Source organism: Balaenoptera ricei, chromosome 4 (assembly GCF_028023285.1).
Source record: "Balaenoptera ricei isolate mBalRic1 chromosome 4, mBalRic1.hap2, whole genome shotgun sequence".
Taxonomy (NCBI): domain Eukaryota; kingdom Metazoa; phylum Chordata; class Mammalia; order Artiodactyla; family Balaenopteridae; genus Balaenoptera; species Balaenoptera ricei.
This window is the reverse complement of record NC_082642.1, coordinates 11,725,132-11,844,700: the sequence shown is the minus strand read 5'-3', so window position 1 is coordinate 11,844,700 and position 119,569 is coordinate 11,725,132. Positions and strand designations below refer to the sequence as shown.

Here is a 119,569-nt window from a genome sequence, read left to right as displayed (position 1 = left end):
GAAAAGAAGAAACCAGCCTTTCGTAAGAGCCCTGTTAATTTGCGTCTGTCCCACCCCCCAGACCCTTGGCTTGGAGAATTGGCCTTGGCGATGCAATGCGGGCTGGAAACAGGCGCGGGGCCCAGGCATTTGTTTTCCTTTCCACTGGATTGGAGGAGGCCAGTTTGATGTTGGAGGGAGGGAAGGAGGAAGGGGTGCCAGAAAAGAGGAGTGGGGGAGCTGGGTCGCCTATGTTTTCTGAGAGAAAAATGGCATTTGTTAATTACTGTTGTTAGGCACAAGTATTGGTTTCAAACTAATGAAGTTTAGATCTGTGGTCCATGGGAAGGAACACAACCCACTGACAGGAACTGAGGGAATCTAGATATCTCTGACCTTATAAAGAATCAGAACTGGACAGAAGTAAATTAGATTAAGTTCTGAAGAGTACTTGGCAGTGCCCCACTATGGGAGAAGTTTGGATAGGGGAAGGCGTATGGGAGTGGAGTTCTGGAATTTTCCATTTTCCCCTTATGAATGCTATCTGCTACTGTGTGTGTGAAATAGATTTTAAAAATTCGTATTACATTTATCAGTAGTAATTGCATGGGACATTACCCAAATACTGAAATAATGTTATATTGAAAGCATAAAACGAAGTAGTGCCAAAAGTACAGCTAAATATGATACTATTTATTAGCTTTGTTTTAAATTTATGAGAGTGATTCAGAGATTGAGTTTATGAATGCAAACATCCAAAATGATCACATGAATGATCCCCAATAATTCAGGAGCAAAACATGGCTTGTGAAACATATTGCTTTGGGGAGGGATAAAGAAACGATTGAAAGTATTTCATATGCGCCAAATCCCAAGTTTTGAGGGGAAGAGTAATGATCAAACCTGTGTCTTTATGAAATTCCTGATCTGGTGATGTTCCAACTCAAATCCTTCAGGGGATGAAAAATTTACTGTTTTTTGTACTAATCCTACTTTATTTGCCCTATTGCTCCCTAGCTACATCTCTTAGTATTATTTTCTTTTTATTGGTTTTTCCTACATTACCACAATCTTCTTAGAGTTAATATTGTACCTCTTCACGTGAAATTAGGAAGTTTGCAAAGCACTTTTTGGTACCTCAATCCTATATGTCATTGCTATCATGTTTTACATGCACACAAATTATAGACTACATAATTAAATGTTATGTTTTGCTAAAGCAATCAGTTGTCTTTACAGCTATTAGGAGATGAAAAATAGTTTTTATATTCACCCATAAATACACAGTTATCTGCTCTTCATTTTTTCTTGTAGTTAAAGAGTTTTATCTATTGTCACATCCCTTCAGGCTGGGGAATTTCCTTTAGCATTTCTTATAGTGCAGAACAGCTAGAGATAAATTCTCTCAGCACTGTTTAATCTGAAAGTATTTTTTTGTATGCATTTTAAAATGATATCTTCACTGGATATAGAATTCTGAGTGGACAGATTTTTCTTTTCTTCCCCAACAGCTTTGAGTTACATTTTTATATGACGGGATTCAGATTTTTGGCTTTAAGGTAAAGTTTTTAGCTTTGGTTTTCTGCAATTAGGCTGTGATGTGTGGTTTTCTTTGTATTTATCCTCCTTGGAAGCCTTCGAGCATCAAAGATAGATAGGTTGATATTTTCACCATTTGGGAAACATCCAACCATTATTTCTTTAACTTACCTCCCTACACCATTCTCTATTCTTTCCTTCTGTAAATTCGATTAAATGTATCTTAGACCATTTAATGTTGCCTCACAGGTCAGCAAGACTTGTTTACTTTTTTCCAATACAGTAAGTCCCCTACATACGAATGAGTTCCATTCCGAGAGCATGTTCGTAAGTCCAATTTGTTCATAAGTCCAACAAAGTTAGCTTAGGTACCCACTAACACAATCAGCTATATAGTACTGTAATAGGTTTATAATACTTTTCACACAAATAATACATAAAAAACAAACACAAAAAATAAAGAAAACATTTTTAGGATCTTCCCTGACCAGGGATTGAACCCATGTCCCCTGCATCGGCAGGAGGATTCTTAACCACTGTGCCAACAGGGAAGTCCAGGATTATTGTTAATTTTGTGAAAGTGATAATGGCATGACGGATATGTAAAACATAGCCTTGATGGCCTGGTTTCTCTTACTGATAAGGAAGACTCCAGGCTCCTCTCTCCTCCGGCTCCAGGGGTCCTGCTGGGTAGGCAAACCTTGATTCTGCTTGTGTTGGAAGGTCTCCTGCAGAGGCTGTGGCTCACCACGAGGACAAGGACACTGACAGCAGAAGTTCTGGGAAGTACTCTTTAGCGTGAGTCCTCCCAAAGTCAGCCATTAGCCCCACCAAAAAAAAGATCCCACATGCCTCAGAGCAGCTAAGCCCGCACTCCACAACTACTGAGCCTGTGCTCTAGAGCCCGCGAGCCACAACTATTGAAGCCCGTGTGCCACAACTACTGAAGCCCACGCGCCTAGAGCCCATGCTCCGCAACAAGAGAATCCACCGCAATGAGAAGCCCGCGCACCGCAACGAAGAGTAGCCCCCGCTCACCACAGCTAGGGAAAAGCCTGCGCGCAGCAATGAAGACCCAACACAGCCAAAATAAATAAATAAATAAATAAATTTATTAAAAAAAGAAAGGACCTTATTAACTATGAGAATTTGGTAAAAAAATAAATAAGTAAATAATCCTCAATATCATCTAAAAAAAAAAAGAAAAGAAAACATTTTTAATCTTACAGTACAGTACCTTGAAAAGTGCAGTGGTACAGTACAACAGCTGGCATACAGGGGCTGGCATCGAGTGAACAGGCAAGAAGAGTTAACTGACTGGAGGAGGGAGAGGAGGTGGGAGATGACAGAGCTGAAGGATCGTCAGCAATAGGAGATGGAGGGCAAGCTGCAATTTCACTCACGCCTGACATAGATGACACGGGTTCTGATTCCTTACTGGATTCAATTCTATCTGCCCTCTTGAAAAAACAATCCAGTGATGTCTGGGTAGTGGCTCTTTTTTTCTCATATAGATAACAGAGACTGCATTCTGAACAGCTGCTGCAACCTTCGTGAACCATTCTACGTTCAGGTCCTGTGCCTCGAAAACTAACAGCGCCTCCTCAAATAAAGAAAATCCTCTTGCCATTTCCTGGGTCGTGAATCTCTTCAGTTCTTCAGTTACTTCTTCTTCCTCTTGTCTCTCTTCATCCTTACTATGGGCCACCAATTCCATCAGGTCTTCATTAGTAAGCTCCTTGTGTTGCAGAGCATGGAGTTCAATGAAATTGTCCTCTTGCAGATCTCTCTTCTTGCTGAGGGTCACTAAGTTGCTGAAGACCTCTTTGGACTCCTCATCCACCTTCTCAAATCCATGAAAATCATGAACAAACTGCGGGCAAAGGTTCTTCCAAATCCCATTCATGGTAATGGCCGTAACCTCACACCAAGCAAAGTCAATGTTTCTTATGGCCTTGTAGATGTTATAGTCCTTCCAAAATTGTTGCAATGTTGTTCCTGATTCGTCACTCACCTTTACTGCCTGACAAAAAGTGTGACATAAATAATATTTCTTGAAAGTCGCTATAACTCCCTGGTCCATAGGTTGGATGAGCGACATAGTATTCGGTGGCGATGCACTACTTTGACATTGGGATGAAAGTCATCCATGAATGGGAGGTGGCCCAGAGCATTGTCAAGCAGCAAAAGAATGTTGAATGGGATCTCCTTCTCCAAGCAATATTTCTCTACCTCTGGGATAAAGTGGTAGAAAAACCCGTCCTGGAAAATGGCCTGTATAACCCAGGCTTTGGGGTTACTCTTCCACACAACAGGAAGAGAGCCCATGGCTATGTTTTTAAGGGCTTTTGGGTTCTCTGAATGATAAACTAAGAGAGGCTTCAGCTTCATATCACCAGAAGCACTGCCACCAAACAAGAGAGTTAGCCTGTCCTTTGCTGCTTTATAGCCTGGCATCAACTTTTCCTCCTTACTGATCTAACTTCGGTCTGGCCTCCTCTTCCAGTACAGTCCTGTCTCGTCCACATTAAAAACCTGCTTGGATAAATACACACCTTCATCAATAATTTCTCAAAGCATTTCAGGAAATTCCTGGGCAGCTACTGTAACTGCACTTGCTGCCTCACCACTTACTTTTACATTGTGAAGGTTGGCTCTAGCCTTGAACCAATGAAACCATCCATGGCTGGCATTAAAAGATGCACCCTCTGATTCTTCACCGTGTTTCTTCTTCAAGTCTTCATAAAGGCTTTTAGCTTTCTCTTGAATCAGCATTAAGCCGAGAGGGACTCGATGCTGATGCTGATCCTACATCCACACGCTGAGAAGTTTCTCCATCTCCTCCATCACTTTTCCACACTTCTTCAATATTATTGTGGATATCATCAACACAGCAGACTTCACATGTTCCATGATCTTGTCCTTGTTGTTTAGAATCATGCCAATGGTTGAACGATTCATGTTATAAGAATGAGTGATGTCTACCATCTTTTTGCCTCGCTCCACTCTCAATTATTTTCACTTTTGTTTCCATTGCTATCGCTTGGTGCTTCTTAGCAGTACCAACTACATCACTGCTGCTTTTACACTTGCTTCTGGACATCCTGGGCTTGAAATAAACATAATGTACTACTGTACTCTATACAGTACTGTATAGTAAAGTACACAAAAGCACAACCACTTGTAGAGGATGCATGCATGTGACAATGTATGCCAGACATGCGAACTAATTTACGTGATTGGACGTATGAATTCACGTTCACATCTTTGGAAGTTTGCAACTTGAAGGTTCTTATGTAGGGGACTTACTGTATTTTTCTCTTTAAATTAAGTAATTACCATGGATCTCACTTCAAAATTTACTGGCCTTATTTCAATCTGCTGTTAAGTGCATTAAAGATATTACACTTTTCAGTTCTACTATTTCTTAGTTCTTTTTCATAGTTTCCATGTCTCTGTTGAGATTCCACATCTGTTTATTCACTGTGACCATCATTTTCTTTAAATTATTGAACATATTTATAATACCTATTTCATTACTCTATTCCAATATTTGTTTCACCTTGGAACTGTTTCTGTAGGCTGCTTTTTTTTTTTTTTAACAATGAGTCACAATTGCCTGATTCTTAGGATGTTTATTACTTTTTTTGTGTACAGGACATTGTGGATAATATAGTATAGATTCTTAGGATGTTTATTACTTTTTCTGTGTACAGGACATTGTGGATAGTATAGTATAGATTCTTAGGATGTTTATTACTTTTTTTGTGTACAGGACATTGTAGATAGTATAGTATAGAGATTCTAAATTCTGTCTTCTTCCTCTGAAAGAGAATTAATTATTTTCTGGTATGCAGTTGAAGGCTGATTATCTTTAACTTCTGGAGACTTTGGTTTATACTTTGTTCAGGCCAGTCTATCATATGCCTGGTTTCACCAAGTCCTTCTATCCTTGGCAGTACTCAGATTCCAAACTCTGTTTCCTTGCAGTGCACAGCAATGGGAATCTCTGTCCAGTCCTTTCAACTGCTACTTTCTGTTGACATCACTGTAGTCTCTCCAACACATGTATAGTTCAATGGTCAGTCAAGGACTTAAGGGCTCTTTATAGGCAGGTATTAATATTCCTTACCCTAATTTCTGAGATACCCTCAATGTACAGCCACTCTGGCAGCCTGAAATCTCTTCACTGACATCACAAGTGAATAAGACAGATCATTTTGTTTGAGTTCTACCTGCCTTGCACCTGAGGAATTGGGAATGCCCACAGGGGAAAGGCTGTGTAAACATGAATCTCACTCAGTTATTATAATTCATTTTTTAACTGGTCAAATCCCTAGAGTTTCTGTCTGTCTTTTACTGCTCTTCAGTGTCTTCAAATAGTTGTTTATATATTTTTTTCCAGAGTTTACTATTGTTATCTATGGGAGAGTTATTCCAATACAGGCTAACTTGGCATTATTGGAAGTCTAACTCTCATAAACTCATGACATTTTAAAGGAGTTCATTGCTAGATAAGTCAAGCTGTTAGAAAGCTCTTTTTAATTAAACAAAATACATATCTACAAGATATCCTTTGTTGTTTCTTGATTCTATGTTCCAAAAGAGAATCTATTTCTTACTAATTCAATAACCCTATAAGTTTATGTAAGTAGCTATCCACTTTTCCTTACATATTTTCTTCCTAAGTCTAAACACCCTTCTTTCCTTTTGCTATTTCTATTTGTCATGTTTGCAGATTTCTTACATTGAGATTACCTTCCTTAGAATTATTAACTGCCTTCTAATATTTGGTCTGATATTTATATAATACAATGAAATATCAATATGGCTCTGCTAATGAGGCCCAATTTCAGTAGCTTTATTGGCATATTAATCACTTATAGTATATTTGTGGTAATTAAACCCCAACATTAATTACCCTGGAGTCCGTTTTTTCATTATATGCTAGGGAAATTACTATAATTACTAGTATTTGGTAGATGACCTTTTATTTCCTGACCTCAGTTCCTTAGTCCAGTAGGATCTATATTTAAGGGATAAGGAAAATGGAACCCAAAGAATTTTAACAAAGGAACACACAAAGATAATAAGAAATGAGAGCAGGTTAAAGGTGGGGGGTGGAGGAAGATGAGCATAGTTGGGAGAGAGGCTCTTTCCAGCAACTGAAGTAATGGCTTGAGGGTTTGCCAGCAAACAGTATAAGGTGAATTATACACAGTTTTCCATGCTAATCTTCCTTGTTGCCCTCAAAATCTTTGGAGTCAAAGTACTGTATGGCTTCCACAATGTTCATACATTTTGATATAGACCAAGATGATAAACTTTCCTTCCAGTTAATCAGTGTGAGGAGAATATTTGGACAGTGGGAAATAATTCTGTTTCTGTGCAGCATTAGATATAAACAGGATGCTAGCAATAATATATTTCAGGGTGAAGTTCCTCATTGTCATATTTCTCCTTATGAATGGACCTGACACAAATGTTATTATGTTTTGAACTAACTTCTCTGGTACATTGTCCCAGAATAATCAATAAAAACAAAAATCTTTGTAATAAAACTATTCCTTTTTAGAGCTCCTATAATGAAAGTCTTTTACTCTCTTAGGAATGTCACCCGCTTTTGTAGGGTTAATTTAGGGAAGTCTCACCCAGGAACTCATTCCATGGCAATTTAAAACACAATCTGATTAGACATGAATAGGAATATCATCAAACCAGCTCTTTAAAGCTACAGATATGGTGTCTATAGGCAACTGATTTTTGAATTTAGAAACACAAACTCACATTGTACCTGTATAATTTAATCTTATTCATGTTAGAATAAATTAACAAACAGAAACTTCAATTAAATAGAGTCAGGAGACAAGAACAGGGCGCTCTCATGCCCTGCGACCATAGCAGAGCCCAACAACAAGGAAGAAAGACTCTTCTTCTTTCCTGGCAAGGACTAGGCCAATGAAAAGCCATGGACTCTCTGTTTACTATAGCCTTTCAAACTTCCATTTTCTCTCTATAAAAGTTTTTCTCCATCCCTTGTTGTACAGGACATCTCACACTACTTGCCGTGGTTGCAGACCCTGAAATGCAATTCTCTTCTGATCTCAAATAAACCCATATTTTCTAGAGAAATATTTGGCAGTCTATCTGTTTTAGGTTAACATTCTGGTGGCCCATTTGGAGACCAGAGCAGAACCCCAAAGGCTCTGGGGCTGGTGAGCCAATAGGTGTGATACCCACAATTGAGCCCTTGAGCTCACTGCTTTTCTTGCCAACCCTGAAGTTTGAAGGTACATATTTCTCCTGGATCTGAACTCAAGCCCTCTTTGCATTTGAAGCTCTTCAGGCTTTATTTGGGATCTATTTTAAGGTTTTGTCCTTCTCATTAAGGCCTGTTCTGTATGTAAGTATCTGTATGTATTTGGCACTTGGATCTGATTTTTTTTTTTATTTTATTTATTTTATTTATGGCTGTGTTGGGTCTTCGTTTCTGTGCAAGGGCTTTCTCTGGTTGTGGCAAGCGGGGGCCACTCTTCATCGCAGTGCACGGGCCTCTCACTATCGCGGGCTCTCTTGTTGTGGAGCGCGGGCTCTCTTGTTGTGGAGCGCGGGCTCTCTTGTTGTGCAGCACAGGCTCCAGACGCGCAGGCTCAGTAATTGTGGCTCACGGGCCCAGTTGCTCCGTGGCATGTGGGATCTTCCCAGACCAGTGCTCGAACCCATGTCCCCTGCATTGGCAGGCAGATTCTCAACCACTGCACCACCAGGGAAGCCCCTGGATCTGATTTTGAGATCAGATTGTTTCAACCAACGCTGGCTGAGAAGTCATAGCCCATTCCTTCAGGTACAGGAACTGCTTCACTGAAACTGTGTCACTTCAGCTGTCAGCACATTCCTTTGGAACAGGGGCTGTTCTCTGGAAACTGGCTGGAAAATCCTTAGCCTGTATTCTCCAGGACCAAGCTGTTTCCTTAGAATTGGCTGGTATTAGCTTGCAAACTGTTCAAATTGAGCTGTCTGAGTTATAATGTTTAAGCTGTTTGAAAGTTGTTCTTTAGAGGAAAAACCTCTGAGAAATGGGCAAGTTATCTAAATATTTTAAGGGTGCTCCTCCCCCCACTATAGGAACTCTGGCTAATTTTATGTTTAAAGACTACAATCCTTCCTCATGTGCATTTATTTCTAACTAGGTGGACTGATCTAACCAAAGGCAATTTAGAATTAACAGCCATTATGGGAAACTTTTGAAATCCTCAAACTTAATTTCCATAAAATTGAATTGGAACACAATAGCTTAAAAATGTCCAGAACTGAATGTTATGCCTATTTGGATTGGTATTTTGAGGTTTCCCAAAATTATAAGGAGTCTAAAATTGCCTCTCTGATAAATAAGATTTTAAGATCAACTGAGGCAAAGAAATAACTTTAAAAAGGTAAAATGGGGCTTCCCTGGTGGCACAATGGTTAAGAATCTGCCTGCCAATGCAGGGGACACGGGGTCAAGCCCTGGTCCGGGAAGATCCCACATGCCATGGAGCAACTAAGCCCGTGCACCACAACTACTGAGCCTGTGCTCTAGAGCCAGCATGCCACAACTACTGAAGCCTGCGCGCCTAGAGCCTGTGCTCCACAAGAGAAGCCACCGCAATGAGAAGCCCGCACACCGCAACAAAGAGCAGCCCCTGCTCGCTGCAACTAGAGAATGCCTGTGCACAGCAACGGAGACCCAGTACAGCCAAAAATAAATAAGTAAAATAAGTAAATTTATAAAAAAAAAAAAAAAAAAAGATAAAATGGGTCCCAAAGCCTCAGGGTCTTTTTCCTTGGCTTCTTTATTTCAGGCTTCACCTCCAGCACCATCTTCCTTTTTCTCTTCTTTGCTACAGCCTCCTCTATACCCTCAATTCCCCCATGCTTATTTTCTCCCCAAACTTTCTCTTTTCTCTGAAACTCTCCACACTTTCTTCTCCTCTGAACTTGTCAGAACCTGTCCCTTTAAAATTGTTTTCTGAGGATCCAGAGGCTAAACCCTTAATTTCTTAGATTCTGTGGACTAAAGAACTATGAGCCATAGTCAAAATTTTTCCCAAATTAACCAAAGGAATTCAATGTAAGAATTGAATTCAATGTAGTCATTCAAACTTATCAACTTGCTTTCTCTGAATTATATCAGCTAGTTCATATGTTTGTTGGTGAAGGCTAGAACCAGCATTGGATAAAAATATCGCTAATTGAAAAAAATACTGAACAGTCTCTATAATTACAAGCAGGAGTCCAGCCCACTAACCTATTATATGCTTGGAAAATTGCTAGGCTACTTCATGGAGCAATTCCTATGGCTTTTCCAAAGCCTGTAGATTGAACAAAATTCAGGCTTACACACAAAAATCTAATGAACCTGTCCATGACTATTACAATCCACTTCAGATTGGTTTTAAACAAAATTCAGGTCTTCCTTCAGATGTTGGTTCTACCCAGGTAGCTTTTAACTTTATGTATATTAATAGGCTGAACTGAGACCTTTCCTTTCTGGTATAAAGGACCAGAATGGAATGAGAGACTATCCATTCCAGATTTATTTAATCTGGCACACCAGCTCTATTGTACTTTATGGAAAAGAGACTGTTATAAATTTAAGTGCTTTCAATACATCCAGCCCTCTAACCAGCCTTTCCAGCATCCTCTCAGTCCTCAAAGATAGGGCTCTGAGGAACTAAGGGGCTATTACCAATTCTCCCTCGTAATCAGCTTAGAGAACAGATGGGGGATGAATCTGTTCCAGTCCTAACTGACACCGGAGCCATACTCTCCCCGCTCAACCCTGTAAAACAGCTCCTGCCTCAGAATACTAAAACAGTTCAAATACTGGGCATCTGTAATGTCAAGAAGCTTCTGTCTCTATTCCCTTTTGTTTAGGCCCTTTGAGAGATACACACTCTTTTCTCCTTAGTTCCTCCACCCCTATCCATTTATTAGGTCAAGACTTCTTAGAGAAGTGTCATGCCAGAATTTCTTTCTCCCAAATGAGGGGAATAATTCTATAATTGGACAGTAGTCATCAAAGTAACCAACCAGGTGAATTAAAGGGCCCTTTGACATTTTAAATTTGTTCCATCTCTGATAGTGCTAGAGCTGATTCTGGAAATACTGATCATTTGTCCCTATTGAATCAGCTACCATCCTCCTTATAGGCAAAATCTCTAAGTGATGCTGGCAAAATTCACAGTGCACCTTCCATCAAGATTCAAATAGATCCCTCAAAATGTCTTCCCAGAATTAATCAATACTCTATAAGTAAAGAATCACTTCAAGGTATAAAGCCCATAATAGAAGGTTACAAAGCTCAAGGCCTCATTATCCATTGTACTAGCCCCTGTAACCCCCCTATTTTACTGGTGAGAAAAACTAAGGGCCAAGTTTGGAGGTTTGCCTAGGACCTCCAAGCAATAAAAACATCGTTATTCCTTGACAACTTGATGTTCCTAATTTTCCTAAATTATCTATTTCTACTCCAGGTAAATTTTTATTGTGATTGATTTATGCAGTGCATTGTTTAATATTGCAGTTGATGAAGCTAGCCAATACCTTTTTGCCTTCACTTGCAAAGAAAACCAATTCACCTGTACAGTAATGCCTCAGGATTATACTGAGAGTCCTTGTTACTTCTTGCAAATCCTGAAAACGGATCTGTATGATGTGAAGTTCCCTAGAGTTTCTGCTTGTTGCAATACGTAGATGATTTGCTTCATTGCTCTCCATCTCAAGCATTCTCACAGGAAGACAGCATCCATTTGCTAAAGCTTTTAGCCCTAAAGGGACATAAAGTTGCCAAAAAAAAAATTGCCATTTGCCCAAACCCAGGTTTGATATTTAGGATGTCTGATATCAGAACAAGGGTTATACCTAGATCTAGGTAGACCTCATGGTGTTTTAAGATTCCCCAGCCCAAAATGAAGTGCCAACTGTGAGTTTTTCTCAAGCTATTTGGATATTACCAAAATTGGATTCCAAGTTTCTCTCGTAGCCAATCCTCTCTATTCTTTACTAAAAAATAACAACCCAGACCCCATTTTATGGGAAGAACCAGACAACATAGCCTTCAAGGCCTTAAAGGAGAGTTTAATTAACCCACCTGCCCTTGGGCATCACAATTATCAAATTCCCTTTTCCTTCTTTGTATATGAAAAGGAAGGGAATTCCCTCGGGCTACTCACCTAAAAACATAGGGACCACCATTAATCCACAGGGTCTTATAGCCAGCAACTGGACACTGTGGCATGGGGATGCCCTTTTTGCCTTACAGTCATCACTGCCACTGTTCTTTTGGTTAAGACCACCAAGAAAATTGCTATGGGGATCCTCTTTAATCATTTTTGTACCTTATGCACTATAAGCACTCCTGAATTCTCATCATACTTAACATTTCTCAGTCAGCTGCCTTACCTCCTATGAAGTCCTGTTGTTAACTGCTCCTCACTTAACTCTTTCATGCTGTAGTAACCTTAACCCTGCTACTCTTTTCCTCTCCATCACTGGCCATATCCTTAACAACTGCTTAACTCTGATGGGCCACCTCCTGACTCCTCATGATGATCTGCAAGGAATCCCTTTGGGTAATGACAACTTCTCATGAATCACTGATGGTTCTTAATTAAAAGGTGACAATGGAAAGTATTGTGCTGTCTATAATATTGCAACTCCTGTTGATGTTGTTGAGGAAGCATCTTTACCTATGGTAACTTCAGCCCAACAGGCTGAATTATACACTCTTACAGGGGCTTGTACTTTAGCCAAGGACAAAACTGCCAACATTTATATGATAGAAGATATGTTTTTGGAGTAGCTCATCATTTTGGGGTGTTGTGGAAGCAACGTGGCTTCAATACTTCCAACAGAAATAAAATTAAAAACGGCCCCTATGTTCAGAAATGTTTGGATGCAATTCTTTTAGCCACTACTTTAGCTATTGTTAAGATTATGGGTATTGTAAACTTGACTCTCTAGACGATATGGGAAACCATCTTGCTGATATTTCTGCAAGGAATGCTGCCCTTATTGGGACCAACAGAAGCCAAACCTCTGCCATGGTACAATTACAGAAAATACTGATGATTGATTTTCTGTCATTCTGGAGATTGGTCTCTAGCAGTGACCTATTAGATTCTTTATTTATCCCAACATTTGTATCAGTGATATGAATGTAGACATAAAAGAACAGGATTATCAAATTTCACATGACAAAATCTACACAAAAACTAACATGATAGGTTAACAGAATACAGATTCAAATTAACCATAATAGGCTACCTCTGATTTTAGTTATAAGGCTGAGAAGCTAAATGGGCTTAATAAATGTTGAACTAAAACAAATAGACTGCTAGATACTTCTCCAACAAAGATGGGTTTATTTGGGATTACCAGAGAATTGCAATTTGGGATCTGTTACCATGGTGAGCCATGTGCAATTTCCCACACAAGAGAAGGGAAAACTTTTACAGAGGGAAAAAGGAAGTTTGGAGGGCTATAGTAAACCTTTGGCTTTTCACAGGCTGAGTCCTTGCCAGGAAGGAAAAGGTTTTAGATTGAGTGGTATGAATGTTAATATTGTGACTAAAGACCTAAGACTTGACCATTATTCTTAAATGTGGATAAACAATTAATTAACTTACTAACAGAGTCTCTTTTCATACATTGTCTGTATGCAAAGTGAATTATTTGCTGATTTAAAATTTGGGGGCTGAATCAGCTCCTGATATTTAATATATTCAGGGATGTGAATTTGTGGGGTAAGTTGCAGAGCTTCTTTTTTAATAAGACTTTTTTTTTAGAGCAGTTTTAGGTTTAAGAGGGAGATACAGAGATTTCCCATATGCCCTCTGCCTCCTCAGATGCATAGCCTCCCCCATTATCAACATCACGCATCAGAATGGTACATTTTTTTTTACCAAGAAGGATGAACCTATATTGACACTTCATAATCATCCAAAGTTCATAGTTTACTTTAGGGTTCATTCCTGGTATTATACATTCTGTGGGTTTGGGCAAATATATAATGACATACATTCATCTTTATAGTATCATACAGACTATTTTCACTGTTCTAAACATCCTCTGTGCCTCTGCCTATTTACCTCTCCCCACCCTCCTACTCCTTCCCTCAGCAACCACTAATCTTTTTTTACTCTTTCTGCAGTTTTGCCTCTTTAGGAATGCCATATATTTGTGTGCAAGAATATGTTTAGTTTTTTAAGTGTAGTGTAAGCCCTGAGAGTTGGCTTTTCTTTTTGTAATATAAGTGCCTGTATTAAGCTCTGATTGTGAGGCATTCACTTCAAAGAGGCTATCTGGAATAAACACAGTGCCAGCCACAAGACTAGTATTATTTTTAATAGCAAAACATTATAAAGATCCGAGTATTCATCAATAGAGAGATGTAGAAATAAAGTGTGGTATAATACATCCACAAAATAGAATGGACATTATAAAAATGTACTGACTTAGAAACTGCCTACTATAAATAGAGAAAAAAATAGCAAGTTACAGAATGGTCTTATAAAAAAGAGGAAGCAAATAAACAAACACCCCTTCTCCTTAAGAAAACAAGAACAAGAACAAAAAATTCCTAAATTACACATATATATATATACATGTTTGTATAAACACAGAGAAAATTTTGGAAGGATATGATTAACTACTGGGGGATAGGATTGGAGGGAGGAAGAAACTTAATCCTTATATACTTTCGTATCATTTAAATTTATTTTAACAAGCATTTGTTGCTTTTTATTACATGTAATAATATTTTTTAAAATGCTGGTACAAAGGTTAAGGAAAGCAAGCATTACAATTACTTTTTAGTAAACGGTTGTTATTTGCAAAAAGAGCTCCCTGAGCTGAGGAATGTCAGAGCTCCACTTAGCAAGAACACTCTAGGCACAGATGAACAAAACATTCCTTTTTCTGTATGAGTTCAGCCAGGGAATGAGGTAGCACGAATCCTCCATGCGGAAAAGTGGAGTCATCCAAGCCCTCCTGGCCTTTGAAGTCAAGAGGGGAACTGGCATATCTCTCTGCATCTTATGGCTGAAATACAACTTTCTGGCCCCCATTTCAGTGAACTTTGAACTTCCTCATAATTCACACTCATTTATAATCTATAACTTCCATGTGAGGGGTAAAATTTTCTGTTTTACTGCCTAGTCTGAACTAGTTATAGAATGACTCCACTTTAAACCCAAGGTCTCATTTACATCTTGAAGCCCTAGCGTTTAAAAGGGACAGACACTGGCAGAGAGAGAGAGAAGCCTAGGAAAGCATCCAGGATGGTGTGGCGTCTGGGGCGCCAGTCACTGCTCTCCCCATCGGGCTCATATTGTAAGGGTTGTATCAGGAGTGTGGAAGTTCTCTGTCTGCCTAGTACCTAACAGTTGACAAGGCATCCCTGGTTTGCAAAGCTCTTCTGCCACGATATCTCAGCTGTCTCCCACAACGAGCCTGGGGGCCTAGGAGAGCTATATCAACCGCAGTTTACTGATGAGGAAACCAAGACTTAAAGACACTAAAGCGATGACCCCCAAGTCACTCAGCAATTTGGTCACAAAGCTCAGGACAGAATCATGTCTCTTTATTCTGCTGTCTCCTTCAGGCAGAGCTTCGTTTTTATCTCTTTCACTGCTTCTGTTTCCAACATAGATTTTGTTTGATAAAAAGAGGTCTGCTGCTTTAAAATGTTTGAAAGCTAATGATCCAGGATAATGCTTCCAAATCCCCAACTGATATTAACATTCATCATTTGGGAATGACAAATTGGAATTTCCAGAAATTCTCAGAAATTCCTGAAATAAAAAATTATTCCACATTTTCCATAACATTTTATTAACATGCTTTCAAATAGTAAGTGGCCCTAATAATAGTGAATAATTTTCTGTGGTGGTATGATGCTAAAAGTTTCAGCTGTTTTCAGTAAAAAAAATATGTTTTTATAATCTATTATTATTATGAACCAACACATCATGACAAGATTATTTCAATAGCATGTAAAAATGATCTCTATTTGATACGACACAAGATATAGAAAACATTTAAAAGAAGGGAATATTAACACAAAATAAATGCCAAATGAAATCACTTAAAATTTGAAAAAGAATACCACAAGATTTTGATATTTAAAAGTTGTTATTTTTAAATGAACTTTAAAAACACAAAGCATTAAATCACTCCATCTGATAGTCTTGATCTTTGCTTTGTAACAAATATTCAAGACAGAAAACTTTCATTTTGCATTGATGGTTGAATTAAGAGTGTGCCCCTCACATCTTCAAGTTGGGTGTTAGGGTACGTGCTTCATAGAAGCTCATGTCCTTTGAAACAAATCTTGAACTGCTCTGCTTTGCTGTCTTAACAGGTCAACTGGAACTGAGGGTTTTGTAATATAGCTTTGGAAATGTTCTGTATCATTTAGATTTGGGTACTTCCACCCTTTGGGGTGGTTTTGTCAACAGCAAGTAGATGTTAGGTCCCCTGGATTCGGAGTCAGACAAGACCAGCCCTGCCACTTGACATATGTGTGCTCCTATATATGTCTTCCTCAGTAATAATAAAATATTAGTAAAGCTTACCATCCTAAGTTGTTTGAAGGATTGAGGTAACCATACATATAAAGGATTTAACATAATACACAGTAAGTAATAAGTGCCAAAAAGATATAAGTTGTTTTGATTATATTCATACTCATTGTTTCAAGCAAGTTATGTTTCCATAGTCATGGATAGCTCTGTGAAGAGTCCGACAGCTTTGTGGTATATAGCTAAGACTTTTTGGATTGTTGGTTTGTCAACTGTCTACAATAAAATATTGTTCTTTGAAAAATATCATCTGTTACACAAAATCAATTGTAAAATATCATATTAATGCTTGTAATAAATGCTATCTATTGGGATATAGAAATAGCTTCATTTTAATTTGTGAATTTTTATTTTATTATTTTCTTTGAGATATGGGAAAGTGAGAATGAAGAGATACTGTGGAATTTGACCAAGAAAAATATAGTTTTGGCTTGTGGAGCAAGAATTCTGGGAAGCTGATGACAGGAAGATAGCTCTCTATCCTCCACCAATGACTCCTATGTGTCTGTTTCTCCTGAGTCAAATAGATGCTGATTCCCACAGGAGTCTGTGTGCAGGTGAGGCCACTGTGTTCCATGGTGGCCATGGTGTGGACAACTGATGCAGAACCATGAACTCTTGGGCTGGATTAGTCCCTGGAAGCCAGAATTCACATAGTGAAGCCAAGGAGAAACTGAACAGATCCTTCCTGCTCTATGTAGAGGTGATTAGGAGTACACTGGGTCATCAAGAGGTTTTCTCGAGCTGCCTCGTGAAAGAACTATTGACTTGCTTGCTTTTATTCTATCAGTCTTCTCAGAGTCGAAGCCAATGACCTACGTGATCTGGCAACTCTGACATCATCTCCCATTGCTCTCTCACTCTCTTCCTTTTACTCCAGTCACTGGCATCATTCTGATTCCTGAATATCAGTCACACTCCTCCCTCAGGATCTTTGTAACTGTTGTATCCTCTATCTTTGTCAAGTACTATGGAATATACTTATTTTAACTTCTTATATCTATGAATGCATTTATTACATTTATTTTCTGCCTCTCTCAAGCAATATCATCTCCATCAGTCCTTAAAAAGGAAAGAGTTAAAAAAAAAACACTATGCACAGTGGAGACAACTTTGAAATTTAAGAACAAATTTAACAAAAAAATCGATAGGGCCTTCATGAAAAAGACTGAAATTTTAATGAATGCTGTAAAATATAGGATATATAAGCAATGCTTTTGGATGAGAAGAATCAATATTTTAAAAAATCAATACATTAAAAATTAATAACAACACCCGACAATTTCTAACTTTCAAACAATTGGCTAAAATGATCTTTCAATATACAGGGGAAAAATAAATGTCCATGAATATACAAGGAAAATATTGGAAATGCATTATAATTTAGTATATAATTCACAGTAACAGGGCCATTGAATATTTTTTCCAATGATTCAGTATGAAAAATGATTTTGCCAACCATGTCCATTAGCTTTCAAATATGGTTTATTTGTCAGCAACTCAATTATATATACTCACAAACATATTATAATTATTAAAAGTTTTGCTAATCTATTTCTAGTCCTGTTTAAACCTCATAGTATATTTCTTCCTATCATAATTATACTGTGATAACTTTTAAATCTTAGGGACATAAGACTACCAGAAATGGGTTTGTTTATATGTTCTAAAAACAAATAATAAAGCATTTAAAAAATAAGTCTGGTAATTTCTAGTCAATATGTAGAATTAGTTTGCTTTCAATGTTTGTATATATTTTTTCTAAGTACGATACCTGTGGGTCTAGTGCCTTCTGAGTTAATGTAACAAGAAAGGAACTCTGTCCATTCCCCTCCCATTGAATTTAGTCAGATGTTTTCCTTCAATTTCTCTAGCCCATTGATTCTTGTTATGTTCATGATAGCAACATTCTTAACATTTTTCTGATTGTGAAAATGATCCATATATATATTATGAAGACTCAAACAATACAGAAGAGAAGAAACACATACTCAAACACACACAAGTGCAGGATAGAAGAGAAAGTTAAACTCATTCTTAATTTCAATATTGTACTTACTGAATACAAAACAATTCCAGTCTGGGAATATATGAAATTTAGGTGTGGTAGCCTGGTCTAGCCAAATCCATCTTAACTAACCAACCTGTGTCGATGCACTGCCAACCTCTGGACCCTGAGCATATAGATATTTCCTTTCTGGATTGATAACATGAAACAGAAACCATCTGTCTTCCTCTTATCTCCTTTTCTTCTTCCCGGCAATTCCTCTGAATTTTCCACTCCTATCTCTTTGAAATGTCTACCTCCTATAACTTCAACTACTTTCTTTCTTTTTTGTTTTCTTTCCCTCAGCCAAAATTTAGGCTTATCTCTCCCATCCGAAAAAGTCATCTGTTGTCTCTACTTTTCCCTATACCGACTATAGAGTCTAAAAGCATTTCTACTATCTTATTTTCCATTTATTTCTCAATTACTTGCAATCTGGCTTGCTTTATCAACTCTCTATGGAAGTGATTCTGGCATAGTTCACCAATGACCTCTGTATTTCCAAATTCAGTGGAAACAATTTAGCTTTTATTTACTGATCCTCCATGGCTCTCTGCTCCCTGATATCACATCCTTCTGGTTCTCATACTTTTGCAGATATTTGTTTCTTTCACAACTTATATTTCCCACATAAACCTTAAATGTCCTTGTTCCATAGGATACATTACGTAGCAAATCCTTATTTGCTAAAATGAGATGGATAATCTTATCTTTTAAAATGTTTTCAATGATTACCCACATATACAAAATTCCCAAAACTCTAGTTCCCCCAGAGATCTCTGTCCTCAGCTACAGATTCACAAACTCAGTTCTCTACTGGACGTTTCCATCTGGGTATGACAGTGGCATCCCAAATTCAACAGATTTAAAACAAAACTGATTTTACCTTAGGCATCTTCTTGTATGCTCCCTGTCTTAACTGGTAGTACCACAATCCACTTAGCCAGAAACCAGTTTTTCTCAAAATTTATCTATCTTTCAGGGTTCGAATCAAGATGGCAGAGTAAGAGAACATGGAGCTCACCTCCCCCCATGAACACATCAAAGATACATCTACATTATGAATAATCCTCACTGAAAACTAACAGGAAACTGGTAGAAGAACTTCCATACAACAAAGGCTGTAAGAAATATACACATGTAATTGAGTAGGAAGGGAAGAAAATTGATTGGGTTGGGATCTGTGCCCCTGGGAGGGGATCAGAGGAAAAGAGACATTACATGGGCAGATACCACCCTGGGAAGTGAGCAGGTTGAGCCACAGATTGGGCGCTCTAGTCCTAGGGTCCTACACAGGGGAGATAAACCTCCTTGGCTGGTTGGAGGACACTGGGACAAACAGAAGACCTGTGGGAAGCCTGGACTCCATTCATGAGGAGTCTGCATATGCTGGCTAGACCTTGAGGCAGGGCAGAGAGAGGTCTGCTCTAATGGCTGCCAGGTTTCCTGAAACCACCATGTCATGTGTTCCAGCCCAGACCGAGTGAATGCTGTGGCCCTACTCACTCATGTCACAGCATGGCACAGGATCTAAAGTGGCCACAACCCAGTAAAAGACATGACCATGGGATGCAGAAGTGACTTGGTCCAGGGACAGAGACTGCATGGGGTGGTGGTGGCCATTGCTTGTTTTCTCAAGCAGTGCCTCAGAAGCAGCCCAGATCTCTGATGGTGGCTACTCCACCATAGCTTACCTCGTATACATGCCAAGAATCCATGCAGGCCCCACCTGCCCTGTGGAGCAGTTCCACAACAGGGCAGGGATGGCAGAGGCTGGGGCACTCATAGGCTGTGGGGGACAAAAGGGGCTTGCATCCAAGGCTGCATCCGAGCAGAGGTGCAGGTTCTTGCACAGGCAGAGCACTGGTACTCTGTCTGTACATGGGCCCCACTTGCTTCAACACTCCCCCTCTCCAGGACAAGGGTCCTGGTACAGGGAGAAGGAGAAACACACACTTAAAGGGAACAGAGCAAGCTTGGGCCCAACCCACAGGGCTTCTGCTCTAGCAACTTGGGATCAGACTCTGCCTCCAATAGGGTGGTGCTGGCCACTGAGCAGATGGGAAGACCTGAGTCATACCTGGTGCCAGCTCTAGCCTCTCCAGCTCCAGCCCCACTTCCCAAAAAGGTGATAGCTGCCAGCACTCCCTGAGAAAAGATGTTCCTAGAGTCCTCATCAAATCAGGTCTCCCACCAAAGGCACTGGGCACATTCAGTCTGTATAGGGATCCTCCCACATAAGAACACCTCTTCAAGACTGCAATACTTAACTGTTTCACCTAAATTCATAGAGGCAGAGAAAGTTAAGCAAAATGAAAAGGCAGAGGAACTACTCACAATTGAAAAAGCAAGAGAGAAACATCTGAAAAAATAAATAATGAAACAGAATTAAACAATTTACCAGATAAAAAATTCAAAGCATTGGTAATAAAAAAACATTAACTGGATTAGGGAAAAGAATTGATATAAACATTGAACACGTTAATGAGGAACTAGAAAATAAAAAATACCTAATCAGAAATGAAGAATTCAGTAGCTGAAATAAAAAACACACTAGAAGGAATGAACAGCAGACTAAGTGATACAGAAGAATGCACAAGTCATCTGGAGGATAGAATAGTGGAAATCACCCAATCAGTACAGCAAAAAGAAAAACAAATTTTAAGAAATAAAAGCAATTTAGAGATCTCTGGGATAACATTAAGCATACCAATATTCGCAACTCGAAATTCACACTCAACATTCTCCCAGAAGAAGAGAGAGAAGGGGAATGAAAATGTATTTGAATAAAGTATAGCTGAACACTTCCCAAACCTGAAGAAGGAAACAGATACTCAGGTACAGGAATCATAGAGGGTCCCAAACAAGTTGAACCCAGGCAGACCCACATCAAAACACATCATAAGTAAAACAGCAAAAGTTAAAGAGAATTTTAAAGGCAGCAAGACAAAAACAAAGAGTCATATACAAGGGAATCCCCCTAAGGCTATCAGCTGATTTCTCTGCAGAAACTTGGTGGGCAAGAAGGGAGTGGCATGACATATTCAGAGTGATAAAAGGGAAAAACATGCAATCTAGGATGCTCTACCCAGCAAGATTATTATTTAGAATGGAAGGAGAGATAAAGAACTTCTCAGAAAAAGAAAAACAAGAGTTCATCAATACTAAACCTACCCTAAAGGAAAGGTTAAAGCATCTTCTCTAAGTGGAAAAGAAGCAAGAATCTATAGGAAATGGAAAATCTCACTAGGAAAGGCAAATATATAGTCATGACTGAGGATCAACCACTTAAATAAGCCAGAATGAAGATTAAAAGTTAAGGGATAAACCTGAAGATGTAAAATATGAGATCAAAAACACAAAATGTGGGGGGGAGAGGAGTAAAAAATGTGATCTTCCTGAATGTGTTTGAACTTATGTGACTAACAGTTTAAAACAAGAAAATATAGGTCAACATATATGAACCCCAAGGTAAATGCAAGTCAAAAACCTACAATAGATTCACAAAAACTAAAAAGAGAGGAACACAATCATACTAGTAGAAGCACAAGGGAAGAAACAGAAAGAATAAATAAACAGAGAAGAACAACAAAAACAACTGGAAAGTAAGTAATAAAATGGCATTAAGTACATACCTATCAATAATTACTTTACATGTCAATGATTAAATGCTCCAATCAAAAGACATATGGTGGTGGATTGAATAAAAAACAAGATCCACATATAAGCTGCCTGCAAGATATTAACTTCAGAGCTAAAGACCCACACAGACTGAAAATGGAGAGATAGAAAAAGATATATCATGCAAACAGAAATAAGAAGAAAGTGGAGGTACAAGACTTATATCAGACAAAACAGACTTTAACACAAAGGCTATAACAAAAGATGAAGAAGTGCATTATATAATGTTAAAGGGATCAATATAAGAAGAGGATATAACATTTGTAAACATATATACACCCAGTACAGAAGCACCTAAAGATATAAAGGAGATATCAACAGACATGAAAGGAGAAATTGAGAATAATACAATAATAGTGTGGGACTTTAACACCCTAGTTACATCAATGGACAGATAATTCAGACAGAAAATCAATAATGAAACAGTGGTCTTAAATGCACAATAAATATCTACAGGACATTCCATCCAAAACAAGCAGAATACACATTCTTTTCAAGTGCACTTGGATTGTTGTACAGGATAGATCACATGCTATGCCACAAAACAAATCTCAGCAAATTTAAGAAGACAAATTATTTCAAGCATTTTTCTGATCACAATGGTATGAAACTAGAAATCAATTACAGGAAGAAAAATGGAAAAAGAACAAACATGTGGAGACTAAACAACATGATACTAAAAAACCACAGGGTCAACAACAGTAAAATCAAAGAGGAAATCAGAAAATACCTCAAGACAAATGAAAATGGAAACACAACACTCTAAAATCTATAGGTTGCAGCAGAAGCAGTTTTAAAAGGAAAGTTCATAGTGATACAGGGATTCCTCAACAAACAAGACAAATCTCAAATAAGTACTCTAACCTACCTCTTGAAAGAATTAGAAAAAGAAGAACAAACAAAGCTCAACTTCAGCAGAAGGAAGGAAACAATAAAGATCAGAGAGGAAATAAATGAAATGGAGATTTTTTAAAAACAGAAAAAATCAATGAAATCAAGAGCTGATTTTTTTGTAAAGGTAAACAAAAATGATCATCCTTTGGCCAGGCTCACCAAGAAGAAAAGAGAGAGGACCCAAATAAACAAAATAAGAAAGGAAAGAGAAGAAATAACAACCGATACCACAGAGATACAAAAAAATAGTAAGAGATTACTACAAACAGTTATATGCCAACAAATTGGACAACCTAGAAGAAATTAAGAAATTTCTAGAAACATACAACTAGCTAAAACTGAGTCAAGAAGAAACAGACAATCTGAACAGACTGATCACTAGTAGTGGAATTAAATATGTAATTAAAAGAAAAAAAGACTCAGCAAGCAAAAGTCCAGGACTGGATGGCTTCACTGGGGAATTCTCCCAAACATATAAAGAAGTAATACCTATTCTTCTCAAAATACTCCCCAGAATTGAAGAGGATGGAATAATCCCAAATTCATTCTCTGAGTCCAGTACTACCCTGATAACAAACCCAGAAAAATACACTACAAAACAAAATCACAGGCCAATATCTTAGATGAATATAGATGCAAAACTCCTCAACAAAAACAATATATAAAAAGGATCATACACCACGGTCAAGCTGGTTTTGTTCCAAGAACGCAAGAATGGTTCAATATTCACAAATCAATCAATGTGATACACCACATTAACAAAAGCAGGATAAAAATCACATGATCATCTCAGTAGATGCAGAAAAAGCATTTTACAAAATTCATTGTAAAATGAATTTTATCATTTTACAAAATTCATTGTAAAATTCATTCATTTTATCCATTCATGATAAAAACTCTTATCAAAGTGGGAACAGAAGGAACATAGCTCAACATAATAAAGGTCATTTAAAACAAGCCCTCAGCTAACATCATACTCAACAGTGAAAAGCTGAAAGTGTTTCCTCTAAATTCAGGAACATGACAAGGAGGTCCACTCTCACCACTTCTATTTAACATAGTATTGAAAGTCCTATCCCCAACAATAAGACAAGAAAAAGAAATAAAAGGCATCCAAATTGGAAAGGAAGAAGGAAAACCATTACTCTTTGCAGATGACATGATACTTTATATACAGAAGTCTAGGGGACTTTCCTGGTGGTACAGTGGTTAAGAATCCACCTGCCGGTGCAGGGACACAGGTTCGAGCCCTGGTCTGGGAAGATCCCACATGCCGTGGAGCAACTGGGCCTGTTTGCCACAACTGCTGAGCCTGTGCTCCAGAGCCCATGAGCCGCAGCTACTGAGCCCATGTGCCACAACTACTGAAGCCCGCATACCTAGAGCCTGTGGTCTGCAACAAGAGAAGCCACTGCAATGAGAAGCCCACACATCGCAATGAAGAGTAGCCCCCACCCATCACAACTAGAGAAAGCCCACATGTAGCAACGAAGACCCGACGCAGGCAAAAAATAAATAAATTTAAAAATAATAAATAAATATGAAACTGGAAAAAAAAAGAAAACTCTAAAGCCTCCAACAAAAAGCTATTAGAACTAATAAATGAATTCAGTAAAGTTGTACAAGATTAATATACAGAATTCTATCACTTTTATATACACTAATAATGAAATACAGAAAGAGAAAGTGAAAAAACCAATCCCGTTTGAAACTGCATCAAAAAGAATAAAATACCTAGGAATAAACGTAATCAAGGAGGTGAAAAGCCTATACTCTGAAAACAATAAAACACTGATGAAGCACACTGAAGATGATAAAAAGAAATGGAAAGATATTCCATGCTCTTGGATTGGAAGAATTAATATTATTAAAATGGCCATACTTCCCAAAGCAGTCTACAGATTTAATGCAATCCCTATCAAAATACCCATGACATTATTCACAGAACTGGAACAAATAATTGTAAAATTCATATGGCACCACAAAAGACCCCAAATTGCCAAAGCAATCTAGAGAAAAATGAACAAAGCCAGAGGCATCACATTTCCAGATGTCAGACTATATGACAATGCTACAGTAATCAAAACAGCATGGTACTGGCACAAAAACAGACATATAGATCAATAGAACAGAACAGAGAGCCCAGAAATAGCCCATGCACCCTATGGTCAATTAATCAATGATAAATGAGGCAAGAATATGCAATGGAGAAAAGACAGTCTCTTTAATAAGTGGCACTGGGAAAACTGGACAGTTATGTGTAAAACAATGAGATTAGAACATTTCCTCACACCATATACAAAAATAAACTCAAAATGGATTAAAGACTTAAATGTAAGACATGAAACCATAAAAATCCTAGACGAGGACACAGGAATGACATTCTTTGACATAAATTATAGCAATATTTTTTTTGGATCTGTCTCCTAAGGAAAAAGAAGTAAAAGCAAAAATAAACAAATGGGACCTAATTAAACTTAAATCCTTTTGCACAGCAAAGGAAACAAATGACAAAATGAAAAGACAACTTCCAGAATGGGAGAAAATATTTGCAAATGATATGACCAACAAAGGGTTAATATCCAAAATATATAAACAGCTCAAACAACTCAATGTGAAAAAAAGAAACAATCCAATCATAAAATTGGGCAACAACCTGAATAGACATTTTTCCAAAAAAGACATACTAATGATTAACAGGCACATGAAAAGTTGCTCAATATCAGTAATTATTAGAGAAATGCAAACCAAAACAACAATTAGATATCACCTCACACCTGTCATAATGGCTATCATCAAAAAGTCTACAAAGAACAAGTGTTGGCAAGGATGTGGAAAAAAGGCAACCCTTGTACACTGTTGGTGAAAATGTAAATTGGTGCAGCCAATATGGAAAACAGTATGGAGGTTTCTCAAAAAGACAAATATAGAACTGATCCAACAATTTCACTCCTTGGTATATATCCAGAAAAAAATGAAAACACTTATTTGAGAATATACATGCACTCCAACGTTCATTTCAGCACTATTTACAATAGCTGAGATATGGAAGCAACCCAAGTATCCATAAACAGACAAATGGATTAAGAAGATGTGGTGCATATGTGTGTATATATGAAATTTTGCCATTTGCAGCAATGTGGGTGGACCTAGAGAATATTATGCTTAATGAAATGTCAGACAGAGAAAGACACAATACTGTATGATAACACTTATATGTAGAATCTAAAAATAATACGAGGGATGTGTATAGCAAAACAGAAAGAGTCACAAATATAGAAAACAAACTTGTGGTTACCAGTGGGGAGAGGGAAGGGGCAAGGGGAAAGCTAGAGGTATGGGATTAAAAGATACAAACTACTATGTATAAAATAGATAAGGAACAAGGATACATTGTATAGCACAGAGAATTATAGTCATTATCTTATAATAACTTTTAATGGGGTACAATCTGTTAAAATACTGAATCACTATGCTGTATTCTTGAAACTATTATAATATTGTAAATCAACCATACTGCAATGAAAAATAAAAAGATGTACCAATGACATAGATAAAAAATCTCTTTCACTAACTCATTTCTAATCAATTGCTCTACGTGTATAGATCTTACATCCCAAATATTTCTCAAATAATTTTCCTCTTTTCTTCCTTAGTACCACTAACATACTTAAACTATCTGCTTTCTATACACAGTCATAAAGATGTAACCAAAATACAATTCAAACCACATTAGTCAACTGTTGAAATCTTTCAGTCCCTCATTAACACATTCAGGATAAAGCTCAATCTCTTAGAGTGCACACATGGCCCCTCTGCCTCTGTCACCCTCTATCCCATCACTTCCCAACACCGTGTTTATCATAATCCAGTTGCTAGCAAACTCCCCATTCACTATGCTATTTGTCATTTCTGCTCCTTGTTTAATTTCATCCCTTTGTTCTGGAATCCTTTCCTGTTGTGAGCTCCCATATCTGCTCTTTACCTGGGTAATTCCTATGTAAGACTTGGCTCAGGCCTTACTCCCAAAGTCTTTCTAAGTCTTCTTGCTATTCTTTTTTCACCCCATTGTGTTAAATACTCTTTCTATGGACCTTCCAATGCCTCTCCCTATCATCATCCTCACACAGTATGTTACATTTAGCTTTGTAGGTTCATGTATTGCCTTCCCAACAGACTCACAGCCCAATGCGGGCAAAGACTGTGTACAAGTTGGCACCTGTATAACCTGTTCTTAGCACAGTAGTTGGCATGTGATTGGATTCAGTACATATTTTTAATGGATAAATGCATTGTATCTTTTACTAGAATTCTCGAATAGTCACTTAGAGAGTGCCAACTAAATGGAAAATAGCACAGGCATTTTGGCCAAAGACATATTGTGTGTTCTATTTTTCTGATTTTCACCTCATTTAAATTATATTAAGATTCAAGAACATTTGAAAATGCATCTTGAAAACAAATTAACAGTACACTGAATAACTACTTGTTAAACGTTTTGATGACAGTTGTAATTTTTTCTCCATTTCTCTGGTACACATCCAAAGAGGAGGTTACAATCATTGTTTTATTTAACCATGTTTACACATTCCCATTCCTTTACTCTGCAGAGGTTTTCAATAAACTTAAAATGTTCTTAGACACAAGAACAAATATGATACAATCTACCGCAAAATTAGACATGAGCTAAACATGATCTAATAATATCCATTATGCGTTTATTTTACATTTTAATATTTATTTGTGCTCTGCTAGACCTGAGCCAAGTCTTAAATGATTGGCTTTAGTACACTGAGACATGACTGAGTTTCATACGGGTAAGAAAAAAATAGAAACCAATGGAGAGATATCAACTACACCACATATGTGTTTAAAAATAATTGTAGACTAAGAACATATTTTAGATGATTTAAAGAAAGCATTTTATATGAATCATATCATGAAATGCATAAAAATATGATTTTTAATACTTATTTGATATTCCTAATAACTCTGAATACCGCAGAGTAGAAAATTAACTCCTTACTTTCACATACCAGAGGGTGATAACATCCTGCTTTTCAGATGAAGAAAACTAGTGCACATAATCCTCTGCTGCTCTCTTAGATCTGTGATGTCATGATTTGTAACTGCAAGAAGCCCTGGCTAGAGGTGCCATTTCACCTTCAGTTCCATGTATCCACAAAAGATTTTGTGTTAACATCTAAGGATTTTAGGATTACTAGGTAAACAGTTTCCTGCCACATTCTTTCTTCTTGATTTTTAAAAATCTATTTCAATCATATACTTTTTAAAAAACAGATTTATTTAGATATAATTCACATACAATAACATTTACCCTTTCAAAATGTACTGTTCAGTATTTTTTGGTATATCCAGAGAGTTGTGCAACAATCACCACCAAGCAATAATAAAGAGCCCAAAACACACAATAGTCTGGCTGTCAGCCCAGACCATCCCTACTCTTATGTTCCTTGCCTGCTCACTCTTAAATTCCATCTCCATCTGCTTCCTGACTTTTTGATCCTTTTTCTCATGTAACGCTTGCTTCTGCCCTGGAGATTTGGCATTTATATTTTGTCTCTGATTTCTGACAGTCTTCAAGAACTTTGGCATAGAGCTGCTCACCAGCTCTCTCATTTTGGTTACCTCCCGGGGTGCTCCTGCCTTAGCTGTTCTTTAAAAATCTATGCATGGTTATAGCCCACCCCAACACTCCAGCCAGTTAACTATTTCCTGTAAGAGGGTCATGCAAACATTTTGCTTCCAATTTTTGTTTCTTGGGACTCAGTCTTCAATGAAGCTCTAACAACATGGATGAGCCCAGAATCTCTTGATATACATCGCTTGTGAAACAAGAGGTGAAGAAAAAGTAGAGACCTTGTTGAGGAGAAATTTAGGGCATCCCCGGGAATTGGGAATTGCTTCTAGGCCAGGTACATAAAGATATGAGGTATATATACCCCAGGGAGGTGCAGATGAGTTGCCTGTGGCTCCTGAGTCTAGATCATCCCTGAAGGCTTTGCACAGATATACACGGGTGATTCTCAGCACAGAATGAACCACGTCTCAGAGTTCATATTGGGAGTAGGAGAGTATGTGAGGGAGCATTTTTGGCTGTCACTTTGATAGGGACATTATTGGCACTGAAAGGACAGGGACCAGAGATGTTGAACTTCCTGCAGGACATAGGTCAGCCCTGCACAAAGAGTATTTGTTAGTGTCCTGCATGACTTTGAATGCCTAATGGGAGACGTGAAAAAATAGGTGTCATCAAGTGTTGAATGAGTCTGAATGGGTGAAGACTACTGACCTATCCCATCAGCTCTCTACATGTCTGCTGCCTTTGGTCTTACACCCTGCCCTAACCAGTGACGTGGGCCACAAACCCTGCCCTGCCCTCCTGGGGCTGCCCTGAACACCAACCTGACCTCTGACAGGGAGATCTTTCTTTTCCTTTTCCTCAGAATAAGCTGGTTATGAGGTCCAGGAAGAGCTATGGTTGGACAGCTCCAGCACTGGGAAAGGGTTCCAGAGCCAGAATAAGAGTGTGGACTCTGCACCCAGACCATGTAGATTTGAACTACAGCTTTGCAACTTACTTACTATCAGTTAAGACCTTGAGGAAAACACCAAACTTTCTCTTGCCTCAGTTTCCCCCTCTGTAAAAATGGGGTAATATTGGTCCCTGTCCTAGAGGTTTGTTGTAGGATTAAATGTGTCAATAAGTATAAAGTGCTTGTGAGAGGATCTGGTATAGAGTAAGTAATATGTTAGCTATTATTATCAAGAAGCCTACATCACTGATGACTTATCCTGGCATAGGAAGGTCAAATGCCACATCAATCAAGATATGTGACCTTGAGCATTTCACTTTATCCATCTGACTTTGTGTTTCTTACTGTAAAATGAGATGAATAATTCCTGCCTCTATTTGTCCCACAATGACTTAAAGGTTATCTTGCAAAGGCTCAGGGCACACAGCAGCAAGCACCGCATAATGCAGGCAGGAACTCACAGGTGAGTGTCAGCAGGAGCAAGAGTCCCCTGCTTTTACAATTTCCTGGAGAGATGTGTTTGGGGCATAGGGCTGGGTGCTGGCAGAGGTACTTTGCCTCCTGCTGTTTTCTCTTTTTAATGGGGAGTGCATAACAGTGATATGCCTTTGGGGAATAGACGCTTTGAGCTTTGGTGCCAGTTTTTTAAAGATGTACTGGAAAAAGCCAGCTCTCTAGCACCTGGAGACGGTGAAGGAAGTGGCCTGGCCACCCACAGAGAGAGGTCCACAGTCAAGAACCAGCACTCCTGTTTTTCAGTACAAGAGTAAAAGATAAAATGTAAGTAAACAGATTTTTAGAATTGTTAAGCACTATGTAAATTATTCTACTTATGAATACCAAAAAGTCATGGCAAAAGATTACAATGAAGAATACCATATGTAGACTATATAGTGCACACGATATTATGTTCTTAATCTTAAATATATAACTTTGTTTAAATAATAAGCGTTTCTGATTTTAAAATGACCTTTACTTATGACTGATAGCTCACAACTGGGAAAAGGGACGCCAAGGATTGTGGGGGAGAAAAGCAAAAGATTGTTTTAATTAATGTAATTCTTGTTCTAACACTAATAGCAAGATTTTAAAGTCACTAATTTTTATAACCTTTATAATACATTCAGTTATTTGTAAATTCACTAGAATAAAATTCACATGTGTAATTCATATGTGATGCTGGAACTCGCAATGGAAATTTAATTTGCATGGCCACATTTCGGAGAGGAAACTGAAAATAACTTGCCCCAAATCCAACAGGTGATATGTGACAGAGCTAGGACTCACATCTGCATCTGCAACATTGTAAACCAATAATTTCCAGTACCAGACAGAAATGGAAAATATTTAGCTTGCTTCAATATGTAAAGTGATACTGCCTGCTGGCCAGGGCTGGCCTCAAGGGCCTCAGAGAAAGTGCAGTTGTATGGAGTGCCACATGGTAACCTAGCCCATTATCAAGATACTAAATACTAGCTGCAGTCCAGAAAGCTTCCTCATGCCCCTTTCAAGCAAACCCCCACTCCACTCATTATAGGCAACAACTGTTCTGATTTTTTTCTTACCATAGAAATTTTTGCCTGTTTATAGATGCTATAAACGGAATCGGTATGTACTCTAGGTGTGCAGCTTTTTTCGCTCAGCAGAATATTTATGAGATTAGTCCATGCTGTTGTATATACCAGTAGTTCATTCCTTTTATTGCTATGAAGTTTTCCATTGTATGAATATATTACAATTTCTTTATTCATTATCCTTTTTTTCTGACCCAGATCCTTTTACTTATTTTAAAATTTTTTTTATTGAAGTATAGTTGATTTATTATATGTTTCCGGTGTACAACACAATGATTTGATATTTTTATAGATTATCCTCCATTTAAAGTTACTATAAAATATTGGCCATATTCCCTGTGCTGTACATTATATCCTTGTAGCTTATTTATTTTGTATCTAGTGGTTTGTACCTCTTAATCCCCTTCGCCATCGTGCCCCTCACCTACCCATCTCCCCACTGGTAACCACTAGTTTGTTCTCTGTAACTGTGAATCTGTTTCTGTTTTGTTATATTCATTCTTTTTTTTTTTTAGATTCAACATATAAGTTAAAATATACACTATTTGTCTCTCTCTGACTTACTTCACTAAGCATAACACCTTCCAGATCCATCTATGTTATTGCAATGCAAATGGCAAAACTTCATTCCTTTTATGGCTGAGTAATATTGCATTGTATATATGTATATATATACCACAACTCCTTCTTCCTTTTTTTTTGGTTGCACCGCGCGGCTTGTGGTATACTAGTTCCCAGACCAGGGGTCGAACCTGGGCCACCACAGTGAGAGCACTGAGTCCCAACCACTGGACCACCAGGGAACTCCCTGTACCACATCTTCTTTATTCATTCCTCTGTTGATGGACACTTAGGTTGCTTCCATATCTTGGCAATTGTAAATAATGCTGCTATGAACATTAGTGTTACTGTTTTTGTTTCCTTTGAATACAATATCCAGAAGTGGTATTGCTGGATCATATGGTAGTTATATTTTTAATTTTTTGAGTAAACTCCATACTGTTTTCCATAGTGGCTCTACCAATTTACATTCCCACCAATAGTGCACAAGTGTTCTCTTTTCTCCATATCCTTGCCAACACTTGTTATTTGTAGACATTTTGATGATAGCCATTCTGACGGGTATGAGGTGATACTGTGGTTTTGACTTACATTTCTCTGATGATTAGTGATGCTGATCATCTTTTCATGTGTCTGTTGGCTATCTGTGTGTCTTTTTTGGAAAAATGTCTCTTCAGGTTTTCTGCTCAGTTTTTGGTCAGGTTTTTGTTTGTTTTTTGATATTGTGTTGTATGAGCCTTTATATATTTTGGATATTAACACCCTAGCAGATATATCATTTGCAAATATCTTCTCCCATTCAGTAGGTTGTCTGTTCATTTTGTTGATGGTTTCCTCTGATGTGCAAAAGCTTTTAAGTTTGATTTGGTCCCATTTGTTTATTTTTGCTTTTGATTCCCTTGCCTGAGGAGACAGATCCAAAAAATATTGCTATAATTTCTGTCAAAGAAAGTACTGCCTATGTTTTCTTCTTGGAGTTTTTTGGTTTCTGGTCTCAAATTTAGGTCTTCAATCCTTTTTTTTTTTTTTTTAATTTATTTATTTTTGGCTGCATTGGTTCTTCGTTGCTGCGTGCAGGCTTTTTATTTATTTACTTATTTTTGGCTGTGTTGGGTCTTCATTTCTGTGTGAGGGCTTTCTCCAGTTGCGGCGAGCGGGGGCCACTCTTCATCATGGTGCGCAGGCCTCTCACTGTCGCAGCCTCTCCCGTTGTGGAGCACAGGCTCCAGACACGCAGGCTCACTAGTTGTGGCTCACGGGCCTAGTTGCTCTGCGGCATGTGGGATCTTCCTGGACCAGGGACCGAACAATCCATTTTGAGTTTATGTTTGTATATATTGTAAGAAAAAGTTCTAATTTCATTCTTTTACATGTAGCTGTCCAATTTTCCCAACACTACATATTGAAGAGACTATCTTTTCCTCATTGAATATTTTTGCCTCCTTTGTCATAGATTAATTGACCACAAGAGCATAGGTTTATTTCTGGGCTCTCTATTCTGTTCCATTGATCTATATGTCTGTTTTTCTGCAAATGCTATGTTGTTTTGATTACTGTAGCTTTGTAGTATGTCAGAAGTCAGGGAGCATGATACCTCTGGCTTTGTCCTTTTTTCTCAAGATTGCTTTGGCTATCTAGGGTTCTTTGTGGTTCCAAAAAGTTTAGAATTACTTTTTCTAGTTCTGTGAATAATGTCATGGGTATTTTGATAGGGTTTGCACTAAATCTGTAGATTGCTTTGAGAAGTATGGCCATTTTAATAATATTAATTCTTCTAATCCAAGAGAATGGAATATCTTTCCATTTCTTTTTATCATCTTCAGTTTGCTTCATCAATGTTTTATAGTTTTCAGAGTACAGGCCTCTCACCTCCTTGGTTAAGTTTATTCCTAGGTGTTTTACTATTTTTGATGCAATTTTAAAATTAAAATTTTAATATTTCATAATTACTGTATAGAAAAGCAGTGGATTTCTGTATATTAATCTTGTATGCTGCAACTTTACTGAATTCATTTATTAGTTCTAACAGTTTTTTTGTGTGTGTGGAGACGTTAGGGTTTTTTACACATAATGTTATGTCATCTACAAATAGTGAAAGTTTTACTTTTTCCATTCCAACTTGGATACCTTTTATTTCTTTTTCTTGTCTTATTGTTGTGGATAGACTTACAATAACATGTTAAATAGAAACAGCAAGAATGTGCATCCTTGTCTTGTTCCTGATTTTAGAGGAAAAGCTTTTAGTTTTCACTAGTGAGTATGATGTTAGCAGTGGGTTTTTTATAGATGGCCTTTATTATGTTGAGATGTGTTCCCTCTTTGCCCACTTTGATGAGCGTTTTTGTCATGAATGGATGCTGAATTTTGTAAAATGCTTTTTCTGCATCTACTGAGATGATCATGTGATTTTTATCCTGCTTTTGTTAATGTGGTGCATCACACTGATTGATTTGTGAATATTGAACCATGCTTGCTTCCCTGGAATAAATCCCACTTGATCATGGTGTATGATCCTTTTATAAAATATAGCTGAATTCAGTTTGCTAATATTTTGTTGAGGATTTTTGCATCTGTATTCATTAGAGATATTGGCCTGTAATTTTCTTGTTTTGTAGTGTCTTTGTCTGGTTTTGGTATCAGGGTAATGGTGGCCTCATATAATGAGTTTTCGAATGTTCCCTCCTTTTGAATTTTTTGGAATAGTTTGAGACAGATAGGTATTAACACTTCTTTATGTTTGGTAGAATTCCCCTCTGAAGTGGTCTGGTCCTAAGCTTTTGTTTTTGGGGAGTTTTATGATTGCTGATTCAATTTTAATTCTAATAATCTGTCTGTTCAAATTACCTATTTCTTCTTGATTCAGTCTTGGAAGATTGTTATGTTTCTAGGAATATATCCGTTTCTTCTAGGTTGTCCAATTTTTTGGCATATTATTCTCTCATGATTGTTTTTATTTCTGTGATATCAATTGTAATTTCTCCTCTCTCATTTCTTACTTTGTTTATTTGGGCCTGTTCTTTTCTTAATGAGTGTAACTAAAGGCTTATCAATTTTATTTATCTTTTCAAAAAACAGCTCTTGGTTTCATTGATCTTTTCTATTTTTTTGTTTCTATTATATTTATTTAGGCTCTTTTATTATTTCCTTCCTTCTGCTGACTTTAGGATTTTTTTTTCCTATTTTTGTAATTGCTTTAGATGGTAGGTTAGGTTATTTATTTGAGATTTTTGTTGTTTCTTGAGGAAGGCCTGTATTGCTATAAACTTCTGTTTCTGTAGAAAAATCAGCTGATACCCTTATATGTAACTCTTTCTCTTGTTGCCTTAAATTTCTCTCTTTATATCTAACTTTCACCATTTTAATTATGACATGTCTTGGTGTGGGTCTATTGGGGTTCATCTTGTTTGGGACTCTGTGCTTCTTATTCCCAGATATCTCTTACCTTCTTCAGCTTAGGGAATTTTTCAGCCATAATTTTATCAAACACATTTTCTACCCCTTTCTCTCTTCTCCTTCTGGGACCTTTGTAATGCAAATATTAGTATGCTTGATGTTATGTTAGAGGTCCATTAAACTATCCTCATATTTTAAAATTTGTATTCCTTTTTGGTATTCTGATTGGGTAATTTCCATTATTCTGTCTTCCAGATTACTTATGTATCACTGAATCTGCTAATTCCTTCTAGTGTACTTTTCACTTCTGTTATTATTATTATTTGTTTAGCTCTGATTGGTTCTTCTTTACATCTTCTTGTTCTTTGTTGAAATTTTCACTACAGTCATCTTTTCCCAAGTTCAGTTAGCATTCTTATTACTATTGCTTTGAACACTTTATCAAGTAAATTATTTGTGTCTGTGTCATTAGGGTTTTTTCAGAGATTTTTTTCCCCTTGTTTTCTTTTGAAACATATCTGTCTTTTCATTTTGTTTAACTTTCTCTGTCTTTGTAGATTAGATGAAACAGTTACCTATCCCAGTATTAAAGGCATGTCCTGTGTGGGAGCATTCCTATGCAGTTTGTGTGTGCCCACTGGCTTTGGTGGGAGAGCTGGATCTGAAGTGAGCACAGGCTATGTCTTCTCCAGGGGTACAGTGGCAACCAATGCATTGGTGGGATGTAGGGCCGGAGTGGGAGGATCTAGAGCTAGAGCCAAGTATGAGTCAGGGCTCCTCCTATGCTCAATGGCAGTCACGACCTTATCAGGGGTAAGGGTAGGACCCAAGTGGTGGAGCAGGAGCTGTGAGGGAGTTGGATCTCTCATGGGTGTGATGGCAGTCTCCATCTTGGTTGGGGGTGTCGCCAAGGCCCAAGGACTTGGGGCTGTACTTCTGTGATGGTTTGACATTTTCCCCCAGTGTGCGTGCCCTAGTTTTAGGCTTGGGTGGGGCCAGAGAGGTTGGGGCCATACTACTGAGTAGGTTTTATTTCCTCCCAAGTGTAAACATGGATGTTTGTGCCAGAAATGGTGGTCTTCTCCCTGGAGCTGGTTTTACACCCTCCTAAGTGTGTGCACACATGCATATATCTGCAACGGCTGCCTCTGCCCTGGTCAAAAGCAGTGCCAGGGCCCAAGCCAGCTATGTTTCCTCTTAGTGTGCACACCCTCATTTGCAATGGCTGCCTCTTAGTTGGGATCAGCACCAGAGCAAAAGGGGCTGGAGCAGGAGCCCAGTGAGAGCTGGGGGTGTATTCTAGTGGTGTTCCTGGCAAGCCAGCCAGAACACCAGGCAGTTTTCAATTGGCTGTTGCCATGCTGTGACTAGGAGTAAGCAAGTCTGTGTGTGTACTCTTGAAGGGCAGAGTCTCAGTTTCTTACAGCCCTGTGGTAAGCCTCACTGATTTTCTTTTTTTTTAATTAATTTATGTATTTATTATTTCTTGGCTGCATTGGGTCTTCGTTACTGTGCATGGGCTTTCTCTAGTTGTGAGTGGGAGCTACTCTTTGTTGTGGTGCACGTGCTTCTCACTGCAGTGGCTTCTCTTGTTGTGGAGCATGGGCTCTAGGTGCATGGACTTCAGTTGTTGTGGCGCACAGGCTTAGTAGCTCTGCAGCATGTGGGATCTTCCCAGACCAGGGCTCAAACCCATGCCCCTGCACTGGCTGGCAGATTCTTAACCACTGCGCCACCAGGGAAGTCCCAAGCCTCAGTGATTTTCAAACCAGCTAAGAGGGCTCATCTTCCTAATGTCAGACCCCAGGGCTGGGGTGCCTATTATGTGACTTGAACACCTCACTCCCAAGAGGGACTCCCCAAGCCTGTGATATCCCCCTATCTTCTGGGTCCCCCTAGGGCTGTGGGTCCAGACTAGAGCGCTCCTCTTCCCTACCTACCAGACTCCATGTGGATCTTTCTTTATAGTCTTGGTGGTATAAGAGATGTTCTGCTAGTCTTCAGGTCAATTTCAGAGAGAGTTGTTCCCTATGTAGTTGTAGTTTTGATGTACGTGTTCATGATGAGGGAAGGTGAACTCAATGTCCTCCAACTCCACCATCTGGATCCCACCTTCTTTATCCATTGTCCTCGATGGAATCATGAGCTATTTCCAGGCTTTGGCTATTATAAATAAAGACTGCTATAAATATTTTTATACAAGTGTTTTTGTGAACATGTGTTTTTACTTCTCTCGGATAAACATGTAGGATTTGAATTACTGTGTCAAAATATAAACATATGCTTAGTTTCATAAAAAATTGCCAGAGTTTTTCCAATTTGGTTATACGATATTACACACCAGTTAAAAATGTATGAGAGTTACAAGTGCTTCACATTCTCCCCAACATTTAGTTAGGTCATTCTTTTTCATTTTAACCATTCTGATGAGATGTGTAGAAATCTTCATGTGAATTTATTAGATATCTTCCTGTCACAAGCAATATTGAGCAGTTTTTCATGTGCTTATTGGTCATTTATATCTCTTCTTTTGTCAAATTTCTGTTGAAATATTTTGCTCATATTTAATAGATTTTCTTTTGTCTGTTAATTATTGAGTTATAGGGTTTTTTAAAAAAAAATATATTGTACATAGCAGTCTTTTGTCAGATATGTTTGTAAAGTTTCTTCCCTGTCTTTGGGTTACCTATTAATTTTTTTAATGTCTTTTGATGACAGACGTTTTTACTTTTCATAAAGTCTAACATATTTTTTTCTACTATAGTTATTGCTTTCTTAGTTTTGTCTACAAAACTTTTGCTTAAATCCACATTTCAAAGATATTATGCTATGCTTATTTTTCTAAAGCTTTACAGATTTAGCTAATATATTTTAGTTTATGTTATAGCTTGAGTTAACTTTTCTGTATGGCATTAGATAGTGTTTGAAATTAATTATTCCCATATGGATATCTACCTTTTCCAGATCATTTGTTGAAGACATTCCTATTCCTTTTGGAGTTCAGGGGCACCTTTGTCAAAACTACCAAAAATATGATTGTGTTTCTGAACTCTCTATTCTGTTACTCTCTATTCTGTAATCTGTTTATCAGTCCTAGACTAGTTCCACATTTATCGTGATTGTGTTGGGATTGCCCTAAATCTATAGATCACTGTGGAGTGAATTCATGCCTTAACAATTTCAGGTCTTCAAACCAATAAACCCCAGTAAATTGATTCCATTTATTTAGGTCTCCTTTATTACCTTTCATCAATGTATTGTAGTTTCCAGTGTGAATGTCTTCCATCGCCTTTGTTAAATTTCCAAATATTTTGTTTTTTGATGCCATTATAAATGGAATTATTTCTGTAATTTCATTTACCAAATTTTTTTCCTGTTAGTGTATGAAAATACAGTTGATTTTTAATTGTAATCTGTGAGCTTACTAGCTCATTTATTATTTTTAGTATCTTTATTATAGTTTCCTTAGGTTTTACTATGTTAAAAATTATGTCATCTACCAATAGAGACAGTTTTGTTTATTTTTGAACTTTAGGCCTTTTAAGTATTTTCATTGCCTTACTGCAATCAGCTTACAGCTCCAGTACAAAGTTCAGTAGAAATGGTAGGTCTGGGGACAGAGTCAAGATGGCGGTGTGGGAAGATGCGGACTTCACATCTCCCCACAACTAGGGTGCCTGCCGGATGCTGGTGGGGGACCCTGACGCTTAAGGAGATGGGAAGAACCCCCAAGCGAACTGGTAGGACATGGGGGGACTGAGGGAGGAAGAGAAGTGGAGGCCAGACAGGACTGGCGCCCCTGAGGGGTGGCTGAAAGAGGGGAGGGGTTCCCATTCCTGGAGGGATCCTCAGGAGCTTGGATCAGGGGGCAGCATGGCCAGAGTTTCCCCTGCCCAATTAGCCGGGGAAGTCTGCCCAGCTCTTGGGCTGGGTCCTATGCCCTCAGAGGTCTCCTCTGGGCTGGGTTGGTCCTAGGAGCATAGGAGGGAGGCCGGGAGAGAACAGGAGAAGCAGGCAGGAGGGGCCCTCTGGGACCAGAGGAGCCAGAGAGGAGCAGAGGGCATTTGCCCCACTCGCTTGGGCCCGGGAAGCCTGATAAGCTCCCAGGCTAATCCCCCACCCTCCAAAGCCCACTCCAGGCCACATGGTTCCTGGGGGCATAGGAGGGAGGCCAGGGAGATCAGGAGAGACAGGTTGGAGGAGACCCCCAGGACCAGAGGAGCAGGAGAGGAGCAGGAGGCTGTATACCCCACCCACTCCAGCCCAGGGACTCTGCTGGGCACCCAGGTGGGGTCCCCCACCCTCTGAGATCAGAGGTGGGAGGCATGCCTGGGCCCCTTCTGTTCTGTTGAGCCTAAGCCCCATCCCCAAACCCCCAGAGCCATTTCCAGCCCCATGGGTCCTAAGCATAGGCCCCGGCCACCATCCAAACCTTGCCCCTGCTTAGGCCCTGCTCTCCACAGCCAAGGCCTTTTCCACTTTTTCTTTTTCTCTCCTCTTTTTACTATTCTGGTTCTGTTTTACCTTCTGGTTGTTGTTTTATCTATATTTTTATTTTTATATTTTTTCTAACATAGCCGTTAGTTTCCTAGTCTAATTTTATTTTTTACTTCATTATAGTTCTTTTTTTTTCTTTTTGCCACCCCACACAGCTTGTGGGATCTTCGTTCACAAGCAAGAGGTCCAGCCAAAGCTCCTGAGGTGGGAGCTCTGAGTCCAAACCAGTGGACTAACAGAGAACCTCAGACCCGAGGGAACATTCATTGGAGTGAGATCTCCCAGAGGTCCTCATCTCAGCACCAAGACCCAGCTCTACCCAACAGCCTATAAACTCCAGTGTTGGAAGCCTCACACCAAACAACCAGTAAAACAGGAATACAATCCCACTCACAAAAAAAAGGAAAATAAAATGAGATGGCAAAAAAATATGTCACAGATGAAGGAGCAAGGTAAAAACCTACAAGACCAAATAAATGAAGAGGAAATAGACAATCTACCTAAAAAAGAGTCCAGAGTAATGATAGTAAAGATGATCCAGAATCTTGGGAATAGAATGGAGGCACGACTGAGAAGATACAATAAGTGTTTAACAAACACCTAGAAGAACTAAATAACTGTCGAGAAGTAGAATAAAGAAAAAAGAATGAAAAGAATTGAAGACAATCTCGGAGACCTCTGGGACAACATGAAACACACCAACATTCAAATTATAGGGGACCCAGAAGAAGAAGAGAAAAAGAAAGGGTCTGAGAAAATATTTGAAGAGATTACAGTGGAAAACTTCCCTAAGATGGAAAAGGAAATAGTCACCCAAGTCTAGGAAGACCAGAGAGTCCCATATAGGAAAAACCCTAGGAGAAACACACACCAAGACACATGTTAATCAAACTAACAAAAATTAAATTCAAGGAAAAATATTAAAGCAGCAAGGGGAAAACAAAAAATAACATACAAAGGAATCCCCATAAGGTTATCAGCTGATTTTTCAGCAGAAATTCTGCAGGCCAGAAAGGAGTGGCAGGATATACTTAAAGCGATGAAAGAGAAAAACCTACAACCAAGATTACTCTACCCAGCAAGGACCTCATTCACATTCGATGGAGAAATCAAAAGCTTTTCAGATAAGCAAAGCTAAGACAATTCAGCACCACCAAACCAGCTTTACAACAAATGCTAAAGAAACTTCTCTAGGCAGGAAACACAAGAGAAGAAAAAGGCTCATAAAAACAAATCCAAAACAATTAAGAAAATGGTAATAGGAACATACACATCGATAATAACCTTGAATGGAAATAGATTAAATGCCCCAAACAAAAGACACAGACTGGCTGAATGGATACAAAAACAAGACCCATATATATGCTGTCTACAAGAGACCCAGTTCAGACCTAGGGACACATACGGAGTGGAAGTGAAGGGATGGAAAAAGATATTCCATGCAAATGGAAATCAAAACAAACCTGGAGTAGCAATTCTCATATCAGATAAAATAGACTTTAAAATAAAGACTGTCACAAGAGATAAGGGAAGAATGTTACATAATGATCAAGGGATCAATCCAAGAAGAAGATATAACAATTATAAATATTTATGCACCCAACAGAAGAGCACCTCAAAACATAAGACAACTGCTAACAGCTATAAAAGAGGAAATCGACAGTAACACAATAATAGTGGGGGACTTTAACACCTCACTTACTCCAATGGACAGATCATCCAAACAGAAAATAAAGAAGGAAACACAAGCTTTAAATGACACAATAGACCAGATAGATTTAACTGATATTTATAGAACATTCCACCCGAAAGTAGCAGAATACATTTTCTTCTCAAGTGCACAAGGAACATTCGCCAGGATAGATCACATCTTGGGTCACAAATCAAGCCTCGGAAAATATAAGAAAATTGATATCATATCAAGTATCTTTTGTGACCACAACTCTATGAGACTGGAAATCAATTACAGGAAAAAAACCTGTAAAACCCACAAATACATGGAGCCTAAGCAGTGCGCTACTAAACAACCAAGAGATCACTGAAGAAATCAAAGGAGAAATTAAAAAATACACAGAAACAAGTAACAATGAAAATACAACAACCCAAACCTATGGGACACAACAAAAGCAGTTCTAAGAGAGAAGATTAGAGCAATTCAATCTCACCTCAAGAAACAAGAAAAATCTCAAATAAACAATCTAACCCTATACCTAGAGGGACTAGAGAAGAAGAACAAAGAAAACCCAAAGTCAGTAGAAGGAAAGAAATCATAAAGATCAGAGCAGAAATAAATAAAACAGAAACAAAGAAAACAATAGCAAAGAACAATAAAATTAAAAGCTGGTTCTTTGAGAAGATAAACAAAATTGATAAACCATTAGCCAGACTCATCAAGAAAAAAAGGGAGAGGATGCAAATCAATAAAATTAGAAATGAAAATAAGAAATCACAACTGACACTGCAGAAATACAAACAGAGACTACAACAACTATAATACAAACACTGCAGAAATGCAGAGACAAACAACTATATGCCAATAAAATGGACAACCACAAAGAAATGGACAAATTCTTGAAAAGATACAATTTTCCAAGCCTGAACCAGGAAGAATTAGAAAATATAAACAGACCTATCAACCTATGAAATTGAAACTGTAATTAAAAATTTTCCAACAAATGAAAGTCCAGGACCAGATGGTTTCAGAGGCAAATTCTATTAAACATTTAGAGAAGAGCTAACATCGATCCTTCTCAAATTCTTCCAAAAAATTGCAGAGGGACGAACACTTCCAAATTCATTCTATGAGGCCACCATCACCCTGATACAAAAAGAAGAAAAAGATATCATAAAGAAAGAAAATTATAGACCAATATCACTGATGGACATAGGTGCAATCCTGAACAAAATACTAGCAAACAGAATCCAACAACATACTAAAAGGATCATACATCATGATCAAGTGGGATTTACCCCAGGGATGCAAGGATTCTTCAATTTACACAAATCAATCAATGTGATACACCATATTAACAAATTAAGGAGTAAAAACCATATGATCATCTCAGTAGATGCAGAAGAAGCTTTTGATAAAATTCAACACCGATTTACGATAAAAACTCTCTAGAATATGGGCATAGAGGGAAATTAACTCAACAAAATAAAGGCCATATATGACAAGCCCACAGCAAACATCATACTCAAAGTTGAAAAACTGAAATCATTTCCACTCAGATAAGGAGCAAGACAAGGATGTCCACTCTCGCCACTATTAATCAACATAATTTTGGAAGTCTTAGCCATGCAATCAGAGAAGAAAAAGAAATAAAAGGAATACAAATTGGAAAAGAAGTAGTAAAACTGTCACTGTTTGCAGATGACATAATACTATATATAGAAAATCCTAAAGATGCCACCAGAAAACTACTAGAATTAATCAATGAATTTGGTAAGGTTTCAGGATACAAAATTAATGGACAGAAATCTCTTGCGTTCCTATACAGTAACAACAAAAATCAGAAAGGGAAATTGAGGAAACAATCCCATTTACCATCGCAACAAAAAGAATAAAATACCTAGGAATAAACCTACCTAAGGAGGTGAAAGACTTGTACTCAGAAAACTATAAAACACTGATGAAAGAAATCAAAGATGACATAAAAAGATGGAGAAATATACCATGTTCTTGGATTGGAAGAATAAATATTGTGAAAATGACTATACTACCCAAAGCAACCTACAGATTCAGTGCAATCCTGATCAAATTACCAATGGCATTCTTCACAGAATTAGAACAAAAAATTTCACAATTTTTATGGAAATGGAAAAGACCCCGAATAGTCAAAGCAGTCTTGAGAGGAAAAAACAGAGCTGGAGGAATCAGACTCCCTGACTTCAAACTACACTACAAGGCTACAGTAATCAAGACACTATGGTACTGGCACAAAAACAGAAATATAGATCAATGGTACAGGATAGAAAGCCCAGGATAAACCCACGCACATATGGTCACCTAATTTAGGACAAAGGAGGCAAGAACATACAATGGAAAAAAGACAGCCTCTTCAATAAGTGGTGCTGGGAAAACTGGACAGCTACATGTAAAAGGAGGAAATGAGAACATTCCCTAACACCATACACAAAAATAAACTCCAAAAGGATTAAAGACCTAAATGTAAGACCAGATACTATAAAACTCTTAGAGGAAAACATAGGAAAAACACTCTTTGACATAAACCACAGCAAGATCTTTTTTGATCCCCCTCCTAGAGTAATGGGAATAAAACCAAAAATAAACAAATGGGGCCCATTTAAACTTAAAAGCTTTTGCACAACAAAGGAAACCATAAACAAAATGAAAAGACAATCCTCAGAATGGGAGAAAATATGTGCAGATGAAACAACAGACAAAGGATTAGTGTCCAAAATATGCAACCAGTTCACGAAGCTCAATATCAAAAAGCAAAAAACCCAATTAAAAAATGGGCAGAAGACCTAAATAGACATTTCACCAAAGAAGACATACAGATGGCCAACAAACACATGAAAAGACGCTCAACATCACTAATTATTAGAGAAATGCAAATCAAGACCACAATGAGGTATCACCTCACAACAGTCAGAATGGCCATCATCAAAAAATCTAGAGAACTACAATCCTGCAGCCTGTGGAACAAAAAACACATTCACAAAGATAGACAAGATGAAAAGGCAGAGGGCTATGTACCAGAGGAAGGAACAAGATAAAACCCCAGAAAAACAACTACATGAAGTGGAGATAGGCAACCTTCTAGAAAAAGAATTCAGAATGATAGTGAAGATGATCCAGGACCTCGGAAAAAGAATGGAGGCAAAGATCGAGAAGATGCAAGAAATGTTTAACAAAGACCTAGAAGAATTAAAGAACAAACAAACAGAGATGAACAATACAATAATTGAAATGAAAACTACACTAGAAGGAATCAATAGCAGAATAACTGAGGCAGAAGAACGGATAAGTGACCTGGAAGACAGAATGGTGGAATTCACTGCTGTGGAAGAGAATAAAGAAAAAGACAGCCTAAGAGACCTCTGGGACAACATTAAACACAACAACATTTGCATTATAGGGGTTCCAGAAGGAGAAGAGAGAGAGAAAGGACCCGAGAAAATATTTGAAGAGATTATAGTTGAAAACTTCCCTAACATGGGAAAGGAAATAGCCACCCAAGTCCAGGAAGCACAGTGAGTCCCATACAGGATAAACCCAAGGAGAAGCACGCCGAGACACATAGTAATCAGATTGGCAAAAATTAAAGACAAAGAAAAATTATTGAAAGCAGCAAGGGAAAAATGACAAATTACAAGGGAACTCCCATAAGGTTAACAGCTGATTTCTCAGTAGAAACTCTACAAGCCAGAAGGCAGTGGCATGATATACTTAAAGTGATGAAAGGGAAGAACCTACAACCAGGATTACTCTACCTGGCAAGGATCTCATTCAGATTCGATGGAGAAATCAAAGGCTTTACAGACAAGCAAAACCTAAGAGAAATCAGCACCACCAAACCAGCTCTACAACAAATGCTAAAGGAACTTCTCTAAGTGGGAAACACAAGAGAAGAAAAGGACCTACAAAAACAAACCCAAAACAATTAAGAAAATGGTCATAGGAACATACATATCAGTAATTACCTTAAACGTGAATGGATTAAATGCTCCAACCAAAAGACATAGAGTGGCTGAATGGATACAAAAACAAGACCCGTATATATGCTGTCTAAAAGAGACCCACTTCAGACCTAGGGACACATACAGACTGAAAGTGAGGGGATGGAAACAGATATTCCATGCAAATGGAAATCAAAAGAAAGCTGGAGCAGCAATTCTCATATCAGACAAAATAGACTTTAAAACAAAGACTATTACAAGAGACAAAGAAGGACACTACATGATGATCAAGGGATCAATCCAAGAAGAAGATATAACAATTGTAAATATTTATGCACCCAACATAGGAGCACCCCAATACATAAAGCAACTGCTAACAGCTATAAAAGAGGAAATCGACAGTAACACAATAATAGTGAGGGACTTTAACACCTCATTTACTCCAATGGACAGATCCTCCAAACAGAAAATAAAGAAGAAAACACAAGCTTTAAATGACACAATAGACCACACAGATTTAATTGATATTTATAGGACATTCCATCCAAACACAGCAGATTACACTTTCTTCTCAAATGCGCATGGATCTTTCTCCAGGATAGATCACATCTTGGGTCACAAATCAAGCCTTGGTAAATTCAAGTATATTGAAATCCTATCAAGTATCTTTTCTAACCACAATGCTATGAGACTAGATATCAATTACAGGAAAAAATCTGTAAAAAATACAAACACATGGCGGCTAAACAATACGTTACTAAATAACCAAGAGATCACTGAAGAAATCAAAGAGGAAATCAAAAACTACCTAGAGACAAATTACAACGAAAACACGACAATCCAAAACCTATGGGATGCAGCAAAAGCAGTTCTAAGAGGGAAGTTTATAGCAATACAAGCCTACCACAAGAAACAAGAAAAACCTCAAATAAACAATCTAACCTTACACCTAAAGGAACTAGAGAAAGAAGAGCAAACAAAACCCAAAGTTAGCAGAAGGAAAGAAAAAATAAAGATCAGAGCAGAAATAAATGAAATAGAAACAAAGAAAACAATAGCAAAGATCAATAAAACTAAAAGCTGGTTCTTTGGGAAGATAAACAAAATTGATAAGCCATTAGCCAGACTCATCAAGAAAAAGAGGGAGAGGACTCAAATCAATAAAATCAGAAATGAAAAAGGAGAAGTTACAACAGACACCGCAGAAATACAAAGCATCCTAAGAGACTACTACAAGCAACTCTATGCCAATAAAATGGACAACCTGGAAGAAATGGACCAATTCTTAGAAAGGTATAACCTTCCAAGACTGAACCAGGAAGAAACAGAAAATATGAACAGACCAATCACAAGTAATGAAATTGAAACTGTGATTAAAAATCTTCCAACAAACAAAAGTCCAGGACCAGATGGCTTCACAGGTGAATCTATCAAACATTTAGAGAAGAGCTAACACCCATCCTTCTCAAACTCTTCCAAAAAATTGCAGAGGAAGGAACACTCCCAAACTCATTCTATGAGGCCACCATCACCCTGATACCAAAACCAGACAAAGATACTACAAAAAAAGAAAATTACAGACCAATATCACTCATGAATATAGATGCAAAAATCCTCAACAAAATACTAGCAAACAGAATCCAACAACACATTAAAAGGATCATACACCATGATCAAGTGGGATTTATCCCAGGGATGCAAGGATTCTTCAATATACACAAATCAATCAATGTGATACACCATATTAACAAATTGAAGAATAAACACCATATGATCATCTCAATAGATGCAGAAAAAGCTTTTGACAAAATTCAACACCCATTTATGATAAAAACTCTCCAGAAAGTGGGCATAGAGGGAACCTACCTCAACATAATAAAGGCCATATACGAGAAACCCACAGCAAACATCATTCTCAATAGGGAAAAACTGAAAGCATTTCCTCTAGGATCAGGAACGAGACAAGGATGTCCACTCTCACCACTATTATTCAACATAGTTTTGGAAGTCCTAGCCATGGCAATCAGAGAAGAAAAAGAAATAAAAGGAATACAAATTGGAAAAGAAGAAGTAAAACTGTCACTGTTTGCAGATGACATGATACTATACATAGAGAATCCTAAAAATGCCACCAGAAAACTACTAGATCTAGTCAATGAATTTGGTAAAGTTGCAGGATACAAAATTAATGCACAGAAATCTCTTGCATTCCTATACACTAATGATGAAAAATATGAAAGAGAAATTATGGAAACACTCCCGTTATTTTTTAATACCCTTTCAGCCCCTCTCTCTTTGTCTTTTCTGACAATACAAAGGTTGGGTTCTTTGTTACTTTCCCACAGGTCCTTGAAGTCCTGTTCATTTTCTTTTTTTCAGTCTATTTTTTTCTTTTTGTTCAGATTAGGTCAATTATATCAGGTTCACTGATTCTATACTCTGTCATCTAGTGAGTTTAAAAGAATTTTTTAATGTATTTTTCAGCTCTATCCTTTCCATTTGGTTCCTTTAAGTAACTTCTATCTCTATGCTGAGATCTTCTATTTTTCCATCTGTTTCAGAGAATTTGTAATTGCTTGTAAAAGTCATTTTTATGATGGCTGCTTTGTCAGATCATCCAATATCTGACTCATCTTGGTGTTGGTGTCAGCTAATTTTCTATTCTCATTCATGTTAATTTTCCATCCTCTGTATAATGGGTGAATATTTTTTTTACTGTATCCTGGGCATTTTGGCTATTTTTTAAGGAAGCCCTGGGTCCTATTAATATTTTGTTTTAGCATCAGTCCTCTGTTTATCTTTGGCCTAATTCTGTGAGCTGTGGTTCCAATGACAATCTAATTTTCAAAGTCTATGCAGTGCTATTTTGCTGTCTGCTGCTTCTCTTAGCTTGTAACCTGAGGCTGCCACTGGTCTCAGCTAATGCAATTTGAAGGAGATGAAGGAGCTTCCCTAGGCTGAGTGATCTCACACCTCTAAGGTGCATGGGACAAAGAACATTTCCTAGATTGTGTATTTATCTTGGCATGATGCCGTCTGCCAGTGCTGCCAGCAGAATGGTGTTTCTGGGCTGGGGAGAAGTCTTGTGCCCTGTGGGGGAGAAGAGAACCTCATGGGCCAGGTACTTGTGGTGGGATCCCCCTAGCTAGCGTCCCCTACTATGTGGTGTCTCTGGGAAAGTGAGCTGAGTCTCAGCCCTGGCAGGGAGAAGGGCACTTCCTCTGGCTATTTAAAGTCAGTAAGGCTTTCCAATCTGTCCCTTTGTTGGTTCAGCCAGTTTTGCCTAGTGATGTAGGCAGGACTCCTGATCAGCCAGGGAGAGGAATTAGTCTATCTGTGCCAGCTTAAGGAGCTTGCAGTCGGTGTGCAAGATTGTCCGAGGACTAGAGAGTATGATCAGTGCTCAGGGTGAATCCAGGTTTTGAAGGGTCAAAGCAGGTAGGATTTTGCAAGCCTTCCTTAAGAAAAACAGTACAAAATTAGGTATGAAAGTGAGTACTGCTTAAGACTTATAAAAGAAATACATATTTAACAAATTTAAAATTTAAGAAAATTGATAAATACCACAAAGACCTCAAATCCAGAAAAATAAAATATTTTTATTAATTAAAAAAATCACAAATCCAATTGCAACTGTTTATGAGACAGCACTATAGAAAATGGTAAAGCAAGCTCAAATGATTGCAATTTGACTTTGCTGATTGTATTACTTTTCTGTTGCTCTGTAATTAATTACCACAAACTTAGCAGCTTAAAACAACATACATTTACTATCTCACAATTTCTGTAAGGAGTCTAGGCACAGTTTAGCTGGGTCCTCTGCTCAGGGTCTCACAAGGTATCAATTAAGATGTTATCTAGGCTGAATTATCATCTGGACCCTTGAGTGGCTGAATCTGATCCCAAGCTCTTTCAGTTTGTTGACATAACTCACTTCTTTGCTGCTGTGTGACTGAAATGTCTGTTTTATTGCTGGCTGTCAGCTGAAGGCCATCTGCAGTTCCTTGCCACCTGGACCTTTCCCTGGGCTCACAAACAAACTGGCAGCTTTCTCCCTCGAGCCAGCAATAGAGAAAAGTCTCTCTCTAGTCAGCTAAGAGTGACATCTTATGACTTTTTTCATATAACTAACCTAATCAAGGAAGAGATATCCCATCTCATTTTCATATTCTATTATTTTAGAAGCAAGTCATAGGCCCTGCCTACGTTCAAGCTGCGATAAGTGCTGTCATAAATGGATGTAATTTCAATGTGCAAGAAATTATTCAGTAGGAAAAAACTGTTAAAGGCGGAGATCAAGATGGTGGAGTAGAAGGATGTGGAGCTCACCTCCCTTTACTAACACATCATGTTTGTACATGTGGAACAATTCTCACAAAAAACCAACTGAAAACTGGCAGAAGACCTCTTATACAATCAAAGCTGCAAGAAAGAGCCCCATGTAACTGGGCAAGATGGAAAAAAAAAAAAAAAAAGGCATTGGGATGGGACTGGTGCTCCTGGGAGGGAGCTGTGAAACAGGAAAGTTTCCCTTGCCCTGGGAACCCCCTTTGCTGGCTGGGAGGTTCACTAGGACAGACAGAGAGTTGAAGGGGCATGGTATCTGCCTGCCTAGCAATCAGGGCAGAGAGAGACAGGAGCTGATGGCTTTCACATCCCTGCCCTTCCCAGCCCGAAATGTGCGCCAGGTGGGGCTGCTAGTACGTGCAGTGCCTAGGCACTGAAACTAGGGCTTCAGTGGATGGACCCTGGTAGAGGACTAAGTCTAGCTGCACACAGACAGCCTGAAGGGCCTGGTGTGTGGTCTGGGCTGCCAAAGTGCATGCAGGGCGGGGTGCGGGTATGCCATAGGAGTTCCAATATTAGCATGTGCAGGGCAGGGTGTGGGTATGCCATGGGAGCCCCATTGTCAGCATGCCATGGTGGGGTGTGGCTCCAGAGGCTGCAAGCTTTGTGAGCTTGAGGGCAGGGGCAGAGTGATTATTAACTCTCCCACAGCAGGGGTGTGTCCAGGGGGCAGGCCCAGCAGCAGCAGAGTTTGTTAGCCTGCACATCAGGTGGTGGGTGGCATCACAGAATAGCATGTCCCTGGAGGACAGCCCCTGGGGAGGAGTATGGAGTGGTTCCTTTCCCAGCAGGAGCATTCCATTCCCACCTATATCACACTGCATCTTGGAGCTGGATCTGGGGCGGACAGGCCCTACGAGAGGCCTACCACAGAGGCAGGTCAGGTTCTAGGCAGCGGTACAACCACTTTGATTCCTGCAGCCACAGCACTCCTGCCCCCTGCACCAGCCTAACACTAGGTCTGGGATGAACACAATGGAGAAAGGGATGTGACCTTGGGCTACTTCTGAGAAAAACCAAGGACACCAGCACAGGTGGCACACAGGCTCACTGTGACCACACAGGCCTCACTTGCTTCAGCACTCACCTCTTTAGGCACAGAGCACACACTAAGGGCAACAGAGTTTTATTGAACCCAAATCTCAGGGCTTCTACTCCAACAGCTGGGGAGCAGACCTGCCCCTGACAGGGTTGTGACAGCCACAGATCAAAGAGGAGGCCCCACCCAACTTCCAGTGCAGGCTCTGATCACTACAAAACCAAACACACCCCCTGTCAAGGCAATAATAGCCAGCACACTCTGAGGAAAGTTGTGGCAGGCATCCATACCCAAAACAGCCCTGGCACCAAAAATAATGGACTCACATGGTCTACACAGTGACTCTCCCACATAAAAACAGCCCTTCATGACCACAGTATATAACTGTTTCTCCTAAATACACAGAGGCAGAGAGACTTGAGTAAAATGAAAAAGCAGAGGAACTACTCCCAATTAAAGGAACAAGAGAAATCCCCTCAAAGAACAAACAATGAAACAGATCTCTCCAGTCTACTAGACCCCATTCAAAAAGGAGGTAATAAAAATGTTAAAGGAATTAAGAAAGATTATCAATAGAAATGCAGATCACTGTAAAAAGGAAGTAGAAACTATAAAGAGGAACCAATCAAAATTAGACAACTCAATTGCCAAAATAAAAACCAAGCTAAAAGCAATGAGTAGCAGACTAAATAATGCAGAAGAACAAATAAGGGATGTGGAAGATAGAATAATGGAAATCATCCAACCAGAACATCAGACAGAAAGTCAAAACATTCTCTGACATAAATGGTAGCAATACTTTCTTAGATCAGTCTCCCAATGCAAAACAAATAAAAGCAAAAATAAACAAATGGGACCTAATCAAACTTAAAATCTTTTGCACCGCAAAGGAAACCATCAACAAAATGAAAAGACAACCTATAGAATGGTGGAAACTATTTGCATATGATGCGACTGACAAGGGGTTAATATCCAAAATATACAGACAGCTCATACAACTCAATAAAACAACAACAAAAAACTCAATCAAAAAACAGGCAGAAGACCTAAACTGACATTTCTCCACAGAAGACATACAGATGGCCAGTGGAATATTACTCAGCCATAAAAAAGAATGAAATATGGCCACTTGCAGCAACATGGATGGACCTGGAAATTATCATACTGAGTGAAGTAAGTCAGACAGAGACAAATATTTTATGATATCATTTATATGTGAAGTCTAAGGAATAATATAAGGGAATATATTTACAAAACAGAAACAGACTCACAGACCTAGAAAACAAACTTATTTTTACCTAAGAGGAAGGGAGGGTGGGGAGGAATAAATTAGGAATATGGGATTAACAGATACACAACTCTATATAAAATAGCTAAGCAACAAGGACTTACTGTGTAACACAGGGAACAATATCCAATATCTTGTTATAACCTATATTGGAAAATAATCTGAAAAAAATATATATATATAACTGAATCACTTCGTTGTACATCTGAAACTAACACAATATTGTAAATCAACTATATTTCATTTAAAAAGCACTTATTCAGTAAAGTTATATAATTATCTAAGTTAATGGTAAGATAAGATTAAGTATAAGATAATTGTATGCACCGTGTAACTCTGTATCCTTCCTGATTCCTGCTTGATACTGGGGGGTTTTGCGTTGCCTCCCAAAGTCACCGGCAGAGAATCTGCGTCCTCTGGCCTGGTTCAATCAATCACTATGAACAGAGTGGAGGCTGGGGTGGAGTGGTTAACAGATCCAAGTGTCAGTTTCTTAGTTCTCATTTAAGCACTAGTAGAAAAAAAATTTTTTTTTTGATGTATTAGCAAGTCTGTGATGTACTTTCACTGGCTCTGTTTGTACATTGAAATTGTTTAACAATGCTTTCTATGTTCATATACTGTTTACCTTTTTCCATGGAGTCTCCTGGCAAAGAATAAAATATATTTATTTTAAAAAAAATTGTATGGTGTGCATACAATTTATTTATAGTTTTGCTATATTAACTGCTAAATGACAGAGATACAGACAGTGGCTTGAGCTTTATAGTATTCTTGTAGTTCCTTTGTACCACTTAGTATTTCAGTATTGTATTAGCTTCTTATGTCCTGTAAATGTGAATTAGAGGGAATAAGAAAAATCTTTCATTGGTATCACTTTTAAATTCTGAACAAATTACACTGTGGCCCATAAAATGGTTCCAGAGCATTGTAAGCTGTTGTCTGTTGTACTGGGTTACTTTTTGGAAACTTGTGTGACAGCACGGTATTGAGAAGCATCACCCTCAAGCATATGTATGAAAAAGAGACAGACACACTACACGTAATGTGAATCAGAATACTCTATTCTGTACAAGGTCCAGTAAAAGAAAAAGGAAGACCATGCTAATTCTAAACTGGAGTGAAAACGATATTAAAAATAAAAAAGAGAGAGAAATTGTGAACACGTGAGACCTAGAAGTGTAGTGTTAGGGATGTTATGGATGAGCTGCCCTTGTGCATGACCCCCTCCGCTCACTTCATGCATGGACCTATGGACAACACAATTGTCCTGGACACTTTTACATCCCCTTGAACAAAGGGAAGAGAATTGGAAATCCTGTGAAAGATTGTGGGTATAAAAGTAATACCTCACACCTGTCCACAGTGTCAGTGAACATTAATTAACTAATACTGGAGCCTCAGTTTTCTTATGTATAAAATAATACTCTCTGTAAAACAATATTTTACCTATTAAAGAATACTAAAGTTTCTTCTAGTTATAAATCCCATGGTTGTATAAATGCTCTCGAATTCTCCTTGCTGTACTCTGAAGGAAAGTCATCACATATTTTGAGAGGTAAAAGTTAAACTGAATTATGGATTCTCAACTTAGAACAAGTCTTCAACAAGTCTTCACAAAAACTAAAATTTGGAAAATATTGTTGGAAAACTAATCTAGAAAATGTGAGGCTTATTTACATAAATACACATGTAAATAATTATAGTTGTTATTTGAATTGAGTATCAAAAATCAAAAATATGTTACAAATATACACCAGTATTGTAGGAGAGCATCTATTTCCTCAGTGTGGAAAATGCTAGATTAGATATATCCAATATTTAGAATTAGTAAAACTTTACTTTCTCATTATTTTTCTAAGAAATTTATCTTCCACTTTGAGTACTTACACATCATCTGAAAGCCATAAAAATATTTATAGGTGAGAATCAAGGCTGTATTAATAATATAAATAAAATAATAATGGTAAAACATGCTTATTTAATCATAACAAAAATCCTAAAAAGAGGGAATTATTACCCTTACTTATCAAGGCTTACACAGGCTTCATCGAGGATTTTGTCCAAAAAGGACAGAGACAGGAAATCAAACCCTGGTCATATTTGGATTTCTGAAGCAAAAATGACATAATTTTATATATTTTTTATATCTGATAATATGACTGAATTTAATTATTTAGCACTTACTCATAATTCCCTAAGGATGGATGAAATCAAAACGCTATTAGAAGAGTGGTTTGGCTAATAATCCTCAAAATACCAACTCCCATGAAACTGTGAGGCATGGATATGAACTTAGCACTATTTCAATTAAAAAAAAAAACTAGATCAGTTCCAGATGTGGAGGTCTACGACCTGTACAGTAAAATAAGACAGTGCCAAAAACTAAGAAGGAAACAAAAATGACTACCATTAGTTAAATGGGCTGCACAGATGTGTTTTTTAAAGCCAGTGACACTGTGGTCTCATGGTGTCAGAAGCCTGGTGTCCCACCTGATCTGGAGTACTATCTGCCTGATCATTTGGCAGAATTCCAAGTTTTGTTCCACAATTTGACCAAATGAGAAGCTCTACATTATTTTATATCCTGGGACACTATATAAATTAACAAAGAGTGATAAATCAATCCTTTCTCTTAAGGAAGTGATTGCTTAAATAACACACATCCATATTTTCAGTAAGAAAAGAAAATGTAATAAAATAATTACTGGTTCAATTTTGTATTTCTGTTGCTCCCAGTTTTTTACCCTTCAAAACCTATTTCCTTCCCACATTCTTAAACAGTGTGTCATAAAAATACCACATATGATAAAACTGGAGAGTCAGAACCTAGATATGATTTTACAACAGAGGGAAGAACAAAGGAATCTGGTAAAAGTTGTCCTGCTTTTTACTTTATGCACTTAGAAAACTTAGAAAAACTTATTTACAAAATACAAGTTCCCTTTTGTTTTGATTGGCCTTCCCCTTCTTTAAATTATTTACTATTACTGTGCAACTAATACTTATTAAAAATTTGATATCACATAGCTTAAAATACTTCACAATTATACTTTATCATAAAAATGATTAGACCTCATTAAAAGTAATGGCATACACACACACACACAAATCAGAAGTAAGAAGAGATTTGTTTGCTTATTTTTTAGCAGAGCTTTCCCTGGAGGTTGGTGACAAAAAGAAGAACACCCAAGAAATCCTCCTCCCTTAAATGAGTAGTAATCATATGGATTACCTGTCAGACAATATGAGAATGAGTAACTAGTTGTTTTGAAAAAAAAATGAATTCTTGGCAAGAAGAATGCCATGGTTATAAAATAAAAGAACATATTCCTTTGGAATATTTGGCAACTTAATTAGAAATGTTACATGAATGTTAAACTTTCTAAGTATATGTACTTATTTTATTTGGTAAGATTTACCTTTTCAACTGTATAGTAAATGACATAGTAACAATTTCATACAGCTTTCAAGTAATTACTATATATATGTATATGTATATAGACATAATATACACAGAGAGAAAAACTTAACTAAATTTTCAAAATTCTTTCCTTAACAAACATTGAATTTTGTTCACTAAGACAACAGCTCTCAAGAGTCATCCCCAGCCCAGCAGGATCAGCATTATACTGGAAATACTTAGAAATGCAAAACCTCAGGTTGTTCCCTAAATGTACTGAATGAGGAACTCTGGAGATGGGCCCAGAAATCTGTACTTTAACAAACGCTCCAGGTGATTCTGATGTACAATTAAGTTTGAGAACCTCTGCTCTAAGAAATCCTTAGCTTAAGGGTTAGCTGTAGGGGATACATTTGTTCTATTTCTGTTGATCCAAAATCAAACTAGAAACAATACTTTAAAGTATTTTTTACAAAGGAATGCAATTAAATGCTTTCTAAAAAACTGAACTATGGCAGGCGTCATAGCAATCTCATATATCAAGTTAATAACAGACCTTCACTTTAAAAAGGAAAAGTTAGTAACATAATAATAGCTACTACTTCTGTAGTGCTTACTGTGTGCCAGGCATGGTCCTAAGCACTTTATATATAATAACATATTTAATCGTCAAATCAACTCATGTAGGTAAGTACTATTATTCTTCCTATCTTACACAGGGGAAAACTAGGGCATAGAGAGGTTAATATGACTCCCCCAAGCATGGATCTAAGAGGAAAGTGAGGCACGGAGTAACAAGTGGTAGAGCTGGGACGCTAACTCTAATTGGATATTTATTTCCATAGTCCTTATTTTAATCATAAGGAAATACTGCTGCTTATGATAAATTAAGTACCTAATTTTTATTTATAAACCATTTATTTCTTAAAAGTAGTGCATAGGTGTGAAAATACTCTTGCTAGATTGATGCATATGGAGTCTTTTGGCCCTAATCAGGCCAGTCCACATATTGGGATCTGGTCAGCACTGTAGTTTGCTTGTTTGTATTTTAATTTGAGAGACATTAGACTGGGCTGCACTGTCAGTTCCCCTACCTTCCTTCACTCCCTGATGTCTTACACTTGCAGTAGAAGAGTTCTAGGTCAAGTGAACAACAGTCAAAACTGAATCATAAAAACAGAGGGTTACTAACACTCAATCAACTCCCGGACTTGAGTCAGTTTATAGATTCAAAAGTCCTTGAATAAAGAGGAGGCCGGGTCCCCTGGAGGAAGGACCCTGAGACATTACCAAAAATTTATACTATTAATATTTCCCTAAGCCTTGCCTATGGAACCTATGGCCTTTTACTAGGGTAACTGTGCATTGAAGAAAAGGAAATAATGGGTCCCTGAAACCGCCCTGTTGTTATTTCCCCAGTTCAGAATGCGTAACTGGAAGAAATACTCAGTAGCTGGCAGAATCCCTACACTGGTTCCCTGACCTGTGGAGTGAAGCCTATTATGGTGGAAAAGGCCAAGGAAAAGCCAATTAGAGTCACTTTTACCTAGCAAAATAGTAAACCAAAATCAATACTGTATACCTGGAGGTATCACAGAAATTAGTGCCATCATCAAGGACTTGAAAGATGCAAAGGTGGTGATTCCCACCACATACCCATTCAATTTGTCTATTTGGCCTGTGAAGAAGACAGAAGGATTTTGGAGAATGACAGCGGATTATCGTAAACTTGAACAGGTGGTGATTCCAATTGCAGTTGCTGTAGCAGATGTGGTTTCATTGCTCTGAGCAAATTAACACGTCCCCTGGTACCTGCTATGTAGCTATTGATATGGCAAATGCCTTTTTCTCCATCTCTGTCCCTAAGGTCCACCAGAAGTTGTTTGCTTTCAGCTGGCAACACCAGCAATATACCTTCACTGTCCTACCTCACAGGCATATCAGCTCTCCAGTCCCATGTCATAATTTAGTTCACAGGGATCCTGATTACCTTTCTCTTCCACAAGATATCATACTGGTCCACTGTACTGATGACATTATGTTGAGTGGACCTAGTGAACAAGAAGCAGAAACTACTCTAGACTTATCTGTAAGATATTTGCATATCAGAAGGTAGAAAACAATCCAGCAAAAATTCAGGGGCCTTCTACCTCAGTGAAATTTCTAGCAGTTCCATGGTATAGGGCATGTTGAGGTATCTCTTCTTAGGTGAAGGATAACTTGGTGCATCTGGCCCCTCCTATGACCAAAAACAAAAAAAAAAGAAAAGAAAAAGAGGCACAGTGTCTCATGGTACTCTTTGGATTTTGGAGGCAACATATTCTTCATTTGGGTGTGTTACTCCAGCTCTTTTACCAAGTATCCTGAATAGCTGATAGTTTTGAGTTGGGCCAGAACAAGAGAAGGCTCTGCAACAGGTCTGGTCTGCTATGTAAGCTGCTCTGCCATGTTACCCAGCAGATCCAATGGTGTTTAAAATGTCAGTAACATACAGAGATGCTGTTTGGAGTCTTTGACAGGCCTTTAGGATTTTGGAGCAAAATCCTGACATCCTCTGCAGAGAACTACTTTCCTTTTGAGAAATAGCTCTTGGCCTGCTATGGGGCTTAGCAGAGACCAAACTCTTAAGCACTGGCCACCAAATTACCATGGGACCTAAGCTACCAGTCATGAACTGAGTGTTATCTGACCCAGCAAGCCCTAAAGTTGGGTGTGCACTGCAGCACTCCATCGTCAAATGGTATATATGTGATTGGGCCTGAGCAGGCCCAGAGGGCATAAATTACATGAAGAAATGGCCCAAATGTCCATGGTCCCCACTCCTGCCACATTGCCTTCTCTCTCTCTCTCTCTCTCTCTCTCAGAATGCACCTACCATCAGCTCACAGAGGAGGAGAAGACTCAGGCTTGATTTACAGATGGTTCCCCATGATATGCAGGCACCACCTGGACATGGACAGCTGCAACACTACAGCCCCTTTCTGGGACAGCCCTGAAGGACAGTGGTCAAGAAAATCCTCCTGGTTAGCAGAGCTTTGGGCAGGACACCTGGTTGTTCACTTTGCTTGCAAAGATAAAAAGCCAGATGCATGATACTGATTCATGGGCTACGGTCAATGGCTGGATGACCATTTGGCTGGATGGTTAGAGACTTGGAATGAACACGGTTGGAAAATTGGTGACAAGGAAATTTGAGGAAGAGGTATGTGGGTAGACTTCTCTGAATGGACAAAAAACATGCCGTTATTTGTGCCCCATGTGAATGCTCATCAAAGGGTGACCTTAGCAGAGGAGGATTTTAATAATCATGCAACTAGGATACGACATTCTGCTCTACCAGCCAACTCCTTTCCCAGCCACACATCATTCCCCATTGGATTCATGAAAAAAGTGGCCATGGTGGGAGGGATAGAGGTCAACACGGGCTCAGCAACAAGAACTTCCCCTCCCCAAGGATGACTGGGCTATGTCCATGGCTGAGTAGCCAACTTACGAGCAGCAGAGACTAACACTGAGTCCCCGGTATGGTATCACTCCATGAGGTGATCAGCCAGCTATCTGGTGGTAGGTTGACTGCATTGGACTCTTACATCATGGAAGGGCAGCGTTTTGTTCTTATTGGAATAGACGCTTACTCTGATATGGATTTGCCTTCCTTGCATGCAAGGCTTCTGCCAAAACTACCATCTGTGGACTTACAGAATGCCTTATTCACCATAACATGATATTTCACACAGCATTGCTTCTGATTGAGGAACACACATTACATTACAGCAAAAGAAGTGTGGCAATGGGCCTATGCTCATGGAATTCACTGGTGTTACCATGTTCCTCACCATCCTGAAGAAGCTGGATTGATATAATGGTGAAACAGCTTTTTGAAGATTTGGCTACAGTACCAAGTAAGTGGCAATGCCTTGCAAGGCTGGGGCAAGGTTCTCCAGGAGGCTACATATGCTCTGAATCAGCATCCAAAGTACAGTGCTGTTTCTTCGATAGCCAGTATTCATGAATCCAGGAATCTAGGGGTGGAAATGGGAGCAGCACCACTATCACATATAGTGACCCATTAGCAAAACTTATGTTTCCTGTTCCTGTGACCTTATGCTCTGCTGGCCTAGAAGCCTTAGTACCAGAGTGAGGAATGCTTACACTAGGAGGCAAAACAATGATTCCTTTATTCTGAAAGTGAAGACAGTCACCCTGGCACTTTGGACTCTTCATGCCTTTGAGTCAACAGGCAAAGAAGGGTGTAACTATACTGGATGAGGTGACTGATCCTGATTACCAAGGGGATATTGGACAGCTACTCAACAATGGAGGTAAGGAAGAATATTCTGGAATACAGGAGATCCTTTAGGGCATCTCTTGGTATTACTATGCCCTGTGTTAATGTCAATGGAAAACTACAATAACCCAATCCAGACAGGACTACTAATGTCCCATGACCTTTAGGAATGAAGGTTTGGGTAACTCCACCAGGTAGAAAACCACAACCAGCTGAAGTGCTGTCTGAAGGCAAAGGTAGTAAGTAGAGGGAGAAGGCAATTATAAATGTCAGCTATGACCATGTGACCTGTTACAGAATTGAGAATTACAACTGAGTATTCCTTACTTTGTTATATGTTGTATGTATAGCAAATATCTTTGTTTTCCTCTCCTATTCCCTTATCAGGTAACATAAGATATATTGACTTATTAGTATTTATGTATTAATTTTATATCATAGTATTTAAGTTACTGGATATCAGGAGAAGAGTTAACATCACTCAAGGACTTTCTCTTCTAGGGAAGAGGTTAGTGTGTTTTCTTTTTTCTCTTTTTTAAATTAATTAATTAATTAAATTTTGGCTGCATTGGGTCTTCATTGTTGTGTGCGGGCTTTCTCCAGCTGTGGCGAGCGGGGGCTACTCTTTGCTGTGGTGCACAGGCTTCTCACTGCGGTGGCTTCTCCTGTTGCAGAGCACGGGCTCTAGGAGGGCGGGCTTCAGTAGTTGTGGCATGTGGGCTCAGTAGCTGTGGCTCGCGGGCTCTAGAGTGCAGGCTCAGTAGTTGTGGCGCACGGGCTTAGTTGCACCCATTGGCAAATGAGGATTAATAAAAAGTTTGACTGCACTGGCCTGTGCCAGAGGTAGGGAAAAAACTGTCCACTGAGAATTCATAATCAAGATTTGCACTTATTGTTTAGGGGTTCATATTTAAAACACATACAGAACTTGGGAAGCACCAAACTGACAGAATAACATAAAAAGTGGTCTTCAATTGGCTGCACCACTGGGACACCAGCAGAAGGAAAAGCAAACTGCTCATAGAGAGCGTAACCTCAGACAAGACCTCCTTGGAGACTCACAGGCTTCTAGAGGCAACATGCCACCATTTTACTCTATTTCTCTTCCTGTGTTAACACAGAAAGAAACCAAATATCACACAGAGATGAAAGAGGCACATGGCACGGTGGTTCAGGGTGTAGCCTCTGGAGCCACCTTCGATAGTGGCTTTCGGACATTTAGCTAACTGGATGACTTTGAACAAGATTCCTAACCTCAGTTTTCTCATCTTTAAAATGAGAATTATTATAGTACTTTATCTAACATATAAGAATTAAATGAATTACTATATGGAAAGTAGTTAGAACCAGAACCATGCCTAGAACATAGCAAGCACTAAAAAGGGCTAGCTGCTCTTATCATCATTAGCATCACTGTTGTTATAGGTAATCAGTTACATTATCCCACCTATTTCATCATTAGGATTTTTTTCCTCCATATTTACCCAGATGCATATCCATCTGGCCTGCAATTAAATTTTAAGGTAAACCTAACAACTATATATAGAAAAATTATGTGATTTCACATGACTGGTCTTTGTTGAGAAGCAGCAGAACTAAGAACCACAGGAAAATTTAATGGGCAACTATTAAGCTATCTAATTATATAATGCATTTAGAACTTACTATTTTTTTTAAAGCTACACTTATATATAGGTTTCCAGCATAAATCATTTGCCTTATAATGTGTTATGTTAGGGCACACATATTTTGGTTCCGTAGAATCCAGAAAATGTTACATGGATAGACGCTCTAAGATACACACAAGGCTGAGTAAACTGAATACAGCTTTAACCTCAAGAGTGGATGAGCCACAGTCATCCCAGCCCTAGCACCTCCCCCTGCTCTGCCACACACACCAGTGACAATGACCACCAGCCTATCAGGGGACTGGGCAAACAGGGTTAAGACAGCAGGCTGCCTCACCAAGTTTCTGTTGGAACTTTGAGACTCATGAGCTCAACAGCTCTTGTATCAGCTAAATTCTACCTGTTCTGCATCCTCTCTTCCAGGACTTTTCATGTTTTTCCCTTTCTTTCCAACTCCCTTCATTACAATTACATCTGAGGGAAGAGATTCCTCAGCACCCCATCTGCCTACTATGAACTCCTAATGAAATTTCAGCTTTGTCTCTAAAAAGTACGATTAACTGATACCTGTCTCATGATGTAGTTTTGAGAATCATATGACACACATGTACAAACTGATTAATTATTTTATATCAATAACTCTTGGTGAGCTTCATACTTTAATTATATATTCTTGCTTTACACTTGCTGAGGGATAGAGTACTATTCTGTTCATCTTTGAGTCTCCTTAAATACCTAGCAATGTCTTACAAACAACAGGACTTTTATTCATTCAGTCATTCATTTATTCAACATTCATTGAGCATTTCAGATGTACTAGACACTGCCCTTGGCTTCGGTGTAGGTTAATAAATAACTAAAATTTACTGACTGACCTTTTCAATTGAATCTTGTCACAAGTCATGTACCTAGTGAGTGGCGGAGTCAGGAGATGTCCTAGTTGTCACATTTATTCCCTTCCCAGCACCCTGTACTACTTCTCATGAGAAAGGATAACATTTTCAAGATAACTCAAAAGCGACAGACTTACCATGAGGAAGCAAGCTCCAGAAAAGATGGCTTTCTTCGTCACATCCAGGTCTAATGGGAAGGGAACTTCAAAGTGGTCAGCATCGCTCATTGCAGATAACACACCATTCCACTTCCAAGTAATACTGCCCACGTTGGATACACCATTGAGTGATTTGACCTAGAAAGACAAGAATGAGACTTTGTGATGATTGAAAAGTGTTAAAATACACATTTTAATCTTCTAATTAGAAGCAGTTTATATTGAGATAGCATAAAAACAGTGCATGAAAAGGACATAGAAGTTATGTAATTTCAAATGAAGAAAGGGTTAAGGGTTAGGAAAGGTTAGGTACTATGCAACTAGTTAAGAGCTAAGCTGGACTACATCTTAAAATTATCAGGCCAATGCTCTTTCTTCATCCTTAAATGAAGCATTAGGGGGAACTTGTGTCAAGAGGTATGATGTGAACTAATTCCTAAATTCTTTTCAACATAGCAAAGGATTAGGACTGGGGATTGGGAGGAAATGTCCTCCAGTTCAGGAAGCCACATGAAAAAGCAAGGAGGTATGTATGGTGCTGTGCACTTCACACAATCCATATAATCACACAAGCTTCTGTAGGCTAAATTCACTGTCTTCTTTAAGGTATCCTAGGACACCAAAAGGACTCTGCTTCTAAAAGGGGGACCCTGGCACTTGTTATAGGGTAAATATGCTAATGTCACTTGGTCATGGGAATAATACACTCTTTTCTCCCCACACTTCAGTTTATCCACATTTTCTTTTTGCTACAATGGCCTTTTTATCACATAAGCAATGCTTGATGATATGGTGAAATAAAATGGGAACTCGAAAAGTTTACTGGATGTACATGATGAACTTAGCTGGATTATAAGGCATTCAGAAAGGAATCTTTTAAAAAATGCAGGAAATATTTCTATGAATTTCTTTTGTCAAATTTGTTAGACCATAAGGAATTATTTGTAGCCACTGAAATAAAGGCAATGTTGGGTTTTTTTTTACTGAAAAAATGCTATAATATGACCTATTATGAGTTTTACCTGTACTAAAAAAATAGATTAGATCAGGCTATTTCTCTCATAAGGTTTTTAATGAGTTATTACTCTTTTTACCTTTACCAACTGCTGAAATCATAAAAAAAGAGCTCACATTTTGGAAAAATACCATGCAATCCACTAGTAATATTTGAAAATGTTTTGATGTATAAATTAATATTAATTTATTTACATTAATACATTAATATTTAGTAAACGCTCATACTTAACATAATATGTCTTTTAAAAGTAATTCCGTGGGGTATTATTATATGTATTTTATGTATAAGAACACTGAGGCCCAAAGAGGTTAAGTAAACTGTACACATTTAAGTAGGTAACATATGTAGAATTCAAAATTCTGGCTGGTCGCTATTTAAAGCTGCTTTTCTTCTTGCAGCAAACAATCTTCCTAGAGCTGCACAGGTTGTAGAAGACTAACAAACTGTAATGCAGAACATCTGCTTTCTAGTTCCAGCACTGCCACCTGCCGAACGTAACAGCATCATCAGGCACTTAAATCTTTCTGATACACTCTTTAATCTGTAGCAAGACATTGGGTTGTGATGGGTAAAGTTATCTAAAATCTCTTCTAATTCTAAAAGCATAAGTGTATGCTTAGCAACACCTTATCCAGGGATCCAAAGAGACATTTAGATAAACGTGACTACTGTTCTAGGTGATAGGTACATTTCTAATTCAGTAGACACAACTGATAGAATTGTGGTCACTGACTAAACAACTCTAATCTGTGCTTGACCCACCAATTACCACTGAAGAGCATGAACCCATAAGAAAAAGCCCTTCGTGATTTTTCTTAGGTGAAATAATTTGGTTTCCCCCTCCCCACCAATCTTCCATTCTGACTGGCAGAGCCAGCGGAAATCCCCTCCTCTGTAGTTTTGGAAGGAGCATAGCCATGCAATGAAGAGTTGGATCAGGAAGAAACAATGGATTAGACTTCCATTCTCTGACTTCTTGCCTGGGGCAGGGACAACAGAAGTTGGTGCATCTGAAAGGTCTCTTGCATTGTCATGACTTCTGGGTCCATACAGTCAATGACCCGAGGGCCTCAGTGTCTCAGCAGCATTCTGAATAAAGCTGGCTGCGACTGTCCTACAATGTAAGTTACAATGTAAACTATCTCTTCCAGGTTGTTTTTAGCATGGTATCTATAGTTAGTTTCAAAACCTGCTGTCCTTAAAAAACAAAATGAGAGAGCCATCTTAAATTAGTAGTGAAAATGGTCCTCAAGAAGTATTTGTGCAGCATTTCTTAGGGTATAAAGAAAAACAGCTTTTTAAAAATTTTATTTGAAACATACACAATTGATTCAAACATCAAAATATTTTATAACCCTTATAAGTATATAAGTCCTTTAGAATTTAAAACATTTATTTTAAGCTCAGGGCAAAATGGTTTAAAAATGTTTTTTTCACATAACAACAAAGATGGAAACCATATTGAATAAGACTGATTATGTTTTATATAATACCTGTATTCAGAAAACTTGACTTATAAAAATATTTTAATGAGATTATACTTTGCATCATGTAATAGTCAGCTTGTGAACTGCGGTAAGATGATCAATATCATTGCAACTTGCAAATAGAAAAAGGACCAAGAAGAGTTAAAAGCTTTATGCTGTAGCCCAACTAATGTGTAGAGTTGTTGCTTTAAGGGTCAGGAATGCTTTACTGATAAAGGACAGGCTTCATGTTGACTGTCCTCATTTCTCCTACTTCCAAAGCAAGGACCATGGACTGGAATTCAGTAAATCTAGATTCTGCTTTTCTCTTGCTAAGTCATTTAGTTTTTCTGTTCTTTTTTCCCCCTCATCTATAAAAGGTGAATGATGGGGGTAGAGAGAAGGACTAAGTGTAGGACCAAATAATATATAAGATCTGATGATTACCTGATTTACAAATAAATGAAATTATACAAAATAATTCCCTTAGTTTCTAAAGGACAATCTTTCCTCTTTGAACCACTAAAAATTGATTAATCTAAAGAAGAAAGTGGATATTAGATAATTCTGATTCAAATGTTGCTGATTCAAACCTGATTCAAATATTGCTGAACATTACTGGATTATACATACTCTCCAGAGGCTCAAAACGTTGAAGAACGTGTATGCTGTCCAACTATTGGGACAGAAAAAAGCAATTAGGAGAGAGAGAAATAATAGAATTAAAACAAGTTAGCATTAGAAAAGAAATTGAAGATAGATGTATTACAGCATATTAACTGATTTTTAAAGTATCTTTAATATGAATAGAATTAATTAAATATATATTTTTTCAAGTGAAATCAGCCTATCTGCACCTGATCAGATGGTTATTAGCAGAGCCATCCAGATAGGAAAAACACTTTCCTCCAGTTCTACCGTAAAAGATTGAAACATTTATCTAAAATATCAGAAAATCACCTTCCTGCTACAGTAACCACATTGAGAAGAAGCTGTGTTGACACAGATTGCTCCTAGCTCAGTCTCCTCAGTCCATACTCACTGATACCTTTGACATGTCTTCCACAGACTGGACTTGTCAGGAAGTTCAGGACAGTTTAACATGGACCAGCCAAAGAGAAGCCAATTTTCTCAGTGGCTTTGGGAGAGTGAATCAGCTAGTGGACCTTATATAGGAATGTTCAATTTTATATCATTTCACAGGTACTTCTGGTAGAGTAACATAATGATTGCCATTCACTTGAGTTACTAAACACCAACATCTTCCCTTAGCGCACACTTTAATTAGGAAAAGGTTGGAGAGAGCAGGAAACACGACTAGGATTAGGGCACAAGAGAGGAAAGAGAGGTTGGGAATACCATTAGATAAACTTTTTATCTTAGTTTTTTGTTTTTTTTTTTTTATCTTAGTTTTACTTCCGAATTACTCCCAAGAGGGACATTTGACAGGCCCATTATCTATTACACTTGAGTCCTTCTAGCAAAAGGAAAGAAATCTCCTTGAGGACAGACTGATCATACCTTATACAATTTTACATCGTTTCTAATTTGTGAACACAGAACATTGACTGAAATGCCATATTTCCTTAAATATCTGTTGTATAAGTTAATGAACAAGTTAATGAATTTGGTGAATAACTTAATGAATAGGTTTTGAAGTGAATAAAATTGAAAGTGACTTAACTGAGCATGAATGTTTAGTCATGTCATTGATTACAGGAAGGTAGAGAGAACACAATCCATGCTTAATTCAAGACTTTTTCTTCTATGGAAACACAACCAGATGGGAGGGGGGGTCTGAACATGCCTTATAATTTTTCAAAAGTGGCCACTAAAATGGTTTATCATCCCTTTAAAAATATTCTAGGATCTTAAAATCTAGGATTAAAAGATAAAACATATTCAGACTTGGTAAAATGTCCACTGCTGGGCAAAATATCCTAAAGATATGAAGCTCTTCAATATGGAAGGAATTTACCCCATAACAAACTGTGGCTATTTAAGGAGTAGTTATTTGTGGAGGTAATGGAGTCCCTGACAAACTCAAGCCTCAGAAACCACATAATCCTGCTATGTTGGACAGAATTCCACTAACGGGTCCTGATAAGGCTCTACATATCCTCCATATGAGACCTCAGAAGTCTAGGGAAGATAGAGAAAAATGATTGGGTGTGTGCCTTCCATTCACACTCAAGGAAGCATTTTACCTAAACAGCATCAATACAGTTCTCATCAATTCAGTGGTTCCTATGTGCCAGGAATTATATTACACGTCAACAGTTCTCATAATGCCCAACAGGGTAGGGATAGTTAGTACTGATACTATTTTATAAATGAAGAAATTCAAGCACCAACAGGTTAAGAAATGTGTTCAAGATTGCAGAACTAGTAGGGGATAAAGTCAGAATTAAAAACCATATTGTCTGGCTTCAAAGCCTGTTTTATCTTTTGTTTATTTCTGGTTTTGTTTTTTCTTTAACTCAAACCATTTCTGAAAGGGAAAAGTGAACCCATCATATCTATCATTTAACCTCTGTCAGGGTAACAGAAAAAGTTAAACAACGTTTTTTTTAACTTAAATAAACAAATATAAAGTCGTACAATTTTAAAAACAAGGGAAATGGTCTAGGAGACCCTAGGCTTGCAAGGACAAATTCCTGTATCATTGTGCAAGTATAAAAAAGATTTTCTAAAAGGTATTTACTATAAATATTCTATAAGCTTCTGATGTAATAAAGGGGTTTACTCTAGCAATTTAATGACTTTTATGTGTATTTTATAGTTATTTAACAAAGAGATAGTTTAATAAAATTTTTGCCTTCTGGAAATTCCAATTTCCTGATCCAACTGTATTGCATTTCACACATCATTTCTATAGTATCAATAGTTCATAATGCACAAGATTAATAATACATTGAATTGCAAAGAGGAACTTGTCAACCTCAAGGAATATTTTATTGACTACATTGGGAGACAAGTATTGAAGTAGAGTCTCTTGCTCACAGTGAACTTCAAAACCTCTTGTTTCCAAAACCAAAGGGGTCAAGATTACACAGGGGTTTCCAATAATAGCTTTATCTTAGGGTACAATTTTTGAATTTATACCATTTTGTTCACCAAATCTGCCTATCCCCCAAGTTTCTGACCAAGGTTTCAGGGTGGTTCTGTAATTTTTATATAGAAGGGATTTAGGGGATCACCACTTTGTGCGAGGGGCGTCTCAAGGACTTGGCTTGAAGCTACATGTGCTTGGTAGTCACCTCATTTTTCCTAAGGTATCAGGTATTTGTGGGGGCTGGAGTGGCTAATGAAATTATGGGTGGTGAGGGAAAGCAAGGGGCCAAGGCACTTGATGGTTTGGCCACTAAGTGTTCTGTTTCTTTCATGTCACCTTTCTTCATGTTCACTCTTACTTCCTGGTAAATGACACCCCAACTAGCACCTACCATAGCATTTTTCTATTCCTACTCCTATTTTTCTTATTTCCTTCAAGAAGACGTCTTGAATATCTTACAACTCAACCTGCATTCTTTACGAAATCCACACTCTTCCCACTAAAATATCCCTATCCTCCTTTACATTTCTGAAATTTGTACCACCACTTTTACAGTCTCAGAAACTAGACACCTGTCATCACTGACCCATCACCTTTATCCACTCTCTTCAGCTTTTTATTTCTTCTTGCTGGACCTCTAAGGTCATATTTCATAAGAAAACAATCTGGATTTGTGTGGAGTACCTGACCTAAGTATTCCAGACCAGACCAGAAGGGCAGTTTGGCGTAGGAGCTGGCTCCACGTTGTTGGAGCAGACTGATTGGTGAAGGATACCTGCCAGGCTGGTACTGTATAGGATGGGTGCCACCAGCTGGCAAGCCTCCTGGGTAGCATGCAGGTGGAGGGACAGCTGGTCTGGGGGCCCTGCAGTCAAAAACAAATGAAAGAATTATATATGGTTAAAACTATAATACACTGAAACTTAGCATGAATTTTTATGTGGAGATTACACGGGTCACATGACAGGTTCTTAAAAATAACAAGAAGTTCCATTTTCCAAGCGAAGGGCTGTGTACCAAAAATGTAGTTGGAGGATTTCCAGATTATTAACTCATTTAATCTTCTTAAACCTTGTGAGATAATTATGCCCATTTCATAAGTGCAAAAACTAAGGTTAAGGAGATTAAGTAACTTGTTAGCCTCTCTATGCCTATCAAATAAAGCTGCTGCAGGGTTAGCACAGGGTCTGGCATAAAATTAGCACTATGCAAATTTCTATTTTTATATCCTCTATCATTATTGTTCAAGTTCACATAGATATTAAGTGGTAACACTGGGATTTGAAGTCACATTTTAACTTCAAAGTGATGATTTACAGACTATGCTGTACCGTCTCTGACTCAGTCACTTGTTTATACCCTCATCGTCTGGTTCTCACACAGCTCTCCTCCAACCAGGGATTAGCTAAATTTTAACTTTGTCAATATAAGAAAGATCACAGTCAAGGAAACCAGTTTTCCTTAAACAGACACAACGCTTAAGACAAGCACTCAAAATCATGAATTAGTATGAGGGTACCGCTAATGTACGACTTCAGATTTTGTTTTTCTTTTATTAAATGTCTCTAAAAAGCAGCAGTGATGCCATCTCCTTTCTGCTCTCCCCTCTCCCAGCCAGGATGGTATCCGTGCAGGCCTAGTAAGGAGCCTTGAACTCCTGCCAGCAATAACAAGGAACATTTTACCCTCTCCGTGTGAGAGGAAGCCTTGTCAAGAAGCAGGATCCCCGGACACTTACTGGAGAAGAATGGGTAACTCTCTACAAACATTTCATAAGGACTGCTTAAAATTTGAAGAATTACCAGCATTTAGACATGAGACTATCCATACTGCTGGGAAGTATCTATAGTTCTTAAAAAATAAGATCTGAATACTTTTATCTCGAAATTTGATTTACTTTCTTGGATCTAAAATAATTGGCTTATTTACGTAGGTAACTGGGCTCTGGTCGACTACAAAGGGGTACTTAATAAACTCTAAGTTATTCCTAACATTGCAGAGCCTTACCTGAAGCTCTGGGAGAGGGAGAACCACAGTTGCCTTTCTCTGACCTTCTAGGAAAGGCCAGAACAAAATGTAAAAGAAAGGCAGATCCACGACAAAAAACATCCTCTCCTCTCAATCCCAGCCAACAGAGATGTTTTTTAATTTTTATTTATTTTTGTAAATGGGGGCTTGTGGACAAGTTTTTTAATTTTTTTAAAAAAATTTTTAACAGAGATGTTTTTTAAAAAGTATCATAGTTGAAAAAATAAATGAAACAAGGATGAATATTTCATTCTCAGATTTTATTACAGATCTATTTTAGCTAAAAGTAAATAAAACAAACTCCAAGTTAGCAGGAGATTCTAGCTGAGATCTGACCTATAAAACTGGCTGAAGCCTTGATGACATTTGTGTTTTTTTACTAACTTTGAATATGCTCACCATTTTTTGTTTCAAGAAATTATTGATTGAAAATTACTAAATTAGTTTCACCGTCTACTCATGGATGTATAGGTTGGGAAACACGATGTTAGAACAGTGTTTCTCAAATTTAGCTGTTGATCAACAAGATAGGATGTTTTTCTTTTATAAGATCTGCCTTGGAGATTCTGATTAAATAGATGGCCAGAAATCTACATTTTTATATTATCAAATGAAATCCACACTATTTTGATGCACCTAGTATTAAACTACACTTTAAAAAACAATTAGAATTTTTTTCCTAAAACTTAAAATATAATCTGCCATTAAAAGTGAATGGCCATAGCAACATTATTCATAGTAGCCAAAAAGTGGAAAGAACCCAAATGTTCATGAAGTGATCAATGAAGAATCAAGGTATTTATGCAATGGAATACAATTCAACATAAAAAGGAATAATGTACAGACACATGCTGCAACATGGATAAACCTTGACAAAAATATGCTGAAAGAAGCAGGCATAAAAGGCCACCTGTGTTATGATTCCACCTATATGAAATATCCAGAATAGGCAAAACTATACAGATACAAGTAGATCATTGGTTGCCAGGGGAAGGACAAAATGTGGAGTGACTGTTAATGGGAGGTGATGAAAATGTTCTGGATTTAAACAGTGGTGATGGTTGTACAACCTTGTGAACATACTAAAAACCACTGGCTTGCATACTTTCAAATGGTGAATTTTATGTATGTGAACTATATCTCCATTAAAAAAAGAAAGATAAATCATGTTGAAAGACACTGAAGTACTGAGAAATGATATTGACTATATAATGTCAGATTGTCGAGACCTTGGATTTAGGTGTTGACCCAATAATTTGGGGTTATACTGGATCAGATCCAGACAACATACATACACGAGGCAAAGGGGAAAAGGAAGCTCTGCTGTTTTCAGAAAACACTGCAGAAGCAAAGGCTGCCTGAGCTACAGGATCTTATTTCTAGAAAGACATAATATCTTTGCATCGTCTCATAGAGGATTTTTTTTCAAACTGTAAGTTTTTGCCTCTCTTCTTGATACTGTTACTAAGCCTCATCCAGTTGGGACTCTTGTTAACTAGTCTCCCTTTTCTTGTTTTCTTTGTTCCAGTGATCCCTTCACACTGGTCCCTAGAGCCGTCTTATTAGCTATCAACCAGCTGTTCACTGAACATTCATTGAGCACCCATTATGCATTGAACCCTGTGCCAGAAGCTGGAGAGGTGATGAGAAAACAAACTCAAATATATACTTTACAGTCTTGATGGCCTGTTAATTAGCATCTGCAGGCTCTCCATGGTCTCTAGGATAAGATGCCAGCCAGCTCCTTATCTGCACTCAAGACCCTTCACCTCCATTTCTCTGTGGTTCTGCCATTTGACCCAAACAGGCCTTCCTCATGTCCCCAAGAGACCATCAGGTCTTCATGACCTTGTGCTTTGGGACATGTTTTTCTTTCTCTCAGGTTTGGTCCTCTCCCACCTTTATTTTTTGATTGAGAAAATCCTTATGGTGCCAACAGAACTTTACTTCCTCAGGGCTTTCCTCATCTCTGGCAATCAGTTACTCTGTCTTCTGTGCCCCTACAATATTCGCTTCATAGTTCCCTAACAACGTGGAGAATGCCATCAATGTTTTTACAACTTCCTTCCCCAGGAGACTGTAAATTCTTTAAGGGCAGGAATCTGTTCCACTTGACATCTAATAAACTACTTGGCATCCAGTAGGTGCTCAATATTTATTTATTGAATCAAGAAATGAATTAGTTAATTAAAAGAGCAACCTTAACTCTCAGTGTCATTTTCTGTTGGGGTGATTATTTAACTTACCAAGTACAAAACAGGAATTGTATTCTGGAGGGGCATCAGGATTTGTATCTGATGAATTTAAGTGGCAGTTGTAGTCAGGAGGAGCATCAGGTATTAAATCCAGGGACTCTGTTTTATCTTCCATTTCATCTATAGGTTGATCAAGTTTGTGGGTACTAGACCTTAGAGGGAGAGGTGGACCACAATGGAGAAATAAAATAATTTGATAACTGAATTTTTTGGTATGCTAAAACATCAGTGCATGTAATCACTACAAAATACACAACTATATTTACTATAACACATGATACATAATGTATGACATACTAGGCATCAATCTATACATATGGTAAATTCTTAGGCTGAACATAGATGAAAAAAATAAAACTGAGCAATGATACTGTGCTTGTGATTTAAGCACTGAGTTCTCAGGCTGGTGGTTCAGCTGACCTGATACCGCTCTTATTTACATAGATAAATTCCTTCCAAGATAGTGAAAATTCTTTGTCCTATTATGCAGTATGGAGAACATGGCATATATGATGTGAATCTGATTTTTTTTTCCCCCATATCCTTTTTGGAAAGTGGCTCTAAGTAAGTTCAAAACAAAGCAACAGAAATACTTAACATAATTCACTTAGAGGTGATTTAATTTACTAGCGACTCTATTTTGACTTATTCTTCCTAAAACAACATAGGTCACTATAATTACTGAAAGGAAGGTGTTGAGGTCACATTTCATGTTACACCCTGTCCTTTCACTGAGATTGCAGACATTTTCTCCTGGCCTCAGTATCAGGAATAACTCAGCATTTCTGAAAGAACTGGTTGACTTTTATCTCATAGAAAACCCAAGTCCCATGAATGTGTTTCTCTCCTTATATCTTGCTAGAACACTCAGGGCCCACATTTCAGACCTCCTCTATCAAGGTGAGCTTTTTATTACTATCAACTCTTCTGTCAGGCTTACTTTCCTATTCTTATTTTTCTTTACTTTGTTTTCCTCATGTGTTTTATGTATATTTCTTTAGATATGACCAATATAAATCTCCTTTAACCCTTTCTGTACCAAATACAGGAAGATAGTAATGTTCATATTGGTAAATGAATAGACATAGTATCCAAATGTTAAACCATAAAATCAATTTCAAAATGAAATGAACTCAAGGTATTCCTGTACTAAGAAAACAATCACATAATTCACATTTGAAATAAAGCATAATAAAATTTGTTCACAAAAGACCCAACTGCTGACATTTTTGAAGAGTTCTAATACTGAAAAATAAAGTGTTTTAATAGTTTACTATGTTTACACAAACATATATACTATTACTTAGTAACATATGTAACAAGTTCTATTTTTTTTGTCCCCAGTTACTTTTCAGTCATTCCTTCATTAATTCAACAAACATTTACTGATTACCTATTATGTACCAGGCACTACTACAGGTGTTGAAAATACAGCAGTAAACCAGATGGACACTCTGCTGGAGAGCATATTCTAGTGGAGTGAGATTAAAAAACATGTCAACAAATATTTAAGATTAAATTTAGATAGAACAGTTATTAAGGAAACAGAATAAAAGGTTTAAGAAAAACATGGATGGGGAGCTCCAGGAGGGTAAAGGAAAGCCTCTCTTACGGGTGACCTTTCAGCTACCTGAACTGTGAAAGGAAGCATTACACTAAAAATGTGGGAAGCGAGTTCCAGAAAGACAGGAAAGTAAGTGCAAAGGCCCTGAGATGGCAATGAGCTTGGGATTCTCAAAGGAGAGAAAAAGGTCAGGTGTGACTGGGACACAAGGAAAGAAGAGAACCAAGGTCAGAGGTGGAGACAGAGGTCTGATCATACCTGAAATTCATGGCAAAATGTTTGGAATCTGTTGTAATTGCAGCTGGAGAGTCTTCGGGGGGCTTTAATCAGTGGAGTGATCAAATCTGATTTAAACTTTGTCTTGAGGGGGCGGAAGTAGAAGCAGTGGAGGAGGAATAGCAGCAGTAATCCAGGTGGGAGCTGATGCTGGCTTAGACTGGGGAGGTGACAAAAGAGAGGTTCAGATGCCGTCAGATGCTTAACAAGATTTGGAAGCAGAACCCACAGGAGTTGCTGATGGACTAAGTAAAGAGAGGAGTCGAGGATGAGTCTCACTTTTTAAGCCAGGGTACCGGAGCTGATGGTGATGCCATTAGCTGAACTAGAGAGGAAGATGGTGGGAAAATGTTGGGGACTGGGGAGGGCAGGAATCAAAAGTTCAAACTGGGAAATATTATGTTTAAGAAGAAGCCAGAAGAAGATAAATATTTAACAGAAAATGTGTTGGGTGTGTGTGTATACAGTTGGCCCTCCATATAAGAAACCCAGAGATAGAGAGGGCCGATTGTACTATAACCTTTTATATAAGGGACCTGAGCATGCAGGGTTTTTCTATCTGTGGGGGGTTGTGGAACCATCCTGCAGCCCGCACCCCCCACTGAGCTATTACTGTATAGGCAGTAAAAGGAAAGCCTTATGTAAGAGAATATACTTTTTTTAAAAATAAATTTGTTTTTTATTTTTGGCTGCGTTGCGTCTTCGTTGCCGTGCGTGGGCCTTCTCTGGCTGCAGCGAGCGGGGTCTACTCTTCTTATTGTGGTGTGCAGGCTTCTCATTGCGGTGGCTTCTGTTCTTGCAGAGCACGGGCTCTAGAGCGCAGGCTCAGTAGTCGTGGCGCACGGGCTTAGCTGCTTCGCAGCATGTGGGATGCTCCTGGAACAGGGCTCGAACCCGTGTCCCCTGCATTGGCAGGCAGATTCTTAACCACTGCGCCACCAGGGAAGCCCCAGAATATACTTTCTTAATAGAGAATGATGACTAAAATATCCAGGAAGAAATCATTTTGTACAAAATAGTGACCAAAAACTCTCATGATCTTTTAGTTTTTCCAATTACAATAGAAACATTTTTTTCTTTATAAACATGCATACATTTTAGAAACATGTAAAAGAATACAAATACTCATAAAAAATAATAAAAATAAAATTTATATATAATACATAAAGATAGAGCCTTATCTTTGTATATATTAGTATTTATGGTTGTTATTTATAAAAATGGTATCCTACAACATATATTACTGAAACACAAATGATATGTCCTATATATACAAAAACTGTATATACCATACAGTAGAGAGTGGAAACAAAAGAACAAATTGAAGCAAAGTAAAAATTGATATTTTTATTTGTTTTAGTTTTAATTTATAAGGTACTTTGGACATGTCTATGTTAAAACATTTAGAGCTACCTAATAGTTTTAACTGCATAATATTTCACGTGTGGATATACCACATATTATGTGACCAAATCCTATTCAATGGATATAAAATTGTTTCCAATTTTTTAATGTTACAAAAAATCCTACTGTGAACAACTTGGAACACAGATTTTTTTTTGCCCGCTTGGAAGCATGTTTTGTAGGATAAATTCCAATAAAAAAGTGAACATTTAAAAATGTCAATAGATAGTAACTAGACTTATCATGGTGATCATTTTGAAATGTATAGAAATATCGAATCACTATGTTGTGTACGAGGAACTAACTTAAGTCTTGTAGGTCAATTATACTTCAAAAACAAGCAAACAAACTCAGAGAAAGATCAGACTTGTGATCACCACACGTGGGGAGGGTGGGGAGTAAGAAGAGGGGGAATTGGATGAAGGAAATAAAAAGGTACAAACTTCCACTTATAAAACAATAAGTACTAGAGATATAATGTACAGCATGACAAACATAATTAACACTGCTGTACATCATATAGGAAAGTTGTTAAGAATAAATCTTGAGTTCTTATCACAAGTAAAAAACATTTTTTTTCTATTTCTTCAGTTTTGTATCTATATGAGATGATGGATGTTCACTAAATTTATTGTGGTCATTTCATGATGTATGTAAATCAAATCATTATGCTGCACACATTAAACTTATACTATGCTGTATATCAATTATATCTCAAAACTAGAAAAAATGTTAATACACATTATCATAAAATCATGTTACCAATTCCTATTTCCACTTAGAATGTGTAAGGATATATTTTCTTGGTCACATCATCAATACCACCTAGTATCATCAGACTTTCAAAATTAGAACAACAGATAAAATGTCCTATTTTAATTTGAATTTCTCTGATAATTAGTGTGGTTAGCATCTTTATTTGGCTTATCATTTGCATTTTTCTTGCTGTGCATTCATACTCTTTATTCTCAAACTGGGTTGTTGATTTTGAAAATCATTTATGAATTTGTAGGTATATTAGCAATTTTCTTCATCCCATTTGTATCTGTTTTTCCTCCCACATGCAAAGGTTTAAAAACAAACATGTATTTACTTAATGGGCTCTAGCTTTTATATCATGCTTATAAACACCTTCCTAATTCCCTTGTGTACACATATTCACCCAGGTTTTCTTCTAGTACTTTTAGGTTAGATTTAAATCAGTAAGTCACGTAGACTATATTTGGGAGTTAAGATTGAAGAAAAATTCCAGCTTTATTATTAATTTTCCCAAATAAGTATCTTGTTGTCCAAGTATGATCTATTAAATGTTCCTCCTTATCGCCACTCTCTGATTTAAAATGCCAGCTTCCCTTTTATTCTTTCATTAACCTGTCTGGTCCTGGGTCTATGCCATTGTCTTTTTGTGTGTGTGTGTGTGTGTGTGTTTCCAGCACCATGATTTAATTAAGGGAGCATATTCATTGTAGAGAATACACTGATGATTGTAAATGTGACTCCTCATTACAGCCTTAAAATTTTTGAAACACCAAAGCACAAAGATGTCAATTATATATCTAAACTACAGGTACAAAACAAGTACATGTATTTTCCATGCTCTAAAATTGAGTACACACTGTACTGTCATAGGGAAGGGGTTTACCAATGAAGACCTGACAATAAAGTACTCAAGACTGATGTACCAAAATAAAATATAAAATAGGAGTTTATAAAAACAAGTTTGACAATAACAGAGAGGACCCTTTTCATTTCTGAGCAAAAGTGCATTTCATTATACATACTCTCTCCTAAAATGAATAAACCGGTCACTTGAGAATGCTCTGTTTATTTCCTCTATTATACTACAACATTCTCCACGTCTTTGGAAAAAAAAATATTGTGTGGGAACTGTGGGATAAGCATGCATGTAGATGGAACAGCACAATTGCACTGGTTCTTACAGCTCACTTCTGGATAAAGAGAAAGTGTTATTCATTAGTATGGCCCAGTCTTAGCCAATATTCAGTTTGGAAAGACACTGGGGTAAGATCAGAATGACCTGAAATTCCAAGTTCTAGAATTGATGACTTTATATGCCATTGTATTAGTCAGGCTTCTTTTTTTTTATTTTTTTAAAAAATTTTTATTGGAGTATAGTTCATCTACAATGTTGTGTTAGTTTCTACTGTACAGAGAAGTGAATTGGCCACACATACATATATATATCCACTCTTCTTTACATTCCCCTCCCACACAGGTCATTCTAGAGTACTGAGAAGAGCTCCCCGAGCTACACAGCAGGTCCCTACCAGTCATCTACCCTTACACATAGCAGTATGTATATGTCAATCCCAATCTCCCAACCCATCCCCTCCGACAGCCCCCCCAACCCCCTCGCCAGCAACCACAAGTTTGCCCTCCACATCTGTGACTCTACCTCTGCTCTGCAAACAAGTTCTAGTCAGACTTCTTCAGTCATTAATTACAACTCAATTCAAATAGGCTGGAACATATACACACTACTACACATAAAATAGATAACTAACAAGGACCTACAGTGTAGCACAGGGAACTATACTCAATATTTTGTAATAACATATATATATATATATCACTTTGCTGTACACCTGAAGCCAACACAACATTGTAGAGCAACTATACTTTAATTAGAAAACTCAAAAAAACCCTAAAAAAATAGGCTGAAGAACAACTGTTATTTATTAAGAATTAATAATGATATATAATAATGAAAATAATAATCAAGAACTAATAATGTATCAAGAAAAAGGATTATTACTGACTGATACACATAACTGAAAAGCCCAAGCATGGCTAGATTCCAAGACTCAGATGATGCTATCAGGATTCTGCCTCCCTCCATCCTTCGGTTTGTCTCCCTTCCCTCTAGGATTCACTTTCATGCAGACTCTCCACACATGTGGTAATAAAAGTGGCATTCAGCAACTCTAAGTTTAAATCCTACCAGCAGTAACTCTGAGACAAATATCTTCTCCTTCTAAAGGGTTCCAATACGTTGACTAATTTATGCCACTGTCTTTTAATCACTATAGCTGTGTAATGCTATTTATAGATTCATTTTTGAAAATATCCTAGCTATTCTCAAGTATTTGTTTTTCTACATGAACTAAACAATGGAATTAGAAAAACAAACCAAAAAAATTCTAAGATTATATTTAACTTATACATTTCTTTAGGAGGAAAAGAGCTACATACTTTCATAGATATATCTGTATATAAACATCATGTATTTTTATAAATATCCCTAAGAGTATTTTCCCTTATAGTTTTATATCTTTTAAAAATAGGTCCTGTATATTTTGTGTTCCTTGTTGATAACCTGAAAAGTTTTTTTTTTTATTTTCTAGGTGTTTATATACAGGAAATGTAATGTTTTCTGTAGATTAAGATTAAAGGTAGTTATCCAGTTTACTAAATTTTCTTAGTTTTTCAAATAGCTTTTCAGTTGTTTCATTTGGATATTCATGGAATACAACCATATTATGCATAAAGAAGGTCATTTGCATCTTCTTTTTCCAATCAGAGTAATGTGTTCTACCTAATTTGCTTGGCAGTACAATTCACAATATTATCACATTGATTGTGTGATGGTGAACATTCTTGTCCTTTTCAAATTTGATGGAGATGATAGTAGTGTTTTACCATTAAACATGATGTCAGAACAACAGAAGATTATCTGTATGTTCCTATCAGAAAGACGTGCAACTTAAAATAATGATTTAAAACCCTTTAAGTAGGTGAGAAATGAACCTAGTACACACATACTTTCTTCACCTGGACCTGTTTAGGTGGCTCCAATTTTAAATATGTGATATAAAATTTAAAACTCAATGCAGGTTCTCAGCAAAGGTAAACAAAGGAAGAGAATATAAAATTAAGAGAAAACCTAAGTTTAGAAATATAAGTTTCATTTTACATGTAAGTGCATCCCGATATAATTACATCTCTCCAGTTTGCCTGAATGCTAAAGTAATAGATGGGTTCTTCCTGTAACCCCCGCCCGTCAGGCCCGTCAAGAAGTGATGACAAACCCTATTACCTGCTCGTCGACCTGACCCGGTTCCCCAGAGCTACGCGGAGGGAGCACCCGCCAGAGACCCCAGCTGAGTCGCATCCGGCGGGACCCGGCCTGCGGAACAGAAACGCGCGGGAGGCGGGTAGCGGGCGGCCCCGGGCGGCGGGAGGCGCGCCAGGAGACGCGGGAAAGGGGCGCAGCGCGGCCAGGCAGCGCAGCCCGCTCTCCGAGGCGCGCTTCTGCGCGGGCACAACGGTCTCCCCAACACAGACTCCGTCTGGGGATCACGGCCGCCGACTTCAAATCCAAGGGACCCCGACCCCTACTCAGCGCCAGAGACCGCTCCCTCCCGGGAGCCCCGAAACTTCGAGAACCACCTGAGGATGTGGCGCGGGGCGGCCTCCGGCCTCGGCCTCTCCTCGCGGCTCCCGCGACCCAGCTCTCCGCCCGCCCGGCCCTACTCACCTCCCGGCCCGCCGTCCGCTCGGCACCCGCGACTCCAGGAGTGGGGGGTCTGAGTTTATCCAGGGAGGACAGAGAAAGGGACGGGGCCGGGAAAGGGAGAAGGAAAAGGAGGATTTTCAAATTAAAACCAAATAGAGCCCCGCCGGCCGGGGGCCGGGGGTCGGGGGTCGGGGGTCGGGGGTCGTGGCCACGCGGGCGTGGCCCCGCCCCGCCCCGCCCCCGCGCTGGGTGCTCCGCCGCCGCGGGTCCGCTGCCCTCTGGAGGCGCGGGCCGCCGCTGAAGCCGGCTTTCAAGTAAAAAACACAGCGGACAGAAAAGAGGGAAAGCTAGTTGTCACCGCTCACACGTGAGGTGAAGAAAAAGATAAGAGCAAATCGACGGTTCCCTCTAATCCTAAAGGCACTTTCTAGAGCCTGTGAGGCAGGGCTTCGTGGCAGAGATTAAAGAGCCCAGAAAGGAAAAGAAGAAGACACTTTTCGTAAGAGCCCTGTTAATTTGCACCTGTCAGTCCCTCAGACCCTTGGCTTGGAGAATTGGCCTTGGCGATGCAATGTTGGCTGGAAACACTGGGGCGCGGGGCCCCGGGCATTTATTTTCCTTTACACAGGATTGGAGGAGGTCAGTTTGATGTTGGAGGGAGGGAGGAAGGGGTGCCAGGAAAGAGGAGTGGGGGAGCTGGGTTGCCTATGTTTTCTGGCATTGGGAGAAAAATGCCATGTGTTAATTACTGTTGTTAGGCACAAGTATTGTTTTCAGGCTACTGAGGTTCAGGTTTGTGGTCCGTGGGGAGGAACATAATTCACTTGTCGCTGTTGGGTCAGCGTGCCCTGAGTGTAGTAAAGCCAATCCACTGACCTGGGGTCGTGGTGAAGTGTTTATTGCCGGGCGCCAAGCAAGCAGTCTAGGCAGCTAGTGCCTAAAAGACCTGAACTCCCTGATGGCTTTCAGGCAAAGGGTTTTGAAGCCAGGGTGAAGGAGGTAGGTTGTGGCCTGAGCCATCAGCTGGTGGACATTCTTCTGATTGGTTGGTTGTGAGGTAATCGGGAGTCAACATCATCAACCTTCTGCTTACCATCAGTCTGGGGCCTGAGTGTTTGTGGGCAGCATACAGTTAATTTCTTCCCCCTGGTGGCGGCTTCAGTATCTGCAAACACAGCTCAAAGGATATGGCTCAGATTATGTATGGCCCTTGAGGAGGAACTAAAGGTCCTTGACTTTGTTTAATGGCTAAACTATTATAGGATTATTTTGTCTTGCTTGACTGTTTTCCTTTCTTTCTGCATTTTCTCACTTCTCTGATTAAATTTATTCTTTGGAACTCAGTGAAGACCTAGGAGGCTAAAGTTTTTCTACAGACAAGAGGCAGGTGGAGAACTTTGGGTGGGGGAGGTCTCTCCCAGGAAGGCCCCATAGAGTCCGGCTTGGTTACTCACTGGAAGGACCAGGACAGGAACTGGGAGACTGTAGAGGTCCCAGACCTCTAGATTAAGCAGTCAAAACTGGACAAAAATAGATGAAGCTGTGAAGAGTACTTTGCAGTGCCGCAGCATGGGAGAAGTTTGGATAGGGGAAAGCATATGGGAGTGGAGTTCTGCAATTTTCCATCTTCCTTTGTGTGCATGCTATTTGTCAGTATGTGTGTCAGAATAAATTTTAAAAATCATACTGTATTTTTCCTTAGAAATTGCACAGGACATTTTCCTTTTTCTTTTTAAAAATTTTTTTTATTGAACAGGATGTTTTTCAAATGTAGAAATAGTGTGTTAAAATATAAAACAAAGAAACAGGCACCAAAGCTATGACCAGTTAAACTCAAGTCTTTCTCAAAGGATCTAATGATGTTCCAACTTGAATAAGTCACATGGTAACAACTGCATCTTTTTTGTTTTAAGTATTTGTTTCCACTTGTCTTGATGTTTTTAGCTGCATCTTTTTGTGTTGTGTGTTGTTATTTTTAACCAGTTGCTCTTATGTTGTCACGGTCCACTTAGAGTTAATATTATGTCACTTCGTACAAAATTTAAAAATTTGCAACAGTATGTTTCAGTTTCTCAATCCTTTATGTCATTGTTGTCACATATTTTACGTGGACATATGATATAAATTTCACGTACATTGTTATAACTTTGGCATAAAGTCAGTTCTCTTTTTTTTTTTTTTTAAATTTGAAGCAAAGTTTATTTATACTGTCACCATCTTTTATTTTTTATTTAAAAAATTTTTTTAAAATGGATCTTTATTGGAGTCTAATTGCTTCACAATACTGTGTTAGTTTCCGTTGTACACCAAAGTGAATCAGCCATATGCATACACATCCCCATACCCCCTCCCTCTTGAGCCTCCCTCCCATCCTCCCTGTCTCACCCCTCTAGGTCATCGCAAAGCACCAAGCTGATCTCCCTGGGCTATGCTGCCACGAGCTAACTGCTTTACATTCAGTAGTGTATATATGTCGATAATACTCTCACTTGTCTCCAGCTTCCCCCTCCCACCCTGTGCCCTCAGTTCTATTCTCTATGTCTATGTCTTTATTCCTGCCCTGAAACTAAGTTCATCAGTACCATTTTTTTTTTTTTTTTTAGATTCCATATATATGTGTTAGCATATGGTATTTGTTTTTCTCTTTCTGACTTACTTCACTCTGTATGACTCTAGGTCCATCCACCTCACTACAAATAACTCAATTTCATTTCCTTTTATGGCAGAGTAATACTCCATTGTATATATGTGCCACATCTTCTTTTTTTTTTTTTTAAACATCTTTATTGAAGTATAATTGCCTTACAATGGTGTGTTAGCTTCTGCTTTATAACAAAGTTAATCAATTATACATATACAATATGTTCCCATATCTCTTCCCTCTTGCATCTCCCTCCCTCCCACCCTCCCCATCCCACCCCTCTAGGTGGTCACAAAGCACCGAGCTGATCTCCCTGTGCTATGCGGCTGCTTCCCACTAGCTATCTATTTTACATTTGGTAGTGTATATATGTCCATGACACTCTCTCACCCTGTCACATCTCACCCCACCCCCTCCCCATATCCTCAAGTCCATTCTCTAGTAGGTCTGTGTCTTTATTCCCGTCTTGCCACTAGGTTCTTCATGGCTTTTTTTTCCCTTAGATTCCGTATATATGTGTTAGCATACTGTATTTGTTTTTCTCTTTCTGACTTACTTCACTCTGTATGACAGACTCTAACTCCATCCACCTCATTACAAATACCTCCATTTCATTTCTTTTTATGGCTGAGTAATATTCCATTGTATATATGTGCCACATCTTCTTTATCCATTCATCTGTCGATGGACATTTAGGTTGCTTCCATGTCCTGGCTATTGTAAATAGAGCTGCAATGAACATTTTGGTACATGACTCTTTTTGAATTATGGTTTTCTCAGGGTATATGCCCAGTAGTGGGATTGCTGGGTCGTATGGTAGTTCTATTTGTAGTTTTTTAAGGAACCTCCATACTGTTCTCCATAGTGGCTCTATCAATTTACATTCCCACCAACAGTGCAAGAGAGTTCCCTTTCCTCCACAGCCTCTCCAGCATTTATTGTTTCTAGATTTTTTGATGATGGCCATTCTGACCGGTGTGAGATGATATCTCATTGTAGTTTTGATTTGCATTTCTCTAATGATTAATGATGTTGAGCATTCTTTCATGTGTCTGTAGGTCATCTGTATATCTTCTTTGGAGAAATGTCTATTTAGGTCTTCTGCCCATTTTTGGATTGGGTTGTTCGTTTTTTTTGTTATTGAGCTGCATGAGCTGCTTGTAAATCTTGGAGATTAATCCTTTGTCAGTTGCTTCATTTGCAAATATTTTCTCCCATTCTGATGGTTGTCTTTTTGTCTTGTTTATGGTTTCCTTTGCTGTGCAAAAGCTTTTAAGTTTCATTAGGTCCCATTTGTTTATTTGTGTTCTTATTTCCATTTCTCTGGGAGCTGGGTCAAAAAGAATCTTGCTGTGATGTATGTCCTAGAGTATTCTGCCTATGTTTTCCTCTAAGAGTTTGATAGTGTCTGGTCTTACACTTAGGTCTTTAATCCATTTTGAGTTTATTTTTGTGCATGGTGTCAGGGAGTGTTCTAATTTCATACTTTTACATGTATCTGTCCAATTTTCCCAGCACCACTTATTGAAGAGGCTGTCTTTTCTCCACTGTATATGCTTGCCTCCTCTATCAAAGATAAGGTGACCATATGTGCGTGGGTTTATCTCTGGGCTTTCTATCCTGTTCCATTGATCAATATTTCTGTTTTTGTGCCAGTACCAAACTGTCTTGATTACTGTAGCTTTGTAATATAGTCTGAAGTCAGGGAGCCTGATTCCCCCAGCTCCATTTTTCGTTCTCAAGATTGCTTTGGCTATTCGGGGTCTTTTGTGTTTCCATACAAATTGTGAAATTTTTTGTTCTAGTTCTGTGAAAAATGCCAGTGGTAGTTTGATAGGGATTGCATTGAATCTGTAGATTGCTTTGGGTAGTAGAGTCATTTTCACAATGTTGATTCTTCCAATCCAGGAACATGGTATATCTTTCCATCTATTTGTATCATCTTTAATTTCTTTCATCAGTGTCTTATAATTTTCTGCATACAGGTCTTTTGTCTCCTTAGGTAGGTTTATTCCTAGATATTTTATTCTTTTTGTTGCAATGGTAAACGGGAGTGTTTTCTTAATTTCACTTTCAGATTTTTCGTCATTAGTGTATAGGAATGCAAGAGATTTCTGTGCATTAATTTTGTATCCTGCTACTTTACCAAATTCATTGATTAGCTCTAGGAGTTTTGTGGTAGCATCTTTAGGATTCTCTATGTATAGTATCATGTCATCTGCAAACAGTGACAGCTTTACTTCTTCTTTTCCGATTTGGATTCCTTTTATTTCTTTTTCTTCTCTGATTGCTGTGGCTAACACTTCCAAAACTATGTTGAATAATAGTGGTGAGAGTGGGCAACCTTGTCTTGTTCCTGATCTTAGTGGAAATGGTTTCAGTTTTTCACCATTGAGGACGATGTTGGCTGTGGGTTTGTCATATATGGCCTTTATTATGTTGAGGAAAGTTCCCTCTATGCCTACTTTCTGCAGGGCTTTTATCAAAAATGGGTGTTGAATTTTGTCAAAAGCTTTCTCTGCATCTATTGAGATGATCATATGGTTTTTCTCCTTCAATTTGTTAATATGGTGTATCACATTGATTGATTTACATATATTGAAGAATCCTTGCATTCCTGGGATAAACCCCACTTGATCATGGTGTATGATCCTTTTAATGTGCTGTTGGATTCTGTTTGCTAGTATTTTGTTGAGGATTTTTGCATCAATGTTCATCAGTGATATTGGCCTGTAGTTTTCTTTCTTTGTGACATCTTTGTCTGGTTTTGGTATCAGGGTGATGGTGGCCTCGTAGAATGAGTTTGGGAGTGTTCCTCCCTCTGCAGTATTTTGGAAGAGTTTGAGAAGGATAGGTGTTAGCTCTTCTCTAAATGTTTGATAGAATTCACCTGTGAAGCCATCTGGTCCTGGGCTTTTGTTTGTTAGAAGATTTTTAATCACAGTTTCAATTTCAGTGCTTGTGATTGGTCTGTTCATATTTTCTATTTCTTCCTGGTTCAGTCTCGGCAGTTTGTGCATTTCTAAGAATCTGTCCATTTCTTCCAGGTTGTCCATTTTATTGGCGTAGAGTTGCTTGTAGTAATCTCTCATGATCTTTTGTATTTCTGCAGTGTCAGTGGTTACTTCTCCTTTTTCATTTCTAATTCTATTGATTTGAGTCTTCTCCCTTTTTCTCTTGATGAGTCTGGCTAATGGTTTATGAATTTTGTTTATCTTCTCAAAGAACCAGCTTTTAGTTTTATTGATTTTTGCTATTGTTTCCTTCATTTCTTTTTCATTTATTTCTGACCTGATCTTTATGATTTCTTTCCTTCTGCTAGCTTTGGGGTTTTTTTGTTCTTCTTTCTCTAATTGCTTTAGGTGCAAGGTTAGGTTGTTTATTCGAGATGTTTCCTGTTTCTTGAGGTAGGCTTGTATTGCTATAAACTTCCCTCTTAGCACTGCTTTTGCTGCGTCCCATAGGTTTTGGGTCGTCGTATCTCCATTGTCATTTGTTTCTAGGTATTTTTTGATTTCCCCTTTGATTTCTTCAGTGATCACTTCATTATTAAGTAGTGTATTGTGTAGCCTCCATGTGTTTGTACTTTTTACAGATCTTTTCCTGTAATTGATATCTAGTCTCATAGCGTTGTGGTCGGAAAAGATACTTGATACTATTTCAATTTTCTTAAATTTACCAAGGCTTGATTTGTGACCCAAGATATGATCTATCCTGGAGAATGTTCCATGCGCACTTGAGAAAAATGTGTATTCTGTTGTTTTTGGGTGGAATGTCCTATAAATATCAATTAAGTCCATCTTGTTTAATGTATCATTTAAAGCTTGTGTTTCCTTATTTATTTTCATTTTGGATGATCTGTCCATTGGTGAAAGTGGGGTGTTAAAGTCCCCTACTATGATTGTGTTGCTGTCAATTTCCCCTTTTATGGCTGTTAGTATTTGCCTTATGTATTGAGGTGCTCCTATGTTGGGTGCATAAATATTTACAATTGTTATACCTTCCTCTTGGATCGATCCCTTGATCATTATATAGTGTCCTTCTTTGTCTCTTATAATATTCTTTATTTTAAAGTCTATTTTGTCTGATATGAGAATTGCTACTCCAGCTTTCTTTTGATTTCCATTTGCATGGAATATCTTTTTCCATCCTCTCACTTTCAGTCTGTATGTGTCTCTAGGTCTGAAGTGGGTCTCTTGTAGACAGCATATATATGTGTCTTGTTTTTGTATCCATTCAGCCAGTCTGTGTCTTTTGGTGGGAGCATTTAATCCATTTACATTCAAGGTAATTATCGATATGTATGTTCCTATTCCCATTTTCTTAAATGTTTTGGGTTTGTTATTGTAGGTGTTTTCCTTCTCTTGTGTTTCTTGCCTAGAGAAGTTCCTTTAGCATTTGTTGTAAAGCTGGTTTGGTGGTGCTGGACTCTCTCAGCTTTTGCTTGTCTGTAAAGGTTTTAATTTCTCCATCACATCTGAATGAGATCCTTGCTGGATAGAGTAATCTTGGTTGTAGGTTTTTCTCCTTCATCACTTTAAGTATATCCTGCCACTCCCTTCTGGCTTGCAGAGTTTCTGCTGAAAGATCAGATGTTAACCTTATGGGGATTCCCTTGTGTGTTATTTGTTGTTTTTCCCTTGCTGCTTTTAATATGTTTTCTTTATATTTAATTTTTGACAGTTTGATTAATATGTGTCTTGGCGTGTTTCTCCTTGGGTTTATCCTGTATGGGACTCTCTGTGCTTCCAGGACTTGATTAACTATTTCCTTTCCCATATTAGGGAAGTTTTCAACTATAATCTCTTCAAATATTTTCTCAGTCCCTTTCTTTTTCTCTTCTTCTTCTGGGACCCCTATAATTCGAATGTTGGTGCGTTTAATGTTGTCCCAGAGGTCTCTGAGACTGTCCTCAGTTCTTTTCATTCTTTTTTCTTTATCCTGCTCTGCAGTAGTTATTTCCACCATTTTATCTTCCAGGTCACTTATCCTTTCTTCTGCCTCAGTTATTCTGCTATTGATCCCATCTAGAGTATTTTTAATTTCATTTATTGTGTTTTTCATCGTTGCTTGGTTCCTCTTTAGTTCTTCTACGTCCTTGTTAAATGTTTCTTGCATTTTGTCTATTCTATTTCCAAGATTTTGGATCATCCTTACTATCATTATTCTGAATTCTTTTTCAGGTAGACTACCTATTTCCTCTTCATTTGTTAGGTCTGGTGTGTTTTGACCCTGCTCCTTCATCTGCTGTGTGTTTTTCTGTCATCTCATTTTGCTTATCTTACTGTGTTTGGGGTCTCCTTTTCACAGGCTGCAGGTTCGTAGTTCCCGTTGTTTTTGGTATCTGTCCCCAGTGGCTAAGGTTGGTTCAGTGGGTTGTGTAGGCTTCCTGGTGGAGGGGACTATTGCCTGTGTTCTGGTGGATGAGGTTGAATCTTGTCTCTCTGGTGGGCACGTCCACGTCTGGTGGTGTGTTTTGGGGTGTCTGTGGCCTTATGATTTTAGGCAGCCTCCCTGCTAATGGATGGGGCTGTGTTCCTGTTTTGCTAGTTGTTTGGCATAGGGTGTCCAGCCCTGTAGCTTGCTGGTCGTTGAGTGAAGCTGGGTCTTGATGTTGAGATGGAGATCTCTGAGAGATTTTTGCCGTTTGGTATTACGTGGAGCTGGTAGGTCTCTTGTGGACCAGTGTCCTGAAGTTGGCTCTCCCACCTCAGAGGCACAGCCCTGATGCCTGGCTGGAGCACCAAGAGCCTTTCATCCACACAGCTCAGAATATAAGGGAGAAAAAAATAGAAAGAAAAAAAGAGGATAAAATAAAATAAAATAAAGCTATTATAATAAAAAATAAGAAAAAAAATTATTAAGGGTAAATGTATTCAGAAAAAATTTTTTTTTAATTTTTAAAAATAGATTTATTAATTTTTTATAGTAAAAAATAAGAAAAAAATTTTTAAGAAAAAAATTTATTAAGAAAAAAAATTTTAATTTTTTAAAATAAAAAATATGAAAAAACTTATAAAAATTTTTTTAATTTCTAAAAATAGAAAATACAGAAAAAATTATTAAGAAAACATATATTAGGAAAAAAAATTTTTTTTAAGTAAAAAAAAAAAAAAAAATGGATCGACCTAACCCTAGGACTGATGGTGAAAGCAAAGCTATACAGACAAAATCTCACCCAGAAGCATACACATATACACTCACAAAAAAAGGAATAGGGGAAATTAATATATCCTGCTCCTAAAGTCCACCTTTTGAATTTGGGATGATTCGTTGTCTATTCAGGTATTCAACAGATGCAGGCACATCAAGTTGTTTGTGGAGCTTTAATCCGCTGCTTCTGAGGCTGATGGGGGAGATTTCCCTTTCTCTTCTTTGTTCGTACAGCTCCCAGCGTTCAGCTTTGGATTTGGACCCGCCTCTGCATGTACGTCGCCTGAGGGCGTCCGTTCCCCGCCCAGACAGAATGGGGTTAAAGGAGCAGCTGCTTCGGGGGCTCTGGCTCACTCAGGCCGGGGGAGGGAGCGGTACGGAGGAGGCGGGGCGAGCCTGCGGCGTCAGAGGCATCGTGACGTTGCAGCAGCCTGAGGCGCGCCGTGTGTTCTCCTGGGGAAGTTGTCCCCGGATCATGGGAGCCTGGCAGTGGCGAGCTGCACCGGCTCCCGGGAGGGGCGGTGTGGAGAGTGACCTGTGCTCGCACACAGGCTTCTTGGTGGCGGCAGCAGCAGCCTTAGCGTCTCCTACCAGTCTCTGGGGTCCACGCTGATGGCCACGGCTCGCGCCCGTCTCTGGGGTCCACGCTGTTAGCTGCGGCTCGCACCCGCCTCTGGAGTTCGTCTAGGCGGCGCTCTGAATCCCCTCTCCTTGCGCGCCGTGAATCAAAGAGGCAAGAAAAAGTCTCTTGCCTCTTCGGCGGCTGCAGACCTCCTCTCTGGCTCCCTCCCGGCTCGCCGCGGCACGCCAACCCCTTCAGGCTGTGTTCACGCCGCCAACCCCAGTTCTGTCCCTGCGATCTGACCGAAGCCCCGCGCCTCAGCTCCCAGCCCCGCCCGCCCCAGCGGATGAGCAGACAAGCCTCTAGGGCTGGTGAGCGCTGCTCGGCGCTGAGCCTCTGTGCGGGAATCTCTCCGTTTTTCCCTCTGCACCCCTGTTGCTGTGGGATCCGCGATGATAGCCGCGGCTCGCACCCGTCTCTGGATTTCGTTTAGGCAGCGCTCTGAATCCCCTTCTCCTTGCGCGCCGTGAAACAAAGAGGCAAGAAAAAGTCTCTTGCCTCTTCGGCAGCTGCAGACTTTTTCCCGGACTCCCTCCCGGCTAGCACCAAAGCCCGAGCCTCAGCTCCCAGCCCCCGCCCACCCCGGCAGGTGAGCAGACAAGCCTCTCGGGCTGGTGAGTGCTGGTTGGCGCCGAGCCTCTGTGCGGGAGTCTCTCCGCTTTGCCCTCCGCACCCCTGTGGCTGCGCTCTCCTCCACGGCTCCGAAGCTTCCCCCCTCTGCCACCCACAGTCTCTGCCCGCAAAGGGGCTTCCTAGTGCCTGGAAACCTTTCCTCCTTCACGGCTCCCTCCCACTGGCGCAGGTCCCGTCCCTATTCTTTTGTCTCTGTTATTTCTTTTTTCTTTTACCCTACCCAAGTACGTGGGGATTTTCTTGCCTTTTGGGAGGTCTGACGTCTTCTGCCAGCGTTCAGTGGGTGTTCTGTAGGAGCAGTTCCACGTGTAGATGTATTTCTACTGTATCTGTGGGAAGGAAGGTGATCTCCGCGTCTTACTCTTCCGCCATCTTGCCCCTACTCCTCCAGTTCTCTTTTATAGGTATTAAGAGAAGGGAAAAAAGAAGATAGATCTTATACTTACCCACATATACACAAGATCATGTGCATTTTATTCTTTCTTAGACATTGGAGTTTTTATATAGGGTCACCTCTCCTTGGGCTAAAGAATTTCCTTTTGGATATCTTAAAGTGCAGATCTGCTTGCAGTAAGTTCTCTCAGCTTTTATTAATCTGAAAATATATTTGTTTTGCTTTCATTTTTGAGATTCATCTTTACTAAATATAGAATTGTGGATTGACAGTGTTTTATTTTATTTCTGCACATTTTAAAGATAGTATCCCTCTCATTTCCGTTTTTATCTGATGTCGAGTAAGCTGTCATTGTTTTTAAGATATCTTTATATCTTTGGCTTTCTTGCAGTTAGTCTAAAATATGTGGTTTTCTTTGTGTCTTTCCTGCTTGGGGTTCTCTGAGCTTTGTGGATATGTCAGCTGATTTTTTCCCCCAAATATGGTTACATTTCAGCCAGTTTTCTTTTAAACTTCTTCTCTGTTCCATTCTTTCCCTTATTTCCAGGAATCCAACTGAATATATGCCAGAACTCTAGATAGTGTCCCACAGATCACTGAGGATTTGTTTGTATTTTCTTTCTTTTATTCTTTTCTTAGAACTGAATATTTTCTTTGAATCTCTCTTCAAGCTTTGACCTGTATTTCAATCTTCTGTTAAGCCTCTCCAGTGATTTTTCCATTTCAGGTGTTACACTTTTCAGTTCTGTTCTTTCTGTTTGGTTCTTTATTGCATCTTCTGTGGCTCTGTTGAGATTCCCCATATGTTTCTTCATTACGCCATCTTTTTAAGTTCTCGAACATTTATGAAAACTTGTACAATCCTTATCTGTTTATTCTATATCTGATTCATCTTGAGTCTATTTCTATGGATTCTTTTTTTTTTTTTAGACAAACGGTCATAATTTCCTGTAACTTATGAGGTATAATTGACTCATCTGCATGATGAAATACTGTTTGGCACTAAAGAAAGTTTATATGTACTGGTATGGAACAATTTTAAGTACCTTCCCTCTTGCTGCCGACACCCTCCACCCCGCCCCCCCACCAAATAAAAGGGAAGAAAACCAGGAGGCAGAGAAAAGGAATAGGGAAAGTAGATAGATAGGTACATAGATAATTGATAGATCAATAAATACTTATCTATGCACTGAAACATTTACCAGAACATAGTACAATAAAATAGGTGATTGATTCTAAGGAGATCACTGGGAATAGAGAGATAATTTTCACTCTATGTCCTTATGTATTTTTTTTTCAGTATGATCTCAACTATGAAATACTTTTAATATTTATACATTGAATAAAAAAGACTGGAAGAAAATGCACCAAACATTTAACTGCAGTTATCTCTGTATAGTGGGATAACAAGATACTGAATTTTTTACTTTTTGGAAATTTTCAAATTTTCCAAGAAATTAGTATTTATAAATCAGAAAACTAGTGAAAAAAATTAAACTTAAATGTTAAACTGCTTCACAACTACCAGTGGATTATTAAGGAGCTACTAGGTGAGTAAACTGGCTTGAGGCATGGCTACGTGGCCTTTTTCACCTCAATGAAAAAAATGTCCAAGAAAATTACATTGCAAATTCATAACAGTTTTATATCATTAATGTTGGAAGCTTTAGTTAAGTCCTACCCCCAGAAACTTCAGTAGCTAATATCTAATCTTAATATACAGAAAATGCCAACTTTTCATCAAAAATTTAATGCTATCTTAATTGCCTTAAATGTTCTTGTTCTCAGAGGCTGGTCTGAACAAGGGTATAATTTAAAAATCCAGCCTTCAGAATAGTTTCAATTAAAGAAGATTATTTGAAATAATAAATTTTAAGCAGTTAAGAGATGAGATTTGCTTTTGGTTCATTAGTCTCTTACATTTTACTTTCCAAATCAGTTTTTAAAACATTTAACTGTTAAATAACTATTGACAGTTCTGTTGTTTCAGGAAGATGCAGAATGCAGCATTCAACAAGCATTTATTAAGAATCTACTGTGTTCCATACATTGTGCTAGGAGTGTGAGCAAGAGGAGGAAAAGGGATTTTGAAAGGTGGTTGGATATAAATCCAGCCACCTTTCAGGTCAGTTCTAATTAATTCTCTGCAACAGAAATTTGCCAAGAAGTTTCTTTCATACTGTACCATCAGTTTAAAAGTACTTAACCTAAGTATTTGTGTGGCTGTCAACATTTGTTTCTATATATTTAGCTTTATCAATGGGAGGAATGAAGAGAAAAGGGGAGAGACATAGAACCAAGCATAAATACTCAAATTTCTTCTGAAATGTACAGATCTCAACTTTATCAGGAATATTTGTTCTCACCAAAATTTGGTAATTTCTCTAGTACACACAAGCCAAAGAATGTTCTGACAAAATAACAAAAGCTACAAAACCTGTGCTCAAAGGAGAAAGAAAATCCAGTTGGTCCATGCTGCCTAAAATTGCAGCTTTCCAAAACTCTAGGGGAAGATGGGAACCATTTTATGACAAATTAGGAATCTGCCTTACATTTTTACAGGTAGGTAAAAATTTTACAGGAAGATTTTAAGGTTTTTAATTTAAAAACTTTTAAGGCAGATTGGGAATCTGCCTTACATTTTACAGGTGGGTAAAAATTCCTACCTGACCTTGTAACCCTGAATATGATTTCAAATGAATGCATTTTTCTTATAAGGCACTACACCCAGTCTCTCCAGATCTAAGAATCTTGTCAAGTAACTTAATGATTAAGAGACTAAGGATCACCACATATGCCAGAAAAAGACTTTGTTAGACAAAAAAGAGAAGCCAGATATGGAGCCTATTAACTCCTAGGGTGATGGCACTGTGCCTTAGTCAGATTGCCTGGGATTACATGCTTCAAACTGTCTAACAATATAATTCTTTTAGGCTAGACACTCCTTGAGAGATTATGTGATTCATCTTTGTATCGCCCACCCTACCGCTAGCCTCTAATAAATAGAATGCTTGGCTGTTTACTGTGTTCTGTAAATGTTGGGGAATAGGAAAGGCTACAGAATGACAATATACATTAGTATTTTTAAATGACCACACCTTCTACAGAAGGATTTTAATCGCAGAAATCAACTCGTAACACCACAGCCAGCCAAACACACACACACACACACACACACACACACACACACACACACACGGTTTCCAGACTAGAAATGCTTCAGACTTCAACCCTCACTAAAAAACTATCTTTTCTTAACACACATCCTTATGTATTTTTAACAGCTTTATTTAGATATAACTCATTCATTTAAAGTGAATAATTCAATTGCTTTTAATACATCTGCAGTGTTGTACAACCCATCACCACAAGCAATTTTATAACATTCCATTACCCTCAAAAGAAACTCTACACTCCTTACCTTTCACCCCACAACCATTCCCCCCTTCCTCCACTCTCCCTCTCCTAGGCAACTGCTAATCTACTTTCTGTCTCTATGGATTTGCCTAGTCTGGACTTTTTATATAAATGGGATCAAACAGTATGTGGTCCTTTGTGACTGGCTTCTTTCACTTAATATGATTTCAAGGTCATGTTTAGTACTTCATTTCTTTTTATTGTCAAATATTCCACTGTATGCCTATATCACATTTATTTATTCATTCATAAATTCATGGACTTAATTTTTTTCTACCACTTGCGTGTATTATCTTTCAAAAAAATACTATTGAAACCCAAATAGTGTGATGGCTTTTGTAATTATATTTTTAAGTCAATAATCAATGAGTAAATTGCTAATATATGGAAGTTTACAAGCTTTTAAATATTAAAAGCTGAATGCTGCAATGAATATTTAGATACACATACCTTTTATCAAATGTGTGAGTCTAAGTGTAATGGTTAATTTTATGTGTCATCTTGATTGGCAATGGGGTGCCCAGATTAAACATTATTTCTGGGTGTGTTTTGTGAGAGTGTTTCCAGATGAGATTAGCACTTGAATTGATGAACTCAGCAAAATAAATTGCCCTCTTCAATGTGGATGGGCATCATCTAATCCATTGAGGGCCTGAATAGAATAAAAGGTGGAGGAAATAAGAATGTGCCCTTTCTTTCCTGCCTCACTACTTAAGCAAGGACATCTTGTCCTGCCCTCAGACTAGGTTTTATAGCATCATCTCCCTGGTTCTCAAGCCTTTGGGCTCAGACTAAATTACACTACCAGCTTTCCCTGTGTCTTTACCTTGCACACAGAAAATCGTGGGACTTCTCAGCTTCCATAATCATGTGACTCATAATAAGTCAGTCTCTATTTCTCGCTCTCTTTCACATACTGAACACACATACTGTTGGTTCTTTTCTAGAGAACCCTGACTAATAAAATATTTATGGGATAAGTTTCTGATATATAGGATAAGTTGAGTGAAATGAAATTGTATTGACTTATAATTTAATTCATTTCATCTTTTATTCATGCATATATGCACATAATGACAACTACATATATCAGAAGTGAGTTTCAACACCTATCTCTATTAGCTTAAGACAGTTTTATCATTACTTATTCCTCTGGGGGCAGAAATGAAGACAGCCCAATAAGTTGCCCTGAGCGGGCAAAAATTTGACCTTTCTTCAAAGTAATATGCTTCAAATATTTTCCAGCACTTTTTAGTGGGCTTGGGTAGAAATTGATTTTAAATCACTTCTAAGTTACCTTCTGAACAGTTTGTTAACGTAAGTCTAGTTTGAAGAAAATTATAGAAACATTTTTTTCACTGCTTCATAATTGTTATTCTCCTTTCCATTTCTTGAACCTGAAATTTTCTTCAGAGTCATGTTAGAAGTTTTACAACTTGAATGATATAGTAAATCACTTACTCCTTTTAAAGTGTGCACCATGTCTTATTTGGTTTTGTATTTCAGCTAGACCATAACTATATCTAATAATAGAAATTTATTGATGATAAGTCAGCAAAAGGAAATGCTATATTTCACTATAATTGTGGTCAACTTTTTCACCACGTTATCCTACGTTTGACAAATCCATTCCATGTATAGGCTTTCCCCAGACGACTTCCCGGCTAGCCCTCTCCTAATCTAGTGTTTACCCTCAGAATAAAGCATAGGCTTAGATATTCCTAAAATGATATTCTGTTCTGCAGATTGTATTTCTAAATATGGTCTTTATATTTAGATTTTAAATAGAGCCTGGAATGCTTTATTTCATACACATTGTTATTTCACCTATGTGTGCTCAGAAATACACTGCATAAAATATAAACATGTTACTGTACAGGAGGGAAGAAGATAACAGTTGTTTCAACTGAGTGTGCATGGTATTTTGCAAAGAGGAAGAATCTAGAACTAGAAAACTAACAAAGTTGTAGAAGGCTCAGAGCTGAATTTATACAGCTAAAAGTGTCAGCTATATCTCAGAAGTGGGAAGATTAATAAATTCAGCCTTCAGAGCTCTAATGGAACAAGGAAATTGAAGCACATCAAATACCTATTCTGATCTAATTTCATTCACCAGAGATCAATCTTTAGTGTCTACTCTGAGCCATATATTTGGATTTCTTAGACATTAAAGTGAGGATGAATAGTAAAACAGTGCCTCCTTTTGAAAGCACAAACTTAGAATATTTTTCTCAATCTCTGAAAAAAACATGAATAGCAAAAACTGACTCAGTAGCATGTGGTCTCTGTCTTACACCTGTGAAGATCCAAGTTATGGAGGCTCTGGGCTGGGTATAAGTGATACACGTGCTATAAGTTATTGTTGTTGACATCTCTATTTCCCTTTGATTCTTTCAACTTCGCTTTGTACATTTTGGGTCTCTTGTTAGGTGCATAAATGTTTGTAACTGTTATATCCACTTGATGGGTTGACACATATCATTATAAAATTTCCCCTCTTTATCTGTTAACATTTTGTGTTTTAAAGTTTATTTTGTCTGATAGCATTATTGCCACTCCATCTTTCTTATTGTTGTTTCTATGCTGTATTTTTACATTCAGTGCTTTATATCTTGGAGTCTACAGTGTCCCCTTTAGACAGTGTGTGGTTGGATCTTGTTTTTTTCAGTGTGACTACCTCTGCCTTTTGAGTGATTGTTTAATCCATTCACATTTAATGTTATTATCGACATAGTTGAATATTTTTTGCCACTTTATTTTGTTTTCTGTTTGCCTTACATCTTCTTTGTTCATCTGTTCTCCATTACTGTTTTCTTTTGCATTAAGTGAATCTTCTCTTGCATAACATTCAAATAATTGCTGCCCATCTCCCTGATAGCCACCACCTGTTCCCATTCTTAAAGATAAAGCCAGACAGTAGTTAAAATGGTAAGATCAGATATTAGTTAGTAATATACTATTGCAATAGGGAAAAAGTTCAGCATGACCTTAAGGTTAATTTGTATAGAGGTGACTGGGTGTTTTAAAGGGAGTATGAGGGAGTAGGAAGGGGGCGAGTGGGGACTCAGTAGAGTCAGGGAAGAGAAAAATCACAAAAACTGGAAAGGGGGGATTGGTCCATGTGAAACCTCTCTGGGTTTGGTAACCCATGCTTTTTGAAGTTAGGCTCCTACCCTCCCACAGACACTGGAAGTCAGGGCCCCATCTTCAAGTGTTGGCTGGAACAAACAGGCCATTTTTTGACAGCCTTGAGTTTTCTCAGGCAGGCACTCTAAGTGGGGGATTAGGGCCATCCTAGGGATATGGTCTTGAGCTGTTAGAAATATTTTTGATGTATGAAAAGAAAAATATAAGAATTGTGATCATTGTTACCTTCTATTTTTCAACCACACCTCAATCTTGCCACACATTGGGGTTACAGAAGAAAGGAGGAAGGTCACAGAATGGAGAAGCAATGTAAGGATAACCTGAAAATATTAAACTTCATCTGGCAATATATAGTTGTTTTGTGTCTACAGGACCCAGAGACATGTAGTAGGTGCTTAGAAAGCATTCTAATGAGGATATCTAGTCCTTTATGAATCTTAAAATGTCTTGGAAGTGGATATCTAATGTAGTTCATAGAAACGTAAACATGGAACTCAATATCATGAAAACAGGTCTCAAGTTAGCATTTGATGTGTTCATTACTTTGTATGAAAAAAACGTTGGAATTGATGGGTAACTATTTTACATTGGAGGGGAGATAATGTATTTATATTGGGCCAAATAAAATGGAGATACCACCTAATGTCTGATAATTCCACAGAAGCAGGAACACCACAGCTTCATAAAGGTAAATCCAACAGAGCTTATGACATTCAGCCTAGTTAGGATGAAATGTAACTGTCAGATACACCAAGACATGAAAACAGGGGAAGAAGAATTTAGTGGAAAGAATATCCAGTTGGGTTCCAGAAAGTCTGTGCTGGTTCTTTCACTATTTTGGAAGATATTTGAGTGAAGCGAAACATAGTGTATGATACATATCTGGCTCTAAATTATTTGTAGAATGAAAGAATGACTCCAAGTAGGAAGTAATGGATATCTTGCTTGGAGAAGAAGTTGCTGCAAAATAAACAACCAAGTCACATTAATTCAGAGTATAAATTATCCAAGTAAAAAGAACCAAAACAAGTTGTTTCATTTCTTTTATTTTCTTTCTTGGTTTATTCTTGATATTGATATATTTTTTTAATGACAATAAAATTGCATTTTTATATATTGAAAAAGCCCCCCTCTCAAATATAGAGATTTAAGTTCCAGTTTTACCTTGGGCAAGACACTGAATCTTTATTCTTATCTATTATTGGCATAATTATGCCAACCCTCATGTTTCAAACAATCTTTGTGAAGATTAAAAGAGAAAAGTCTGCAAGTCCTATGAGGGCAGCTTCTTCAAATCTGTGTCCAGGGATTAATACAGTCCAGCATAGTAGGTGATTAATAAGTACTTGCTGAATATTTCAAAATTGAATAGTTATTTAAATGAAAGCTTTTTAAAGTAACATTGGAAAGAACACTTGTGTTTTGGATCTTTCTAGCTTGCCAGCTTCATTATTTCTGTGTCTTACTTGTTTTGATTACCTGGTCATCATTTCTGATAGAATCAACAATTTCTGCAAAATTTTTGAAGACAGTATTTTTCCTCCATTGGAAGAGTACGTTAAAATCTTTCTTGTCTACAAATTTTGGACATGTTCTAGGCTATGAAAACAGTTAATCTGTCCATCTATAAGAAGACTAAAGACTTCTTCATCGTCAATGCTTACTTCCCTAGCTCTTAGAACAATTGTATTGTAAACAAATTGTAAACAAATACAGGTTTGCAGAAACCCATAAAGTTTCTGATGCATTAAAATTGCATCAAAGAGAAATTTCAGCTCCTGAAAAAAATCAGGACAGAGCTAAGAGAGGGGGAAAAATGAGATTAATTCTGGGGTATAAAGCTTTAGAAGGAGGCAGTAAAACAAAATAATACCAAAACCAAAAAGCTAAGGTGTTTATGCTAAAGAATTTCAGGAGAAAAGTAAAATGGTGCATGACCCCACTGTTGAGTTCTAAACAATCTTGAGAACTGAGAGAACAAATTTCCTTTGTTGTTTTTTTTATGGCAGATTCAAGAGAATTGAAATATACTGTCAACAACCAACTAAACAAAATGTACAGCAACCATATTTCAAGAAAGAACTGTTAACAGTGATACTGATTTTGAGGTATAACCCATTTGTGGTGAAAGTTGTTAAGTTATGCAGATGGACAAATGCAGGTCAGAGAGCACCTTGAAGAAGTACCTGGTGTCTGTGTTAACATGAGAAAAATGAACAAACTCATTAAAGAATGGAGGCATGGTGTTTTTTTAACTGTTTGGATTAAGAAAATGTTGGATTGACTGACTATACCAGTATGATTATCTTTATGACCAAGAAAATTAATGGACCTAGACACAATCTGAACTATGTGAAGATGCCCTTCACACATATAACTTCCTTCCTCCGCAGGGGAAGAAGAATGGTAACAAAGCTAGGTGAAACAATACTATTCCTTTCTACTTTGGATGTAGAGAATTCTGGAACAAGTTAAATAGAAGGAATTTATAAAAATAAGATAAAAAGAAATTGTGTCAAAACTGGTTAAATCCTCTAGTGTATGTGTATCACAAAGTTAGAGCAAATGCCAGAAGAAAAATGTGAAAGGCTCATCAAATAATGAAATAGATAAAAATGGCCTAAATTTGGCCTAAATCTTGAAAGGGAAAAAAGAAGCAAAAAGAAGTTTTCAAGCAAATCTAACAAAATCAACACTTGGAAGGTGGTCCTTTTTATAATTTAAAAAAAAAAAGTAAATTTAAAAATAAATTTCTGATGTTCATTTTCCCCTAGAGTGCACTCTATGAGAGTGTGTGTGGTTCCCATATAGAGGGCACATAAGCACTGTTGGCATTGGTCTCTGGAAGAAACCTGGGAAATATTGTATTGTCTTATACTTGTGGAGAAAGTAGAAGTAAATTGTTGGGGGAAGAGTCTTGAATTCTCTCATCTATGTTGAAATTGCACAGAAATGTTCTGAAGGAAGGAGAATAAAAATATTCAAAACTGAAAAATAACAACTAGACAAGGATGATGCAAAGAATGGAGGATAGAAGGAAGAATAGATTAAGGATCCCATATATACCAAATATGTTTAAACAAAGAGGTATACAGACACTTTGCTATTAAAGCATTTGAATCAGATGAAATATAATATGTGAATATATTTTGGAAGTGTATTGAACGTAGACAAATTCGGACTTCTCACAGAATAATCTGAAGCTGAATCCTCTGTTGAACTAATAAAGACCAAAGAAAATGTTTATTTTCTCCTTTTATTTACCTCTTGGTTCGCTCCCCCCTCATTTAACAGTATCTCTAAGATAATGTGGACAGTGAATAAAAAAGCAGGTAAAATGTAGACTAAAAATAATATAACACTTTCCCCAACTACTTACTTGCTACAATAGCCAAGTATAGTTAAAAAGCGTTTTTGTTAGGATTTTGCCATTAACTTACATTCTGAACTCAAGCAAGATTTTTTATAGAATGAGGTTTAGCATGCCTTTGGCCTGAAACTCAGACTCCTACTAAACCAATTCAATTATATAGATTTGGTATATTCATATAGGACTACAGCTCTTCTCCTGTTTTGTTTTTTTTTTTAAAACCCCTGGTCAAAAGAGTCACACTGTAGGTATAGGAAAAATTTATTTTTGAACCAACTTACAAAAAATGTAACATTGCATTAAAATGGTATATATTTACTGTTTGCTGCCTCTCTGTAGCACTCATGATGTGTTCTAAAATTCTGGCAGAGAAACTATGTTAGATAAGTACACCCAGTAACTTGCTGGGTGGATACTGGGGTATCTTCTAAGCTCCATGTGGGAGATACATTTGAGCCTTGCATCTGTCTAGAACCATGATTTGCAAACCTGTCTGCACCTTAGTCTGGAGAAATTTATTAAAATCCAGACTCTACCCAGAGACCCTGACTTAATTATTCTGATGTAGGGCCCAGAAATTAAGTACTGCTTATAGCTATAGTATTTTGGTGAAACCAATAAATATATTTCCTCTCTCCATAATTTTCCTCTGCTTCTCTATATATCATTTGTAATTATAGGCTGGCCTTTTCTGCTTCTGACTTCACATAGCAGAGAATGGTCCTTGAACCAAGCAACGATGGAGAGAGGTGGGTGATCATCTTATAAAAGCTTGGTTGCCTCTAAATAAAATGTAGATGGATGGCAGATGTCCAGTTTCCAGAAAAAGGGGCCCAGAGCAGGTAATATAATAATGTCCAGTTATAGAGGGGTTACCTAGGGTTTTTACCTCTCTTTCCCATGCTGACATTTGAAATAGGACATTTCAAAACAAAACATCTCTAACTACCTTTTCTTAGAATATTCTTGATTGAAATACTTTCACTTTGATAGGTAGCATGAATTTTTAATAATGAAATTATATTTCTTTTAAAATGACTCAATTCTGTGTTTATTAGTTTTCATGAACAGGCTTTTTTCTTCTGCTGTTGCAGATGTATCTGACAGTGGCAGGTGTCATGTTTCTGAACCTTAGTTTATCTGATGGAGAGGGTGGTGAGGGGTGGAGGGATAAGGAAGAGGAGATGTGAAAGTGTTAGGTGATGGTGAAGGGACGTGATTTTCTTTTCTGACTACCTGGTAGAGCTCTACAAGAGCAACAGAACTTCTCTAAGACTAGACCTCCTAATCTTTAAGGAAGAACTTCATCACTTTTGTTATTGTTGATGTGTCTCAGACTTAATGTATAATCCCCTCCTGCCTTCTGTTCTTGAAACTAGTCTTTTCCTACCTTTTCCCCATCATCAAAAATGTATTCACATTTGGTTTTTCAAAGCTTCTGAAGCTAAAAATTGTCCAGTTAGGAAACAAACAAACAAATATAATCTGCTTTTGTTTTTGTTTTTGCTTTTGCTACCATAGGTGCTTTATCCTTTGTATCTCTGCATTTATCACTTGGGTAATAAGCTTTGTCAAAAGAAAGGAGGGCTTCGTCAGTATCTCTTTCAAAAACGTTGGAAAAGAGCTTCTCATTTTGACCTCAGTTTGGTCTGTGCTGATTCACAGTAGAAGTCATCATGTCACAGGAGATTAGCACTCCCCATCAAGTCCCAACTTCTCAAAAGCACTGGGTTTTGCTATGACAAGCAGTGCATACTGGTTAGAAAACTGCAGCTATTTAGAGACAACTTCAAGGCTCTCAGACCTTTTGGGAGCCTGGCTACCTTGACCCATAGGCCTAATTATCATAATTTTAAGCAACTGTTAAACTAAGAGAATTACCACTACCACCCCACTGACACATATATCTCCTTATTTAAGAAGGATTAACTATATTTGAAGCATTTCTGTTTAAAATATCAGGCACACATTTTTGCCCACAGTCGTCCTCTACTAAGATTAAAATTAACTAAGGAAATGATATGAGAATAACAAACAGTGTTTATCCCTATGAAATTCAGAATGATGTTAATGCTGTCCCTATAGGGGTGCAGTGTTGTATAGCTGATAATGTAGACTTTATGTTGAGATGGTGCTGGGTTCAGATTTCCACTCCATCACTGCAACATTGGGAAAGTTACATAACATTTCTGCCTCTCAATTCTTACATCTATAAGTGATGATATAGTTTCTCATAAGATTGTTTAATAGTTTAGATGAGTTGGTGAATATGGTCAGGAGGCAGCACTGGGCTTGGGGAGTTTTTATACAGTATTTCTCTGGCAGCAATCTGATGCCTAATCTGAATTTAGAGTTCCTGTGAGTAGTCTCTGGGAGAAATATTTACATGAATCATTTTTAATTGAATTTTATTGAGATAATTGTAGACTTACATGCAGTTGTTTAAAAATAATACAGAGAAATCCCTTAAACACTTTACCTGGTTCCCCCCTAGTTACATTTTGTAAACCTAGTATGGTATCACATCCAGGGTATTGACATTGATATAATTGAATTTACTTAGGTTTTTCCAGCTCTACATATGCATGTGTGTGTATACACATATGTGTGTGGGGGGAGTTTAGCTGTATGTAATTTTATCACAGTTGTAGGTTTGTGTATCCAGCACCACAGTTATGATACTGAAAATTCCGTGTCACAAGGACCCATAATGCTGCCCTTGCAGAACCATGCCCACCTTCCTCCAGTTGCTCCGTACATCTTCTCCCCCAGGACTAACTCTGGAAACCAGGAATCTGACCTCCATTTCTGAAATTTGAAAAACGCTGGATAAATGGAATCATACAGTATATGACCTTTGGGGACTGGCTTTTTTCACTTGATATAATTCTCTGGAGATCCACCCAAGGTGCGTGTACCAATAGTTTGTTCTTTTTATTGCTGAGTAGTATTACGTATTATGAATGTACCACAGTTAAACTATTCATCAATTAAAGAACAGCTAGGAGCTAGGCTCTTTTCAGTTTTTGGCTGTTACGAATAAAGCTGCTATGACTTTTGTGTGAAAATACATTTCTGTTTCTTTGGGATAAATGCCTGAGCTGGAAATTTCTGGGTTCTATGATAGTTGCATGTTTTGTTTTATGAGAAATTGCCAAACTTTTCCAGAGGGTCTAGTACATCACTTTACATTCCCAACAGCAGCATATGAGTGATGTGTTTTCTCTGGATTCTTGCCAACATTTTGTGTGGTAACCTTTTTTATTTTAGCCATTCTGATGGGTAGATAGTGATATCTCATGGTGGTTTCAATTTACATTTCCCTAATGGCTAATGATGCTGAACATCTTTTCATAAGCTTATTTGCTGTCTGTATATCTTCTGTGAAATATCTGTTCATGTCTTTTACCATTTTCTAATTGTATTTTTGTTTTACTGTTGAGTTTTGAGAGTTCTTTATCTATTCTATGGTCCTTTGTTGGATATGTAGTTTGTAAATATTTTCTCCCTGTCAGTAGCTTGTCTTTTCATTCCCTTCCTTCTGCATTGGGCTTATTTTGCCTCTTTATCTGATTTCTTGAGGTAGAAATTTATATTATTGACTTGAGATCTTTCCTTTTTTATAATGCAAAAATGTAATGCTATAAGATTTCCCCTCAGCACTGCTTTAGCTGCATGCCACATTTTGATATATTGCATTTTTATTTTCATTCAGTTCTATGTATCCTTTTTATGTCTTCTTACCCATGGATTATTTAGAAGTGTGTTATTTATTTTCTAAGTGTTTAGAGGTTTTTCTCTTGTTTTTCTGTTTCTGATTTCTAGTTTGTTTCCATTATAATCAGAAACACATTCTGCAAGATTTCAACTCTTTTTAATTTGTTGAGATTTACTTATGATCAAGGATATGGTCTATCTTGGTGAAAGAGCGTGTATTTTGCTGTTGATTGCTAGAGTGTTCTTTATATGTCAATTACTGCCTTTTGGTTGTGTTCTTTAGATCATCTACATCCTTGCAGATTTTCTGCATAGTAATTCTCTCAGTTGCTGAATGAAGTGTGTGCAACTCTGAGTCCTATTTAAATATTTAATGTTTAGCAGATACCATGTTTAGATTTAGCAAGCTGATCCTGGTCTATTTTGTTTGGACTGTAGTTTTAATGTCACTTTTGTGGTAGGCCAGCAGGCTAGAGGCCCAGGGAAGGGCTGATGGAATGGCACAGACCCTGGGGCTAAAGACGTATTGTTTGTTCCATTTCTCTGATTTTCACTTTGTGTTAATTATATTAAGATGAAGAACAGTTTAAGATTCATTCTGAAGACTCACAACACATTGAATATATCTCTGTTAAATTGTTTCTATGTCAATTGGTGGGGTAATTTCCTCTCCATTGCCACAATAACCATTCAAAGATAAGGTTCCTTTCCATTTAACTTCAAGGGGGCTTCAACAAAATATGAATGTTCTTGGACATAGAAAAAAATATGAGAAATTTTATTGCATCTACCACAAAATTAGACTGAGTTTCTCAGCCATGACTTGACAGTATCTGATACATGGTATTTGTATTCCTTTTGAATGTTTACTTTATTCTGCAAAGTCTGACCAAGGCTTAAATGATTTGTTTGGGTAAATCGAGGTGACTGAGCTTCATGCTAGCAAGAAAATAGTGGAAAAGTATTTTAATGCTATAAAACATATGTCTTCAAAAATAATTGCCAATAAAGAACATTTTATAGATAATTATTTAAAGGAAATATTTTGTAATAATCTTATCATTAAATTCATAAAAATGTGAATTTTTAGACTATATCTTTTGTATTCCTCATGACTTTGAATACATCAGATTAGAATATAAACTCCTTACATTCAGAAGCCAGAGGTGGTTGCATCATGATTTTCAGATCAAGAAAACTTGTGTAATCCTTCTGCCCCTCTCTCAGATCTGTTAGACCTATATCTCAGAGTTCTGGCTGTGCTAGCATCCATGGCTGGGAGATGCTACTGTACTGTCAGTTCTATATAACCTATATAGATATATAGGATATATATATCTCATCTATATAAAAAGATGCTGTGTTAACATTTAAGGATTTCAGAGTGCTATGGTCAGTTTTACAACTGAAATATTTGTTTTATGTATATAGTCTATCTCTCAGCTAATTCCAAAAAGAATCTCGGAAATATAAAAACTCCCTGGGATATAGGCATCCTTGATTGCCCTGCATAACAACCTGACCTTCTGTTCCCTTTCTTCAGGATAAACTGGTTGTGTGACCCAGGAACAGGCACAGTTGGACAGCTCTCCCACCACTGGGAAAGGGTTCCTGAGCCAACATGTCATTCCAAATACTGCTTGAAAATAACAACATGGACTCTAGACCCAGACCACCTGGATTTGAACTCCAGCTTTGCAACTTACTAGTAGAAAAATGACTTTTAGGAAAACACTAAATTTTCTTTTGCCTTAGTTTCTTCCACTGTAAAAAGAGGTGATATTAGTACCTGTCCTAGAGATTTGTTGTAGGATTAAATATGTCAAAAAATGTGAAGTGTTTGTAAGAGGATCTGGTATAGAGTAAGTAATATGTTAACTATTATTATTGAGAAGCCTACATCACCGATGATTTATCCTGGAATAGGAAGGTCAAATGCCACATCAATTCTGACCATTAGATTTGTGACCTTGGGTATTTCACTTCATTCATCTGACTATGTTTCTCACTAGTAAGATGAGTAATTCCTGCCCTTGTTATCCCACAATGACTTAAATAGGAGTTATCTTACAAAAGCTTGGGGCACAGGGCACACAGCAGCAAACATCACATAATGTAGGTGGGAATTCACAGGCCGTGTCAATAGGAGCATGAGTTCTTGTTTTTGCAATTTCCTAGGGAGATGTGCTTGGACCATGGGGCTGGGTGTTGGCAGAGGCATTCTGCACCCTGCTGCTTTCTCTTTTTAAGAGAGCATAACAGTGATCTTACTCAGGAAGTTAGATAATTGAAGCTGTGGTTCCAGTTTTTAATGATGTGATGAAAAAGCCAGCTCTCTAAAACCTACCTGGAGACAAAAAAGAAAGTTTCCAGGCAACCCAGAGAGAGAGGTCCACAGTCAAGAACCAGCACTCCTGCTTTTCTGCATAAGAATGAAATACAAAATATAAGTAAATAATTTATTTTTATTCTTACTTTTTTAAAAGTTAAGGAATAGTTGGTATATAACATTATATTAGGTTCAGGTGTACAACATACCAATTGGATATTTGTATATATTGCAAAATGATCACCACAGTCTAGTGAGCATCAGTCACCATACATGGTAACAAAAATTTTTTTTCTTGTGGTGAGAACTTCTAAGATCTACTGTCTTAGCAATTTTCAAACATGAAATACAGGATTATTGACTATAGTCACCATGCTGTAGATTACATCCCCAAGACTTATTTATTTTATAACTAAAGTTTGTAATTCTGATCCCCTTCACCCATTTCTCCCACCCTTCAATCTCTTCTCTATATCTGTTACTTTAGTTTAGTCTGTTTTTTCTTTTAGATTCCACATGTAAATGAAATCATATAGTATTTGTCTTTCTCAGTCTGACTTATTTCACATAGTATAATCCCCTCAAAGACCATCCATGTTGTTGCAAATGGAAAGATTTCATTCTTCTTATGGCTCAGTAGTATTCTGTTGCATGTATTTACGACATCTTTTTTATCCATTCATCTATCAGTGGACGCTTAGGTTGTTTCCATATCTTGGCTATGGTAAATAATGTTGTGATGAACATAGGTGTGCCTGTATCTTTTTAAATTAGTGTTTTCCTGTTCTTTGGATAAATGCCCAGAAGTGAAATTGCTGGATCACATGGTAGTTCTATTTTTAGTTTTTTGAGGAACCTTCATACTGTTTTCCATAGTGGCTGCATCAATTTACATTCCCACCAACAGTGCACAAGAGTTCCCTTTTCTCCACATCCTTGCCAACACTTGTTATTTCTTGTGTGTGTGTGTCTTTTTTTTTTATCATAGCCATCCTAACAGGTGTGAGGTAATACCTCATTGTGGTTTTGATTCATATTTCCCTGATGATAAGTGATGTTAAGCCTCTTTTCATATGCTTTTTGGCCATCTGTATGTCTTTGGAAAAATGTCTATTCAGATCCTCTGTCAATTTTTAAAATAGATTGCTTGTTTTTTAACTACTGAGTTGTATGAGTTCTTTATTTATATATATATAAATATATATATATAAAGTTCTTTATATATATACATATAAATATATATAAAGTTCTTTATATATATATATATATATATATATATATATATATATATCTCCTTGTTGGGTATATGATTTGCAAATATTTTCTCTCATTCAGTAGGTTACATTTTCATTTTGTTGATGTTTTCTTTTTCTGTACAGAAGCTTTCTAGTTTGATATCATCCCACTTGTTGATTTTTGGTTTTGTTGTCTTTGCTTTTTGGTGTCAAATCCAAAAAATCATCGCCAAGACTGATGACAAAGAGCTTATTGCCTATGTTTTCTAATAGGAGTTTTACAGTTTCAGGCCTTATATTCAAGTCCATCTTGAGTTAATTTTTGTGTGTGGTTTCAGATAGTGGTCCAGTTTCTTGCATGTAGCTGCCCAGTTTTCCCAATAGCATTTATTGAAGAGACTGTCCTTTCCCCACTGTGTATCCTTGTCTCCTTTGTAAATTATTGACCATATATGTGTGGATTTATTTCTGGGCTCTCTATTCTGTTCTGTTGATTTATGAGTCTGTTTTTATGCTAAGATGCTAACCGCTTTAGTAAATGATTTTTTAAACTGTTAAACACAATGTAAATTAAACGAATTTATCTATGAATACCCCGAAGTAATGATGAAATATTACAATGAAGAACATAATATGTGGAATACATAATGCACATGATATTATGTTCTTAAACCTAAATATATAACTTTTATTTAAATATCTAAGAATCTGATCTTAAAATGATCTTTATAGTGAATTTATGTGATTGATAACTCACAACTGAGATGAGGGATGTCATCAGTGGAAAATGAAATTTTTTAAAAAGAAATTAAAGGACTGTTTCAATTTAACATAATTATATTTGTAAAACTAACAGCAATATTGTAAAGCCACTAATTTGCACAATTTTTTTACAATATTATTTGTAAATTCAGCAGAAGCAAATTCACATGTGCATTCATATACATTATTGGAACTTGCAATGGAAGTTTTAATTTGTATGGCCACATTTCAGTGAGGAAATGGAAACCTTCATAACTTGTCCAACAGTCAGTCAGTAATATGCGATGGAGGTAGGATTCAGACCTGTATTTGCTATAGTTCAGAGATAACGATTTTCCATTCTAGACCAAATGAGAAAGATTTTTGCTTCAATATATAAAGTGATACTGCCCTCTGGTCAGGGCTGGCTTCATGGGCCTGGGAACTGTGCAGTCATATAGAGCCCCATGCTTGGTTTGTGATGCTATTGCCATCTTGAAAGTTTAGTGGCATTTGAACAAGTGGCACTGCATTTTTATGCAAATTAAAATGCTGGTCCTGCTTTTGGAAGATATCTCAGCAACTCTTTTAACAGTCTTCATGTTTAAAGGTGTGATAAAACCTATCCTAATCAACAAGCAAAATTGTTCCTAGACAGGTTTGTGACTGATCCATTTCTTTTCATCATTAATAAAACTTCTGAACCTCTCAGATATCAGATTTCTCTTCCTGTGAGAATGGTACTCATTAACCCTAAATGTGCTCACTTTTGCTGAATGGCTCTGTGCCCATGGTGATGCTTCTGGGAGTGAATTCCTCTTCCTTTGGATTGAGCAAACCTTTTAGCAAACCACAGGACTTAGAATAAAAGCGACTTCCTCTGGTTTACTGAAATTGATCTGCAAAATGCTAAATCTAGGAGAGGGGTGAGGGAGGGAGGAAGGGGGGAATATGAGAGGGAGAGAGAAAGGAAGGGAGGGAGGAAGAAAGGAAGGAAGAAAGAGAGGAAAGAAAGAAAGAAAGAGAAAGAAAGAAAGAAAGAAAAAGAGAGAAAGGCTATAACACTGTCAGTAGACTTTGTTTCCCACCTAGAAAAAAGTGTATTGCTCTCTCATTGTGTCTATAGTACTTTATATAAACCTCTTTAATTGCCCTTATCAACTGGTAGAGTTATATTGGCTTAAATGTATTTGTCCCTTAATAGTCTCCTTAAGTAGTAGAATATAGCCTTGTTCATCTTTTTATCTTTGGACCCCTAAAATTTAGTTAAAATTTTCATGGAATGTTTGATGAAGTAAATGCCAAATTCCTCTTTTACTCAGATTTTGGCAATTACATATCTCAATTACAATTATGCATTTTTACATGAGTTATGTAAAAACTTTCCCAAACTAAAACTTAATGAATCCCAAAAATGGATGTGTAAGTGATTCATTACCTAAAAGCAGTGTTTCCAATTAGCTTCTGCCTCTGTGTTTTATTTTCCCAACGGGATTTAGCTAATGTTTTAGCTAAAGAGAAAGTGAGCCACTGATTAAATTAATGTCTTAGCATAAGGCAAAGTGAACTATTATTAGCATAAATCTTTCTCCAATAGCATTTGACAAAAAACACTGCTAATTATTTAGCCAAATACAGATGTACTTGTCAGGTAGCAGGATCACGAGGATCTTTTTGCTTTTTGCATCATTTGCTTTTCTTTTCCCTGGAATATGGCAATATGGCACTTATATTTTAAATAAGAGCTTCTTTTGAAAGACAGTGCAGTTGAAGACTTGCTCTTTGTAGAGGAAGGAAGTGTTTTGCATTAAGAAAAGAAAAATTATATTTATTTCAGGAGTGATGGGATCAACATTGAGACTCATTAATTAAAACCCTGTGAGTGCTGACAAAAATTTAAAGAGGAAGTAGAAATACAAATATTGCACCAGTTCTTTCAGAGTGTAAAGCGTGATAGAACAAATTCCAACCTTTTTTTTTTTTTTTTAAGGTCAGAATAATGGTATGCTGGAGCCAGATTTCACAGGCTAACAAGGGACAATTGTGAGCATCTATTTCCAACTCTGTATTCAGTGACATCACATTGGTAGATTGAAATCAGCTATGACAGGAGTATGTTCACCAAGGTAAGCATCAATCACTATAAATCAAGGCCTTTTATTCCCCCTGGAAAGCCAATGACAGCATTTATCAGCACAGCACTGGGTCAGATTAACCCTGATTCCTTAACTCAACAAGAGTATCACAAGAGGAGAAAATTACAGACTAAAATCGCTCATGGACATAGATGTAAATATCTTTAACAGACTATTAACTAGTACACCCCAGCAAAAACAAACATACAAAACATTATGATTAAGTGGGATATGGAAAAATGATTGATATTTTAGGACTGCAGGGTTAGCTAAATAGTTCAAAATCAATCAATGTAATTCACCAACTTATCAGAATAAGGAGAAAAACCATGTGACCTTATCACCAGATGCATAAAAATTAATTAAATGTAAGTTGGTAAAAATCTCAGCAATTTAGGAATAGAATTAAATTTACTCAGTCTGATTAAGAGTATCTACCAAAAACCTAGAGCTAACAACATATAGAAGGGTGAAATATCAAAAGATTTCCCCTTAAAGAAAGTTGGGAATAAAGCAAAGATATCTACTGCCAATACTTTTATTCACTGTTATAGTGGAGGTCCTATCAAGTTCAAAAAAGCAAGAAAAAGACAGAAAATCAATAAAAATTGGAAAGTATAAATTATAATTATTTTTATTTGCAAATGATGATTGTGTGCACAAAAATCCAAAAGATTCTACAAAGAAACTATGAGAACTAATTAGTGAATTTAGCACGGTCATAGTATGCAAGTCAATATGCACAAAATCTATTGTATTTCCATATACTAGAAACAAAAATTAGAAAATATAATTTAAAAGATGCCATGTGCACCAGCATAAAAACATCAAATATGTAGTTAAAAGTAATAATGAGAAATATGTAAGACCTCTACTCTGCTAACTTCAAAACTTAGATGACAGAAATTAAAGACCTACATAAAAGAGAGATATACTGTGTTCTCAGAGTGGATGTTTCAATATTGTTACAATGTCAGTTCTCACAAACTGATCTATGAAGTTCTGAACAAAAATACCAGCAAGTTTGTTTGTTTGTTTTTCTGGAAAAATGGGTAAAGGGGAGTAGCCAGAGGCTTCTAAGTCTTTTATTAGTGTTTGGCTTTTTAGACTATTCACATGCTATTTATTAATAAATACAAGTTAATTAAAAAAACTTCTCCATGTACCTCCAACTTTCCTGCTAAGCTAGGTAGTTCAGAAGGGAGGCTGAGATGCAAACTTAAAGAACATCAACATTTAAGGGATGGGCGCAGGAGAAAATCTAACAGAGACTGAGAATGAGTTGAGCTTGAGAATCAACCCCAGAGAATGGCTTGTGTGGAAAGCAGTGAAAGAGAAAAGTTCAAGAAGGAGTTGTCAACAACACCAAATGCCCTAGAGAAGTCAATGAACATACGGTTTAAAAGAATCCCTTGGTCAAAGAAGGGAATGGTGGAAATTCAAGAGAAATCACAGTGAACTGGGTAGTAAATAGGAAGTGGAGAAGGAAAGTAGAGAAAAATCAAGCTTAGATATGAAAGAACAACAATAAAAATGTTAAAGCTAGTGGGAATCATGTGACTGAAGGAAATCTGAGGAAAAATAAGAGTATCCTGAGCATGTTTAAATGCTACTAAGAAAAGTATTCTTGGGAGTGGTTCCCAAACGTTGCTACACATGCAGATCACCTGGAGAGTTTTTAAAAATTACAGGGCCTCTGTGTTTGTGGGGGTGAAGGGTATATGGGAAATCTCTGTGCTGTGAACCTAAAACTGCTCTTAAAAGAATTCTATTAAAAAAAAAAATTCAGTGCCCAGGCTGTACTTTAGATGAATGAAATCAATCTCTGGGGATAGGACAAAGCATCAATAGTTTTTTAAAGCTCCCAGGTGATTCCAATGTGTAGATAAGTCTGAGAACCACTGTGTTATTCTAGTACTTCCCATACTTTAGTGACAATTAAAATTACCTTGAGTTTGTTAAAACACAGATGGATGGGCCCCATCCCCAGAGTTTCTGACTAGGTAAGTCTAGGGTGGGGCCCATGAATTTGCCTTTTTAAAAAGCTCCTAGGTTATGTTAATTCTGCTAACTCGAAGAGTAATACTCTGCTCTAGGGAGAGAGGTTAGAGATGAAGATAAAGGAGCTAACTGATTGGGCAAAGTGCTTTGGGAGGAGGAAAGCATCTAGAGCACCAATGGTTTGGTTGCCTTTTTGATGGGAGGAAAGGCAGATACCTCTTCTTTTGTGATAAGGAGGAAAAAAAACTATGAATGTGAATTCAAATAAGTTTGTCGGTAGATTAGCAGGAAGTTAAGGAAGGTCTGCTTTGATGACTTCAAGCTTTTTAAGCTAGTACTGGTAGTGTGGAATGGTCACACGTATCTGACACATACATAGTCATGAAGAAATAATCTACAACAATTACTCATGTGGTGGCAAAATTAAATTCCAGACAGCTACATCTCCAGGTTACATCAATGTCCCAAGAAGTGTGTGCATTTATAGCCATATTGATTCTAGCATTTATTTTCTCACATAAAAACCGAGAAAGCAATGCTGTACTACCGGTGTTCCTAATATTTGTACAACAGCAAAGGTGACTCTTTTGCTTTGGAGTAGGAATTATCTTAGGACATTGAGTAGACATTTGGCTTGTACACTTATGGAATCCAAACAAAACCAAACTAATCTAAACCCAAAGCTTCTCTAGTTTTGAATATCAGTTTGAATACTGATAATTGTCCAAAATTCTTTGAATACTGATAATTGTCCTGCAGACTTTGCATGTGGAACAGATGCCAACTGGTCCAACTGCTTGCTAGCTGCACTAGGAATGATATTTCCTACAGGATGGTTTGGTATATTTCTGAGAACACGCTTCTTCAAGGACAGAAAGGACCAGCAAAGTTGATATCCCACATGCACATTCAAAGGCAATAAATACCAAAGTTCTTGGTAGAGATGGGGAAGTTCCCAGTGTCAGTTCCTGTGAGCTGGCATAATTCTTATGATTTCATTAAATCATCATTACATTCTGTAGTAGATACCTGAAGATCTCCAACCATGTTATTTAAAGATGGGGTAATTTGGATTATTCCAGTGGTCCTCTAAAATGTTTAATAAGCCTCATGATATTTTTTGAACTTGGTTCCTTCAGAAGCTCTTGGAATTCTGGATGAAATCTGGTAGTTTCTCAAAGTTGGACCCCATCAGTGGTAGCAGTAGCTTCACCTGGGAACTTGTTAGAAATGCAAATTATCAGGCCCCACCTAAGAGCTACTGAATCAGATACACTGGGGATGGGGTACAGCAATCTGTTTTAATAATCCCTCCATATGACTTTGATGCATGCTAAGGTTTGAGGACCACTATCTCAATGAATGGCCAGAAATTAATAACCAGGAGCACTGGAGTTTCCCCCAAAATGTCAGCACCCATCTGTCAATGAATTATTTTGGTGGATGACTTGGAAAATATTTTTCGGCATGATCTACTTTTCTCTAAGAGTGGTAGGGTGTCATATTCACATACATAGTTGGTGAGACTAACGGGTAATATATTTCTATGCATAATAACATTTATTTTGAAGTGCATTTTAAAATTCCAGTTAACTTGCTCTAAAATTCTATTGGATTGCTTCGATAAGGCAATTGAAAATCTCATTTGCACCATATCAAATGTGTTCACTGGCTGATAATTTGGGGAGCATGCGTGAATCCCACATATTCACATATTCAGTGACAAAAAAAAAATGAGGCATGCAAGGTTAATGCTACTTCTTGGAAGTTTCACATTCAGAAAACAAACACACAACAACAACAACAACACCCCTCATTTCATGTAGCTAAGTTATCTTCAATACCTGATAGAAATCAAATACTCTTTAGAGTGTTAATAACAACAATAACAACTTAACTCAAGTACCCACTGGCTCAGTAGCTCCCTTTGGGGTATTAACAGGACCTCAGTGCTCTCCCACCCACTCCTCATAATGTCACCAAGTCATACCAGCATCTAAAAGTACTTCATGTATTTTTAAAAGTCAGTCTCTGCCTTTTAGTTCCCCACTGCATGCTGCTCCCTGCTCCTTGGGTCCTTGCTCCCACTTATCCATCTCCAGTATCATCTAAAGAAACCTCATCTGTGCTATGACCTGTTGTAGGAATGTCACTTTTCATACCAAGGACACTGGGTCTAGGTGCTGTCAAAGCTTCTAATCCTCAGGGTGCTAGAAGAGCCTCAAAATCATCTGTAAATGGTAGGGCTAAACTTTGTCCCTAAAACAATTTCACCTGTGTCAAAATGCCTACATGATCTCTTCTTGATCAGTTTTACCAGCTTCTGACCCCCAATGCCCAAATCACAAAGGATGAGACTGGAAACAGACACATAGCTCATACTTCCTCTTCCTCTTCCTCTTCCTCTCGTAATTGTTTTATTGCATGAGGTGTATTTGATAAGTTGTGAGCTGGAGACAAGTTTATTTTTTCCAACATATCTTACATAAATAGTTTAGAATGTTGTTCTGGAAAGTGTGCATTGAAATATTAATGTTTTGTGCTTAGCCTTTGGAAGCCTGACCAAAACAAAAGCAGAAAATATTCAAATTTAATAATTTAAAACAAAACTTCTTTGTCCTCTAAAAATGTGTTCATATCTGTTTAAATGGAGACAAACAAACAAGATACCAGTGTGTGAATAAGGTCCAATTTTCTTCATATACTAATGTTCCATTGTGGGTATGTGAATATCTGATCATTCAATAATATCATTCAATTGAATATGGCTGTAATAATACTAATATACACTAAGCATTCAGTGTGTTCCATACACTGTGCTAAAAATAATCTAATTTTATGTTCCAAACAATGCTTTAAGTAGATACTACTACCACAGACACAATTTAGCGGGGCTGAGTACCTTGCCCCAGTGGCGCCGTACCCTGATTCAGTCAGACCTGAATGAAGAGGGAAAAGTCAATGTGTCTTCCAGATGTTGTAGGCAGATAAGTTTCATAGTAGGAACTGTAAATGAGACAAATAATTTGGAAATTAAATTGCTCCACAAAATTTGGGAGCAAAAAAATCGTATTATTTTCTTCTTGAAATCAGTTTGGTTCCAAGTCTCTTATCACCAGTGTGGTAAGAGATTCAATCTCATGTATGTTTTGAGGGTGTGTGTGTTGCCCTCCAACTAAAAGGTCATAAAAGGCTGATAAGAAATGTTATAAACTCTGGAAAACTGGGGAGAAATTCACAGGCCAAGGTCCTTTGGAAGGCAGGAGCCCTCACTCCCTCTGACTGGGCCAGAGAGTGGGGTTCTTTATGTGTATCTCCCAGGCCAAGCACCCAGTAAATATTTTTAGGCGTACATGTGGGTCCATTTACCTCTGGATCACTGAAAGGGAGTAGGCCACCAATCCCTACCCACTGTCAATAGCTGACTCAAGTCTACCCCTCTCTCATTAGATGAGCCACTTTTGACTCCTTCAAATTTTTTATTTCACCTTTCTAGAATGATCCAAGTCATACCCATTCCAAGCATGAACTTTTGCAAACAAAAACCTACTATTTTCGTCTGCAGACAGAAATCCTTACCACCAGGACAGGATTTATTCAGAACGTGAAATGGCAATCTTTGTATGACAAGGGCTTCTCTATCCAAACACTTCTGTAAGAAGGAAGATTAGCCTTTGTGTGGAAATATTCAGTCCTTGCTTTATTATATCTCACTGAGTCTTTATCTCTTTTGTTCCCCTTAAGACAGTGTCTGTGTAGTTCTGATGTAGAATGACCTGTTTTTTGGATTTATCTCTTGTTGAAACCAATCATATCCAAGAATAATCATAAATAATTATCAGTCAGTTTTACAATGAGATAGAACTGAGAAATAAAATCATATATTAAAAGCTATTTTATAGGTAACACTGTCTTAGTCAGTTTGGGCTGCTATAACAGAATACCATAGACTGAGTGGCTTACAAACAACAGAAATTTATTTCTCACAGTTCTGAAATCTGGGAAGTCCAAGATCAAGATGCTGGCAGATTAAGTGTCTGGTGAGGGTCCCCTTCCTGATTCATACTCAGCTGTTTTCTTGCTATAACTTCACATGGTGAAAGGGCAAGGGAGCTCTCTGGGGCTTCTTCTATATGGACACCCATCCCATTCATGCAGGCTCCACTCTCATGAACTAATCACCTCCCAAAGGCCCCACCTCCAAATACTATTACATTGGAGATTTTGTTTCAAAATATCAATTTTGGAGGACACAAATATTCAGTCTATAGCAAACTCAAATCAAGAAAAATTACCCGTTAAATCATGTGGTGGAGTGTGAAAAAAAATGTCTACGATATTTTATTGTGCCTCCCATCAAGGAGTGGGATCTCTTTAAATGTCCCTTGAATGTGGATTTAGCCATATGACTTGAGTTGGCCAATGGAACATTAACAAACTTGATGTAAGCAGAGGTTTGAAAAGTGCTTGTGTATAAGGATGTATTCTCTGGCTGCTTTTAGAACCCAGCTATCTTGCCTGTCCTGAAAAGAAGACTGCATGTGACTTTTTCTAATAGAGAGGGCTAAATCTGATACATGGAAAGCCATACAGTTTTTTAAGAGAGTTATACTAGCATAGACTAAAAGAGGCTGAGCCAGTTTAAGATGAAAAGACTTCTGTCTCCAACTTTCCGTAGGTAGGAAGAAGTCTACAAAGCTACTTAGTTAAAAACATGTCCATTTCATTTAGAAAAGGAAAAATGTCTCAGAAGGCAGAGCCAAAATCCCAGAGGGCAGAGGCACAGAGAATGATGGATTAGAGAGCCACTGCCAGAGGGCAGAATATTCTCTGTTCCTGGAGTAAGGGGAGCTGGCAACACATGCCCATCTTAATTCTAAAATTGCTATGAGGAGTCCATTTGTTTGTTGTGGTTATTTTGCCCTTGGCTCACTATTGTTGGGTGTTTTTAGTTTTAAAGTCTCTGAATCAAGAGGAACTGCATCCAAGTATCCTCATTTGCATTCACAAAAGATGCAGATCATGTGATACTGGACTTGAACCTGATGACATAAGGAAAGAGAGTCTTAGAAGTTCTGAGATGGTTGAGGATATTTTTCATGTGGGGAGAATGAAATAATTATAACCAGAGGGTGGACAATGGTAGAATGGGGAGAATTTTAAAAAGCCACAATATTTTGCAGAAACTCCCATAAAGAAATTGAGTCACTCCTCGAATCTGGATGTGGCTATTTGACTTGCTTTGGCCAGTGGGACATTAGTTAAGTACAATAGAAACAGAGGCTTGAAATGAGCGTGAACATGTGAGCTTACTTTCTTGCTGCTTTTCTAATATAGTCATGTGTAAAAGCTTTGGCTAGCCTCATAGATGATGAGAGCTATGTGACCTGATGTCCCTATTGCCTCAGACAGCAGCCAGAAATATGAATGAAGCCATCTGGGATGAAACAGTCCCCAGCCAATCTGTTTACTGACTGCACATGCATGAGTGAGCCAGGTCTTGACCAGGAGAACTATACAGAAGAATCCTGAGCAAAGTACAATGATCATTTTTTTTTAATTGAAGTATAGTTGATTTACAACGTTGTGTTTCTGGTGTACAGCAAAGTGATTCAGTTGTGTGTATATATATATATGTATATATATATATATGTATATATATATATCCCTGTGCTATAAGTAGATCCTTGTTGGTTATCTATTTTATATATAGTAATGTATATACGTTAATCCCAAACTCCTAATTTATCCCTGCCCCCCTTTCTCCTTTGGTAACCATAAGTTTGTTTTCTATGTCTGTGGGTCTATTTCTGTTCTATAAATAAGTTCACTTGTATCATATTTTTTTTTTTAGATTCCACATATAAGTGATATCATATGATATTTGTCTTTCTCTCTCTGGCTTACTCCACTTGGTATGATAATCTCAAGGTCCATCCATGTTGCCGCAAATGGCATTATTTCATTCTTTTTTATGGCTGAGTAGTATTCCATTGTATATATGTACCACATCTTCTTTATCCATTCATCTGTCAGTGGACATTTAGGTTGCTGCCTTGTCTTAGCTATTGTAAATAGTGCTACTATGAACATTGGGGTGCATGTATCTTACCTCACACAGGTAATATAACCATCTTCAAAAAGTCTACAAATAACAAATGCTGGAGAGGGTGTGGAGAAAGGAACCCTCTTGCACTGTTGGTGGGAATGTAAATTGGTACAGCCACTATGGAGAACAGTTTGGAGGTTCCTTAAAAAACTAAAAATAGAGTTACCATATGATCCAGGGATCCCACTTCTGGGGATATATCTGGAGAAAACAATAATTCAAAAAGATACATATATATTCTTTTCCATTATGATTTATTACAGGATATTGAATTTAGTTCTCTGTACTATATGGTAGGATATTGTTGTTTATTTTATATGTAGTAGTTTGTATCTGCCAACCCCATACTCCTAACTTATCCCTCCCTCACCCCCTTTCCTCTTTGGTAACCATAAGTTTGTGTTCTATGTCTGTGAGTCTGTTTATGTTTTGTAAATAAATTCATTTGTGTCGTATTTTAGATTCCACATATAAGTCATATCATGATATTTGTCTTTCTCTGTCTGGCTTTCTTCACTTAGTATGATAATCTCAAGGTCCATCCATGTTGCTGCAAATGGCACTATTTCATTCTTTTTTATGGCTGAGTAGTATTCTGTTGTGAATATAAACATCTTTTTTATTCATTTGTTTGTTGATGGACATTTAGGTTGCTTCCATGTCTAGGTTATTGTAAATAGTCCTGCTATGAACATTGGGGTGCATGAACCTTTTCAAATAAGAGTTTTCTCTGAAAATATGCCCAGGAGTGGCATTGCTGGATCATATGGCAATGCTATTCTTAGTTTTTTTTGTTTTTTTTTTTTGTTTTTTTAATTTTATTTATTTATTTATTTATGGCTGTGTTGGGTCTTCGTTGCTGTGCGAGGGCTTTCTCTAGTTGCGGCAAGTGGGGACCACTCTTCATCGCGGTGCGCGGGCCTCTCACTATCATGACCTCTCTTGTTGCGGAGCACAGGCTCCAGACGCACAGGCTCAGCAACTGTGGCTCACGGGCCTAGTCGCTCCGTGGCATGTGGGATCTTCCCAGACCAGGGCTCGAACCCGTGTCCCCTGCATTGGCAGGCAGATTCTCAACCACTGTGCCACCAGGGAAGCCCCTATTCTTAGTTTTTTAAGGAACCTCCATACTGTTCTCCATAGTGGCTGTACCAATTTACATTCCCCCCAACAGTGTAGGTGAGTTCCCTTTTCTCCACACCCTTTCCATTTGTCATTGTAGACTTTTTAATGACGCCATTCTGACTGGTGTGAGGTGATACCTCATTGTGGTTTTGATTTGCATTTCTCTAATAATTAGTGATGTTGAGCATCTTTTCATGTGCCTATTGGCCATCTGTATGTCT

The 119,569-nt window shown here is 37.8% G+C and overlaps 1 protein-coding gene across 10 annotated transcripts; it reads right to left on the bottom strand.

Annotated features, from left to right (window-relative positions):
• Positions 1-11,288: 11,288 nt before the first annotated feature.
• On the bottom strand, positions 11,289-79,759 carry LOC132364512 (phospholipid scramblase 4-like). Of its 10 annotated transcripts, none has more exons than XM_059920152.1 (5): positions 79,601-79,759; positions 71,850-72,010; positions 68,351-68,440; positions 62,016-62,174; positions 11,289-11,327 (listed from the first exon to the last, which is right to left on the bottom strand). In XM_059920152.1, exons 2-5 carry the CDS (start codon positions 71,883-71,885, stop codon positions 11,322-11,324), a joined length of 291 nt encoding a protein of 96 aa, XP_059776135.1. In that variant the 5' UTR covers positions 71,886-72,010; positions 79,601-79,759; the 3' UTR covers positions 11,289-11,321. The 10 variants fall into 10 exon arrangements, 9 of the variants coding, with proteins under 9 accessions (XP_059776135.1, XP_059776126.1, XP_059776128.1 ...); XM_059920143.1 differs by lacking the exon at positions 11,289-11,327 and adding an exon at positions 16,547-16,777; XM_059920147.1 differs by lacking the exon at positions 11,289-11,327 and adding an exon at positions 36,977-37,012.
• Positions 79,760-119,569: the final 39,810 nt, after the last annotated feature.

Excerpts from the sequence above, each read along its gene's own strand:
- LOC132364512 (XM_059920143.1), bottom strand. The coding sequence starts at position 71,885 with ATGCCCCTCCAGAATACAATTCCTGTTTTGTACTTG. Across the intron at positions 68,441-71,849 it reads CAATTCCTGTTTTGTACTTG|GGCCCCCAGACCAGCTGTCC; the intron begins GTAAGTTAAATA and ends TTTTGACTGCAG. Across the intron at positions 62,175-68,350 it reads ATACAGTACCAGCCTGGCAG|GTCAAATCACTCAATGGTGT; the intron begins GTATCCTTCACC and ends TTGTCTTTCTAG.